This window comes from Leptosomus discolor, chromosome 7 (assembly GCF_034619465.1).
Source record: "Leptosomus discolor isolate bLepDis1 chromosome 7, bLepDis1.hap2, whole genome shotgun sequence".
NCBI lineage: Eukaryota > Metazoa > Chordata > Aves > Leptosomiformes > Leptosomidae > Leptosomus > Leptosomus discolor.
The window spans coordinates 25,129,795-25,273,973 of record NC_141397.1 but is presented as its reverse complement, the minus strand read 5'-3'; the positions used below and the strand labels follow the sequence as shown (position 1 = coordinate 25,273,973).

The 144,179-nt window shown below is 40.4% G+C and overlaps 1 protein-coding gene across 2 annotated transcripts; it reads right to left on the bottom strand.

Moving 5' to 3' along the window:
- Positions 1-28,363: 28,363 nt before the first annotated feature.
- Positions 28,364-135,010, bottom strand: ARPP21 (cAMP regulated phosphoprotein 21). Of its 2 annotated transcripts, XM_086468437.1 has the most exons (20): positions 134,843-135,010; positions 134,403-134,444; positions 133,963-134,004; positions 132,975-133,064; positions 128,750-128,900; positions 127,438-127,516; positions 126,060-126,119; positions 125,000-125,140; positions 108,617-108,725; positions 106,691-106,792; positions 100,293-100,330; positions 98,127-98,186; positions 95,300-95,532; positions 83,482-83,712; positions 78,859-79,028; positions 77,190-77,294; positions 74,511-74,768; positions 66,401-66,527; positions 29,788-29,939; positions 28,364-28,621 (listed from the first exon to the last, which is right to left on the bottom strand). In XM_086468437.1, exons 1-20 carry the CDS (start codon positions 135,008-135,010, stop codon positions 28,364-28,366), a joined length of 2,616 nt encoding a protein of 871 aa, XP_086324563.1. The 2 variants fall into 2 exon arrangements, with proteins under 2 accessions (XP_086324563.1, XP_086324564.1); XM_086468438.1 differs by lacking the exon at positions 134,403-134,444.
- Between the last annotated feature and the right edge of the window lie 9,169 nt (positions 135,011-144,179).

Here is a 144,179-nt window from a genome sequence, read left to right as displayed (position 1 = left end):
TTTGTTTTCTCTGGAGTGCAGTGGGAAATCCTAATGTTCGTAGTCAATGCAAGACAAAAAATGTAGATAAGACAAAGAGGAATTACCAATCAGATCTCTGATCTTGTGTCTTCCTAATGAGAAAAAGAAGGAAACAGGCATGAGTAATCTACCTTGTCCACATGCTTCTTTTACAAGCAGTAAATTTACAAATTGCAGTAATAATATTTCTTCAGATTTAACTTCTGTGCAGCAAGTTGTTCCCCTGATGGGGAGCTGGAATTGTCTTTACAGATATGTCTGCCACACGTCACAAAATCTCTCCAGGCTGGCTCCCACAAGCCCGACCACTGCTTTGCAGACAGTCATATGCATTTCAGAAGCACAGCAGACTATTTCTGTGCCCTACGCAATCGACTTCCTGTTAGGAGTTGTGCTTATGCTAGTTTTGGTTTCAGATCCATCCCTTCTGGTACAAAGGCAAGAATCTCTGAGCTGCTTTCCATTGCATAAGCAGGCCCCGAAGAGATTGGTCTTCAGGACTTTTTCCAGTTACAGACCGGATTTTAATTACAAAGCCTGAATAACTGGCAAGATGGGGGCCAGAAAAAACTATGCAGATAGGCCATCACTTTTTCTGAAGAAGTTTAACATGCAAGAGAAGATGGAGACTAATGAAGTGTCAGGTTGGTTATAACCAAGTGATAGAGTTTTCACACTCTCAGTCCAGTCACCTGCCCACATGACAAAAATGAGCTGGCAGCTCATAGGACTAGACTACAATAGCATGCTCATTGCTCTAGGTCTGACCCCCTTTCCCTCCAACACCCCATGACAGGGACAGCAGTGCATACAGAGCCTCATTTGACACAAAAATTACATGCAACAAAAGATTTGCCTGCCCAAAACTCTTCGTGAAGGAAGAGTCTAAGAGCATCTGTCAGACCTCGTAAGTCTGCTCTTTTGCCTCGGGAAGAGTTCGTATAATTATTTACCTACAACCCTAAGCATGACATCAATGAACCTGTAAAAGCACATCAGATAACAAGCTGCTCTAAGACCTGTGAGGAGGGCAGGAAAACCTCAACACATTTTCCATGTTTTGCATGAAAAAGGGCCTAGATAATTCTTAAGTGAAAAACCTGTTTCTTGCTAAGATCTGATGAGCTAACTTACTGCAATTAGCCCACAGAAGCAGCAAAGTAATACAGTTCAACTACATATTTTTCCTTTGCAAGTTAGGCAAAGTAAATTGCCTTATATTTCCTTGTGACCAGGAGGTACATGTACAGAAAGATGCAGCCCTGTTATAACTCATGCTGTACTCACTGAATGTTAAGTCAGAGCCCAGATATCATCTGGTATCTTGAGGTGTTAGTGGACAGTGTGAGGTGCTCATGAGCAGGGCCAGTCTGTGTCACACAGGGCAGTTCCTTACTCCATCTCCATGCCATTAAGTTAGGAAAATAGCTTTCTGCCTTCAGGAACAGATCTGGTGGCTTGCTAAGCAGTATAAGCCTTACCTAAATCCTTTGCAAGCAGAAAATAAAATTCTCAAGCCAGTTATGCTGATGCTACCAGTAATATTGGCCAGTAAGTACATCATCACAAGCTAGCTTAAACTATAGCTGTGACATTTGGAAACATAAACAGGTAGATGCACTACAAAGTACTTCTTACGTTTCGGTTTTGCATGGAAGCGAATGTTAGTGTATTTCTAAATCTGGGAGAAGAAAGAAAGAAACAGTCATTTTTTTCAGTGGTTTTAAGGAAAAAAATGTCTTTAACAGTTTTTCTTACTTTGAGTACCGTAATATTTTGTCTAGGAATTAGATTTGGTTGTAAACTACCTCTAATTTTCTTTATGCAAGTGTGGAATAAGTGAATATTTCTGTCTTAAACACTTGAGATAAACACATTATACCAATTCATCATGTTGTAGCATGTGTTCCAAAAACTCCAGGAAATACCATCGTCTTAAATGCGTATTTCATTCAGGATCCCAGCTCATTTCCAACATAGCAAAAAAAAAGATGAAATCATAAGAACTAATAATCAAAGACACTTTTATGAGTCTCAAAGCTCCTGACTCTCCAAGTTCTGTAACAACAACAGAAACTCACTTAGAGAATAATGATGTTCTCAATATTTTTTTCCTGGAGTGTGGATTTATACAGTCCTAAGGGTGCTGTCTGGGAGAATAACAAGAGCTACTATGGAACAGCTTGCTGTCAGCACTGAACACCAGCCTAAGTGAAAAAGAGATCAACATGGAGTGCACTTTACAAACCCTATCTTCAGTCCTCAGGTATATGTGTGATGGCAGGAATTCTTCAAACAGCTGGAGACATTGCATCCTTCCTGCTCCTGGCTGCTCCTCCCTGCTCCCACACCACCCCCTGCTCTATGCAAACTGAATTGAGGCAGCAACCTTTTAAACAGATGCTGTGTCTGAATAGTGCCTTAACACTTTCTCTACCTCTTCCTTTCTGCAATATGGAAGATCCAGAAGTATTTTTAGGGATACCAGTGCTAAACGAACAAGTGGGTAGTGCACCTCTCCTCTACCAACAGGCTTCCCAGGTGAATGGCAGATGGTCATTGTTATCTTATGTCAGATGATTCAGACAACAAGTTGAATGAACTATCTATTGCATAAAGTTATTTTGTTGAGCATGTCATGAAGTGTCCACCATGTGGCACAAGCCATTAGTGGCATTGGCTTGCTACTCCTCTTAATCAGATAAATCAGTTAAGTTTATGCAGACGGTAAAATTGCACTGCTGTAAAACTGATACAGCTGGGAGGAGAAAGACTCATTGTATGCTACCATTGGCCTTCTAACCACATGTATCTAACACCTATTATTTCACATGTGGTATGGTTTTTTCTTCCATGTTCACCAAATGAGGCATTTCCCTGTAACAAATATCACTTCTCTGGTTTCAGATCTACGGCTCTTTGGAGAATAGGTAAGAGAAACTGCTTACTACTGCCAGGGATATATTTTGGAGCACAAGCTATTCTGTTATTCAGGAAGTGCTGGAAAAACAAAGACGTTATTCCACTGAATCCCACCCCACAGCCCTCTCCGCACAGAGGCAATAAGTTGTTGCACATGCCATAGCCACTCTGATACTGCTCTCCCTCCTCCACTGCTCTGGCACTTTCAGAAACTCTACATTAACCTTCAGGGGTCAGTTCACTTAATGAGTTGGATAAACTGTTTCATCAATTTGCTTTCAATTGATGAAATTACAAAAAAAAAAAAATCTTTGTGAACTCATGAGTCCTTTTGTGCTCCTGCTTATAAGCTGTAAAATAGATAGTTTATGCTGCACTTACAAGTTACATAATTGTTCAGGTATTGGATTGCTAAAGCCCTAAGAAGAGGGGTGGATAAGAATGGGGGAGTAGCGGTGAGTTTATGGACATAAAAGATGCAACATTTTCCAGGTCACGTTTCACTACCTGTCAAAATACTGCAATAAGTCAGGTACTAGCATTTGTTTTTTTTTTTCATTTGCAGCTCCACATAGAAAAGCAATAAATCCATGCAAAGTTATGTTCACCAACAAATGGATACTGACTTCAGACCCCTTTAATTTGAAGACAAAATCATTTCTAGTCAGTGTGAACTTCCAGGTTTCACCAAAGAGCATACCCTTCATTGACACACCCCTCGCAACAGACTGGACTGCCCTAATTGCCTCTTTGCTCCATGAGATGGATTCCTTCACTACATGGCTGTGTACTAAACTCAGATGCAGCCGTCTTGTACCACAGGACATGTGCACAGTTAGAATATGAGCAGCATGAGACTTAAATGTTCCAGCCAGAGTTTAGACAGCACATAATTTCTGGCAAAATCTTGTTGAAAAGGTCACAGTTGGGCATGTGATTTTCAGATAGTGAATTTTCCTCATAAAGATCAAGAGACACTCAAAAGACATCATCTCTGAAGGGCAATACAATCCTACTGATTTGTCTCCAGGGGAGTCAACATCTCGATTGACTGCAATATTTCCTCCTAAAATTTGTGATTTCACTTTTCATCATCCAAGTGTTAGATGGTTCTTAGAGTTAGAAAGGATTTTGTTTGCATCTCATCTCTTAAATTCCATCTTAAACTGTTGTTCTTCCCAGTTGAATAGCACATCACTTCAAAGTGTTCTGCTCGTGTGCCAAATGTACCCACAGGCATCAGATCAACTAAAACCTTGAATAGAAATATATATATAAAAATATCAACTTCTCTGGCTTTTCCACTTGGCCAGAGCTAGTCCACACAGCCTTTCCTCCAGTACTCAATCATGATTAAATTAAGAAATGTTCAGACAATTCTCCTTCACCATTAGCAGTACAGTGTAAATTCAGATAAAACTATTTATCTTTCCTCCAAGTCTGCTGTGCTTAACTGCCTCAAGTAGACTGAATAAATTTCAGTTGAGTTCTTCCAGTGCATGCATCTCACGCTTTTCTCAAAAAATTGGAATGAAAAAAACGTGTATAAAAATGCAACTCTGGACTTCACGTGAAGTATATATGAATAGGATCTCAGGAAAAGAGTAGCATTTTTAAAATACACAATAAATTGGACAGAATATGATCTCAGTCAACATTGGTTTAAAACTATTTTTTCTAACAGACTTTCAAATATCCAAGACTCAAAATTTTTCACTAGTGCTGAGGTTTTTTTTGTGTGGCCTGGTTTGATATTCAGGCACATTTACCTCCAAAATGTCAGAATTGCTACATTTAAAAAAAAAAAAAAAAAAAAAAAAAAAAATCACTCCTAAAGGATTTTCCCATGCAGAACTCGTCACCTCAAAGCTGTTGCACCACCATCATATTTATTCTCTATTAAGATACGGGAACAGATCATGCACTGGTCTCATTTGTTTATCTGTATAAAATAGTGTTTACTGACAAGTTACTGCCCAGCCAGTCATAGTGCTGCATTAACACTCGGTAAAGTGTTTCATTTATTGGCTGACCAGAAGATGGCCCCATACAGTCATGTCTAGAGGACAACAGCATTTTTTTCTTCTTTCAAAATTAAACAGGGACAACAAGCACACCTGGGGACAAGAAGTGCAAGAAACAAGAAGTTCCCTTACTTACCTCCTCCTGATGCCTTAATTAAATATTGTCTTTATGAATTACAAACTCTGAAAGCTGAAGACCTCTCCAAGGAGAAAACAGCAGACTTCTCAAACCTGGTTGATGAAAACAATATGTAAAACAATATCTGAAGTTTTGCAAGAGACATGGATCCCAGCCACAGAGCTTTTTAGATGGGGGTAACTAAACTTGCAGAATATGCTGCTATAAGGCCTGCTTTTGCCTTGCTTGTTTCTGTCTGTAGACCTAAGTTTTGCCAATGTTGCCCTACAGTATTTAAATTTATTCTTCTCTAGAATCACAATGTTGATCTGTCAAAATGTTGTTTCAAATGGCCTGGTACCAACCACAGGACCTGGACGTCCCTATTCCCAGGAAGGGCATCCATACAGAGACTGAAACCACCATTCACAGATGTTTCAGAAGCATCAAGGGTACATCATGACTCACTCACTGATCACTTAGTACTAATTTGTGCACTGAGCTGTCTAGAAATTGATGTGGGAGGATGGTACTAGTCGGGCCATGATTGGTAGCAGAAGTTTTGACTAGAATCCTTCAAGCAACTCAACTGAATGCAGGACCCTTTGAAAATCCTGGCTTCACAAGTGAACTCTGCAAAGTCAGGAAGCTCTGAGAGAAGTGCATCTGCAATAAGATCTTGCTAGCAGATCTGACTAGTTTTTGTTGGTGGTTTGTTTGTTTGTTTGTTTTTCCTGAAAGCTTGTTGGTTACCACTACTTGGGTGGAGCAAAGCTCAAAGCTGGGGCACAGGTGCTAAACACCACCTAGATGGACTAATTCACTGATTCGGTACAACCTTGAAGCAGTTTCTTCCTTTTGATTGTCTTAGGCTAATATGTCCCAAACACAAGCTTTCTTCTCCCTGCTGCATTGCCATTTCAGGTTGGTGCATTGTGTGTATGGCCTCATTTCTGACATGCTGCCTAGGAAAAGTGAATGTTAAGAAGTATTGCACTCTCATGGATCTCAGACAGAAAGACAACCCATGTTCTGTACAGGATGAAATCAGTAATTTAATTACACTTTCACATTGTGGAAAAGCACATAAAACAGGTAGAGCATTGCCAGCAGCCTTTGAGCCAAGTGTCTTTAGCATCCCTGCCCAAATTCCTCTATGGACAGCAGTTTCTTTAGTTCTTCCCAACTGTAAAGGAAAGCTGGGAAATTAGATTGTGATTCAGTTTCCAATGCGTATACTTTAATTCATCTCCATTACGTAAGGCACACAAGACTAGATGAAGTAACATTGGTTTTCCAGGGTAAGCCTGAGTGCTTTCTTAAATCAGAACCTAAATACTGGTTACTGTGAAGAAAACTACTTCACATTGGGGAGGTTATGATCAGCACTATCTTTGTAAGCTTGGCTGCCAAGGACAGTCAGCATGTAACTGAGCAGAGATTGGCACACAGTTCTTGAAGCATGGGAGGAGCCTAGAAAGCACCAGAAGGCCCTCAAAGCACATTAGTACATCTGAATCTTTTCACCAATGCTCTAAAAGTCATAATTTAAAGTGAGCTTGACAGAAAATGTGGAGTATTTCGGGAAAGACTGGTTTAAACATGAGTCGATTGCAATGCCCAATTATGCTGTATTCACTTCTATCAGAGAGGCTTAACATTAGGCTAGTCACTAACAGTTTATGGGAAAAAAAGGGGCTTATACTGAGGAAATCATGCCTGTTTTTTTTATAAAATAAAATACTCATGAAACTACAGTCACCAACGGATACCTAAAATGGACATTTGCTTAAATCTGCATGAACACACAATGTCTAGAGGCATTCTATCTCCTATTTCCATCGTTTCCCTACGCTTTACAAGCTGCTAGAAACAGTACTTTTCAAACTTAAAGGCAACATTACTTGTAACAGCCAGAAAGAGATAGAAGGCATGAGAGCTCACATATATTTCTTAAAAGACTATAACAAGAAGGCATAAAAATATTCTTCAGCCTCAGTAAATACATAGCATACAAAAAATTAGCCAAGTTGGAAATGTCTGCCAATTACATGGCCAAATTAAATACACAGATAATTGGTACAAGATAATTTGCACTAAGTTAAATTCCCATCTAAAGGGTTGTGAAATAGCAGATGGGAGAAGTGAAATGAGGAGGAGGTGTAAAGTTAGCTCTGATTATGTCTTGTTTGACTTGACCATTTGAACAGCAAATCCTTTACTAACATACCTGTTTTCAGAGATATCTCATTTTTATAAGGCTGAATCAGTTTTTGCCTAGTGTTATATGCAGGATGATTTTGATGGGATCTCAGGTTTGGGGGGGTGGTGGCAGGTTGTTTTATTCTGCTTCAGATTAATGAATTTTTAATCACATTGATGGGGAAAGTTAATAGAAAAATTAATGAAAACACAACATCAGTGGCTGTGATGTGTAATGAATAATAATGAGAACAACAGATGCAGTCTGTTCGATGGCCCAATTTAAAATACTTCATGCCCAATTAAAGACACTCATTTTCTAGAAGGCAGACAGTTGGATAAGAAATAGATTATAATTTTCTGCTTTATGACTGCTATACAGAATACCTAAGGTTATAACATAGAAGATTTACAGAAAACAATAGTTCTCATAGGACAGATGTATGGCAAGGAACCCCAGTTCTCACCTGGCAAGCAAAGGTACAACCAGGAGGACCCCATATAGCCTTGTGAGGGAAAAAACACCAAAGGTGAGTCTTGCTTCACAAAAATCACAACCAGAAAAGTTTGTCCTTGAATTGTAAAATGAGGAATGACCCAAAAAACAACCACTCCCTCAGAAAAGGTCCAGACCAAACTATTCAGTTCAAAATAGCAAAGTTCAATATTGTGATTTCAATCTTCCTCTGTTATAACCCACAATTGGAAAATTCTAGGCCAAATGTATTTGAAAACAACATTCAAAGCATGTTCTTAGCTCCCCTGTTTTCATAGGGCTCTGTTCAGGTTTTAGGAGGGGGGTGTGTGTATGTGTTTGTTTTGGGGGTTTTAGTTCAAAGTAGAACTTAGTTCAACCTCTGATGAATTGGTACTTTTGAATGAGAGAACGGTCTGTTGGGAATTCTCCAACAGGATATACTTCAGGCCCTCACACAGCAGCAGTTCAATATTACTTTAGATAACCTGACATTATCCACTTTCTGAATGCTTTAAAATAAATCTCCAAAATGACAAAGTTCCTGTGTATTAGTTTCATCCACAAAGGTGACTCCCCAGATTGCTACTGGTATCTATGAGAAAAGTCTTCGAACCCAAGGCTAACTGCCTCTGCTTGTTGTCTCCACAGGGGCAAAACACCTCAGAGAAACAATTGTTTCACTTATTAAATCCACCTGAACAGCGCTGAAGTGTAAGGTCATTGTTTTAACAGGATCTTGTTTAGAGACTCTCCCTCTTATTGATTTGGGTAGAACATAGGGGCTAGGAGCGAAGTTGGAAAAAAGCAATATGATTTAAACTAAATTACTTTACTTGCTACCCAGGATGAAAATACAATGAGGTCTGAAATAGGTCAAGTCCTGTTTTATCAGCTGCCACCTTAATCAGTTTGGATGTGTGAAGCTATTAACCATCCATATGGCTATTTTATCTAAAGAATATATTCTGTATTATTAGGAAAATAATTTTCAGATTCATGAACTTGTAAATAATAATTTTTTAAAGGGCCAAGTCAGAGATGATGTTTCATATATTTTTCACTAGGTGCCCTACAGGCACAGAAGATGACATTAAAAGAAGTCTTGAAATTATGCATTAGCAAAAAGGGGTATGTATCAAGATTCATATCACATTATCTCACCTAGAACAAAGATCTTACTGCCAGTTAACCAATAACCTGGTACCTGCAGAGGCCGAAGGAGAAAACAGGCTGTATTGAATCAGAGCAAAGTCAATCCAGCACTTAGTTCTGTCTCTGTCTGAGCCCAACAGGAAACACTTCAGGAAGAGTATAAGACTGAGAAAACATATCCTGTTCTTTCCCCATGGTACTCTCCAGCCTCTCAGGATCTAACGCTCAGGGGACTTCTCAAACCAGAGACAATGCCGTTGTCCAAGAATTACCAATTTTCTTTCTTCCAGAAGTTTGCCTATAAATTGTGGCCAACAACAGCAGCATGGGACAAAGAATCTCATAGTTTTACTTCACAGTATTTAAAAATTTTAAAAAACCTTCTGGACTAAAACAGAAACAAACAAGGAAGGAGCCTCCAAAAATTATTCCTAGACAGGAAACTGCACACTCTCACCCTCCCACTGGAGCTACAGAATTTTCCACTGTGTAAAGAAATTAGTAGCTACAACATTAGAAAGAAAAGACAATCTTAACTGAAACATTGCCAGAATACCTCCTATTTATTGGTTCTTGATAGTTCAGGTTGCCTGTAAGACACCGTGAAACATGCAGGACTTGCATAATCCATAAATACAGAGCAGCAGAATGTACAAGCATGTGCCACAACAGTACATGTGCAAGAAATAAGTGAATATAGATTTGCAGTCTCAATTCTATAATTATTCATGCAATCTAATATACAAAGGAAGCAGCCAGTTTTCTCAAGCCACACTATTTCTGATGTTTCTGGGTGAATTGTCATCTTTGAAATTAGCTTTGCACTGCTTCATTACAGAAGTCTTTACCTATCAGAAAAAGCTGAGATTCTCCAACAGCAGAAGCACAGGAGCTAGCGGGTCACAGGTGACAGGATGGCATTTGGTATGCCAAAGAGCGTAATTACTACAAGACTGAAGATGGAGCTGATGAAGAAAGTCCTGCTTTCCAGCGGAAGCAAAGTGTTTGGTCACACACAATGCTGAAGCTAGAAAACAAACCCAACAAGGCTTATTTGACCCTGACAATCTTTCCAATGTTCTCCTATCAAACGGCCCTGTGCAGGTTGTACTACTTCCACACAGCCACTGTGGCACTGACAAACCATGGTAAGCACCAACATATCCTGTAGTTACCTCAGCACTCCTCAGGGTAATACATTCCCAGCCATCTCTAGCAACAGAGCAAAAGAACCACAGCAATACTTTCCTATACTTCAAGGAAAGTGTTGCTTCTTTCCCATGCTGCTCTTAAGGGAAGCAATGCAACTTCTCAGAAATCTCATGTCCAGTTTTTGTTTTCTAGAAAAAAAGCAATCTGTAACATTACCACCTTTCATCTTAGCCTCCAACACATGTCAGTTAGCTCTAGTCATTCTAAACTATGGGATTTACCGTTCTTCTTTGATGGGATATTTGGGCACCCAGTAGTGCCTGTATGATACGGAAACAGGATATTCCTCCTTACTAAATTGAAAAAAAGAAGCAAGTTTGGAAAATACTGCTAGAGTCTGATAACCTGGAGGATGGTTCTGCTACTAGGTGGTGGTGGTGGTTTTGAGCCCTTTTTGTTTCCGGTACAGTCTGACACATCCCAATAAAGAACAAAAATAATACAGCTTTGGCAGAGCATAGCCTTATCTACTGTTATAGGTTGGCTTTTATTTTTTAAAAAAGGCAGCTTTAAAGTTCTTTTTATATCCTTTGCTAATCTCCTCTGCTAGCAAGAAGTAAAAAAAATAAATAAATCACAGGACAAGTCAAAACTGTATGTGCTTAAAAGTGAATGCTTTGCTTCGACTTTGGCTATTCCCTATAGTGAAAAGCTTAGGATACCCAATATTGAGAAGGTTTTTGTTGTCGTTTTGGTTTTTGTCTGTTTGTTTTTTAAAAAAGGCAAAACAAACAAAAATCACATATAGCTCTGCAGGGAGCCAGCAAGCAGAAAGGAACTTCAGAGCACTGCTAGTAAACAGTAAATATTGCTCGGAAAAAAGATCATACCAAGTTTTTTGCTGGTCACTATTGTGAGAACACTTCCGGAAATAGCAGTATGTATGTTCACATTAAGCATATATGTTGGGGACTTAATCATGGATCCTATTTAGCACCCATCCTAATACCGGCACCAGCAATTCTGTGTGGCCAAGCCCACTAGTCCATCACAGCTGCAGCGTATTTACTATGCATGCAGACATCAGCAGCCCTTCTCAGCTGGTTGCTCTGCCCAGCAGCCAAACCGAGGCGAAATAAATGAGAGCAAGCAGGTAGGGTCTGTACAAGACAAGAACTTCAGTGTGTAATAGCTCAAGGATTAAGGACATGGGGTTGACCTGAGAGTTAGCCTACACAGTAGCAGGATTAGAGCAATGCTCTAATTAGAGCAATGAGGTCTCATAAGAGCTGCAATAGGAGGACTGGGGACTCAGAGAAAAAGGCAGGGACCCAGCTTTGGGGAGAGGCAGGGAAGAGCTTTGGAATGTGCAGGAACTTTGCACCACTGCTCAGTTTGATCTCCCCAGTATGCACATTATTCCTTTCAAAGTATTTCACAATATTAACCAATTGATTGATGCTGTACCCCTGTTCACTACAGCAGGAAAAGCTTATCTCTGTCATACCAACACAGAAACCAATCCAAAACAATCACAACTTCTCAGATATCAGAGCTGCAGGATACAGTAACAACTAGAATTAGTACTCACCAGGACTGATGCCCAGCACCCTGCTCAGCCTATGCTTTTTCTTCTTTGCAGAGGAAAGAAGACAGGCTATCAGGAAGATCAGTTATACACAGCTGCCCCATCACCACCAATGGCTGTAAGGAATCCACAGCTGCTGTGTAACAAAGCCAAGACTTAATCAGAGAGTATCAAGCCCAAGTCCCCTTGAAATAATAGCAAAACTCTTAAGGATGTTTGTGGAGTAGAGACTTGGTCTGTGCTTCTTAGAGCTCATCTGTGAGGTATATCTGACCAGAGTTTTATTTCATGAGTAAAGGCATGATAATCGAATAAGAGGTTTGTCCATCTCTTTCTTTTTTGGAGCATTCCTGTAAGAATGGAGTGGCAGTGCACAGGGACACTGACACATTTGCTGCCAGCTAAATCTTTGTTCCCATCTTCATCCCCTTGTAGAAATGCTTGTGAACCAGGAACTGCTCAGGAAACAACAGGGTGCTGCATACTGGTCAATCCTCAGCTTGGGAAAGTGGTTGTGGACAAACAGAAATGCGTGAAATGGGTACAGGTTCCTGACATATCTTTTCAAGTCTCAAACTTCCCAGCTCACCTACTTAAAATGTAGCTAAACACAGCCAGGAAAACAGATCTAGATCAACCCCTGTTGCTAACAGAGGCCCCGCCACCCGTGTTTAATACCAGCTCAAATATCTTTATGCTAGTCACCTCCGAAAATCTTGCAGGTGTTTGGAGATCAGGACTTCTCAAAGCACTGGATGGGCATGGCTCCAAACCATGCACACAGGGGCAGGGGAAAAAATGGCTGTATGGTTTTATAGTCATCCATGGATGAAAAAAAAAAAGGTAACACAGTGCTTTGGACAGGATTCCATGACACAGAAGGTCCCTTTCACGCTATTTCCTCTGTTTTCATGTTTAGGTTTGTATTTACACAAAAAATCCACTGACCTTCATGATGCTTTTATTTCTGCTTAGCTATTCCACGAGGACATTGATTTTGGTCACGGGCCCCACAAAGACCTCTGATGTATGTGCCCATGTGGGGGCACTATGGAATGGTGAGAAGAATGAGTTATCAAAGAGTGACAGTAGCATACAGGAAATCTGAATGAGCCCACTCTCACGCTGTTAAACTACAGCAAACTGAAGACACAATTTTCAAATACAGCCTCCCCAGGAGACTTCATGTGCTTTATGTTCTTCAAACCTTGCCTTGTTGGGGAAATTTAATTTCACAGTAGGACTGCTGAGACAGGGGTGGGGATGGAACCTGATGTTTTTCAGCCCTTCTCCAGGAGTATACATTCATGTCACATCTTTTTTGGTACTTCCTTTCCAGAAGACATAGGGGTGCAGTACATCTGGGCTCACAAGACACAGACTTATTTTGCTCTGTCTTGCATGAACCTGGCCAAAAATTTGCCCATTTTATGGTACACTTATTAAAATCTCAGCATATAGGATGGCATGGTAAAGCAGGAAGCCATGGTTCATTTTGCATCCTCTAAGTGACTGTCTGATTTTTCTACACCACAAGTGTAGGAAACCAGGCTGTTGCTGCTGAGGTGAATACTGGGGTATATGGAGAAAAAGTTCCTGAGTGATGGACTTGGCTCCACCCACCGTTCTCCTGCCATTCCCTGGCAGCCATACAAGGGGCAGCAAGCCCAGCTTTGCAAATCTATCTTACCGCTTTACCTTCTCTTGTCCACACTCAACCTTTTCCTTTAGCATGCAAACTCTGGATCTGACCTCACTTCTATCCGCAGCTTGACTTACTCTGAGAGGGAGTGCACAGCAGAGCCTGAGCAAAGTTTAGCGTCTAGGTCTGTAGGACTCTGCACTGGCTTTAAATGGAGATGCATGCCCGCCTAGGCCAGATTAGCTCCTCTGCCAGCATCAATACCTGTTGCCTCATTGCCCAGGATATCTCCTGTGCTCTAACCATACCTGTCCAAAATGCCCAGTCCTGCCGCTTGAAAAATTATCGCCAGCTGATGTGTATAGTTACATTTCCTTATAGGGACATAACTTTCTCTGGCTCTCTTCTGTTTTATGTGAAGGAAAAGGAGAGGAAAAGAGCCCACAACATGCATCATTCTGCATTTAAGCAGAAACATAAGCACAAACCCTCAGGACAGGAGTACCTTTCCACTTAAAGGCACTTCCATTCTGCTTCCTACATGCTGTGTCTCTATTCACCTGTAAAGCCATGTATACCTGTCGTGATTTGAGCCCACCCAGCAGGCAGCAATGCCCCCCCACAGCTGCTCACTCACCCCCACACTGTTGCCTGAGGGGTTGGGAGGAGAAAATACAACCAAAAGGCTCGAGGATCGAGACACAAGACAGGGAGGGCTCACTCACCAGTCATGGTCACAGGCAAAAGACACATTCAACTTGGGGATAACAACATCAATTTAATGAACAACCACCATCACCAAGGATAATGAGAAATACAGTGAGGTCTTAAGAACACCTTCTCCCCCAACCCCCTCCGGTCTTCCTGGGCTCAGCTCTACTGCCCCCTCCCCCCCAGCAGCGCAGGGGGCAGGGAATGGAGGTCACAGTCCGCCTGGCACAAGATGTCTCCGCTCTCCTTCCTCCTCAGGGAGAGGGGCCCTCGCAGCCCTCCCCTGCCCCACCGCCGGGCCCTCCCGGGGCTACCGCCCTCCCAGGCAAGGGCTGCTCCAGCGCGGGCTGCCTCAGAGCCTGCTCCGGGCCGGGTCCCTGCTCCGGCCCGGGGCCCTCCGCGGGCTGCAGGCCAACCTCCCGGCTGCCGCTGAGCTCCGCGGGTGGCGGAGGAGCCTTCACACAGCTCCCCCTCTGCTTCCTCACCGACCCGGGTGTCCGCAGGGCTGTTTCTCTCACATCCCCCTCCTCTCCTCCATTCATAAACACAGAAACATGAACAAAGAACTCCTCAACAGGTTCTTTCATTCAAACAGATTTATTTGCAGAGGTGTCATTGATCTGGCCTTGGCCAGAAATCGGAGCCGGGGGAGCTTCTAGAAGCCTCTTACAGGAGCCACCTCTGTAGCTCCCTCCCCTGCTATCAAAACCCTGCCAGACACAAATACACCACAGTACCTCAAATGTATTTCAAAATTGGGCACGACTTCATGGGAGTCAGGAGATCTGAAATCTCTTCCTATTACTGCCGCTGAACTGTGGCCTTAGTTGGGTCATTTCCATTCTCTTTCTTCTCCTTCCACTTTTTTGAGATTAAATTTCTTTCGGAGGATAATTGCACAAACTAGCTCTGCTGCTGAATGGAGCCATCATTCCCACTGCCTTACCCATAAAGGCTGCATAGCAAACCATAGCATTGACTCTGGTTAAAACAACATGGGTTTTCTTTCTGGTTTTGGGACTGCTGAGGGCTTGTGCTAAGGGAAGGACAAGGGCAGAGTGGCAAAGGCAGAAAGCTTGTCCTGCCCCCTGTCTGACAGGAGCTTGTGAAGAGACTGCTCACCCACACAGTCTGCAGCAAGAAGCAACCTCCTAACACACCTGCTCTGAGCTGCTCTCAAACTGGAGCTCATGGCCAACAGGCCTCTACCCTGCCTGGTTCCAAGTTTCCTGCTTTATTGTACTGCCATGATGCACTTTTGGAAAAAATAAAGAGTCACAGCTGTTTCAGATAACTATGTTCCTGCACCCTGAAAACATACCCAGACCCAACACTTTCTCTGGTGACTTATGAAGTACAGTCAGCACCTCAAAAGGCTCACAAGCTGTTGAGGTGCATAACCCCCTCCCCATCCTCACTGTTAATTGAAGCACTGTTGAAGAAGGAAGAAAAATAACAAGCACAGGGGAAAAATGCTTGAAATCGGACAAATCCAAGATGTACTTCAGAGGCTTCACAGTACCATATAGAAACAGTGCAGTTCAGATGTATTTAACATCATGTTAATACTCAGCCTCATACCCTAATGAGAAGCAGTGTGACATTATTTATTCATTCTAAAATAATTTACTTCTGTGATGGTGAGACTGAACTATGACTCCAGCAGAATCTTATTTTTCTTACCAGCTGTAATGAAGTTGGTTTCACAGGAGCACTCTCCCAGTTGTAATGAGCTGCCTGTCTCCTGACACTACAATCCAGTGAGAGAAATAAGACCAGCGGAGAAATTCTTTATACTTTGATCTGTCTCAACAAATCAGTTCAAGAGCTCTAAAACAGAAACCCCAGGGAGAGGGAAGGGGAAGAGGAGAAGTTCAAGCAGGGAAGTTTTAAAGCTGTATTTGATTTGTTTCACTAGAGCTGTGGTATTAAAAAAAAAAAAAAAAAAAAAAAATCACATCTGTCCATCTTTTTTGAGGTTTCTCAGCGCTCTCAGGCCCTACTACACTCCAAACTTTGGACAACTTTATTTCTGTGATAACCAAAAGAACAAGTATATATTTCTCTCTTGAAAAAAAAAAAAAAAGACATCTTGGAAAGTCATGTTCTACAAGCTGGCTGAGTTAGATTTTTCCTGTTACAAATATATCAATAACCCTCTTATCAATCTGAGTCAGATTTCTCCTGTTGCAAATATATCAATCTCACCTCTTAGGAGAAAAAACCGAATGGAGCAAGAAAGTAGAGTAAAAGAAGGCAGGAGTGGAACCACACAGGTTTTGCTGCTTGCCTTTGAAGTCAAGCTGCTCCGAACGAGCAAGGCATGAATCCTACCTCTGGGATTCATCCTGTACCCTCTTTTGCAACACTGGGGACAAGGAATTCATTAAAGCCTTGAGCATTATCATGCTGATGTCTCCTAGTTTTAACATCAGCTACATGGAGGAACTTTGTATTTCTCTTGCACTCTTGTGTTGTTTTCTGGGGTTTTGTTGCCAGCTTAGTTGCTGCATGATCTTGGTCAAAGTGGCTCCCAAGTGGCTCCATCTGCTAAGAAATTATGAGGCTAGCCTCCTTACACAGGGAGTATACAATGAAATACCTGGGGAAAACTATTATCAAGAGTCTGGTGCTATTGGAGATGGTTTCGTACAGGATCAGCAGTTCCCCTGAAAGAGGGCAGAAATGTTAAGAGTTCTAGTAAAAGAGAACAGGCATTAGCAGCAAGAAGCATGTTTCAGTCATGAAGCTCCACAGTATCAACACCCAAAACTATCCTTATTTTCCTGTATGTCAATGCCACTACTGCTATTTCTAGATGCCAGCACACACTGGAAGTTGAATCTGGGCATGAAGGTGGCCATAGATTTGCAAACCAGTCACGCCTTAATGCAAGTTCTTGGCTCTAGCTTTCACTAGTATTACATTGTGTAGAACAGGGAATTGTAAGGACTTTGTAAATCTAGTCCCTGGGACAGCAGTTTTCCTGCCCGTCTATGTTTTGCAATGGACAGTGCTACTGCACACATTCAATCAGAATGCTCTTTCAAAGAGACATGCCAATTAAACTCACATTTGGTATCTTGTGGAGTTTAGCCAAAAGCGTATTACCCAGCCAGAGTGCCAACAGCATGTAAGATAACTTATGTTAGGGGGAAAATATATTTTCCAGTGTATTGGCTGGTTTTATACTTTTAATACCGCATTCTGTTTCCAAGAGCATTTTGTAGCTATGAAGATTATTTAAAAAAAAAAACAAAAAAAACCCCAAAAAACCAAAACCTGCAACTTTCTAAGTTTAGGAAATTATGAATTTAAAATCTACAAAATTCAGGGACAGAAATCAGAGATAGTGATAGCGCTTGAAAAATAACTCTTCCCTTCTCTTCTAATTGATGTTCAATGGTCAATGGCATTTTAAGAAAAATACACAGTTGGGAAAGCACACAAGAAGGAGGAAATAAAAATGCGCTAATATATAAAAAGCATTCAAATACAACACTAAATTATCTAATTATTTACGCTTGACCATGTTGATTTGGTGTTTGCCACTATCTTATGTGCACCGATAGCAGAGACATAATGAAACTGGAACACAACACAATTTTGATTATCTAGGTTTTCAGAAGGACTTAATGCCGGTGTAAAACAACTTCCATATGTGTTGTACATCTTTCTGTAGAATCACAATGGAAATTACAAGCGTCAAAAAAATGCTGCTACCTTATATAGTAGCACCTAATGAGTTAAACACAAGTGTGTCCCAGTGCCACCCTCACCTCCCTAGCTTGCAATCTAACATTTCTGAGGGGAGGTAAAGTTAGTGCTGTCTAAACAGTGGAGTGAGCTTATGTTTAAAAGCAAAGAGAGGCATGGCTAGAGCCCAGCAGCTGCCTGCGCAGGAGCCTCCCAGGCCTGCCTTGCCACCAACCCCCAGCTGAGCTGGACCCATCAGGACACTGCTCTGGTTTGCAGAAGAGCACACACCTTTGGGGAGAACATGTCTACTCTGATGGAAATTGGAAAAATAACACTGGCAAGGTTGTTCTGTCCATTTCAGGGCTCTGCTTCTAAAAGCTGAGTATGTGCAACATTTATACTGGTCATATCAACTTATTTCAGTGCCGGACTTTGCCAAGGAGTTATCACTGCTGGCTGGGAGGAGGGAACGCCGCCCGCTGAAGCGCAGCTCCAGATTCCAGTGTCACAGGCATGGGGGGCTCTTAATGCCCAGTTCAGCTGCTGTCAGTAAGCAAGAAACAAATGCAGGATTAAGTGTTGCAGCAGATTACTGACTGGGACGCCTGCTTTATCGTGACTCTGAGCTTCACAGATGCCAGGATGGCTTGGTCCACACAAGTGACCAGAAGGTCACATAGCTGCATGTCTAGGGCCATCGGCATTAGGCACTATTTGCAAGCTAAGTGTGGATGTGAACCAGAGCTGACTGACAGGAATGTGCATCTGTTGAGGCAGTTGGGCCTGTAGATGACATTTGTTGCTATCTGAAAGCCAACAACAACGTGGGTCTCTGCTGTCATGGTCTTAACTGCTGTGTAGGCTGGCGTGGGACCCAGATTCTTTTACAAGCTGCCAGCCACCATTTCACTCTGAAATCAGACCAGCTGAGAAGCCTGACACAGATAAATGACTGTTGAGAAGAAATGTAGTGAGTAATAGACTCACAACAGAATGGTTGTGACTCTTCAGTTTCTGGGATTCACAGACATGGTGCACTGCATTGAAAGCCCTTGCTCTGTTATCTGTCAGCAGCAAAGATCACATCCCAGCACTTCCTCTTGCCCTTCCCACAGCTCAAGATTTTGCTAATTCTGAAGAAATAAGTCATTCTGTGAGAAAGCATCCCTGACCTTGAGGCCCTTTCTCCAACTACTACCCATGAGACACACAGCACTGATTCATGTTAAAAAGGCTGTGCTACACTTCGGTAAAATATTGGGGGGTAGGGGGTGTGTTTTAACAATAGTCAGCACAGGGTGTTGGCAATCCAGTAGTCGTCATTGTTTTACCTGGAATGATTTCTGTGCCCTGGGTATCATTTATCCCACTTCTCACTGTCTAGAAGTTAGATGTCAAGCTGCACTAATTATCTCAGCTCCCCTATTGTCAATAGAAAGAGGAATGGGGACTTGCACAGAGCGATTTGTTCCATCCCAGAACATTGCATCCTCGCAGATCTTGGTAAAGGATATGTCTTTATCATGAAAAACTGAGGATAATAGCTCTTCTCCTAATGAAAGCAGCAGCAGCAAAGGGAAATACTCTTTCTCGGTTGCACAGGTTGAGAATCTCTAAAGGTGCTTTTTCTGCCTGTGTTTCTTTGTGACCTCAAAAGCTCAGTCCTCTCCCACAGAACCAGCCCCATAGTGTGGTTATTAGCATCTGTTTCATTTCTCTTCTGGATCTCAAGGGCGCCAGAGCGTTAGGCATCCTTTTTCTACTGGTCTTATACATATTGGTGATATTAGAAATACCCTCCCTGGCACTTTGTGTACAGCTACAGCTGGCTTTTTCGTGCTGCTGCTGTATAAAGAGCACTATAACACTGTCCATAATAGGCACAGAGAACAGGCAGCCAGGGTATGACTTCATTTGCAAGCCACATTGGCATCAGGTCACACACGTCTCACGCTGGTGCTGGCATGCCTTCACAAACAAGCATGAGTGCTGGCTCCTCACTTTAGCCAGCAGCTTCAGAGACTTTGCCACGCTAATCTCCAGGGGCTCAGCACACATGCTTAAAGCATACAGCAGCATTTTATCTGCTCTGTACCTCCTCACGTGTTCCCAAAAACTAGCCGCCATCACACCTCTCTCAAGGAATCTGCAAGCCATTTGTTTTGTGTGTACGATGTTTCAGAGCCTCTTTAACCCCAGCTCTTAGCAGCACAGGCTTATTTACCTGGAACAAAACTGGGCAGCACAAAAAGGAAGGGAAAAGGGAAAAAAATGCATAAAATTTCTCTCTTAGTGACTTGTACCTGTCTTGCAGCGTCCACAGAGTTCATCAAAGCAGAGCTGAGTGGCCTTGCCACCACAGCTCGCTCTCAGATATTTCTGATGCTTTTGAATGCAGAATAATTTTTTAGTTCTCACAAAAAAAAAGATGTATTTCTTTGCACAAAAATGTTTTAAAAGAGCCACTGGTACCTTTGTAATTAAACCTCACTCCCTGTTTTTTTGAAAAACATGCTTTATTGATGACAAGAATGGTCATAAATTACAGTTATATCAGATGGATGCTGTGTTGAAAGAGTGGTTTGAAAATAATTGCTGCTTCCCTTTACACTCTTGTACTTGGACAAGGTTAGTTACACTCATTAACAGATATTTTTGCTAAACAGATACATTCACCTGTTCAGACAATTAGCCTTCCCACTCAAAAAAAGAACAAACAAAAAAATTTCATCCCAAACCCAATTATTTCTTAAGCAAAGGGGGGCATTGCTTCTAGTTCTGTACCACAGAACATTTGCTGTAGAGCAAGGCAGCTTTCTAAAAAATACAGCTCCAGTCCAGGGGAGCATAGAAGCACATGAATAAATAATAGAACAACTCTCAGATCAAATTTTTTCATACGCTGTATGAATGCTTCATGACCAGAGCTCATTTCACTGCTGCGTGACAGCTCTGATGTCTGCAACATCTTTATTCGCACATCAGCAGTAACTCCTTCCACCACATGCCAACTACATATAATCTTCAAGTCCCAATGGACTGGGAAGATAATATCTGTTCAAGAAATACTTAAAACAGACACGCCCACCCCCCCCACCCCCCCCCCACCCCCCCAGACAGCAGTAAGGATCCTGATTTATCCAAGCATCCAGATTTACTTGAATGTCTTCCATATAATTTAGATCCCTTTGTAGTTTCTGAAACACTCCCTGATAATTTCAGCCTAGTGGAAGATGGCAGTGAGCCCCATGGCATATGGTTTTCTGATATCCATGCCAATAAAAGAAGTACCAAGCTGTGCATAGCCTGTAGTCATGGGAATATGTTGCCCAACAGGCTTATGCACCCAGTAGGACACAGGTCTGTGGATGCCTAAAGCAGTTCTGAGTTACAGCATGCTGTACGTCTCAGTGTTTCATCTGTACAGATGAAACGAAATGAAAGAGCAGCCATTAATGCACACAGGAGCTTGGTTCAAGTACCACATGTGAGCTTCATGCAAATGTGTTCTTGCTTGCTCCGCATGAGAGAAACCTCACCTCAAGCTTAAGCATAGTCAAGACTTGAACCTCACTGAAAATTTGGATCAGGGGGACTCTGAAGACTGGTTGGCCCCCATTTTCCTTACTGTTAATGCGAATAACTGGAAGTATACATGTGAATTGCTCTAAACTGTTATTTACAGGTAGCTTACAAATATTCAGCACTTTGCTTTAAGGTCTGATCTCCTGGCCTTTACAGTAGGTGCCACAGTCTGAGGCATTGAAAGTAATTTCTTTCTTCTTTTCTGTGGAAATATTCTTTAACGTATTTGAGAACTTTTTATCTCAAAGGCAGAATTTGTCCAGATTTACCATTTAAGGTTTGATCTCAATGTCATTTTTTCCCCCCTCCTTGGTTCTTAGATAAAATCGTTTGTTGTTCAAATAACTGCATGAAAATTTGCACATCAAAGGATTGTATTGTGACCACCCACCATCTGACATCATATCCCATGACTACATCATGCCCTCAGTGAATCAGCAACACTTAGCTTGGAAAACAACAGCACTGTTCACGAGAAATTTTGTAAAACCTTTGTTTTTAATTGAAAGGCTTTAGAAAAAAACCCGAACAATTCTTTTTTCTCCATCATGAAAATTTTTACTCACATACATGCACAGAAGCCCTTTTTCCCAACAAGCTCCACTGGCATAAGATTTGGTCCTCGTGAGATCAAAGTTAATGGGTCCTAAGTAGAAAATTTCCAGATAGTAGACAAGCTATCAATTTACTTGGTTTTCCCATCACACTCAGTGGCCCTGTGGCCACTACCTACAAAACAAAAAAACCCAAACACCAAAGGATTTCATGTACATCTGTTTTTCATGCAGATAAAAGCAGTTTTTCTTGATGGTGGAGATGATTTAGTATAGATTTGCAAGCAAAACCTGGCTATGGCAAGTGCCTTGATTCACACCCATGTAATTCACCCTTAGGGTTAAAAGAACCCCATGTAGCCTTGGGAACTGTGGAGTCTGCTTTTTGTCTCAACATCTACAGCACTCTTTGAGGGGACCTTTTTAAAGCATTCCTCTAGGGATATATTTAGTAGCATTTGATGGAGAAAATATCTGCACTGGGGAGCATGTATCTTTGCTACAACATCTCCTACTTACATTTCCTTTTTACAACTGTCTTTCGTAAAACCACACCCACAACATAAAAGACAAAGGGTTTTTTTAACTTCTTTTCCTGAATCTGCAGCCTCCAAAATTATTCCTTAAAACCACAAGGATGAACTGAGATGTAGCACTTCATTAAGCACATGCAGATTTGCAGCTCATTTCTCCAAATGAAGACCAAGGAAGAATTCAATACGGCTTTTCAACAAGCCATCTGTAAGTTTACCCAGAACACCTATTACTTTTCAGCTTGAAAGCTAATCTCAGGTGCTCTCTTGCAGTTTATTCCTGTAATTCCTACACCAATTAACCTCTGTTAGGTCAATAACAAAACACTACAAAAGAACTCTTAGCAGCAACTACGCCTGATGCTCACAAAAGGCAGGACTTCTGACATGACATAACAGATTATATACAAAATGCCACCTGAAAAAAGAAATTTCAATTATTGTCAACTAAAGCAGACAACTTTTAGCACAAAAGCATTGCTTGTGCGTAATTAACCTCTACAGCAATAATGAAAAATTATATGCTACAAAGAAGAAATGAAAAATGATGCAAAGACCATGAGGCACTTCCCACTGGAAGGTATTTCATCCTCAACATGGTAGCAGAGCAAGCAGCTGTGTAAGGCCAGCTGTAGTTACTCATGTAGTCATGGGTACTTGACACTAAACAAACTGAAGAAAATTAACCCAAGGTTAGCCTCACTTCCTCCTTCTGATCCTTACAAGTTTTGTTACAGGGTGAACTTTGCCAAATGATACCAATCTTTTTATTATTATTATTTGCTCATTAAGTATTGGGTATCAAATACTGCTTTATGGAACTGCCATATTTGGTCAGGTCAGAGGTTCATCCACAGTCCAATACTCATCTCTTAATAATGTCTAGGGAAACGTTTAAGAATGGGGCAATGATATGGTGACATTTCTTTAGGCTGTTCTCTACCTCTGTGAACTAGACCTAGCTGGCTGTATTTAACAGCCTTCAGTACAACTTTCTTCTCTGACCTTGTCCACCCATTTCTGAAACCACACCTAACAGCCTGCGGCAAGGAATCTATATTCTTTATCTATATACTTTATGGGGAAAAAAAAGAGCTCTTCTGTTTTCTTTGTTAGGAGACTGCTGTTTTAAGAAGTAATTTTTTTTTTCTCTTATGTCCCCTTGTCCTTGTATCAAGAGAGGTAATAAGGAGTTATCCCCTTTCACAGTTGGTGGGATATTGTAAAAAGGTCCAGAAGACTGGGGTTTGATTTTCCCCTCTAACATGCAGCGGAAAGCAGTATTAGCAGTATTCAACCCAAAGCCAAACTCTGCAAAGCATACATCAGTATAGCAATAGTTCATGCCACTCAGTGAATGCCGGGCCAGTCATCCTCAGAAACACTGTGTGGAGTGAATTATTTAACCATCAGTCCACTGCCTCAAAAGCTCATTATATCCACTTCTCTGAAGAATGAAGGGAACCAGTGGGGAAGAGTCAATTCTTACAGCAAATGAGGGGTGAAATTCAATTAGAAATGGGGATCTTTTACCCTGTTTTGGGAGCAGGTACCCCAAAACTGCTGCATCACCCATATTATGGTAGGTGCAGGCAATGTGCACACAGCGAGGCTTCTTCCCCTTCAAAACCCTCAAGGCACTTCTGTTGCCTGCCATGCAGCTTTGAGTAGCACTTAAGGCTTGTAGGATTGCTGTCGAAGAACCAGTCAGAGCTTGGCTCAATGTTTGCCCTAAGCTGGCCTCTGCCCAAGACTAGATGTGATGTCCTACACCAGAAATGTGTTTTTAGACAATGTGAGCTAAGCAGGTGTTGAAGCTGTGAGCCTTTCTAAAGCACAGCTCATGCTCACTCATAGTGGCATTTCCTGAAGACTAAGGAAACAAGTGTCTCTTTTCCTTGCCAGTCAAGAGAGGAGCTCTGGGAGGCAGCAAGCCAAAGCTCCCAGCCCTGAGTGTGCATCAACCTCCACCAGAGCCTCTCCACTGAGTGTTAAGGGAGGAAACTGTTTTCTCCATGGTTAGCCCAAAGGGGCAACACATGCCACAGCTCAACAGCTTTGTAAACAGGAGGGCTGAAAGGACACTGACCAGGGCGCATTTTGCATCGCTTTTGGGAACATCAGTGAAACAATCACATTGAAGTACTTGGTGGATGCGCCAGGGCAGGTCGCCATGCTACAGAGCGGCTAACGGGGCAGAAAGCAAGGTGCTCTGGGCATGCTACAACCTCCCTATGCATTTCCATTCCTTGCTTCTGGGATAATATATGCAGTCTTCCTTCAGTACAGGAAGCTGTTCACACAGTTAAAAAGCAACATAAGGGAATACAGTTTTAGAAGGAAGTCATTGACTTCTTGGGCAGCACAAAAGGCAAAACAATAGCAAATGGCATCTGGCTTCCATTAGGATGTACAGCCTCTGCAAATTACAGCCCAAATTAATTAGACTCATCCAAAAGGCTGATTAGTGCCATCTAGCAATATACAACTACTAAAGCAAGTACACATCAGGTAAAGGGAGAATGCAATCAAGAGTCCCTAGCACCATAACAGGGCTGCCACAGAGTAGCTGCCTGAGCCTGCCCAATTCCAAGGGAAGACCAGAGAAAAACAGGCCCACTGTGACAGAGCAACCCCACAGGAGAGAAGCATGCCCTGTAAATCATTTCACTACTAAAGGCTGGACTCTGAATTCAAAGTGACCAATTGCTGAGTTGCTTGAACTAAGTTTGGCCAGGTCAGCCTAATAGCATTCCTCTTATGGAGAGTGCCTACAAAATATTTCAAAGGACTGAGCAAAAAGTGCTGAGATTCACCTCCCCGTTTTTATCATGTGTATTTGCAGGTCACTTCTTTTTTCCTCCTTCTTCTGACAATGCTGAAACATCTCTGGTTTAATAGCAGAAGGCTGCTAAGCGATCCAGCTCAGAATATTTATTAACTAACAAAATTATTGTATGATTAAAAAAAATAGAATTAGAGAATAATTTTTGTGCTTCACTTGACACAGAAATAGTATTACTTGTCTTTAAATATCAATTCTTCCAGCGTAAAGCAAATATGAGCACCACCACATGAGATGTCTCCCCCATGTATATATCTTAATAATTAGGGCATTCTCCATAGCTGAGGGAGATGAAATTCAGTTTCCTCATATGCCTAAGGAGATTCAAACTCTTTGGAGAATGAGACAATCAGAGGATGTAGGCCATTTTGGGGTGGTTGGCTGTGACCTCCTCCTGAAAAATGCTCAATTTTACATAAAAGTTGAAATCTCATTTCAGCAGGACGGTGCATTAATGCACAGGTAGGTGCTGCTGCCACAAGGGTGAGAGAAGTCAGTCAGTGGGATCCCTGCTTCCACAGCTACGTATGTGTTTTACACAAGCTGGTCACCGAACGGGCAGAGACAGGCAGATTATGGGAACTCATGGCCATGGTCAGTCATGGGATATGCTGTTTGCCATGGGGACATGACCAAGAGCAGCGTAAGGACATAAGGAGATTCTCTCTTTATAGAAGCAAGATTCCTAGGCTTTGCTTTTTGACTCCCTTCCCTATCGCAACCAAGAGCGTCTATAGCCCAGCTTGCCATCAATCTATGATGCTAAGAGCAGAATTTTTTTACCAGGCAATTCATTCACAGCTGAAAAGGAAAATCAATAAGGTAACAGTAGTGCTTCAGAGAAAAGAAACGGGACTCAAATATAGTGATTACCAAAGGGTCTCTTCACTCCAGACACTGCGTGCATAGAGATTCGCCCTTCCTCTCCTCCTGTTCAGCCTGGCTACACACCTGTCCTGTGCAAGGTCACCTGTGGGTCCTTCCTGCTAGACTTTGGAGCCATGACAGAGAAGGACAGCCATTCATTCAGCTGTCAGTCATTCAGCAGCAGCAAACCCAATTATGTGTAATTATAGTAAGGCTAGGAGAAAAACATCCATAGTATATAAAATATTAAAAGAAAATAAGCCATACAAGGCAGGGCATCTGAAATGAGAGCTCAGGGACACAGGCAAAATTCAAATGCAGTATCTTGATTTAAAAAAGAAAAAAAAAAAAAAAATCAATCAGTATGCTCTCCCAAGGCATTTCACCTCTAATTGAAGAGTGAATTGTGTTTACTTACCTGCTCATGTTCTCTACTGTCTCTCAGCAAAGGAATCGTGATTACACTACATAAAATTCAGTGTTTGGCTTTCTTATGATCCCATAGGACTGGATTCAGTAGAAATTCCACATTTTAAGACACACACATAAAAAAAAGGCTGAACCCTGAAAGAGATCTATTTATTGTATAGAAAAGAAAAATATTTGTTTTAAATATAGGTTGTAGCCCTTCCAGTTCCTGCTTCCACAGCTGAAGCGTGCAAAGGAAATGCTACTCCGTTTAAAGGGAAAATAAAAGCTGTTTCACATTCAGATTAACAACGGTCAAGGGCATTGTAGGCTACTGTCATCTTGAGCGTACTGAAACCATACCATGACACATGCAGATTTTATGCACAGAAGAATCTCAGGCTTCTTCATGATGCATATGGAAAATTCTGGGGGCCTCAACTCCTACCTATTTTAAAGGTGATCAAAAATGCAGCTTGAGGGAAAAACAACACAGGCTTTTGTCTGGTAAACACATTTGCTGCTTGAATGTTGACATCACTGAAGCAGAATGAGGAACTCCATGCAGCATTTATGAATGAAGAATAATTTATCAGAACAAGCTGGGAATTTGAGTGAACATGGACGTAATAATGAGAAACACCACAGGAATTCAAAAAAAGGTTCTAAAAATTTCTGGCAAACCACTGTGCTGCATGTTTTAAAAGCCAAAACCCCAAATATATTGTTCATCCCCACTACTTGAACATGATAGATGAGATTCTTGGGTTGTCACCTATTCGTTGCAAAATGGCTTCATAGCTGGAGTAGCAATAATTGGGTAGGGTATCTCTACAGAGCAGAATAATTGCTGGGTACTGTGGTTGCTACCTTAGTAGCAACTGATTTTCCAGCCAGTGGATCAGACATCACGGGACATCTACATCTTCTTATATTCAACTGTTGGTTGGCCTCTTGAACAGGTATAAGTTAGCAGATGTAGGCTTGTAGATGTAGCAAACTACGCTTGTGACATTACTGGTTCTAGGGATTGGAAAATCACAAACTTAGTTTAAGATGATCTGGTACATCATTCATTGAAGACTTTCTGGGTGTCTACGCTACTATTTCTAAGTGGTCTTAGCTGTTAAGGTACTACATGCTAAGTAGGTACTACATTCTACACAGGTAGTTTGCCTTTTCATCAAACTCCCATAAGCCCATTAAGCATCGTTCCCCCCCTTAGCTTCACCTGAAACAAGACAATGCAAAAACAAAGGGGAGTTCACTCACTCAGAAACAGAGAGGAGACCAAGCACATGGTAGAAACATGACCTTTCTCCATGAGGTCAAATAGCTTTATTGTGATTAAGCACTACAATACAGTATATATCCATAAAAAAACTCTATAGTGTATATAAATTATTCCTTCCATTCAGTAATTCTTTTTTGTTTTCGTTTTTTCATTTCCATTACAGCTTTGGTACAATGTGATTTTATTATATTTTTAAATACTTTTAGCTTCACAAAGTCAACACAAAGTACAAAACTAATCCGAATCGGGGATATTACAATCTACACAGTGGTGTTCAGTGGTAGGAAAAAATCTTACCTCAATGAATTCATGTCACTAGCTAAGCTATAAAGGCATACCTAGCAGACATGACAAAAATATGCACCATTAACCAGCAAACATTTTTTTTTTTCAAAATTTATTTTATTTTTATTTTTTTACAGATTTTTCCAGCAGCAAATCACTTGAGCATAATCAGTACTTAGGTCCTCAACTGATTATCCTGCGGTGTTCCTCTTCATTTGAAGGCCATGAGTTACTTGTCAAATAATGCACCGCTATCCTTGTATATCCACACTAAGCCACAGTGTCAGTACTTGACCTGCCACCCTGCATTGTTAATGCTCGCACAGTTTGTCCTGCAGCTGGCAGAAATAACTGGAACGTTATTGGAGGGGCAGTGTGGGGCAATCAACCGTAGGTTGTTCTGTGGGGCAGGAGGTATGACATTACAGTAGACAGGCATTCCAGTGGCTGTAAGTGTTCCTTGACCTGATTGATTAGGTAGCATGATCGGTTGTTGATATGATTGTTGCGGCAATCCTTGAGAACCCTGTGTCATTGGCACCTAGGTAAGAATACGGAAAGACGTAGGAAAAAAAATTGTAATTACCAAAATTAAAGTAGATCCTGAATATCCCTACCTTCCTTCTAGCTGATTTTGAGTATACAACACGTTCTGCCAAAATGTGTTGCTTTCTGCTGCTCAGAACTGTTCTCATCCCTGAGGATTCTCTTTGTCAGAGAAGGATTAAAGAGAAATCCCTCTGCTCCTGAGTCCTGTAAGTGGCTCTGTCATGACCTAGCTGAATACAAATTTCTGGGATGAGCACAAATGGAAGACTCAACCCTGGTATATCTAGGCCGTCTAAAAAGTCTAAACCTTTAACTTGACTGTTAACCTTTAGAACATGTTTTCAATGTAGTAATTCTGAAGGCGTAAGGGGAAAATTATACCCACAAGCAATTCCCCCATTTCCATCTGGGTTGCTGTAATGTTTCCAGAGAAGCCGAGGGGAAAGGTGAATGGCTGCTCAATCACTGCAGTCTATTAAAATGAATCAGATGTCATTTAGTTTCTTAACTTTCCAGAGGGACCAGCAGAAAACGTAAGCACAGGCCACCTCTCACAGGCTCTTGGCATATCTCACATAAACGAGGTATAAAGTTGGGGAAATAAGTCTGGGTAACTTCTGGACTTGGTAAAGACCAAGCCACTGCCTTCCCTCTCCCCAAAACCCAGCAAACAAAAATCTATCTGCCTACAGCGTTTTATAGAAGACATGACGAAATCCTTGGCAGAAGTCTCCACAGATGAGTAATTTTTAACTGAATCAGGCAAAGCCCTCAACTTCATTACAGGAAACAATACTGCATTGGCAAAAGAAACCCAAACCAAACAAAAAACCCAGCAATGTTCTGCCTTTTATTTTTGAAATGCATTTTCTTCACAGGAAGAAGTATAAATCCTTCACCCTTTAAGATATTTTACCTGCACTGCAGGCGCAATAAATAGTTCATTTGAAATATTCCCAATTCAGAATGAAAACTGGGAGTACTAAGAATATGTAAACAGGAAGCAAAGAAACCAATTTGACTTAGAAGCGTATTCATCAGGAGGCCTCCTGCCACACACTTTCCTAATGAAGTAATAGAGACCATTCTGCAATAAGAAAACTTAATTCAATTAAGCACACTCTAACAGAAGCAGTCTGTCTTTACGCTCCCAAGTACCTGATAAGACGACATGGCTGGATACTGCACCATCATGCCTTGCACCTGATTTCCCTGTTGATTATTCATCAGGTTCTGGCTTTGGGGCGGCTGCTGCATTCCCATGAGACCCTGGAACCCCTGCTGCTGGTTCGGCAGGACAGGCTGGTAACCTGGAAGAAGAAAGCCATCTTCAAATACCCTGTTGCTTGTAGGGACAAAATTAAAACTGTTCTAAGGAACAGCAAATGAGCCCATCATTTCTCCCTGCGTTTGTCAAAAAGTTGCTCTATCTCTACAGAAGCATTACTGGAAGTGAAAATTGAAGGGGAATAAATAAATGCTGTGAGTTGACAGCTCTGGCAGGCTAACATGAGAAGGCAACACACTTTCCTCATGCTCTTCAACCCTGCGGCAGAGACCACCTTGAGGGATGCCTGACACCAGTGCAGGGTTGTAAAGCCCTGAACAGTCATAGCATGCTACTGGCTTCTGGCTACCTCCTTGGAGGCAAAACTCCCACTGGCTTCAAGGAAACCAGTATTTGGCCTTCACAGTCTAATCTGGTAGTTTTCTTTCAGGTCACGTTTCTTATCTTACCCTCTTACCTTTCTTGTAATGCAGCTCCCTAGTATGATGTAAACAGAGAAGGCTTTATTTAATCAAGAAGAACATGCGTATACACACTGGCTCCTACTTGCAAGGCTTTTTATAGGATTAAAGCATACTAAGGATCATATTCCCTACTAGTTTTATGTTTGGTGAAAGAGGAAAATAATAAATTAGGGAGAGTCTGGTCCTCTCCAAAGCTTGGTGGGAACACTGCTGACACGCAAGTGACTGCACAGGGATGAGAAGCTAATGCTTCTGTTTCAACCTGTGATTGGCTCTGTGTTCAAAGTCACCATAACAGTGCAGGTTTTCTACTGGGACAGCTCCTCTAGGAAAAATTGAGAAATGGGCAAAGGCTTGATGATATGGAGAGCAAAGCTGCTAATGAGGCAGAAGAATGGATGGGGAGTGAAGTGTGAGTGGTGCGCTGCTCGGCAGCAACATGATCCAGCCTGAGAATGAGCCTTGCTGGGTGGAAGGTAGCTGGCTGGGTGATACTACTATGTAGAGACAAAGGATTTTGTAGAAAAAGTGGAAAAGGAAGATGCAGAAAGATCCTTTCCTTGAAAAATGCAGCCAGCCACAGTCATTATAAATCTATGAATAATTTCTGCATAAGACACTGTGTCCTTTAGCACTCGTATTTTTTAATACGCAGTTATGCAGTGCACTATTAACTCTGTAGTGATGTTCTCAGAATAAGCATATTTCAGGCAAAGAAGAATTATCAGAAAGAGCAACACTGTGTCATTTTTATATGAAAAATGTCTGTCACATCTGCTCAATTTATATTCATGAATATAGTACATGGTTCAATATATTTCACGAACTGGAAATCATCACCTGGGTATTTCTTCATTATGTAATAAAAATAAAGTAATGAATGTCTCTGTTTCTGCTATTCTATTGTCAACAGATAGCTTTCCTTCAAAATCTTTTCTGATATCAGAGAAATGTTGGGTATCTCTGATCAATTTTTTGGCATTAAAGATGCATTTCCACAGATACAAGATTAATGTCTCTAGTCAACTGGGAAAAAAAAAGTTCCATGAGTGATTAACTTGGCTGAGATATAGTAACAAACATCTCCCAAATGCACCAGATTATTATACATTCAAATTTGCTCTTTTCCTACACACAAACACAGTGTCAGCATATTTTTTAGTCACAAAAATTACCAACATCAGAAACGCTGTAACTGAGTTTACAGAAGGCTTATACAGCAATAATAAAATTGCAAGTCCTCTTCTGCTCCCCAGTGGGGGGGAGGTGGGGAAGGAGGAAGGACAGAAATAAAAAGTATAGTGCTACTATTCTGGTATTTGCAAGACTGGAAGTCTAAGCAGAGAGGAGTCAACCAACAGCAGATGCAGCAACAGATAATTCATCTTATGTCACTATGCAGTTGTCAAAGTAAGTTCCAGATGTTGTAATGAACAATAGAGTGATGCTGAACCAGGGATCAAGTGACGCTATGTTGGGGAATGCAATCAAATATTGGATCTGGGCTCACAGAGTTGGACTGTGACGCACTAGTACAGGGGGGTGGACTGGTGCTCCACATAGACAGACAGATAGACCGCAGGGGTCAAGTAGAGAAGCCCTTCTGTTATCTCTAGTAAATACAATTCCATTACCATTATTTTAGTCAGACTACTGGTGATACCCTGCTGTAAATTTGAACATACAGCGCTCTCTTCACTTCAGCTCTGCATTCTATATTCTCCAAATATGACTAAATACTGACATGGCCACCAAATTGAAACAAAAAATTATGGAAATGACTAAGTCTCTACTCTTATGCTGAACACGTAGGCATCATCTCATGGGGGTTATTACAATAGCATGTACTTCTGCCCAAAATCTCCTCTGTATTAGCAAACATTGCTTAGTATATGGCACAACCACTCCACGTTTCAGGTGCAGGAATACAAAAAGGGCACAGGCTAAGAGCTGAGGTCCACTAGGCAATGGATTATTATTTTAACAGTCTTATTACTCTTCAACGACTTCAGCAATTTCTCCTGCCCATAGGGCACATGCACTCCTCACTCCTGTCCCAACATGCAGAGTCCTGCTGACACCCCTGAGAGTCAGAAGACCTCTTTCCTACTCCCTCTGCAAGCCCTTTACAATGCTCTGACCACACACAGGGGCCTCAATAAAAGCAGAGAAATACTTCACATGCACTCTAACACACTTCCAATGTGACTAGATGGGAGCACAGGGCTATTAACATAAGAACCTGATCACATTGTCTCGTGAACCTTTTTTGCCGTTAAAGGAAATTAAGTCACTTTTTTGGCCCAGAAGGAGGTACTGTGGTCTCTTGACCATTTGCTCCCTTGACTTACAGATGGAAACAAGGATGTTTAAGAAGGTTACTGGTCCGCTTGTATCCTTGCAAAGATGCTGGCTGCCATCTCTTCCTCACTTAATATTCACAAACTTCTTTTTTATTGTCAGTACTCTTTGGAATAAAATGAAGTTATAGATGTTGGACGTTGCTGCAGAACCCCAGTACAGCATTTGGTCAAAATCCAACACCCTCTTCAAGGCTCTGCAACTCAAGTGAAGCCACTTCATTTTACCTGATAGCAAAGTCTGACTCTTTACTATGTTAAATATATGAAGAATGATGCAAGTTCATCCATTCCACTGAACATAAAAACCTGACAAGGTATAAAACAGCACAGAGGGATTACAGAGTATTAAAAGGTGAATTACTTACTTTATTTACAACAAGCTGTATAAGCAAGAAGAAAATGCTGTGGAAAAAAAACACAGAAGCCAAAGTCCATTCTGCTAGATGGCTTCTGGTTCGGCACAAATGCAAGGGGAATGAATTGGCACTCTTGGCAATCCATTTGAACAAGAAGCTGTTAATACCAGAAACCAGCTGCTCTGAATTTCCTACCTCCGCAGCCCAAATTCTGCAACTCTGACTCTGCGTGACATCTAGTGTTTGAAACATATCCTTCAGTGTTTACTGTGTGTTAATGTCTTCATATGTTTTTGTGCACTGGCCAGGAAAAGGTGGGAGTATTGAGACTGCATTAAGTGATAGTCTTAATATATCAACCTTTCAGCAGCATTCATGAAACTGTATCATTCTAGTAAATATTTCCTGGTGGTTTTTTGTTTGGGTTTTTTTTTGTTTGTTTGCTTGTTTTTTTTTTTTTTTGAGGGCACAGACTATCAGAGATTGCTATTCCCCCAAAACTATTTACTTCGTATGCACACGGCAGTTTCAATCCTCATCTCAGCTCTGCCATGCTTTTGACATGCTATATATTTTTCAATGAAATAAAAATAATAATACAGTGTTCTCAAAAGTCTCCGGAACTGACTGCAGTACATGAAAAGCCATGCATTGTTGGGCAGCGATGAATGTTTTGGAGCTACGCAGGTGTCAGGAAACAAGTGAGAACTGGAAGAGGCACCATGCTTTCTGCAGCAATACTAGTCTTCATACTTGCTCTTTTGCTCATTAGCTTTCATACTATATAAGTGTAATCCTTAAAAGCCTCTTTACTGTCCCCTGAGAACATACATACGTGGGTTATTTTCTGATGGTAGTACACATCAGATGAACCATCCCATTACTGCAAGCTCCAGGGCCCCTTTACTGCAATTATATCATCCTGCTCTACGCTACCTCCGCTACAAAGGAGGATTTTTTAAATCAGGGCAAACATGAGAGACACTGTTAAACAACCAGAGGAACAAATCGTGCACAGAATTTCAATGAATGCCTCAGAGGAAAAATGAACCTTGTATCACAGTTGAAATGGAAGAGGCCCTCATACCATCAAGGTGATTCTCTGAACCTTTACAGCCTGCATCACCATGCTGACTGTCAGCGAGCTTAAACATTCCAAGGGAAGAAAGACTGCATGCAAGACCCACAAATGTTTTAATTTCTTAATGAGGCTATGGAGCTCAAAAGACAAAATGCAGTGGTCTTACACCTCTGCCAGTGATGTCACCCAGAGCTGTAATTAAAGCATGTTCGGTGCTCTGCTGGCCTCAGCATACATCCTTCACGAACAGCACACCCGTGTTTAGAGGGACAGTTTCATTGCTCATTTTAGATTTGAAGCACATATTAGCAAGATAGCTTTGCAATAGATGTTATCAGTACTCCCAGTAAAGAGTAATCAGTACTTAATCTGATAAGTGCAGCAGTCTGGCACAAGTCCCTGAACTGCAAATCTTATTGTATTCTTACCACTTGAACAGAGTCCTTGCATCTAAGCCCATCTGATGGAAATGCATAAATTCACAGTGGTTTTGATGGGAAGTGATTTGAGAGCTCACCTGCTCCCTTCCCACTTCACTCAATGTAGTGCTGGGAGAAGCCGAGCCGTTGCCACCAGCAAACCCAAAATGCAGGTACCTTAGCAACACACAGCAGCAGCTTATGCAAGCAAAGCCCAAAAGAAATTCAAAAGGGAAACCTCAGCAAGGCTAACTGTGCTGGGTGCAATACTACACAGATCTGGTCATGCTCCTGCCCGCTCTGAAACTACTGCAGTGCCTTTCTGGTGTGCTACAATCCCCCAGCACAGACCAGCTCAGCCTCTACTGCAACTGCCACCAGGAGCACCAGGAAGAGATTGAATTTGGGCTCCCGTCAAAAAGCCAAGGGGAGCGAGCACCACCTCTGAGTGTGGACACAAGGGAATACCCTGCGATGTACTGAAAATAATGTAACAAGATTCTGTGCCCAGTCTCGAGTGCTGTGCTCATCCCAGGACCTTACGTTTGCAGAAAACTCCCCAAAACTGATGAGGACTCAGAAGAGATCTATGAAAGTGATCCAAAGTCAGAAAGTGCACCTCTTCTGCAGAGAAGTAATGAGCTCACTTTGCTCAACGTAGTTGAAATATGAAAAGGTATCAGCTGCTAGATAGTTCTTGAACAGAATAGAAAAAGGTATAATAAAATTACGTGGTTAGAAGATAAACCTAGAACTGTTTAGATTATAAATAAAATTCAAAGTTTCAACAGACTCTATAATTAACAAGGGGGCAATTTACCCAGAAAGGAAGCACATTTGCTATCACCCGAAACCTCCAAAATGAGGACAGACAGCCTGCTAGAAGATATTCATCACTTTAATAGGAAGCTCTGGGAATAAAGAGATGATTAGAGTGTGCTCTGTGTCCAGTATTATTCAGAACATTAAATTACATGTTCCAGACTTGAAATACTTACCAAAATGCTAGTAGCCAGTTAGCTCTTAACACTTCTCCTGTCTTCCAAGAGAAAGGATCAATCTTTAGCATGAGACAGCTTCCTCTTCCCAGTCTCTCCTCTCTATGATCACATACTGGCAATGCCACCAAATTCACTCTACAAGCAGAGAGTTCACCTATGTACGGTGGACATTCTAAGGGTTATTTCTGGCCTATTTTAGTTTACTTTGCCCCGGCACTCAGTAGGTTTTCTAGGCTGAAGAATACGACCAGTATCTATTCTCACAATTTTGCAAGGCTACAATTTCCTTTACTTTTTAAAACAAGGTATGGGTAAAAAATTAATGTGGCTGGATGTAGCTTTTACTCTATAATCATAGAAACTTGCAATGCCCATGATAATTTACTAATTAGAGGAGAAAGACTGTCATTGTAAAACTACAGTTCAGTCATGTACACATCAGTAGGTTTTGTAAAGTTTTTGGCAACTCACTTATTTGCCAAAAGCTCTGAGCTGGTCCATCCCAGAGTACTTCCAAAACTGGAAGGAAGAAAAAAAATGAAGCAAGCAGTTCGGCAAGATCAAACACTGCGCCTTAACATAAAGAATCTTTTGATTCTCAAACAGACTCTAAACGTTATCTGTAAAATACAAGGAACAGAAGCCAGGCTGGGGAACGTTGCATTTCGGACAGTTGGCCAAGCTGTGGGAAGTGCATATTTAAATTCCTTCCCAGCACAACTGAGAGCAGGAATTTGAGGCAAGGGGTTTTTAGCAGCCAGAAAAAAGCCCTCCCTGCTACAGGGGTCTATCAGTCCCTCCTGCTGATGCTCCTTCCCTCATGTGAGACACTCAAGTACTGGATTGCAACCCAATGTTTCACCTCCTACATGAACATCATAATTGCCAGCTACAAAATCTTCCCATATAACTACTTGTTCCAGAGGAGCACTGCTCCAATGTGTTGCACTCAGCCTAGCTTCTCATGTCTAGGTTTTATGCCTTAGATTTGGGTGGCTGCTGAGGAGGTTGGGGTGTTTTCTTAATTATGGAGTTGGCCATTACCCATCCAGTTTCTCCGCAAATCATGGACTAAAAGTCTCACTGAAAACATGAAATTAAGCTACAAATTTAAGCAGATTTTCATTTTAGCCTCACCCCAAAATGTCTGCAGTTTGGAAGACTCCCACAGAAGACACATTAATTAATATCTCCCTGCTGGTGTTTCATTTTCTGTGTGAGTCTGAAGATTTAAACTGTCTCTCATGCAGCTGGAATCCAAAACACTTTGTAAACAATTTTGTAGTTTAAGCTTGGATCTAAAATCCAAGGCAGCTGCAAACCAAATCTGCTGCAGTTGATCAATCCACTCCTACTGGGTCTGCTTTCTCTCCGTAACACACGAAAAAATACCTTGACCTAGTAAGATACTCAGGCTTTCTATTCCACTTGAAGATATCACAGATAATTTATGGGTGTGAACTGGATACCATGTGGGCTAGAAGGACAAATACGTAATAGCTTAATGCTAAAAAACCATCCCGTTCCCCTCAAAATGTAAGACCATGCAATTATTTTATTTAGTTTTCACACACACACACAAAGGAAAAAACAAGAATTCCTATGCCTGAAATAAAGGAGTCTTAAGAAGCAACAGTTAACTTGGGAGGTGGCCTATAACACATATAATGCACATAAACCAGCACGTGTGCCAAAACCCACAGCAGCGCACCGTGTGCAAAACCCACAGCAGCGCACAGACTCATTTCCCCACAGCACTCTGCAGGCTTAGACCCTAAAAACAAGAGAAGCCTTCTCACATGTGACTTAGTTTGACTTTTTTCCTTTCAGGTAAAAGCACATCCCACTCCAGCAGTACAGCTTGCAGGTGAAAGCATGGGGTATTATGCTAGTTTTGTTTTCAAAATTTAAAACTAATGACATTGATTCTTCCAAGTTGTATGAGATCAAAACAATTTTTAGCTAATGGCACTGCAGTTGCATTCACTGAAGACACATTACACAGTAAATATATTCCTAAACTGATTACAGTGACAGTGACTTGACTAATTCTCTGCAGAGTTGGGGTTATAAAACTGCAGGATTTTGAACTCAGAGTCTCAACACATAATTGCTGCCAGAATTGTAGCTCCCTGGTCCCTAAATTTGCCGTACCTTTGCTACGATCATATTCATGCTTCCCGAACCTGGTAACAGATCAACAGCCACATTTGTTGGCAGACCCCCAGAGAAAGAGCTGTAGTCAGCTGCATTAAGGAACTCAGCAAGATGTATGTGCATCAGAGACATGAACCAGTAAGATTTATTATCATGAGAGAAAGAAGAAAAATACTGGTTAGAATACAGCTTGTCTGCCTTCCCAACCCCTCTTTCTCTCTCTGGTTTACAAAGCTACAAATCCCACAAAATCAATAGTGAAAAATTATGTGCATCCAGCTTCAGAAGAAGAAGAAATAAAATTCGGTAATTTGCTGCAATTTTGCTTTATTTCAGAGCGACCTTTGTTGGACTTGGTAAAAACTGGTGATGAAAATACTCTGGTACACAAACAATTATTTTGTGGACAGCAGCTCTGAAATCCCCCATCTGGCTAGTTCTGTCCAACTGCTAGAGCAGGATCTGTCTTATCTAGCTGAACTGACCCTCCTTGTCCTCTTCATTTATTCTCCCTCAAAAAGCTATGTGAAATCCTGGTTTTATTTGTTTTGCAGCCTCAGGGGCTGGAAGAAACCCAAAGCACAGACAGAGTGTCTGAAGCATGGATGGTTTCATGTGCTACTCGAGACAACACAGTCAACTGGGGGCAATTCTCGGCTGCTAACAAAATGGGAAAAAAATCAGGGGAGTAACACAACAGCCCTAGCAATGCAAACCTTCCCAGTTCACAAGATGTGCAGGATCAGGGTCTCACAAATCTATTTTTTAATTCTGCTTACCCTATATAAACTGGAATAAGGTCCATCTTTACAAAAGAGTGCTTTGTGCACAGACTTTTCCTCAAGAATAGCCACTGCATAAAACAAATGGCCTCATCTGGGGGATAGAAAGCTTCGTGTTTTGGCGGTTTAGATTGTGCCAATGAGAAATGATGAACATAACACTGCATATCACATGTGAGATTTAGAGCTTCTTGCACATCAGGAAATATCTGTAACATTTTCTTTTACCACTTTTCTATGATGCCAAGTTTCAACTGCTGGAGACAAGGAATAGCATTACCTTCTAAAAAGCCTTTATATGCATGCTCACCTTCCTGTGGGGGAAAAATACTTTTGCAAAGAGCACTGAACTATTATTTAGAGCCTTCTACTTCATCATCCAAGCAGCTACCTTTAGGGCAAACATACAAAATCGTGGATACAGTGAATTTCTGAGTCACTTAAAGATGCACAACCACCCCTCAGTTACTTTTCCACACCTTAAAAGAGTTGTTTCAAAACTCAGTGACCTCACTACCAAGTAAAAAGGCCCAGACAAATAAGAGGTATTATTAAATACTTTCATTATATACTTAATGCAATCAAATACTGTAACATCTTCTGAGACTAAAATTTTAATTAAGGCAGGCTGGCATTTTGGCTTTCTTTCCCCCCGCTATGTTCCAGGGGAACAGCAGGTAAGGTCAAACAAAAAGCTTACGTGATAAAATTGCGTGAGAGCGCTCCTGGGAGACCTGGCATTATTAACAAGAACATGAAGGAGGACACAGTTGAACAGTTCAAAGACAAATGATTGCATTCAGTTTACTTTGTGCTATCAACTGGAGAACCTGAGTGTGTTATTTGACAAGAAATGTATATAAATAGGCATCAAAAAGAGCTTGAATGGATACAAATATAGGAGATTCAAGGTTGGAGAAATGTTTTTCTTCAGTTTAAAATCCAGATCTATTCTTTTACTAGTCTACACAAAGGATTTCCAAATTATAGAGACAGCTTTACTGTAAGTGGTAAGTGGCTTGATGCTGAAAATAAACCTGTTCTTGGTGAGAACCTAAAACTATGTTATTACATGACACTTTAATCACTTATTTTATTCCCTTTTCAATATACTTTTATTTTATGTTTTGAGACTGTTTAGCACTGCCCCTGTTCTTCTAAAACGGTTACAGAAATTATTTGCTCTTCTCCTTAAAGATAAAACTGAAGATAAATGGAGGGTCACCTCTTACAGATGCGGCAGTAACTCAAATCTTCTGTAAGATTCAGAAGAGAAAATTCTATTTTTAAGACAAAATCCTTTTATCTCACTTCAGTAAAAATATAGAGGGAACAGCCAGCTGCAAGCCAAAATAATTGCAACACAATAATGCAGGGCTCCATTACAGCAGCATAATTCCGGTAAAGCAGCTGATCCAGGATCTTGGCATTTACCCAGACCTTGCAGCCTGACTTAAATGCATTAACCCAGACAAAGCATGTGCAGCTGTTTTGGTAATCTGAAGCTTCTGCATTCTATTGGAGACCAAAAAAAAAGTCACTCAGCCAGCAAATGACACAGGTGATCTATAGAGGGAGGAGGAAAGTATTTTACCCTTTTGAACTAAGTTAATCCGTGGGGTCACATGAACAGGCTCGAGAGCTTTGGGGAGGCTTTGGAAAGCACTTCCCTTTGGCCAGCACGATAAGCAAGCATTTACATTGGAGCAGTGTAGATGCCCAAAGCCAGCTGAAGTGCCTGCAGGGAGGATACTACAGGACCTGGAAAACATTATCCTGAGAGGGGTGAAGCCTTCTCATCCCCACAGAGCTAAGTCACTGAAGAAGACACATATTGCAAGCTGGTGAGCAGTTCTCATGACATCATGGAGGTCCCGAATAGTGCTAGGGAAAAACCAAGTATAATCCTTCTGCTGCCAGCCCCTGCCTGCCAGTCCTGCTGATGTCAACGAGAGTTAATGCAGATGCATGGGCAGGCCAATAGATTGTTCTGGAGAATTTGTGGTTGCTCTTAAGAGAGCTTTACTGCGCAAAGACTAAAACAGATGTAAATCAAGTCATAGCCCTTGCTATGGCCATGGACTGTTACGCTGCTATAGTCTGCTGCAATTCCTCTTTATGAGATTTTTGAATAGCTAATATACAACTAAAACATCAATGTAAAAACCCATTAGTGTTGACACTAGGATTCCTTTGGCCTATGACGTGCTGTAGGTCTTGCCTTACGTTGAAAAGTGGCATCTAGAGAGATGCCCTTGCCAGCAAAATGTTATGGAGAGTTTTCATTTAGAATGACTATGTAACATTATGTTTAGGATTCTCCTGAATTCAGAGACAAAGTGTCCATACATTCTTGCGGAAAAATTGAATTTTCTTTAAAGCCAAGATTTACAGTAAGCTGTGAAGAAATTAAGCATATAATTAACTATTTTATTACTATTTTCAGAAAAAAACTCAAAACAACAGTGTTGGCTGAAGACTGCAAGAATAAAATGCTCTTCTCTCAGCTCTCTACCCAAAAAACTGTCCTTCACAGAATTGCAAATTGTAGCCTTTGTTACAAATGTATTCATTTTCTCATGTCAATACTTTTCATGCAAAATGGTAGCTTCCTGCAGTTCAGGGCAAGAATATCAACACTGTAGCTGGTACAAACTTGGTATAAATTCAAATCCTTATTAAAAAAAAAAAAAAAAATGGCACTAACTTAATTCTTGGTATGCATACATGTGTATCCGTATCAGTGGAAGCAAGCATCAGATAAAATGGAGAGCCAAAAAAGTTAAACAGAAGCCCATTTGTTGCAACCACTGAGCTCTAACCTAACCACCTGCTTTAAGGGAGGGATGCAGGGCACGTGCCAGCTCCAGAACATGCGATGCAGCAGTCCTGCACGGGGCCGCCCAGGAGAGTTGGTATAAATAAGCAAAACAGGCAAGTATCATCCACTCAAGACAGTCCACTAGAGAGACTTTTCTTTGTGACTGCCTCAGAATGATTTCTTCATCCGAGTCAGGTGCCAATATGATCATTTTCCCCACTGAGTATAATGAGCCTGGCCTTTCCAAGGACAGCAGACTTACAGCTGTTATTTCTAGTCAAAAGTACCTGCAGACATTACTGACAAGATACAGGAAGATAACAATAAACGTCCCAGTTACTGATCATTGGCTGGGCTACGTGAATTGACTGTGCACAACTGCTCTGTGTTGAAAGCAAAGCAAAGCAGGAGGTGGGTTAAGCCGTTGCGCATAGAGCAGGCTGGAAGCACGTATGGTCAAGTCAACGTAGCTCGTTAGCTGAACAGTACCCTGTGTAATACTCCTTAATGTACCCGTGTCTCTGCATTCTGTTACATAAAACAGTTCCTGGCCACAGTATAACAATTATTTGCAATATTCATTTTTTTTGTTAGCAAATCCATAAGAACTGTGTGCAATGGGACAGCTAGCCATACAAGGAAAATTAAGCATGATCCAAAAAGAGAACAAATACAAAACCAGCAGGAGCAGATTTTCCATGCAAGCTGTGAACCCACAGATTCACTGAATTTCAGCAGGTTCACCTCTACGTTATACTAGTTTGATTTCCCAGATTGCCCCCAAATAAGTAACAGCAGGTCTGAGCAAACAAACTGTTGATCCCCCATGTATTGATCTATAACTTAGCTCTTTGTATTGCTGAAATATCTACAAGCACAAGCCCAGGATGAACCTCCACCATGTCAGCTACTGTGCAAACTTCAAGCAACAGCTGCAGTCCCTGCACAGAAGATGGCACATTACTGAATAGACAGACAGCTGGAGACAGGAAAATAAGCACCCAGGACAAATAACTTACCCAGAGAAAAATCAACATAATTGCACAAAGCTTTTCGGGAAAATAAATCAAAAGCACTAGTGCTTAGAGCCCCATCCCAAGCAGCGAGTGCTCGGGCAGGCTGCTGCTCGCCAGCACAGTCACAGAGATGATGGTTCATGTGCTCTCACTGCTTCTGCCTCGCTGTTTGCTTCCATGCAGCTTCAGGTACAGGCTCCTACCAATATCCTATGTATTGGAGGAAGGTTGCAGTGTGCTGGTGATACAAGGCTCACCATCCTGTGTTGCTTTTTACTGAGAGCAGAATGGGCTAAATTACTGCTAGCAGCATAAATTCTTGCTAATGATCTATGCATTTAACCCTCATAAGATGGACGTTGTTTTGTGGCTCAGCCTCAAGGAGTTTTCATAAAGGTGACACCAACTGTAAATACCATCTGCAACACAGGCACGGCCACTGCCTGATGGCACTCTTCCTCCCCACTGCTTCTGCATACACCTATAGGTTGATGTATCAAATCGCTGAGCAAGAGGACTTGTGCTTGTTTATTTACCTATAACATAAGGGCACAGCAAGTTAAGGACTAATCCCCCTGCTAGAAGCAAACAGACATGAGGATGATACTGAAGCCAACAGGACTTTGATGGAGCATATGTCTGCCCATATGGGTCCAACTGCAAAAATCTCATCTTCTCCAAGTGTGCCCATGCAGAACGTAATCCAAAGACTATTGGGGTTAGCAATCAACTTTAACCAGCTTTACACCACATTAGAAGCACTCGCCTGCAACATAGTGATTGCTCCGGCCCTTATACAGCACAGCCCTTAAGCATTTGCTTAACTTTTAAGCATATGAGCCAATGTCTTCATTTCAGAGCAATGATTTATAGGCTTGAGTACAATTCTGGACTGAGGCCAGGGAACTCAGCCCCTTGAAGGAAGTGATCTCCAATGGGAGAGATACTGACACATTTATTCACATTTATTCTTACCATCCTTTAAAAGGCTTCCGAGAAACTTGACCAGACAGGCAGCAATCAACCTAAGGAAAGAGGCTCCATTCCAACAAATTCAGTTGTACAATATATTATATCAAATAATTTCTCAGCTCTCCTTTTGCACAGCCCCTGCTTAACCCACAAGCTGGAAAGTGGGGCAAGATGGGACTGAGCCTGCATTCACACATGGCCCAATGCACATAAGGTACATATAGGAAAGTGCCATTAGACTAAGCATTGGCTATGTCCCAAGAGATACTGTCAAAGAATAAACCAAATGGCAACCAGGGATGAGTCTAACCTCCTTCACTTCTGTAGCAGAGGCACAGAGCGCTCCCAATCATGTTTATCTTTCAATTAAACCCTTCTAGTTTACTAGTAGACCTTCTAGTTTACTTCTCTTGTCTTTCCTAATTAAAAAGAGCTGTTAAGGAAATTGGGTTAAGCCTTTTCTGCTACTAAAGCAACTGTTATCATTAAGACCCTCCATTCCCATTAGTCCTTGAAGTACAAGGCAAAAGACACATGAAGTACCCACGTGTACTTTGTATCAGTCTCTATTCTAAGCATCCATTCCATTCTCTATCACTGCAGAAATGCAAACTACAATCGCGCTTCTGCAATACATCAGATTACTGCACTAAAACTGGGCTGTATCTTCCAGCTAAATCTTTGTCTTGGAAAGAGGTGAACAGCAAAATCTACGGAGGTAGGCACTCCAGTGCATGGTTAGCTTCACCTGTAGCCAAATTATTCATCTTACAAAGGAGAGAATAAGTGGGTAAAAGCCAAAAATGTCTGAAAAAGTAAAAACATTATCTTTTGACATGAAGAACATTATCAACTTCTAAGACTTCAAAAATTCTGTTCAATTTACATTTAAAAAATACTTGAAGTGAAATGAAACAGTTTCATTGTCCAGAGGCAATTTAAAGCTTTTGTTTCATCTTTTGGGATGCCTTGGGCTGGGCGGGGGGGGGGGGGGGGGGGGGGGGGGGGATTGTTTCATTTCAAAGGATTTTAAGAATTTTTTTTTTGTTTTAATTGACCAAGGAATCTGCAAAATAACTCATTCATACAGTTTTATAAACTTTTTTGATAAATGAGGCAGCTAAATCTGCAAAGCATGCCTATCTCCATATCACAGGCAAACATATTTTTAACTCTTGCATTGGGTGGGCAGAATAATATGAATTACATTTTTTAAATAAAGTAAAAAAAGGGGAACGCATGGTGGATGTACACTTTCACCTTCGCTTTTTCTAAAAAGGGTTTAATTGCTCTTTTGAAAATGAGAGTACTAACACCTGGAGATACAAGTTCCTTGTGTAGTCACAAAAGAAATTAATAGATATGACACTGTCAGCAGCAAGCAGCAAGCTTTTCTGCACAGCTGCACCAAAAAGTCTTGGCCCAAAGAGAGCAGGAGAAAGAGAAAAGGGAGAGGGAGGATGGAGGTGGCTTCAGAAGAGACTGCTTCATTTCTATATTGATTCCCGGGTCTCTCTGCCAAGTTGACCAACAGGCTGACAGTGGTGCATGGGACACAGGCAGACATCACTCCACCAGTGCCTGCCTCGCTTGTGCTAGCAGCAGTTTCTCTGTGGGCTCAGCAAGCCTGGAATCAGGCCTGTGGTCAACAGATGTCAAAATGCTCAGCCAGAGCATGGTTTAATTCAGCTACATGGAAACAAACCTCTCTTTGCCCTTGCTCATCCCCAGCTTCCACTGCAGAACCCATTAGTCAGTTGGGAAACTGGACCAGCTGGTCCAGTGTTACCGCTGCACAAGGATATTTTAGTTAACCCAACTAGTGCAACAGCCCGAGAAGGCTGGTCTCAAGCAAAAGCATTGTATGCAGAGTTCCACTGCAAAACCCATAGGATCAATCCTGATCCGCTTATCTCCCCTCAAAGTATCTGCAGCTGTGCAACTGCACATGATGCAAAATTTACTTTCATTAGCAAAAAAGCGAGGCATAGCACAAATTTAAATGTAGGAAAGTCTCCTGAATATTGTGCCTTGCTGCTGTGGGTGTCTCCAGGGCGATGTCTGCTCTGAGAAATCACTGGCGCCGAACTGCCATGGAGCATTTGCTGCCATACAGCACACTTTTAATAGTTGCAACTCCAGCAAAGCTGTGTTTACAGTCTTCATGACCAAAGATGTTTGCAAAGTCTGAACCTACGAGCAATGCTAGCTAAGCATTCAGAGCTATGGAAAATGCACAATAAAGACCATAAACATATGGAGGCTTCAACTCAGCATAAATACTGAAGATCAGCCTGAGTATGTGGTCAAGGTATATTTGAGAGTCAGCAGCAGAACTTTTTCCTTGCATACATCATAAATACTGATAGCTTTTTGCTTGCCTGGGACATAGTACACCCTGAGTGCATTACTTCTCCTTTCTGTGTATTAGTTTCCTCATTTATAAAATAAGGTTTTGAGGGGCGACTTCTTCACGAGACATTTTGAAACCCATCAGTGCTGAGAAGTGCTATATACTCAATTGATAAAGTCAATGGGGAAAAAAAAAATATCTCCAGTATAATATATAATATGAAGAGACTTTTGACTGCTGAATTTGCTAGGAGTTACATACAAAGCTTTGCAAAATTTTCAGTTGTATGAAGAACCGTACTTTGATCCAAAAAAGATGTTTTTTTTTTTCTGTCAGCACCCACAAGGGCAGGGCCGAATTCCCAGAGTCTGAAGTCTGCCAATACTGGCAGCAAGAGGAGAAAGAGGGCATAGTAAGAATCATCTGCCAGAGCATGAGTGTTAACTACAGGTCTCTGCAAATCAGAGATTTGTCAGCAAATTAATACAAACAGGCATTTCGGAAATAACCTGGAAGTGTTTGCAAAGGCTTTGCCATGCTTGCTAAAAGGCAACTGCCCGCTCCCCAGGCTCAGCTGAGGTAGAAGAGATGTCTTCTGTGGGAAAAGCAGATTTCTTAGTGATTTCTCACAGAATTAAGAGTATCCTCCACCCTTAGCTCCTCTGATCCTATGAAATGATCTACGCAAATGGGCAGAAGTATATATGCATTTTTATACACGCAATCATTGAATTTAATTCTCACCATCACCCAAGTCAACCTTAAGCTAAAATATTTGTTTCTTGTTTACGTGGTCTGGATGGGGTAACTGATTTCATATACTTCTGGGGCTGCTCAAAGTCAAACCACAAAGCAACTGCCAGAGATGTCTCTCCATGTAAAATTCACAACATGCATTTCTGAAGTGGTAGCTGACGAGCCCAGCCAATCTGCCGAAAATGACTGTGTAGCTAAAATTTTTGAAAAGAGAAAATCACAGGATCTACAAACACATCTGCAGAACATTCTTCAGCAACTACCGCTCATTCCAAGAACAAACCTTGAGAATAAACACTAACTTCTGTAATTGAAAAAGGACAAATCTAAGTCATACCTTTAGACTACTCCTCATGACTCAAGGAACTCAATCTACACATATAAATTTTAGTTACAGTAGAGCTATTGTTCAATTCTAAACAATTATTATAACTTCTTCAAACAATAAACAGATTAATACAATTTTCAAATTTTAGCAAATGTATCTGCTGCAAATAAATAATTTTCTAATTATAAAACCTGACTACTTTATAGACCTCGTTCTCATATTCTGGAATGAGCTATTGCATCAATTAAAAGAAAAGCACTTTTTTCCCATCATAGGAGAAGCCATGGCAAATTGGTTCATAAATATTCACTGGTATTTTAGGCATGGCCATAAAAAGGAGATGTTTTACTGGCTGTCCTGGAAGCAGTGCATTTAATGTCAGAGCATCCCCAAGACAGGAGAGCTGAGGAGAGGCTCTGGTTGCAAGGAGTAATAGTGAGGTCCTGAAGCAGCCACAGGTCACGCTCATATATATATCTACCATTGTGGCAGAAGAAAAATATGATTGAAGAGCTTGTGCCTGTCCAGAGCTTACAGTGACATCACCAGGAGCCTGCCTGGTGGGGAGGTTGAGCTAGCGGTCACCCAGCAGTGAGTGCAGTCCCACCCAACACACCCGGGACAGGGACAGGGCAGGCAGACAGTGTGAGCACAGTTGGTCCTTGCCCAGAAGAGTGGGTCTGGCTGCTGAGACACAACCTTCCTTCCCCCCCGGCCCATGCCTGAACCAGGGCACCACAACGCAGCTCTGAGTCCTTGTGCCGCTCACACTCCCGGCTGTTTTCTATGATTCAGGGGAAGTACTCCCAGATGAAGGAATTAATTATGCCTTAGGCACAATTAATTGCTCATGACCCTGTTAGGCTATCCTGCAGGTCTTGGGTAGGAAGGTCTGTCTGCAATTGCTTTCTGGATTTGAGGAGGTATTTTATTTTAAATCTACACAATCGATTAGTTTGGTGGATATTCTCCACAGATGGCAAAGAAACTATGAGGAAGGGAAGCTCCTGCATCTCCACGCTGTCCTACTTGCTGCAGAGACTCCACTCCAAGCTGCTCTTCTTGCTACACAGCAGAGCAGGAGAGGAAATCGGCTACAAAACAAAGCTACCCCAGCTGCGTGAACTGCTTAAAAGAATGAAAATTAACAATTTGAAAACAAACTGCAAATGTTCTTAGAGCAAATTAATAATAAAAAATAAGAATTACAACTATAAAACACATCCCATAAAAATGCTGTTTTCTTTACAGAGCAAGGCAAAGTTTCCATTAAAAAAAAAAAAAAATCATTATAATTTACACAAATAAAAGTCCAGAATAGTATCAAGACTATAAAGCATGAAGATAACATATTGTTCTGGCAAGTGATAAAACTGCTCACAGTGACAGCTGTGATTTATTGAAGCAATTCAAATACACTTTGAAAGTATATTAGCTTCGCCTCTGCCCACAAAGGGTGCATTTTATCAGGGTAGGCCACGCTGGTGATAAATTACATACCAGCAAGAAGTGAAGGCAATTGGCAACATCAGATGCCCAAAGGCCCTGAATTACTGTGATAAGGTGGTTTTCATGATAATACCTCACATGCAACGGCATCTGAGCACCTAAAGAAACATATCAAAGATGTATTTTCGTTGGCTTTTTGGAAGATAACTTAATGGTGAGAGTGGCTGGGACTTCCCAGCTAAAGTTGACATACAAAGCATTTACAAATTGGCTCTGGAACAAAGTTTGGCACAGAAGGTCACAGCTTAGATGCTACCTTTTAGGCAGAAGCTGGAAAATAATTGCTTCTCTTGCTCCCATGTTGTAGGCACCGAAGCAAACCATGGGCTGCAGACCTAACAGGCTGTCAACCTACCATAGACCTTGCCTGTGCCTGCCTGCTGCATGGCTTCAACAGGACTCTAAGTGACCTACGTGCTGCTAATACCCAGAACAGGATGGGGACTTGGCCATATTGCAGTCACCACAGCCATGCTGGCACCTGCATCACCACTTCTGTGAAGGAAGCATACTACTGGGAACACTCGTTCACTGGTCACAACAGTTCAAACCTGCAGTAAAAGCCAGGCTCTTCCCATGGCTCAGAGCAGCACTGGAAAAGGAGCATAAGAAAAGCATGATGCCAAAGTCTCCTCCCACAGCAAGGTTTTACTACTGTAAAAATGTTGAAAAAGTATTTTATTTTAAGACACTTTGGGCTAAATTCTACCCTCTGATGTACTAGCATAGACCAAGATTGACTTCACAGTCAACCTAGACTTCAGAGGGTATCCTTTGAAGAGAACGTGTCCCTGGACACTGCCACAGAGAGCCATGCAGCAGCCTCTTCTCCTCATATTACCAGGGAAAGTGTCGCAAATTGTATCTGCCTCCAATTATTACAGTCCTCCCATTTTGACACACTGGGAAGTACATCCTTGTGTCTTTACAGCTCCTAAATTAAGAGCAACAAGAAAAACTAATGACTTGGCCAAAGCAGTTACGTCTTCCTGCTAAAACAAAAGAGGTTTATCAGCAATTATACTGTAATTGGCTCATCTACAAAAGATAAAGCACATTTAACAAAGAGTTTGTTTCTGGTGGGGGTTTTTAACTTCTATTTAATCCAAAACACTCCCTTGGGAAGTGATAATGAATATCTATCTATTTCTATGATACCCATCACTGTATAACCTGAGGACATCAAACATATTGCACACTTACAGAATGAGTTTGTGTAACTTTTTAGAGGAAGATGGCCATATCTTAAGTTTATGCCAGTTAATGCCCGAGAGAATCGTGTTTCTGTATTTACAGTCTCTGTATGAAAAATGCCCCACTGACACTAACTGAAATGGTATGAAACATATATACAGATTGATACTTTAGAAGTAAGCTAGCTAAACACATTTTCTACAGATGGAGTCTTGGGAGAAGATACAAAACTGGTAAAACTTAGTAGTTATTCTCCTAATTTCCCTAAAGCATATGGGAAAGAAGAGCTCAGCACCTTTTTGAACCTGCCCCTTTATCTCTTTTTGTAGCTCTACTCCAATGGTTAGAAGAACGAACTTTTTTTCCTTGAATTGAAATTCTGAGTAGTACAGATATTACAGCTCAATGCAGTGCATTTATTTACGGCTCTGCAGCACCATTCTTCTTTAGAAACATTTTCAGGAATCAAGCTGACTGTATGTTAAGTGTTATTCTTAATAGTTTTTTCATTGCTAGCTAATGGAAATACAGATTCAACATTATTTTAAGCTTAATGCAGTGTAAAAGAATTAGTTTAGTACACTGTAATTATGATTTTTTTTTTTTTACAGCACTTAATCGAAATACAAGGCAGAAATAATTTCTTCAAGCAAGGGAGAAGAATGGGAGCATTTTTGTTTCTTCAGTAACAACAACTTCAATATTAAAGCTGTAGCAAGGAAGTCACTCCTCCCTTTCTTTTTCTTGTCTATAACCTTCAGATTTACGTTTGCCACTTAAATAAAGGAATGTGTTTGCAGCATCCCTCAAATTAGACCTTACATTTCTGCTAAACTTTACCTCTGAGCAGGGGAGGGATGCTCCCCTCTCTACTCCAAATTGAATAGGAGGCAGTAGTAATTGCCACAGCCCCTAACTTGATTACAATGACAAAAGAAATAAGAATACCCTTCTCTGCCCCATCACTTGCCTGCACTTGTTGCCCTGAGGTGACAAAATATTCCAGTAATTGGGGCAGTAAAAGTGACCAGAAAATACTTATTTCTATTCCTCCCACACTCTCTAACACAGAAACATTCACTTTATCCCCTGTTCCCTGGATCAAACACCCATTTCTACATTGCAGTCTTTGAAATGTCTTTTGGGACATTTCCCCTGGAAGGCCAACGTCCCCGTGAGGGGCACAAATGTTACTTTGTCTGAAGGGCCCAGTTTACTGGCAAACTATTTCTCCACCTCCATCTCCTCCAACAGCTTCCCAGGTTCTCTGCACTGCACAGCCTCTCTGGCCACAGCAGCCAGCCTAGCTGCTGCAGCGGCAGTCCATTTTTCTTCCAGAGGGAAAACAAGGATGGTCTCCTGGGCCTCCGAGACCTCATTACAGAACAAAACCCAGCATCATGTAACACAATGAGTGTGGTGGACTTATGATTCCATTACTCTCTTTCCAAGAAAAAGACTAAACAGAGAGCACCATCAAAAGGAGAGAAGGTGGTCTTTGCTCTTGCCATCTGCTCCTTGCTGCCCCCCTTTCCCCATTTTCTCCATCCTGCTCAGAAAACTTGCTGAGGCACATCCCCCCCCTTCCTTTTTACTAGGTATTCAATAATACCTAGCCATGGGTCTGCTCGAGGGCTGTAGCAACTATGGCAACACAAACAACCAGTTAACGTGAAAACTGGAAATGCTTCATACATGTCAGGTTCCTCAGGTCTCCAAGGAAAAAAGCATTCCCAGGCCTAAGACAGTGCTTCTGGAAAGCTGCCATAAAAGGTAAGTACCACATGAAAGCTGAGAGTATTCTACCAACTGCTTTTACAGCCTAGTAACTGTAAAGCACCTTTTTGCAGCCTTGCCCTTCAAATGAAAGGAAAATCCCCCCCTATATTATGTTCAATTTTTCAGTTTCTGTTACGTCAATATAACAACCTTTTGTAACAAGAAGACAAAAGCTTCTGCATCTTCTTGGGATCAATATTATTGCTTAAGGAAGGGCAACTGTATCTCTTTGTTAAGGCTCTATTTTAACGTACTGCCAAAATACAATTCTAACTCAGTAGATAATAATCTGCTTTTCAGACCAAAGGCTGAAGTAGCCAGGATGGAAAACCTACATACACTTTAGTGCAGCACCATTCTCTCCCAAGCCCTGCAAACAACTAAGAACTCTAATGGTGCAGAATGGTCTCCGCAGGTGCACCTGTCTCAAACATCAGCTCACGCCAGCAGAAGGTTAATGTCTGAAGTAAAGAGAAGTCCTGTAATCCCCAAGGCCCCCTTCACACCAGCACTGCTCTTTCGTAATGTGATCACAGCAGCTTCACTACTGATGGACCATTCAGCAGGGAGCTGCAGTTATTCCTAAAGTTAGAGATGCATGAACTGTAAGAAAAAGCTTGGAAAATAAATCTGGAGCAAACCACACAGACATTTGTACAGAGACAAGCAGGTCCCTGAAATGAAAGTCAAGCACTGAAAACTGAGAAATTTGTCATTGCGCGGCTACAGCTGCATTGCCTTAAGGGGTCACACTTCTAGCTTTTTAAAAGGGGAACACAGGTCAACGCATTTGTGTCCGTATGGCCTCAGAGAGCAGAGGGTGGCATGGTTAAATATTCAGAAACCAGGAAAAGGCAATGCAAAGGTAGCCCCTACAACCTCAATTCCAGCCACTTAGGCATTTATGAACGAGATGCAGTATTTAATTACCCAATAACCATATATACTGCAAGAGATTTTGCCCTACAAATTGCTGAAGTGCCCCTCAGCAGAATTTCTAAGCTTTATATTTCCTATGTTGTGAACCACAGGAGGACTTCAAAATGGTTTTGAGTATGACAGCTTATAAAGACTTTATCTCAGCCCTTACACAGGTCTAGACATTCACAGATGAATTGGTATACATTGCTAGCAATTTTCTCCAGATGGATTCTTTGTGAGCTGTGGGAAAAATCCTGTGAGAAGTATGCTGAGTAGGCAAAGTGAATTTCAAAAGATCAGGCCTCAATGAAATCCACATCTGCTTTTGCTGGGACACCTCAAAAGGGCAGACGTCTTGTCAGATGTTAACCTCTTGCCCTGGGAAGAGCTGGCACTTGAAGCCACAAGTTTTCTTTACCTCCTTATTTAATTGCATGAGGAAGAACATACCTGCCTACACATGTTCTCCTCATACTCGGAACATGTGGGGCTTTTGTTAACTGTATAAAGGATGTTCATCTTTGGAAAGAAACACAAAGCATACTGAAAAATAAATGGGCAAAAAAGCTCCACACAAACTGATCTGGTCTTGGGGTCATCCCAAAGCATGGGGATTGGAGATGTTAAGAAATCAACTGCTGGCCAATTGGGATCAGAACAGAATCTGCTGTCCCTTAGGAAGCAGTATTGCTCAGTTCTGCTCATGTTCTTGTCTCAGATATGGGAAAAAAAATCCTTATACAGGAAAGCATTTTAAACATGTAAGCAAGTCTGACTGAGCAAGATGGTGCTCACATCCCTGCAATGATTACCTGAATGGAATGGATGAAAGTATGCACCTCAGTGGCCCACAGCTCCACTGCAGGGGGAAAAAACGACAAGTCAAAGGAGGAAGCTGGTTTTCACATGAAAGCAGCCACATTGGGGGAACTATTTCAAAAAGTCTTGCCTATTTCACCTTCCCTTCTATCATACAATGACTGCTCTTAGCCTCACAAAATTGTTTCCAAGAAAAAGCCATAAATCTTAAGTACTTTTTAAACAAGATTGAGGTGCTGGTACTGTTTCCAACACTGATGCAACAAAGGGCAGCTTTCGGGGCCAACAATTCTTCCCAATGTCACCAGTGGCCCAGACACTGTGTTTCTAGATACAGTGGTAGATACAGTAAGTTGTAGAAATTGCAGATGTTTAGAGAAAAAAGGTTTTTAAAAGGACAAAGTTCTGTCCTCCTTTAGACACTAGAAAGCAAGAGAAAATGTTTGGATAGTCAATTTTTGAGCAAAGGTAAAAATTCAGCTGATACACTGAATCCTGACAGTTTGCTTTTAGTACCTTCACCGTGCAGCAAGACTAAGGCAGTTTCTTAAGCAGCTCCTGGTCATTCTTGAAAAATGAATATAGAATTAACCCTAGTTTCAATACCACTGGAAAGACATGACACACGACCTTGACCTAAGGAACTGAACAACAGTTTGGAACATTACATCTTTTGCTCATTTACAGAACAACCCAACTATGAAATTATACACATGAGCCCATCTAACTATTGGACTTCTAGGTTTCACTTCAACAGTCTAGTTCGTAAGATTTTTGAAGACAAGTCAACGCTTGCACATTAAGCAGGTGGTTTTCTGAGGGCTGATTCCTGTAATGGACACCCAAACACTCCCTTCTTTTCCACATCTAGGAAGCCCTGCCTTCCCCACAAATATCTTTCTCTAACCAATAAGCTCTACAGACCTTGTACTAAACAATGGATAGCTGGGAGTCCTTTGACTTTCGGGTATTAAAAATAAATCTCATTCCCAAATTGCTGAACAAGAAGATAAACTAGATATTATTGAATTTAGTAAAGCAGAGTCTGAAATCAACCCCCTGCACAGCAGATCCACCAACAGCCACCCCTGTTCCATCACCAGCATAGCGTGCATGGTGAAGTCCTACCTCTCAGCATGACAGGTCTACCACCAATATCATACATACAAAAATCAAGCTAGATCACGTTTCTGATTATCAAAACTTACTGAAATTTTCAAATTACTACAATATATTGTAAAAACTGGGTTGTCACTTGTTTCATCTCCAGATTAAACATTTTCAGACCTAAAGATTTTGAAAACACTGTAACAATGCTGCTGTAAAATGGATATTCAACACAAGTTTTTGACATTCACGTTTGCGCCTAGTGAGCTCAGCACAATTTGAGTTATTACAGTAACTACTGATGTACTTGCACACCACAACATAATAAAAAGAAGATGACAGAAAATATGCGAGACCACTTAAGGGGGTATCAGAGAAAGCTTTTGGTTTACTAGCCCATTTTTTGTGCCATCGTTCTTCTTGACCCACCTCAGCTGCCTTGGCATGCAGTAGCCACAAGTGTATTAAAACTTTAACAAACCTATGAGAAATGAGAAATTCAGGATTTCTTTTCAAAGCCAATGTTGTGATCACTCAGCAAAGCGCCCTGCTGGGATTGCTTCACAGAAATACAGCCACTTTGCTCACTGGAGACTCAGGCTTTTTCCCCTTTCATTTTCTCAGTTTCTACTCCATGGATGTGCTGAGTCTGTTCATTTACAGGAGGAAACTCAGGAAAAGAGTTCTTGCTGATTAATTATGGCCTACATTTTAGCAGCATTTTACTAGCCAATTAGAAACAACTCTAAGGCAAATTGTATTTCCATGTGCCCACACCCATTTCTCCAATAAATCATATCATTCTATATTTACACAATGGGCCATATAAAAAGCTGCTTAATGCATTCAAACACCACGGTAAAGTCTTGTAACATATTAATTAGTACTGAGTAGAACGAGCAGACAGAAATTGAACTAACTGTGCCCTCCTCCAGGCTTCAAATTGGTCAGAAAATCGATTTGTTTGAGGACTAAAAAGACTGAGTCCTACCACACACTGCTTACCTGACTACAACTCTTAATAAAAATGGATAGCTCTGCACTTCCACTTTCTTCCTTCTAATGTAACAAGTAAATACATCAAAGGGGGGGGGGGGGGGGGGGGAATACAAGCTACAATTCCTTAACTTCTGTCAAATTGAAGCATACCATGTCCAACCCGAATGATTCTATGTCAGCCTCTGTAGTCATTTGGTTAGCCTCAGATTTGCACAAAAGAAACAAAGTTTGTGCACAATTACACATTACGTTTATGTTTTATAAAACTAAGAAATATCTTCAGTTTAGTTTGTAAACACTCCATAGCTCACTATCAACACACAGACAAAATGGATAAAAGCAGGTGAGTCTTTATCAATGAAGTTTCCACCACAGAAGTATAAATATGGTTCACTGCAGACGTATCCATGAAATTAGTGGGACCAGTGTGCAGACTCTACAATGCCCTACAAATCCACTGCTATTGCTATAGTTATGTTTCCTAGGAACAAGTTTCTAGCTCCCTATATTGCAAGGCCATATTTTTGGGAGACGGAGATGAGTGATCCAAAGAAAAGCAGAATAATATTTGGTTTATTTTACTTAGGGATGTTTACTTCCTTAACATGACCCTGCCATAAAAAAACTCATGGCTTCCCATTTTTGTGGAGCTAGCAAGGAGCTTGAACAGCTCCTACCTGATGCTCCAGTGGGTCAGTATGCTGAGGCATGGTTCTGGAGTAGAAAGATACAGATTTTTTCGCTCCTGCATTTATTTTTTTTTTTCTCACATCCTTTGCCTCTCCTTATCAGAGCATCCTGTACAGTGCTCCATGATACAAGCTGATGATATATGTCACATATACGTTTCCATTGAGTCTTTCACTGACCAGCTTCCACTGGTCTTGAAAAGCCCCAAGGTGAAGCGAGGTTAGCAGTGCTGCTTTGGGATCTGCAAGGCATGCACGGGAGCTGTAAGGAACAGCAGTGTGGCACTGAGGGGAAAGGCACCCCCTGAAGCTGCACAGGCAGGAGAGAGAGGCTCAGGGTGAGGCAGCTCTGACTTGTATCTTTCTACTCCATTGTTGTGAGCTTCTGAGGAGATGAAACTTTACATGATGTGGTACCACTGAAAATTTTGTGAAAAGCAGAACTGATGATAGGGTGCACTAAATGAAGAGCAGGAAATTATTCAAAAGATGTTAATACACCCATGCACCTTGGACATCACCTTCTCCCTCCACAAAACAAGTCCTACCATCAAGAGGATAGGAAGGGAGCTGTAGCTGAGAGAGCGCAAGAGCATTTGCCTATGCCAGCACTGCAATACAAATCATTTGGTGATAGCTTGGTATATATAAAAGGTGCTTTGTAAAACCCGGCTCCACTCTTTTACACACAAATCACAGGCAAATTCGTACTTTTCTGGAACAAAGAACATCAGGAAACCTAATTCAGATTTCTAATTCCTGCATTAGATGATAATTCTATTTCACCAAATTACTTTTGCCTTGCAATGTAGCTGCATTTATAATTATTTATTGCCCAGCTCAAGGTTAAGTGAAAGAACAGCCTCACTGAGATCCTGTTTAAGCCCTTACTTTTCACAATGCGCTACAAAAGATTAATTACTTTCTATTTCTCCAATACAGACAGAATTAAAATTGCCATTTGATACAAACTATTAAAGCAGCAATCATTTTGAAGCATCACATTGATTCTTACAATTTATTTCCCCTCTTTTCCTTATTCTAGAAAGCGGTACTTGGCAACCTTAAACATTTAATTTGTGGAGGTTCCTTTGTAGGACCAGTCTTTTGCTCTCCCACAGACTCGGTACCTGATGAAACGTAGCTCCCAACAAAGAGGAAACTAGAAGTGCAACATTGTTGAGCAGATGCTATTGAAGATGTTCTGTTTTACCAGCATGCTACTTGGAAGCCCTGAGGACAGTGCTAAAGCATATAGTAAATTGTTTTGATAACACAGGCTGACAAAAAGAGCAAGGATACATATCTATCTACCTATCTCCTAAATAATTGCTTCCTCAGAAATGGCTGTTTGTTTTTTGGGGGTTTTTTTGTTTGTTTGTTTGGGGTTTTTTTGCTTAAGTAATGCCTCAGGGCTAAGATCTTTCAGAAAGAAATTATTCACAACATGCAAAAGACTGGTGTTATTTACAAATAATAAGCAAAGTCTACTAGTCACTTCTCATGATGGTTGTGACTTTTTGTTGCATAAGCAAACATAAGGAACACCAAGACTAAAGATGATGAGAAATTCAAACAGTTGCAAAACCATGAACTACTCCAAACAGTAATATTTAGGAAAGCACACTTAGGGATCCTACACACATGATCCCAAATGCTACTTACTGGTTTTAGCACTCAATGGCAACTATGAGTTAAAAAGAGCATTTTGTAAAAATTAATTTCAGTTCAACATATTGAGTAGTGTGCTTATTTGTCTCTTCATCCTGAAAATAACACTCCTGACGAGGATATAGTAATGTCTTGCCACCAGCACATAAACAGAAGCAGAAACAGAAGCTCTGAAGAGCATTGAGAAACAACTATTTGTCAGTTCTGGAGTGAATTAATGTAAAATTACTTGCATTTACATTTAGGTCTTTAGATTGGCAGCAAAGGCTGAGTAAGGAATCACCTCTTTCCCTTCTCAATCTACATCCTATCAGCCACGAGGGAACCCTCATCAGAGACTGCAGGAAGAAAACCTGTGTTTATCCTTATCGTTCATAAATGCCAGCAATACCCACTGGAAGTGAAATGTCAGTAGGGACTACGTATCACTAGTAATAACAGAAATAATCAAGCTGTTGATAGAACCAGACACTCAGACAACAAATTCAATTTTTTTAAATTTTCTGTCCAATATCAGTGACAGCCACTAGCCATCACGCATTACAATTAGCTCATGCTGCAGGAATGCTATCTGCTCTGCTGCATAACGAGCAGAGAGCAGGACCTGGGGAAGAGGTGAGGAACTATTTGGAGAGGTATTGCGCATCCTTGCCTGTTGCTAAGGAAACCAGCTCATTTCTTTGGGAAGACTCAAGGGCGGCCTCCTTCACACATCTACACTATCAGTCTTATTTCACTTGCAAACAAACAAAAGAGAAATTAAGACAATTGCTCACTTGCTATATAAATGCATACATTCTACACATCTAACGCTGATGAGTCAAAACGAAAATGTCCTTGCAACTGCAGAGGGATGCTATTCTTGTGGATGGTTTGGGCAAACGAAAACTGACTGACAAAGTTTGAACAAAATTCAGGTAAATGCACCGGGACCTTTTTATATATCAGGGCTGGTTAGCAAAACATGGCTTCAATCACTGGGACACCATTCTTGAGTTTCTCTGCCCTAACACCGAACACACACTGTGGCCCTTCTTCCAGACAGCTCACACCCACACGCATTTCTTCTGCCACGTCCCAATCCAAATAAGTATCCCATTCTATTAAGTTTTACAACCGCAAAGTGTGCTTCAATTCTTAAATCCTCAATCAATAGCAACTGTAAGGCAAAAGCCCCCACCAATTCGGAGTGCTTCTTCAATTATTAGCTTAGACCCAAAAGCCCTCCTGCACTTCTCCATCCTGTTGCATGCTTTCAGCTGCAGGAAAGTTACAGAAAACTGAGCCCCGAAGTCTATAGATCTACTGCGAGCAGCATATGTGAAGCAGAGCTGGAGATGGCCTCTGCCCCTCCAGAGAGGTCTTCTAGCATTTCTGTCAATGGTGAGCTCCATTAGTTCTAGCAATGGCAGGATGGTATCAGAAAAGAAAGAAGAAAAAAAAAAAAAAACAACCAAAAACACAACCACAAAGAAAAGATGAAAACTGTCTTTGCTTTCAAGGACTACAGTATAAACCTCCCAATTATTCAGTGCTGGAAAATTCCATCACAAAAAGTGGGAGCACTGTGCATTGATCCAACACAGAATTAGCAATAGAGATGTTGTATGACTCTTTTTGGCAAAGAAAAGACAGAAATACAAAGATTCTTTGTAGACATTGTTGAATACCTTAGAGCGCTCCCTACATCTTAATGTGGCCTCTGCAATTCCTACAGAGGCTATTTTGAAGTCCTATCCACTGCACAATGCTGTTAGAAATCTTTTCTCTCTCTGCTTGCTCCTGCATATTAACTGACATGAGATTAACACATACTAATTCTCCAAAAAAAAAAAAAAAAAAAAAGTTTTTTAAAAATCTGTATTTTAGTGTGAAACCCCAGGAATACTGTCAGTAATGGCTTAGATTTTAATTAGTGCTAGAGAAGTTGAACAAAACTTGAGAAGCCTTGAAAGAAAACCACAAATAAATGCCTGTCTTAACACTCTTCTGGCTGTCAAGCCTACCGGTGTTCTCTTCCCTCAGTATTTGCTCTCTCTTGGTGTGAATGCTGAATATTTAAACAAACAAAGTGAGAAAGAATAAAGCTTTTTGACAAATGTGATTTTGCCTTTTAATTTTCAGAATCAAGTATGCTGCAGGGAGTGTGAGAGTATTAATTCTGCTATTAATTTAAATTACAGATATTCTGTAAAGCTGAATGCTGGTTCAGTACTGGTGCAGCACTATGGCTTAATGTCAGAAGGACAAGAGGATTTAGTGTTTCTAAGACTAGAAATATAAAAAACCGTTAAGCCCCAGTCCTGGCTCTCCCAGCAAGCTTCTGAAAAGTCTTGAATACAGTATTCGGTCACAGAACCCTCCTCCAGCAGTAGGGGAATGAAATCCATGGTAAAAAACGCTAGGTAGGAAACTCCCTATGGGTAGCTAATAGGAAACACTGAGGAGGTGGATGGGTCTTGGACCTAATCTTAATCACATACCATATACAATAACAGAATACTATAAAAGCAAGACCTTAAACTTAAAAAAAGAGAAAAAATATCATCAGAACTGAGCAAGTTTCTTGCTTTATGACCTTCTTTTTCATATGCTTCTCTGTGCCATCACGCCTTTAAAGAAAGCACTGTGAGAAAGATGGAGAACCTCCCTGAACAGCAGAGATCTCAGTGAGCATTTTGCCTGCAGTGCACAACATGGGTTAAAAATCTTGCAGGCCAAGGCATCCACATTTCTCATACCATGGGAATGCCTAAAAGTTGTAACCAGATCATAAAATTAAATGAAAAAATCTGAGGGCTCCTTCTTCACCAGACATGCTTTAGGGGGAGGAAAAAAACCCAACAAAAAACCCCAAAAAAGAACAAATCTGAAGAGCAGTCCCCTAGGTTTGCTACAGCCACTTCCATGGCACAGCCATCAGAATTCTGTAAGACAGCTGGCAGGAGGAGTGCTGAGCTCTGCTTTGCAGGTGCTCTTGGTCCAAGACACTCAGTACCGTCCGAACAGAAGCGCTTGTAGGTAAAGCTTTAAGTTTCTGGGCAACTTAAACATAAAATCCTTGGACAAAACCTAATAATATTAGTGTGGATCACTTCAAGATTTTGAGCTTAGTCCTCCTACTGCAATCGCTGCAAACTGCTTCTTGCTCTGGCCCTATTATTTCATAAAATGCTTTCAAATTTCAAAGGCTTACATCAACATTAATAAAAGTAGCACTACACTTAAGTATTTAAACTAGTAGGGCTCTGTTCCTCCCAGTCCTGTCAAGCCCCTGTAAAAATGAGACACACATCCCTTGTAATGCTTTTCAGGAGCAGCAGAATCTGCTGAAAAAAATATAGCATTAAACACAGATGGACACCTTCAGTACCAATCTGTTTCAATAGTGCAGTAAGCAATTACTGTTGGAGAAATAGTTTCTTCAGATAATTAGATACTTAAAAATTGAAGTTGTTTATGTTTATATAAGCACAGAAATTATAGATGGAATTATGCAAACAAATCTATCATGGACCATGTGCTCCTGTCAGGTTGCTAATGAAGGCAGAAAGCTGCAATCTTTCTTTATAAGGTTCTCTAATGATCATGGTAACAAACCCTCTTTTTTTTTTAGTGCTGCACATTTCCCTTCCCCCATTTTTTTTTCCTCTTAGTATCAGTTTATAGTGACAAATGCTTTCAGAAGACAAAGACGATGAAAGAGACTTGAAGATAACACTCTTCAATTATGCTGACACCTAAATGATTAAATTAAGCAAAAATTCAGCATTTCATTTGTCAATTTGATTCTGATTTCTACCTAAATAAATTTGTGGACTGTTACGGTACATTTTGTCTTTGCTTCAAATTTGTTTCAGAAATGCATTAAAGAGACAATTACCTCTTTTTTTCTTACTAGAAGCTGTAAAGGCTAATAATACAATACTCCATCAGAAATATTACATTTCCTTCAAGACAAACATTTGCTGTTTACAGCAGATCCATGTACACTTATTAAGAAAGGATTCTACACCCAGGCAGTGTTCAGATACATACTTTCCTCATATAACAACTTCCTTTGCTGACTGTACACAACCAAATATACTGCTTTTAGGATAAAAAGCAGAGATTTCCTACGCAATCTGAGCCTTCTCATGCTATCTGGGCATTGAAACAGGTTATAATGGCAACATTTGTTGATTCTCAAATGTATGAGAAATCCTAAAATCATTACATTAATTGCAGGAATTAGAAACCACTCAATTATACCAAATATCATCTTATTTTCCCTGGGAATATTATAGTGTAAACTTTTGGCTGGAATAATTTTTAACCAAATATGATAGGTCTTAGCTTTAATCTCGTCAAAAGACAATTGTCATTACTAACGCAAAACACACACCACAGATTTTTACCTTACAACTGTGAGACAGACCAAGCTAACTGCCTTTTAGAACTAGGCCCAAACAAGAATCTAAATATTATTTTATCCATAAAATTTCTGTTGCACTCTGAAATTATCTGTAACGCAAGGCAGACATACAACAATGAACCAAAGTAAGAAAAAAATAATGTAATTTGTTGCAGCTTGTTCATTTGTGAATGGCAATAAGAACAGTTGCGTATCCCGAAGTAATACGCATGTACTTATCCAGCTCAAGTTTATGAAGCACTTTAAAGATGATAAATCCTTGAAATGTGCAGCACTTGCTATAATGAAAGAAAACAGACACACATATAAAATAACACATTGCTGATTTCTTCTCTCACGATAAAATACAAATCATTACTGATTTATCATCAATATATCTCTATTTTTCTATTCAAACACAGTAACTAGGATCAAAGGCTTTTGAAACTATCAATATAGAGATAATTACTGAAGAATGAAATACTGATGATGTGAGATGTGCAATTTATAGAGTACTGCTAGATGAGAATACAGAAATAATATTTTCTTCTGTGTGGTTACAGAACTGGGTATTTCACAGTATTTTGAGTGTCATCTGTTCTGGAGTGCAGAAATGAGTAATAGCAACATCCTCAAACAGTCTGAAAAATGAGCATACTGTTTTTGAGAACAGCTGCCTGAACACACCTTAAGAACCCACCTACCATGTCCTATGCTTATCACAGTGTGACAGACACCAGGTTGACCCTAGCCCCACTCAATGACAACACTTGGAAAAACTTTGCACTGTTACGGACTGGACACAAGAATGGTGCAGAAGCAGCACGATGAACAAGAGCTGTGATGGCATATGTCTGAGTGAAATACAAGTATTTCTGTTTACAGACCATGCTACCTTGCCATCAGATATCACATTTTGGCTTGAACAGAAACAAACGTAATTTAAATGTCAGAGGTTTTATAAAATCATCATGCACAACTCTCTTTGTACCAGGCTTCTGTGAGAAATGGGTCACTTATGTTCTCATACAAACCAGCACTTAAGGAAAAAAAAAAAAAAAACAAAAAAAAGAAAAATGTAAATACACACACAGAAAAGTTCTCATCCTTCTCTCCAAATGATTTATTGCTACCAGAGCTCTAATCTAATTTTAGGTGAGCTCATCTTTTTTTCTGCCCTGGAGCCATTTTAACTTAATATTGCTCTCCTTCCAGAGCCACGAGAGAGTACTGGCTCCCTTAGCCACCACAGATGCTATGCTGACATTTTACTTTAGCTGTTTACTGTAAAAGTCATCAATATCGCTCTGCTCCTGAAGAGACCTTTTCTAAGAAAAATGAAATTAAATTGCTGGCATTAGATCAAACTTTGACCTCTACAGCCCAAAGTGGGGAAAGCGAGGAAACTCCTTGCTGCTGCTCTGAAAGCTTCCAAAAGCTCCTCCAAGGAGGCAAACTTTTTTATTTTAATAAAACATTTTCTGAGCTGCCAGGCTCACATATATGCTTTCCTCCCTGTTCACACTGCCGTATGATCCAGCCGGCAGGTACAGGCAGACAGCCTGGGTGCCCATGGGCCTGCCTGCACTGCTGCTGTCCTCTCTCCAAAGCAGCAAGCGTTGCAAGGTCTTTGGGGAAACCATTTCAGAAATCATCTTTTCATCTGCCTCCTTCCCATCTGTTCCCCCTTCCCATCCTCAATATTCCTGACCCGCACTCTGTTTTGCCAGTGCCATACTCCTTCACATCTTCATTCTCCTGCCCCTAGTTATCTCCAGCTCCTGCAAAACCTCCTCACATGATGATTTGAAGCTCAGTCTGCCTGGGAAGGGAAACTGCACTCTGACACACTTGCTTGCTGATTGCTATTTTCCAGTCATGCACAAGTTTCAAAGTTTTTTTGGTGGTTTTGTTTTGTTTCGTTTTTTAAAAACCTGGTTTCTGAAGGAAAAACGAGTTTGATTACTCTGCCAGTTTTCCTCAAACAACCCTCTGAGTAATGTTTTGAGTTCATCATCTAATTTCTATCATGTTTGACAAAGAAATGAAATCTGCTAAGATATGACATTTCTAAAGTTTCATAAAAATCAGTGGCATGAAATGGAAGAGGCATGCCCCAGCTCACTTCCCCTACAGCCGAAAGGCTGCAGTACAAGCTAGCAGTTATTTGCTCTGTTTAAGTGCCACCAGACAATCTGCTGTGGTGATGCAACACCATCGCCTGCCCAGCAAGCAGCTACCGGGCATCGAAGAGGAGCCAAAAGCGATAAGGATTTTGCAGGTGGGCTGAGGCCACAGGGCACACAAGTAGCAAAATGTATGTGTGTATGGAGGCTGATGGTAAGAAAAGCAGATGCAGTGACACTGGGTGCGAAACCATCATTGCATTAGTTTGGTTTTTGGTGTCTCAGCACTTACAGTGAACCTCCCGCAACAAATCTGTAGCATAAATAATATGCTTTCCTACACTTCAATTTCTCTTTGATTTTAGTATAAATTATGTGATATTTTGGAAAGCTAGTTATTTTCCAAATACCAAGGGATGCAGTGAAACACAAATTCAAATGATCTTTATGCCATCTCCAAGAAAAGACCTGCAGGAAACAGTAAGCTGCTTCCTGGCACGCCTATCACACACTCGGACAACGACTATGGGAAAGGATGTATCGGAGCCCAAAGGGATGAACCAGCTTGAGGAATCTGTTCTCAGCCAAGTCTCAAGATCTGAGAACAGCTAAATGCTTAAAATCACCGCCACAGCAGGGAGTCTAAACTGTAGTCACAATGTTTTCATTTTTAAACAAGAGATAAGAATAATGTTTCCAACTGAGTAGGCAGCTGAAAGAGCGAATTGCAGGAAAAGACTGACGCACTAGAGATTTTACACAAACTCCTTGACTCATGTTTTCCAAACATGTAAGGAAAACGATGCAGTAAATACAGAGACAAAATTAGCATTTGGATCTCTGTATTATCTGTACTCAAACATAACAGCTCCTGTGCTAAAATATGTCTTTAAAACTCAGATTTCCTCAAGATCAAATAACTGGATCTTCTCCATAACATCACTCAAGTGCTTCAGACCATCTCTTGTGCATTTCATTTACCACAATTTCCACTATGCCAAGTATATAGCATTAAACTGACAAATACGGTTTTGTAACAACACAGTAAACCCTGATAATGTCATCTAAGATGATTTGCACTTAGGTTCAAAGACCCACTATATAGAGATAATAAATATGGTACCAGACTGTCAGGCAGCAGAAGCTAGAAGAGACAGGTGACCTTTGTGCAATATTTCACCCTCTTCTCTCTTAGGAATGTATAAACGTGAAGGTATGAAAGCAGACACAGTCAGCCGCTGCCAACACTGGCCAAAACACCACCAATTTTATTAGAACACAGAACAGCTTAAAAAAAAAAAAGTAATCAATTGCTTCATTATAACTGTGTTTCCTGTGTCTTTGTTTCCCAGACCGCCTGAGAGAGTGTGATCAAAATTGCTAGCAGTCACATTACAGGGACAGGTTGACAGGCTGGATGATCCCATAAGTCTTGTTTGCATTTCATGTCTGGGCTCTTGACTTGCATCTTAAAACATTTTCATATTAATATGTTTGCAGGGAGCCTGTTTTGCAATTCAGAAAGTTTTCTGCTGAACCCAGACAGAACGATAAATGCTTTGTTCTACCTGGCATGTCTGTAATTGCAAGCCCTACCGGGAAACAACCTCCCTACGTACACCCTGCAGTTGCCGTTTGAGACACCCTTAAGGGGAGGTGTGCACTAAAGAAACAAACAATCAACAACTTTAAAAAAAATATCTCCAAAAGCAGAAGAACTGTTTATTCCCTTGAAATGCGAGGACCCCTTCACAAGCACAACCCCTGCACTCCCCCAACACACACCAGCGCAACTCTGCCTACGTCTCTCACTCTGGTGTCATCAGGAGTGGCATGACACAGCAGGAAAAGAGACCGGTTCACTGTGAGACCTGCTACTCACTCTCTTACAGTGTAACGGCCCCCCTTCCAGCTGCATATCGCTGCAGGGAGCTCGTCCCGACTGGCACCAACCATGCAGACCACCTCACTGCTCCTCTGGCTCAGGAAGAGCAGAAGGTGGTGGAGCATGACTGGCCCCTTCTACATCACTGCAAACCTGTCCACCCTCTAGTCTTACAAATGTTTGCATAATGAAGGACAAATGGCAATGGTTGGCTTGAACATGCAACGTGACTGCTCATACCAGTTCCCTCCCAGATTTCTCTGTGTCCTGTCATGTGGAACACGGACACCGAGGACACATCACTGCATGCAGGACAGCAGTGGAGAGCACAACCTCCGCTCTGCCACTGCTCGGTATCTCCAAGCAAAGGGTTTCTTAATTTGTAATTTTCACCGTATTTTCAAACAGAACAGTGACCAGCTTTCTCCTCTGCTGTTCAAATTCAAAGTTAAAACAGAAGCAATGGTTTCATGAGCAAAGGCACTGTGAGCAGCTGAAGAAATGAGTAACGGATGTCAATACCTGCTTGCTGTGCAGTCTGTGGGATCTGTTGACTCCGCTGTGCATTGTACTGAACTGAGGCAATGGGTCTGTACTGCTGAGTTGTTGAGGTAGGGTACTGACCAGATGGGTAATAATACACTGGCATCTGCAAAGAAAGAGAACAGTAGCTAACTACAGACTCTAAAGCTCAAAGATTCACAAAATAAAACAAAACTGGAAGGGGAGCAAGAGTTCAAGTCAAGCATATCAGTGGTAACTGTAATCAAGAGGAGAGGTTTGCATTCTGGCTCTTCAAGAACAGATGCTTGCTTTCAGCTTTGCTAGGAAAAGGACTATCAGTGCCCAAATTTCTTCTCAGTTACTTTAAGAAATAGAAGAAAAAAAATTTTTAATTGAAAGAGACAAAAATGTACAGGATGCATAAAAAGCTCCAAGCATATACCAAAGAAATTACAGTAAAGTATCAAGTGCTGCAGAAAAATGGACACAAACAACATCTTCCATAATACATATAGACAGTATGTTGAACCATTAAGTGAACTCTGGAGAACATGGTCAATTCAAAGAAAAGAATGGTTTGGAGTAAAAATATACAGAAGCAAGACAGAGGGAAAGATGGAATGTGTGTGCCCTTAACACTTACAAGAAACAATCATTAAATTCACACTTTTGTTTAACAGCTACATCCTTCCTTACATAAATGTTTTTCTGTAAAGCCTCTCTTGCACTTCATGTGAATACAATTACAGTTCAAAAAGCAATCAATCGTAGCTGTTTTCTTGCATGAGCTGAGGGCAGGCATTGAGTCAGCAAGTTCTGCTAGGTGGGCTTCTTTTTTCTGTCATTATTGTCATTATAGAGCAATGTGTACTACATCACCTTATCATGTAGGTGAACATGGAAGTTTGAGGGTGACTGAAGCTAAAGACTTTTCCTAGGCATGCTATACCACCGTTACTGAGACATTTGAGCTAAACAGTTTTCAACAAGTTCAAAGCACTCAAAGTTTTTCATTTTCAGCTGCAGTGGATGCTGTAGTTACCTGACAGAGTATGGCATCGTATAGTGTCAAAAAACTGCATAGGGACACAGGCTTGAGAGAACATTGCTTCTCTCGTGACTTCTGTCACATCGATCCAGCATTTCTTTATAAATCGTACAATTATTTTTTCTCCCTCTGTTTGTAGCATTTATCCTACTCAGACATATGCTTTTGAGCTTTTTCATACAAAACAAGAACTATTTTTGCCACTTTTATTTGCATGGAGGAAATCTTCCTGGAACAGCTCATTCAACTTGATCACCAGTAAAGTATTAGCAAAGTAAAGGTAACCGCATCCTTTTGTATACTATCAGGACATCATAAGAGAGATCAGAAATGTTCCTAGAGACTATGTCAGATGAGAAAGAACAAGGACAGATATAAAAGACTAGGCAAGAAGAGGGTATGGATAGCTAATTGGGCAAGCAGAAGACTACTGAATGTATACCTGTGATGGGAGAAGTATCAGGATCAAGAAAGCTGGACTTGGTGGCGTTAGTGAAGTGAAACCTCCAGACCAACTGACAGTCAACATCACCTGTCAGTCAAGAGGCTGAATACTCTGTCATTCTTCAAGGTCTGTTAATTTTCTCTTCAAACAATAGAAACCCTTCTTTTCCTCCCCGCCCCCCTGATAATATCAGCCAGATTCAAACAAATACCAGAAAAACAAGAACGTTTTGACTGGAAAATGTTGTAAGCTATTCTCCCTCCAGACAATACCAAGTGACACCTAATGGCTACAGTCTCGAGTTATTTGTTTTGTTAGAGACCAAAGCAACCAAAGTAAAATGCCTTTGTAAAATGGACAAAACTAATGACAGGACAAGATGAAATGGCCTCAAGTTGCCCCAGGGGAGATTTAGATTGGGTATTAGGAAAAACTTCTTTACTGAAAGAGTGGTTAGACATTGGAACAGGCCGCCCAGGGAGGTGGTGGAGCCACCAGCCCATGTAGATGTGGTGCTTAGGGACATGGTTTAGTGGTGAGCTTGGCAGTGTTAGGTTAACGGTTGGACTTGATCTTAAAGGTCTTTTCCAACCAAAATGATTCTATGATTCTATGATGAATTTGTTTCTCCACAAAGAAAAGTCACAAGGTATAGGGAAGTTGACCCAGACATTTAAGGTGCAAAATCATTCTTTAAGCATCATAGCAGTGTGAATCGTGTGTCAGGCAAGTTTAGTATGATAAACTCATCTTGTGGAAACCTGATTACTCTCAGCGAGACTCTACAATAAGAGACTTGAAAGAAGCAAGAAGATTCAGTCTAAATAAAGTCAATGCAAATAGTTGATCCTGCCTTGGAGCAGAGGAACAGAGCAGACATCCTCTCAAATATTCTTTATTTTCTATTACCGTATTCTACAAATTAAAGAATATTAATCCTCTGTGGAAATACTCTCAATCCTCCTGGCAGCAGCTTAATCTCACTTAAAGGATTTAAATTTATTTGATTTACCCTCAACTTCCTCATTTCCTCATTCATTCTTTGCGCAGACAAGCCCCTAGACATTTCAAAATACACAAGCATAGGAGAACAATGTGAATTATCTCTTGTGGAAAGATTCTGTAAGTACTAACTTTAAAACATAGCCTGAAGAATATAGGTTTTGAAGTGAGGTTTATAGTTGAACAAGCTTAGCACACAAACATATACATACATAGAAACATTCAGTCATTTGGAAACATCTATTTTTATCACACAGATAACACCTCAGAGTTAGTCAAAGGGTTTTCTCCCTTACTTTCATTTTCTCCGTTCATTGGAATACATTTGTTATATACCCCATTTCAAAGCTTATCAGGGTGTAATCTATCAGGCTAAAAAATGTTAGGAGTATTGGTTAAAAAAAGTAATTTAATTCAGAAAGATTAATGGATGAATTTGTCAGTAACCAAGCACATATGACTTGCAAAGAAGAAATTTGAGGTTTGGTGGGGTTTTTTTGTTGGTTGTTTTGGGTTTGGGTTTTTTGTTGATTTTTTTTTTTGAATTTTATTTTAAGAGATCAGCCATTAAAAGAAGGGCTTAGTGTAAAATACAGACATGGATAAAATAGGTCTTTCATGGCTGAGGGGTTTGGAAGGATCCATTTTCATTTCTCTTGAGCACATCTCTGCATCAGTAGTTGGAACATGTTATTTGTCCTTTCTGATATTAGTGAACAGTGAATTTAGAGGGATCTGAGATAATAAGTATCACTTACTTCATCTATTCTGACCCGCTTGAATTTTCTAGTTTCTCATGACATCATGTTACCACATCTTTGCTTATGTGCTTTTCAACAAAAAAACTTACATTTCTGTAGCAGCCTACTGACATGCCAAATTATACTTGAACTGCTTTCCCACGTGAATGCACAATCTAACCTTGGACCTTTTGCTTGTATTTCATTTACAGAACCAGGAAGTTTCCATTGCACTAACAAGCATGCCAACACAGTTATATGGTTATCCTAAAAAAAAAAAAATTAAAAAAAAAATTTAAAAATGCCCTTCTAAGACCATAACCTAAATAAATGCTGCCTTCTGCAGTCTAAAAGCATAGTTTCTTGATCTTAATCCTTAACACTGTGAAACCGCTCCGCCCCGTAGTAATTACCATGGAACATGACAGATGATACTTACCCCCTCGGATACTCTTCCTTGTTTGTAGGCTGACCATTCCAATGCATTTTATTTTTTCTCTCATATACAGCATTTTCTTTATTTAACTCAAACTGTAACATGACTGGGTATGTTACTTCAGAGACACTCATAAAATGTCACAAACAGGCATTACTTTTTCCTCCTTCTAATGTGCATTGTCTCTAGATGATGGGCCGCGACTCAATACAGTATTGGTTTTCTGCTTTGTTCTGTCCACAAACAGCTTAAAACCCACTACCAGGCTAGGTGGCCCTTGGACTGCTCTCTACCAGCATCCCTTAAATTCATAGGTATGTTGTTTCTTTCCTCATGGTAGGAATAGGATTCCACACATACTTCAGGCTGATTTTACTTTCCTAAACTATCTCCCTAACTACTTACAGCTCAATTCTGCCATCGGACTGGTATTCTGCCCTTTCTTAACATTGCTGATATGCAGTTAGGTTTGGATTAGCACATTTATCCAGATGATTAGCGAGTTGACACTATTGCTAACGACACCTACAGTTGCATAAATGGGTATGAAGACATCAGAAACCACAGTGATGTATGGACACATGGAGGTACCATTTCTTCCCAGTATCTGAATGACTGGGATCAGTCGTTCTTCAAGGATTTTTTTTCTCCCCCCACCCCCCTTCCATAATAATCATAGTAACAGTAACAGAAAATAATGTCTTGTGTAAAAAACAACTGTAGGATGTCCTCCAATATAATTTTCCGAGATCATCAACAAACAACCCACTCACTTGCAGTGACTCCCCAGCCTTCTTCATAACAAGTTTCCTAGAGGAGACATGCTATGAATAAAGATTTGTCTTAAGGCAGCTATGGACTCTCTAGGAGGGGGCTTCTGCAAAGAGACAGCTAAAATTAATGATGACACAAAATTAATTCAGGTGAAAAATCCCTCAACATGTGTACTACTTCTCCAAGCCTCTCCAAGAACTCATGTCATCTCATTTTTGGACATGATTTTGCCAGTACACCTTCCAGAAAGAACGAGTCAGAGGTGAAAATAACTTTTAAGGGAGCATATCCTTTCCTATTGTCACAGTACTTGCAGTTTTCCCACTTCTTCATTTGCAGAATCAGAGCAATGACAAGCACCATTGAGAGAGTGCTGCAAGAACCAAATGTGGATCCTTGTTAAGTGCCCAGGCCCATAAGTGCTATAGAAGAACCATCAGAAAGAGAAGAAAAATGAAAATAGAAGAAAATAGAGAAAGTAAAGGTATATGTTTGCTATTTGTGATACAGAAAGCAAACAGGCATTTGCTGCTGAAAGTCCCTTTCAGCAAACCCAGACTAATGGTTGGGGGTTTTTTTGTGGTGGGCTTTTTTTTTTTTTTCTTTTCCAATTGGCTGAACAAATGCAGATTGTTATTTTCAGGTTATTAAATGACTCTGTTGTCAAGCTGAGGAATAGCTGCAATGAAAGAAGCAGCAAAAGAAATGTAAGGGGTCCTCTCACCACTTCTTAGGCACATCATTTCTAACTCAGTCTGCTTCTGCTTTGATACAGACTGGGAGAGAGAATCTTGGCAAGCAGCTGTAGAGACATGTTTAATTGAACTTTAATACAAAAGCTAATACTTTAAATGCAGTACTGTTTGGTTTGTAGGCTTGGAGAGCATTTCATTCTCCTCCTTTCAGCTCCCAAGGAAATGATCATACTCACAGGACCTCCACCCAAGTTTTCACTGCTATTTTCCAACAGCGTACAGGGCACTACAGCCAACCTACTAGCACCTTATCAGCAATGCATTTATAGGAACTAATTAGCCATTAGAGTCAAACCTCTTCTACTGGTATAAATTCAATAGCAACCTGTAAGATATTAAAGTGCTTTTACATTGATTGCATTGCATTGATTAATGCATCATGTAAAGTTTTGCACGCACTACCATCTTTTTTTTTTAAGCCTGTCTCAGACCACCTGCTTTGGCATCTGAGAGCACCTCTCTGTTTCATCTAAGCCCAAAAGAATAACAGGTGATTCAGATCACCAATAGCCACTGCCACAGTGAAGTCTTCACAAAGGCAGGACAGGGAGTTGGGCTCTAGCTGTCCTGCACAGAAAGCTGAGCTGTTAGGGCAGAGGAACTACTATTTCCCAAGCTTTCGCTCATCTTTTTAGAAGAGGGATCCCCTATTTGTCATACACGTGCTACAAGTATATTCAAACCACTATGACACATTCTAGGGCTGAAGAGAATAAATTAAAAGTTGAAACATCGATCAGAAGTTCACATCTGTGCATGCAGATGCAGAGGGCTGCTGCCCCTTCTCCCTCCCTGCAGATCAAGGCCACTGTGCTTTCACGGTACAGAGACACAGGCAGCAGCCCCTGACTCCCTCCGCGCCCTTTTCCACATAGGTATCTGACAAGGATTTTTTGGAATAGTGACAAGCTGGAGATGAATGATGTGCACAGTGCAGCAGACGCAGAGGAAGCTGACAGTGCTGAATTTCTCACCTTTCTACACCCTCCAAGGACAAACCATTCCCCAGGGAAGTAACTGAAGTTACTGCAAACCCAAAAGATATTTTTCTGCCCTCAGTGACTTTCCACTTTGTTACAACATAGGAGGAAAGGACCTATACATACCATATTTGGTGTATGGACAGAGACACGGTGACAATTAGATGCACCAGTACGGTACTGGCCCTAACCAGTATGGTACTGGTTCTACAGTAGCCTATAGGCGAAAAGGTACCTCCTCATCACTTGTCCTCTGAGAAGTATCTGCCTTTCCAGTAGCATCAGAGCAAGTATTAATGAGGAAGAACAGGTTCACAAAGTAACACTACACCAGAATGAGTGAAAACCCTGCACCCTGCTGCACAGGCAAGGGTGAAATCCAGTGCTCCCACCCCAGGTGATGAAGGCCCAGCCACACGTGGGCAGAAGCTGCAGGCAAACCTGTAGAAGCAGCGTCCACAAAGTCAACTGAGGGGGTCCTAGCAGAAACCCCAGGGCAGACTGCAAATCTGGTCTCACTCGAGGGGAGAGGAGGCGGCACGGGGTCCCCTGCCACAGCAGGGACACGATGCTGCAGCCCCCTTAGCTCACGCAGCAAACCCCGGCCAGGAGGGCTGGGAAACACATCGCTTCGCCTGCTGCAGTGACAGCTTGTAAAATGGAGGTGCTTGCATTTATCTGGTTCACCAGAAGTGTCATGAGGTTTGGTTAAATGATGCTTGAAAACACCAAGGGCACCGGGGGGTTGTACACCAGGAGGGAAGCCTGGACAGCCTCTACATATTCACTCAGGGGACACAGTCTAGATGGGGAGACTGATTCTTCAGGGGATTCTGCTCTTCAGGTTGTTTTTTCCTCCCCAAATTTTTTTTAAAAATGCTACATTTGGCAAACAGTAAAATATTTTTCTAGCAGTACTTTCAATTAAAAAAAAAAAAAAATCACATTATATTCAACTTTAGCTCCTTAAAAATTACTTTTTGCAAGCCTTCTCTCAGAAAAAAGGGCTGCATAGTTTCTGACTACATAAACCATGAATGTCACAGTCCTCTATGGCATGTAAGCATGCAATAGTCTTCAGATTTCTTTTGTTGTTAATTAGTGGTCTAATTAACTAGATCTCTAGCCCACTTAAAACATTGTAACAGTATAAATTCTTCACCTCTGTGGCAATACAGAATCCCATTTACAAACACAATTAGAGAATTTCAGTTAAGAAGTGGCAAACAAAAAACCTAGTGGGGTTTACACTTCTTTTACATTAAAAGAAATGGTAAAGGTTTTTTTATTTTATTTTTTATGTATTTTCTTCCAAAGGATAAAATGAAAACAGAAGAAATACTATTAATACCATTTTAAAGCAGAGTTTAAATGAACTTATCTATAATGGGATAAAGAAATTTTGCTTTTTAAAGTGTATGCCTTGAAAATGGGCCAGAAAGTCATCTGTGCATTTTACTTCTTGACAGTAATCACTTTCAATATTCTGTAAAGGTACCCAAGAGACAAGCAGAGATGTTTGGTAGTGAACAGTAAAACATAACCAGTCTTCAGGAAGACAGTTAAAATTACTGATCTGTGACATCTCACATGTTCAAGTCAATTAAATAAGATTAACGACTACCTGGGCTGATGTGCATGTTGCTCTTCTGGTATATATACAGGCAAAAAAGGACTACGGATATTTACTCACCCTCCTCCTTCATTTTCACATGCAGATGTGTCCTGAAGTATGAACATATGTTCAGAAAATGGTTTGAGGATAAGGAAGGAATTGCTGAAAATCAGGAAACAATAGAGGCTTTGCAAGTTTCCTGCTGCCTAAAAATGTGCTAAGCTTTTACCAGGGGTGGAAAAAAAGAATCTAAAATCTGGATAATGTTTTTATATTCTTTTTCTGACGTTATAATAAGCACCATGTCAAACTGACAGCGAAAGTTTTGCCTACCTGAGCAGGTGGTGGTGGTTGTTGCACAAAGCCCTGGGGTGGTGGCTGCAGCACTTGCTGGGATACTGGTGGACCTGAACCTGTAAAGCCCCCTGGAGGAAGCTGCTGACTTGGTGAAGCCATAATGTAACCCGTCTGCTGGGCAGGCTGCTGCAAGATAGGTGATGCGTAGACAGGACCAGAAGGTGATTCTGGGTTGTCTCCTGATGATTGACGACTTAAGCTCATCTGGTTAAACTGTGTTGTCATGTCATCTCGCTGCAGGGCAAAAGGCAGTAGAAAATGATGTAGACATGATGTCAGCAGTAGACATGCAAATTAGCAAAACAAAATAGGTTCAAACAGAGCATGGGGGAGAAAGGAATCACTGAGCTCAAATACAAGCCAAACTTTGCATGGATATCTACAAAAATGGAGGCAGTTAAAATGAAAATCATTATAAATGCTTTGACAAAGACTTCCAGACTGAAAGGTGAATGGCATCGCTTGGCACAAAAGCCAATTTTGGCTTTCACCCTGTCCCGCCCCGCCCCACGTTTATCCCAAAATGACAAGTGAACATTACAGTGTTCAAATGAAGACACTTTAAATATAAAGGGTATGAAAATAACGTTATGAATACCTCTTCCCCCAAACACAGAATTCCTCAGCCAAACACATGCTGGTAATTTCACCTGTGTTTCAAAATGATCCCAAGAGGAATTCAGTAGGATTCAGATGCAGACCTTTTCCTTTTTGGACTGTTTTGAAAATCCAAGGTTGTAAACATAGAGAAAGTAAAAAAAGCTAAGGCTTCAGTTGCTATTTCAAGGCTTTTTATTCATTGTGGAAAGAAACAAGTACTTTTGACTGGAAGGGGGGGGGGGGTGTGTGGAATCTATGGTAGGATAAATGTACAAAATAAAGTCAATGGACCTAAGTCTCATTACATGCTGGTAATGACACAAGGATTCTAGACAGTACCTGTTCAGTCTCACAAAGAGAGCCATACTTATCAATGCTCTCAAGTTTATTCTGTGAAGGTTGAAGATTTACAAATGTGGTTGGCTCTATGCATCTTTATTTGTGCCCATATCATAAGACTTTTAAATACTCAACATTAAAAAATACTCTATATGGCAACAAATCCAGCATAAAACTCCACTGTCTGCTAATATGCAGATTATGGTCCCTTATACTCCCTGACGGATAGGGAATACACATTATAAAAAATGCTTTTCACTTGGAGCATCCATGCTATTTTTTAAAAAGAGCCTCTTAGCCTCTTCAATTTTGTTCACATCTCTGTGGTGTTCATTCTTCGAAACCATCCTGCACAATGTATTCATTGGCAGGAAACTTCAAAACAGAAAAAAAAAAGAAAAAGGTTGTTTGTGGAAAGCACTGCCAGAGACTCACCCTCCCACTCTGAGAGCAGACACCATGGGCCAACATTTTAAACACCCCAGGCAGACCTTCAGGTGTTCTAAGAAAGTAATGCTACTAACTTTCCCATCATCCTACCATATTCAGCCACATAAGTTGTCTGTCTGAAGTTGTTTCTTTAAAAGGCTAGGATATTTGTTACCTGGATGGTGAATGACTGCAGATGCTACAAGAAACTTCGTTGAGCCTGGATTGTCTCTGGATTTGCACAATAGAGACCAAAAGCTTCAAAACCCTAGAATTTATACATTGTGTGTAATGTATAATTGAAGACATTAATTCAGGTGAAGTTTCACTATTAAATTAGCTACTAAAAATACCAGCCTTCCTATGACTATCACGAGAACAACCTGAGATGCTTGCAAGACACTTCAAGAGAATTAGTACTGAGATATGCAACTGCTCTTCAGCACGGAACATTTTTTATTGTCCTTTAAATGGTACCGCTCACCTACCAGGCATTAATAACATTATTTTAACTGCAAGGATCCATTCAGCTTTGTTTCCATTTCTTACTATAACTACATGACCTCTCTACCTTGGTAAAAAAAATCAGTCATAAACGAGATTATCAGAGCAAGAGAGAAAAGTCACAGAAGAAAAATCTTGCAGTGTCTCTTAAAATGTCAGCTTCATTTTACAACAGTATAATCTTAGCTCTGCAAGCACCAAGGCAGATTCAGACTTCAGAAGAGCACTCTGTTTATTTTGATTATACATGTCCTTTGGTGCTTTGTCATGATGCCTAGTGTACCACACCTTCTGCAGCTGGTTCGCCACCACTCTGTTTTCCAAGCGCTCTAGTATCATCAGGGAATTATTCCAGGCAGTGGATTTAGTATACTGATAAAATAATAGAAAATAAAACATAACAATTTCTAGAAGTCTCTTCTCCAGTCTCTGTGGACATAAAAGGGGGATAACCCAAATCTCAAATGTTCAAGTTAGCAATTTAAGCTCCCTTCAACATAAAGTGGGGAGACACAGGCACAACAAAAACATTTTTCTGGAGGCTCTGCTAACAGGGTAGAGCGCCCTGCTCCTAACATCATCCTCCAGGTTAGATAACCAGAATCAGCAGGAACGCTCTTACAGAATGTTTGTCAGTACCTAAAGCGTTAAGGCAAACAGGGATTTAGATGGAGCTTTCAGTGGGACATGCCTTGAAGTGCTCCCCAGAGGCTCTCAGACATACTCATGCTCACACACCCAACTTCAACTTCAAAGAAAGAAAGAAAAACAAATCTTTAGTACCACAGAAAACTGCTGCGTTGGAGAGACTGGCAGGAGATGCTGGGGAGGATAAGAAACTGCTGGATACTGGACTGACTGAGAAGATGGCTGCATTGCCTGAACAGGCTGCAAAGTAAACACAGAGAAAGACAATAAATACAACCTACTTAGAGATAACAACAACCATCACCACCTCCTGTACTAAGAACAAAGGTCTCAAATACAGGTCTGAAAGGTGACTCATTGCCAGCCCAAGTACAAGAGGTCAGGTACTGCAATTTTAGTCTTCATTTTAGCCTTATACCAAACAATTCTTTATTACAGATTTTTCTGCCTATTTTCATATATTTGATGGCTGTTAGATTACATAAAGCCACAGCTACACATTCTTATTATTGATGGGAGGCAAAGTCAAATTATGATTCTACATTTAGTTTGTGGAGATAAAATGGAAGAGAAGAACAGTAAGTCTATATTTGAATTTTGCTGATAATGACTGATTTAACTCCCACTGTGTCACAGGCAAAGGGCTAATGATTGTAAAGCTGCTCTGGCAGATCACAATAGCTAAAAAAATAAATTGACAAAGAACAGGCAGTGAATTATCAACAGACAGGCCTGTCAGCTTGGGGCAGATGTTCATATAAGTGAAAGAACAATTTTCTACAGCACTATTACCTTGGAATAGCTTTACTATTCCATTCGTTTTAATCTCTCATTTAACTTGAGTCTTACACTGGTTTGGTACTACCTCTGTCTCCTAAAACTGCTAAGAACAAATCAAGAAATAAGAGCTGCAAACACATAAGTCCAAACCCAATAAAATCAAAGCAACTTCACTGAATTTGTATTTCTGGGTAACCTAAACTGCGCCGAATTATAAAGCCACACAAGAACCACAGTAGATCTTGGCTGCTCTGCAAGTAAGCACGATGTAGGATTCTTGCTTGAGTAGTTCCCTCTGCCTGCTCTGCTCTGGGAGAGCAGGCACGCAATCCACAAAATTAAGTTTGAACCAGACCCAAATCCTGCTGCCCATGCTCGGCCATGGCTGGCCATGCGCCACAGCTGGCCCAGGGGCCAGAGAGCTGACATACCATGGCACTGTGCCCAAACTACGCTGCTCTTCCCCTCTCCTGCTGTAGCTCCAGAGCTTCTAGTTCAGAGCGTGGTCATGGCCAGAACATGGGGTGCAGGCAGAAGACCCACAATCTGGGGCAGGGGTGCTCAGAGAGCCAGTTACCCATAGATCAGGCTTGATATAACCAGTCATTGAAGAGTTTGTAGAGCCGTGTATTGTACTTGATTCTTTGGCTCAACACCACTGTGTCAAAAGGGACAGGGAAAGGTCCCTGGCTCTTTGAAGAGAATTACAGACTGCACTAGTTTGAGAATTAATGCTTCAGCTTTCACTTATGTGCGCTTTTGCAAAATAAATTTATGTAGACATACACCAACTTGCTTGACAGTCCTTTTCAAAATGAAACCATCCTTTGGATGGAACTGAAAAAGGAAATCTTCCCTCTCCATCTGTTGTTTCATCCACATTGAAAACACAGCTCATTGGCCCCATTCATTTCAAAAGAAAAGAACATCCTGATATTTTGTCTAGCTGTACCCTTCCCTCCTACCCATAAAGTCATCCTTCCTATCCCTTAGAGATTCATTTTCCAGTGGCCATCACACCTACCTGTGTGACAAGGTGACTTGTCATTTGCTGCTGTGGCTGTTGAACCTGCTGAGTCTGTTGGGATGAAGGTTGCTGCTGAGACTGTCCCACCATCTGGCTCCTCATCGTCTGCTGGCCACTGGGAGGATTGTATATTGCCGGTGTCCCATCAGGATTTACAAACGGTTGACCTGAAATGAAACACCCTGCATTTGCTGAACATTTTTAAGAACGTACTGTTTTCTGTATGAAATCATATAACCTTGCTTTAACTGATTGCTCTTTAGCTGGTCTGCTACAACAGTAAAGTACTCCTGACTCTCAATGTCTCATCACAGTATCAGTCTTTTTTTTTTTTTTTTTTTTTCCCCCCCCTCTTTCCAGGCAAGGCAGACAGTAGATAATTGTTTTGGCAGTATGACTTTCTAAGGAATGGGTGTAAGGTTACCATGGCTATAAGATGATTCAGATCTTACAGTTACTTGAAGTCATCCAATGATGAATCAATTAATACTAAAATTGAACTAAAGAGCAAACACTGGAGGTAGAGAATATTCACATACATTTTATTGCCACACAACAGCAGTCAAAAGTACAAAACTACTCCTAATACACTGTAGTTTGTGTGGAAAGGAAAAAAACAAACCCATCCTTGTTACTAATTTATTTACGCGTTCTAATAACATACTGCTGTACTTCGGAGAGCTGTGCTCTATGTAATTAGAGGAGGCAGCACTGGAGGTTATCAAGGAAGAAATACTTCAAGTGTTTAAAAATCTCTTATATACAGCACAAAATCCTGTCCAAAGTTCTACTAGGTTGCTGAAATCTTTGCTTCAGATATTCTAGCTGGGGAAGTAACCTTCAAAAGCAATGTTTGTTTAAGAAAAAGAGTTTATCCATGTCAATGTCTTACAAGCAAAAAACAAATGGTATTTCTCTGTGGGGAAAATGTTTTCCTTTACCTCAGTTCTCTTTTCACTTCCATCTTAAATTCATAAATCAAAGGAATTACAGATGTTTCCTTGAGGAAATAAAAGGAATTTTAGCCTGAAATTATAGCATTTAAAGTAGGTAACTAAAGTATGAATATCTGAGATAAAAAGGGAGATCTGGAGGAATCCAGTGGCTGAGAGCAACAGTGAAATAACGAACCTCTGATTTGTATACCACAAGCATCACTACAGTTCTATCTACCCCTCAGCCTTTCAGTTCCTCCCTCTTATTAATCACAGTCAGAAAAGTATGAGGAGCACTGGCTAAAGAAACCTTGACTTCTCTCTCTAAAGCATTAAGACTTCCTGGATAAAATTGCCATATTATACTGGGCATGTCTCTCACTCACAGTGAGAAAGGTCATGATTAAAGTGTGTGGAAAAGCAGCATGGGGCAGTTCGGTCCATTAGCTGATTTCTTGCTTCTTGCTGTGAACACACTGGGTGACAATGGCATGGACTCCTTAGATTTGGGAATCTCAGGCTCCAGAAGTACTTTAGGAGACTGGGGAAGTCAGACTGGGTAAGCAGGATAACAGTCTCCCAAAGCCTGTGCCAGACACTCAAGGGAAGAGCATTTCCTGTGCCTCAGCAAAGTATGACAGAACTGGAAGAGAAAAGGCCCAGCAATACTTTTAAAGACAAAGGAAAAAAAAAAAACGCAACTTTCATGAAGAAATCTTGAAATAAGAAATGAAAAGGAGAGATCAGATGGCAACAGAGAAGACATTTGTAAGTTATGAACTGTTGCCCTGATAGAAGGAAAAAGATTGCGATGTCATTTAAAGGAGTACAAATGAAACGTAAATGCTCTTAAATTGTCAAAGGGGTTAAGTCAGAGAACGTGTCAAGAGGAATCCTTTAAAGGGTAAAACAGACTTGTGAAGCTGGTGAAATGGAGAGTAGAAGAGCATAGCCACATGAATGGTCCTTTCCCAAAGCAAGCAAGAAGCTTCTCTAACTGGGGAAGGAGAGGAAACAAAGGAAACTGCAGATATGGAAAAGAAAGTGTGGCTTGCCTACACCTGAGAAGGAGCTGAGAGGTATAATCAGAGCAGGAAGATACTGACAGCATCTGTGGCTGCCATTAGAGGCTTGCACAGTCAGTGACTAGTGTGAAAGGAAGCAAAGATCTTTAAAGGATATGGTGTTATGATCAAAAAGAGAGAAAAAAATTTGAAGTAGCCACTCTGCAAGAGGAGAAGAAAGACCTAAAGAATGGTGTTACATAGGGAAAGAAAAAATCTATTCACTACAGGAAACAAAGCTCCTTTTTTTCCTTTTCTTTAAACTGTCTTCTCTTCATCTATGTTTCTGACAGCATCCATCACTTTGATAGTCGATCACAGCATCCAGCAATCTAAGTCTCCTCCCTATGGAGCTTCTTTTGTAATGTTACCCTAATAAGATGCAAAGATTCTGAGCCCAAAGAGTGGCAAATTTGCAGCATGTACTTTGCTGCATGTTAAAAACACAAGAGACACTGCAGTACAGCCTGACTTCCAGCACAGGTAGCAGCGTGAAGCTATACGGCTGAGACAAGAATTTCAGTCATTAAAAGAATCGGCTCCCTTTGTTTTCTTTATTATGTATGCATTTACAAGGGAGCTACTGAAACAAAACACAGCGTTTGAAGGAAACACAAAATTATATACACACAAAAGCATTTGCTCCCTGAATGTTAAACAGACTAACACACATGGAGCTCTCAATGATGCCTCTACAGACAATGAGGCACACTAGGAGGGAAAATGAGGTGCTCCGGTCTAGCGACAGGATTGAAAGGCATTATACCTATAGCAGAAGAAGACTCCCTAGGTACCAGGGAAAAATATAAGCTAGCTGCTGCAAATTGCTAAGCTGACAAAACATGTAGAAGATGTTCCTCTTAAACAGCTCTTCTGGTTTGCAACTCCGGTGAGCTCCAGATTCCACCTTTGTGATGGCCAGGAACAGCACCCGCTCTCAGCTGTTGGTGAGCTCAAAGCAGCAGTGATTCTTTTGTTACTCTCAATCCTGTCACCTGAATTATGGATGACTTCTGCCTAGGCCTGCTGAGTTTTGTGTGAAAGTGGACCACATAGCACACAAAATGCTTTCTTCTATATTGATCAAGAAATTCCAGTGTTACAGACAGAACTGTCTACTACCAGAAAACCAGAAATGAGTAAATTAATAATTACAGGTTTTGTCTTATATCCACCTCCCATTCTGTCCTCTCCCCTGAGTTTTTAAGAAATATCCAAAGTACCCATTTAGCTGACAGTATTAGTCTCTCATGTTAATAATGTAATATCTTGAAAAAAGTACAAATAATAAAGGCTTGAGAAAAGTACACGTTTGTGCAAGTTACTAAGTCACCTCTCTGGAAAGAACTGACCACATCTGAATCTAAACCAATGAGGAGAACTCCTCCCTGATTTTATATATACTGATCTATATTGATCAGTCCCAGACATGACTATCTCTAAATATCTGGAAATAATATGTAGAAAGCTTGGTTTAAGAGTGTGTCAAGGTTGTTTTCTTCTTAAATGCTGCAACTTTCAGTTTTTTGTGACTGAATTCTGACCAAAAAAAAAAAAAAGTATTATACCAGTGGACTCCCAAACAAGCTTTACGCATTTGCACCAAAATATTGGAACACGGGGATGTAATACACATAAAATACTGGTTATAAACAGAAATCCATAAATAAAAAGCTTCTGAATGCTCTATCAAGGACTTTGAAAAAAAGATTTTTGAGTTCAACCGTTAGCCCCCAGTATAACGGAAAATACATTTCACTGTAGGCTTCGTTATTTTAAACACCACATAACTCAGCTAAGGTTGACAGCACAGCTAGTCATGGTCACCAAAATAGTCCAAATCACTGAGGAAGCATCACAGTTTCAACCTCCCTGAACTTTTTTAATGCTGTCAGCACAATACTGTGGGGAGTAATAGCGTAACATGATCTGGACTTCATCTGGACCAAGAAGGTAACAAATTGCCTTAAACTTTCAGCAAGCACTCAAGTTCAAGTTGACTAGTTTCTGAAGCATCCATAGTGCTTGGGTAACTGTGTGCACTTCATCTGTGTGCTGCAGTGCTGCTAACTACCAGGAATCGAAGAGATTACAACTTTCTCTTATCACAAAACTTCTGATTTAAATACAATCACTATTCACACAGCTCACGTAACAAAACTAACTCTGAAGCGCTAATTCAAATGCAGCCTTTAAGTCTTTTGAAATTCTGCTGTTAAGCACAGTCTTTAAGACTTTGACATCATATTTTGGTTGCACTATATCTCAGGATGTTCGATATGGAAGGGTATCTGTCCTTACTGAAGCTAATGGGATTTCTGAGGAATCACAGCCAAGGAGTGTCAGGACTTTAGAAGATTAATATCCTGTCTGGGACTGCACAAGTGTGTTTTGTACCACTTCGCACTGACTATGCCACAACAGCCTCAGAAAGCCAATCCAGCTTGGCCTACAGATTTGAAGAAGCAACCTGCCAAATGTCATTTCTATCTATATTTGCTACTCGATTCCTCGTAAAGTGCCTCAAGCTAAATATCCCCAGAAACAAGAAAATTGCCAGCTCCCCAGATGACATCGGAAACACTGAAGGGCAGTACCAGGCAGGAGAGCATTGTACTGACCTGTGTGCGGGTTGAGAAGGATACTGCCAGGCGGTATCCCTGCAGCTTCAAGTGGAAGAATGATATAGCTGGTGTTGCTGGGGGCCACCTGGGCACTCATCCCATTCTCAGGGTAGGACATGCTGCCTGAAGAGCTGGCCGTCACCCCAGGGACAAGAGATGCACTTTGGAGAGGCTGATGTATTCGTGACAGTGATCCTGAGGAGCCAGCGCTGCTGGAAGACTCTGAGCCTAACAGAGAGATACAACCGCAGCAGGGGGGGTTACAAGGGACCCCAGTCCCCATCAGACACAGCGCATACACAAGGACTGCCTTCACAGACTGCAAAGCAAGCACTAGTCCATGCCCAGCTGGTAGGAGTGGGGTTTTCACTCCCTACCGAGCTCAGTATCCAGTAGTATTTCTACAATTCAAAAGACCCCTTTCCTCCCGCAACAGCTGCTCCCCCTCAGCCAGTAAATAGTTTTATCAAACAGAACACAAAATGCTCAGCATGTGTTTGTAATGCCAAAGTATTGGTTCATAAGGTATAAAAACTACACGCGGGGTTCATAAATGAAAAAGAAAAAAAGCCCACCAAACACAACACAAAACTCCACCAAACATTTTCTGTAAGAAAAATTAAAAAAAAAAAAGCATCAACAACTGAGTTGTCAGTCAAGTAACAAGGTAGCTGTGCCATATGTGCATGAACTTAAAGCTACCCAAGACTTTTGCCACTTTGGTTTTTCAGCACATAGCCTATCACAATCAATCAATCAAGATAAATCAAATGTCCTAAAACACATTTGTGCCTGGAAGGATGTGCAGATGTGTTATATTTAAAAAAAAAAAATAATATAGATATATAATTTCCAAACCTCAGAGATTTTACTTGATTAGATTTCAATTTGCTTCACATAAAAATGACAAGAATCTCTGAGAGTGTAAGGCTCAGATGAATTTGGCTTTCTTGAAGTAGGACGTTAAGGCAAATACAAGGGAGGTGTGAACACAAATGTCTGCATGGATGCTTCCTCCCAAAAGTTAGGCATATTTTAATTGCAACGTCTTTTATTTTACCTCTGTGCACTGTCTATGCATCTTACCTTAATTACTAACCTCCTTAGTGCCCTTCTGCAGGTATAGACTAAAAGAAAAGACAGAACTCAGACAGGTTTTAGCAAACATCTTAAGAGGGCAAATTACATCCCTTCATATTTGGAATACTACAGGAAGATCCTGCAGTAGACCTGCTTCAACCCTCAGATTCTTTTTCAGTCAAATCCATAATGGAATTAATTTACTTCCTCACAATTAGAGCAAAATACGTTTCCTCTGAAGAAATCACACCAGCATCCTGTTACTTAACAGAGGGTCTTTCCACAGATTACTGCAGATTGTTGTGTAAAACACATTTTTATCCATCTTCTTCCAACTTCATATTCGTACGGCAGCCACTACAGACAGTCCTCTATGAGCTGTGCATTATTTGCCATCAGTAGGACTCTAAATCTGCTTCTCCAGTATCTAATCAAGAAAGTAATAAAGATTGCAGAAGAAATTTTTTATTTCTACAAATACACTACAAGTTGTATTAGTAGCTACGTTTTTTCCCCTCCTTGTAGACCGAGGCTGGAAATTTAAAAGATTATTCCTGCAGGGATAGTTTTATTTATAGGATCATTTCAGATTTCAGTGGTTCTACAAATTGCAGAGATATTCCTGGAGGTCACCCTCATCAAGTTGTAAGCAGTATTTGGCATCTTCTTCACAAATGTAAATGAAACCACTGATGTTTAATTTTCATTCTACAGCAGTTACCAGGTCCTTTTCTGCATTTCCCTGGCCCTTCCACATGCCCTTCATGTTGCTTCTTTGAGTTCTTGCTTTATTTTTTCCTCTTTTCCATCACCTATAGAATTCAATGAGTTAGAAAGCTACCTGGAGATGCAGGAGTGGTGATGAGATTTCATAATCCTCCCATTATTGCTAAGCATATAAGTAGTATCAAGTCTGAGTTCAGATGTCGCTATCCCCGTTTTGTCCTATTCTGAAGAAACACTGTTGGCGTAAAGAACATTGCAGCTCTGACATTCAACTGTTTTTTTTCTTTACCCCTTTCAGCTGTTTTCATGGCAGAATCACGAATTGATCTTTACCATCTTCTGAATGTTACAAGCCAAAGGACTGCAATGAATTCAGATGTGCTCATCAAATGGCAGGCAGAAGTAGTGGAAAAACCTCTGGAGCTATCACCCCACATTGGCTGAGATGATCCCAGATCTGCTCTCCTATGCCAGTAGATCAAGTTGGTGATTTTGGAAGAACACGAATAAGACACAAAAGACTCCAGCAATTTTCTGAATATTTAAAAAAAAACCCCAGAAATTACTACTTAACCAATTTTGCCCCCATTTATCCTGTATAAGAATGATCTCTATTTTTTTTTCCCATCACTACAACTTATTTCCTATAATTTTAAGGTCTAGACATATTAAGTTAAGTAAATTACAACACTAATGTTTGGAAATTAACATCAATTAATCTTGTCTTTGTAGCTCTGACTAGCTGTTTTCATGGTGTCTAAAGTTGGAATAAGAAATCACCACATAATGAATTCAGTACTGTAGCAAATGAAAAAAAAAAAGCCATCTGACTTTATTCAGATTCACTTTAAAAGACGTCTTGTTAAGGACTTCTGAAACGAATTTTGACTAAATGAGATTTTTGCCCCCATTACACAAACCAACCTCTTTTTTTCAGTATGCAACGATAGCTACTTCTTCTGGATTCTTCTATAATTTTCTTGCTGTTTCACAGTTGACATAATAATAACCTTCACATTCTCATCACTTTCTATTAATACATTTTTAAAGTATTCTGAGAGATACAACAGTTCAAAGAGTGGTAAAAGAAAGCGAGACAGAAAAATCACCACAAACTCTTAATAGCTTAGCGGGAGGGAGAGCGTGGAGGTACCATTAATTTTCCAATATTCTGAGTGCTAGTGAGCATTGCGGCATGTCTTGCTCTATTTTCTTTGGGTCAGCATTCAGCATCTGATGACTTTGAACATCTCTGCTCACCCCACCTTCCAAGCCCGAGGTAAATTTTTCCTTTCTATGTACTGGACTCCCAAGATCTACCCACTACTTGCTCCAGATGGTCAATTTTTCAGTAACAGTAGAGCACTGATCACTTCTGGAAGTATTTTGTCTTGGGTATAATTTCTTGATTAGGACTATTTATTTGTACTTCTGTAAGCCACTTGCATTTCTCTATATTACAATGTATTCAGGTTTTTTATGATAATGGTACGTGCTGATGTGAACACAATTATTTCTCTGCAAGCTGCACTTCTAAAAATCAGATTGATGTTTCAGAACAGTTAGTTGGTGGAAAGAGTATACCTGGAAGCAGTTGGCTCATGATTTATTTCCCTTACATCAACATTCTTGCAGTTTCTCTTGGACTGACAAGATCCATGAGGCTGATGCCCGATTAAAGAAAATCATAAAGAAGCAGAAATTCAGTTCCAAAACTCTTTACAAAATTATAATTTACAGGACACTTTATATAGAAGAAAAAAAAAAGGTTAATGTATTCAAATGCCTGCAGTATAACCATCTTTCCCCAACAGGAGCAGCAATGAACACCTCACAGCAGAGATTAGACTGTGGCTTCGATTACTTGGAGCCCTGCCAAGGAAGTTAATGATCCCTGAAGATCTGTATCAACACAGCCAATACCCCAATGCAGCCAGCTTTTTGTAAATGGCGGGGGAAGAAACACTCCAACAGATGTGCATTCCACTGAATGGAAAACGCATTAAGAGAAGCTAAAGATGCAACAGTTACATCTTTTAAGTCCTTCAGCAATTATTTAAATAGATATATAGATACATAGCGGACATTTCTTTGAAACACATCTTGTCTTCCCTTCTAATAATGTATATTAAAACCTGTTGTAATGTGTCAGTGAAAATAACATGGTAGTTGATGAGCTTGATTTTCTCTTTATAGGTGTGTTAGAGACTGAACAGGTACATCTTTGATGCCTACAGGGACATCTATTTCACTTACCACTCTACACGCTTAGTCAACCCTGCAAAGTCCTCTATATTACTGTAAATCTAAACTAACTAACATTTTGCATGATGTCCTAAGTTGTAGGAATGCAATCTGATGGCAATTTGTTAAATTATTAACTCCCCACTCCATACTGAATTATAGCTTAATACATCTCTATATAGCTACCAAGCTTCAGAGTAATAGAGAAGAAAATTTTATTTGCAATATACAATCTGTGCTTTTCAGTGGAACAGGGCTTTCTAAACAATCAACAGGCACACGAAAATAACCATCAAAACCAGTAAGATAACCATGTAATTGGTTTCAAACAGCGCCTTTTGCGAAGTTCGAAGAATGAAGTAACATAATTCCTCTGCTAAGCCCTCATTCCCATGCAGCTGAATGCAATTAAAGTCTAAGACACTTACTGGACTCTACCGCAGATAACAGCACGTTCTATTATACAATCTGTCTTTGCCTAAGGGGAGGTTAACATCTTTCTGTGCTTCAGTTTCTGCATGTCTGCTATGTACCATTAATTACTGATTTATCAGAGGTTAAGCTTAAGAGCAGAACTTCTAATTTTGATGACAATATTAAAAATTGTCCAGAAAGGCTACAATGCTAATATCACACCACTGTATACACTTCCAAAGGCAGCTGTGAGCCATCTGTGAAAACCCTGAAAGTTTTAATATTCCCATACTCAATGTTTGACAATGCTTCTAGATGAGTGTCATATATCACAGAATCATAGAATGGTTTGGTTTGGAAGCGACTTCCAAGATCACCTAGTTCCAACCCCCCTGCCATGGCAGGGACACCTCCCACTAGACCAGGTTGCTCAAGGCTCCATCCAACCTGGTCTTGAACACTGCCAGGGATGGAGCATCCACAACTTCCTTAGGCAACCTGTTCCAGTGTCTCACCACTCTCAGGGTGAAGAACTACTTCCTTGCATCTAGTCTAAACCTGCCCTCTCCCAGCTTCCAACCATTACTCCTCATCCTACCATTGCAGGCCCTTGTAAAAAGTCCCTCCCCAGCCTTCTTGTAGGCCCCCTTCAGGTACTTGAAGGCTGCTGTAAGATTTCCCCAGAGCCTTCTCCTTTCCAGGCTGAACAAGCCCAACCCTCTCAGCCTGTCCTTTTAGAAAAGGTGTTCCAACCCTCTGACCATCTTGGTAGCCCTCCTCTGGACTCACTCCAACAGCTCCATGGCTTTCTTGTGTTGGGGGCTCCAGAGCTGCATGTAGTATTCCAGGTAGGGTCTCATGAGGGCAGAGTAGAGGGGCAGAATCACCTCCCTCAACCTGCTGGCCACACTTCTTTTGATACAGCCCAGGATATGGTTGGCTTTCTGGGCTACAAGCGCACACTGTTGGCTCATGTATATTTTATCATCCACCGGCACACCCAAGTCCTCCTCCCCAGGACTGTTCTCAATCCCCTCATTGCCCAGTCTGTATCGGTGCTTGGGATTGCCTCAACCCAGGGGCAGGACCTCACACTTGGCCTTGTTGAACTTCATGAGGTTGGCCTGGGCCCACCTCTCAAGCCTGTCAAGGTCCCTCTGGATGGCATCCCTTCCCTCCAGTGTGTCGACCTCACCAGACAACTTGGTGTCATCGGCAAACTTGCTGAGAGTTCACTCAATGCCACTGTCCATGTCGCCAACAAAGATGTTAAATAGCACTGGTCCCAGTACCGATCCCTGAGGAATATTGCCTGTCACTGGTCTCCACTCAAGACATCGAGCCATTGATCACAACTCTTTGAGTGCGACCTTCTAGCCAATTTCTTATCCACCGAGTGGTGCATTCGCCAAATCCACGTCTTTCCAATTTGGAGATCAGGATGTCGTGCAGTACAGCATTGAAGGCTTTGCACAAGTCCAGATAGACGACACCAGCTGCTCTTCCCTTGTCAATTGATGCTGTTACTCCATCATAAAAGGCCACCAGATTCTTCAGGCAGGATTTTCCCTTCAATGAATCACAGAATATTAAGGGTTGGAAGGGACTTCGAAGGATTAGTTGCCACTAATCACCTCCACGTTTTTCATGTGCCATAGCAGAGCTTTCAGGAGGATCTGCTCCATGATCTTGCCAGGCATAGAGGTGAGACTGACTGGCCTGTAGTTGCCTGGGTCTTCCTTTTTTTCACTTTTTGAAAATGTAGGTGATGTTTCCCCTTTTCCAGTCAGTGGGCACTTCACCAACTGCCATGACTTCTCAAATATGATAGAAAGTGGCCTAGCAACTTGGTCTGCTAGTTCTCTCAGAACGCGTGGATGGATCTCATCATGTCCCATGGACTTGTACACCTTCTTTAGACAGTCATGACCCTACTCTTCGCTTACAGTGGGAGGATTTTCCTTCTCCCAGTCCCCACCTTTGGCTTCTGCAACTTGGACAGTGCAGCTAGAGCCCTTGTCAGTGAAGACTGAGGCAAAGAAGTCATTGAGAACCTGTCTTCTCCATATCCCTCATGACCAGTTCTCCTGTTTCCTTCCGGAGAGGGCCCACAGCTTCCCTAGTCTTCCTTTTATCACTGACATATCTATAAAAGTTTTTCTTGTTACCCTTGATGTCCCTAGTCATATTTAATTATTTTCACATTTAAAATGGTCACAAACATTTCCCATCATTTAGTCAATTAAGAACATTTTGACCAACTAACAACTTCAGACTGATTTCATGCATACTATATGCAAGACAAAAATGTTTTAAATTTATTACTGAATCATAAAGTGCTTCAGAAAACAGATTAGTACTTTTCTGCAGAGAAAAATGGGGACAAAATTGGGGTCTGCCAGGCTCTACCACACTACCGGGGCAGTGTGCCTAACATTTGTAGCTACACTTCTGCAATCCCATTTCAATCACTGCAGTAAAGACAAGCAAAAACAAACAAAATCCCCTAAAATAAAAACATCATCAAGCTTTAAACGTGTACTGAGCTACACCCAGCACTGCCTATGACTGAGTACCAAGTCATGAAGATCTAATGCAAAACCTGCGCAACAAAGTGTCCCTTGGAACCTAATGCACCTTAGAGAACATACACAAACAGCACGTGGGGGCTCTGACAGCTGTATGAATGCACTCAGCATTTTTTGGTGAAGGAAGAACACTTTATCAAGACATATTTCCTCATTATTTTTTGAACAGTCATTATTCTTTGCTTTAAAGCCGTTCAATAACGTTTTAGAGAGGATAGAAACAGCGATTCAGATATTGTTTCCTATGACTTTCCTTAGGCTGACTGACAGATTGACTTTGTGTCCTGGCTTTGAAGGTGTGCGTCTGTTTTGACATCCACCCTTGCTCTTTTTCCCCACCTCTTCCTTTTATTTTCTTTCTTTTTTACTCTTTTTGAGCCTCAACTAGCTTTCAGATTTAAACACTTTGCTTAAAAAAAGTCAAACCATTTACAATATATAATTGCTTGGCAAAGAATATGGAATTTTAATATCACCAATGTTTAAAAAATGTATTATAAGAGCTTTCATTTGAAAACAATTTCTGGTTTGGTTCATACGGAGTGCAGATGCATTTACAAGTATTGGCATACTTCAGAGATCTCTCCTTTAATATGTTGTCTAAGTACACATTTAATATGCTTGATTTTAACACTAAAAAGGCTACTTAAAAATATTACCCATTTGCAATTAGATGTCTCAATCCTCCAAACCAGATCTCCCCAACACCATTTTAAGTGCTTTGCACCTCTGCAATACAGCACTGCAGAGAAATACATTTACCTGCATTCTACTGAAGGTGAATGATTTGAAAAAAGTACACCAGGAACCTGTGCCTCCTCCCTAATTCATGCATATCAAATCGAATTCTGATGCAACAGAAAGATGTGTGGGAGGCAAAGAAATCTGGAGGTAAAAACATGGTCTACTGCATACCTCAGGCTGCACTGTATAGCCTACTCAGCCTTCATACAAATAAAAAATATAGTTTCAAAACTACATACACACTGGTTTTGCTATGTTGCATATGCACATGCTCGGGAACAAGCCAGAGGTAAACTACTATACTGCAATGATTTTCAAAGTCAAATTCATGTCTTAATTCCATAGGATTTCATACACATAAGGATAGAGCAAACCTGAAGGAGAATCTTATCTTAGGAAGGGATTCTTATGTGTCCCTTCCAATTTGAGATATTCTACGATTCTATGAATCTTAAGATAATAAACCAGATATTTGCCTAGGATATCAAAAGAAAACATAAAATAGAAGCATTAAGAAGAGAGGAGGCAGGATATTCCAAAAGTTCCCAGCAGCTTTATGACCAGCAAGTTTTGAAAGAGAGGCTTTCCAACTATCTGGGTTCCTTTATAGCTGGCATGGCAGCAAGGGCATGGCGCAGCAGTTGATGCCCCAGCTGGCATGCAGGGAGGGCAGTGGAGCCCTGCCAGCTCGACCCTCAGGCCTGGGTTAAAGATGTGACAAGAAAACTTTCCACTACCCTCGTACAGCCCTCAGATGATTATCCATTATGGATTTTTCCGGTAGGCAGCATTGCAACAAGAAGTCCGAGGGCTAACAAGAGAGACTTCAGGTCCTTGGGACGACTGGTGGAGGGATCAGGAGCACAAGTAGTGTGCTCCTCTATCCTTCCCGTTGCAGGGAACAATGAGGAAAGAAACAGGAGGACCCACCAGATCAATACCTGGCTCCGAGCCTGGTGCCACCGGCAGAATTTTGGGTTTTTTCATCATGGGTCAGTTTACATGACACTAGGCCTGCTGGCAACAGATGGGGTACGCCTGTCTCAAACAGGGAAAAGTATCTTTGCCCAGGAGTTTGTGGGGCTCATTGAAAGAGCTTTAAACTAGATTTGAAGGGGGAAAGGGAGAAAACCAGACTCGCTATAGATAATCCTGGGGGTAGCACACCAATGTTTGAGTAATGGTGAGACAGTGAGGTCCTTCAGACTACTGTCTCAGTGGAGATAGGGTATGGAGATTCACGTGGCTGCAAAGACGCAGGGCTTATTGATGTGTTAGAAACCACAGAAGCACCTGAGAATGATCATATAGGAATTAGGACCTTCTTTGCCTCAGTCTTTGATGGTAAGACCAGTTGTTCTCTGGGTATCCAGATGCCTGAGCTGGAAGACAGGGATGGGGAGCAGAATGAAGCACCCACAATCCAAGAGGAAGTGGTTAGTGACATGCTACACCACTTAGGCACACACAGGCCTATGGGGCCTGATGGGAGCTACCCCAGCATACTAAGGAAGCTGCTGGAAGTGCTCACCAAGCCACTTTCAATCATTTACTAGCAGTCCTGCCTAACTGGGGAGGTCTCGATTGATTGGAGATTAGAAAATGTGACGCCCATCTATAAGAGGGGCCAGAAGGAGCGTCTGGGGAACTACAGGCCTGTCAGCCTGACCTCGGTGCTGGGAAAGGTTATGAAGCAGATCATCTTGAGCATCATCACGCAGCACATACAGGACAACCAGGTGATCAGGTCCAGTCAGCATGGGTTTATGAAAGGCAAGTCCTGCTTGACTAACCTGATCTATGACGAAGTGACCCACTTAATGGATGAGGGCAAGGCTGTGGATGCTGTCTACCTAGGCTTTAGTAAAGCCTTTGACACCGTTTCCCATAGCATTCTCCTGGAGAAACTGGATGCTCATGGATTGGACAAGTGTACTCTTTGCGGGGTAAAAAACTGGCTGGCTGGCCAGGCCCAAAGAGTGGTGGTGAATAAATCCAGCTGCCGGCTGGTCACAAGTGGTGTTCCCCAGGGCTCAGTATTTGGGCCAGTTCTATTTAACAGGGGATCAAGTGCATCCTCAGTAAATTTGCAGATGACACCAAGTTGGGTGGGAGCATTGATCTGCTCGAGGTTAGGAAGGTTCCACACAGGGAGCTGGACAGGCTGGGTCGATGGGCTGATGCCAACTGTGTGAGGCTTAACAAGGCCAAGCGCTGGGTCTTGGGGATGAGCGACTGGAAGCCACTCGGCAGAAAACAACCTGGGGGTGTTGTTCAGCTGGCTGTCGACCATGAGCCAGTCAGTGTACCCAGGTGGCCAAGGTGGCCAACAGCATCCTGGCCTGTATTAGAAATAGTTTGGCCAGCAGGACCAGGGAGGTGATCATGTCCCTGTACTCAGCACTGATGAGGCCACACCTTGAATCCTGTGCCCAGTTTTGGGCCCCTCACTACAAGACAGACATTGAGGTGTTGGAGCATATCCAAAGAAGGGCAGCAAAGCTGGTCAAGTGTCTAGAGCACAAGTCTTATGAGGAGCGGCTGAGGGAACTGGGTTTATTTAGCCTGGAGAAAAGGTGGCTGAGGAAAGATCTTGTCTCTCTCTACAACCACCTGAAAGGAGGCTGTAGCGAGGTGGGGGTCAGTCTCTTCTCCCAAGTAAGAAGTGATTGGATAAGAGGAAATGGCCTCAAGTTGTGCCAGGGGAGGTTTAGATTGGATATTAGTAAGAATTTAATTACTGAAATGGCTGTCAAGCATTGGAACAGGCTGCCCAAGGAAGTGGTGGAGTCACTATCCCTAGAGGTATTTAAGACAAATAGATGTGGTGCTTAGGGACGTAGTTTAGTGGTGGGCTTGGCAGTGCCAGGTTAACGGTTGGACTTGATGATCTTAAAGGTCTTTTCCAACCTAAATGGTTCTATGATTCTACAATTCTATAAAATTTTAAACTACGTTCAAGATGCAGAGGTCAAGAATGTAGTTACCAAGCCAAGGTTTTTCTTGATTTATTCTGAAAACTCCATTCCTCAGCATCCTGAATCATGGCAAAAGCTTCCGTACAATTTTAGGAATAGGAGTGAAATTTGACCAACCCAGGTTTGATAAACTGGGTTTAATTTAAGTACTGTCCATAAAACACTCTCAAGCTGAAAGAGCACTAAGTGCTAAGTATTGATTACCACTTGTCCTGTGCTATAGAACCAAACTGATGGAATCATCTGATGGGATCATTATTTATTATGCAGTTTTACACAAAAACATAATAGAGTAGCTTAATGGCATGGCTTGAAATGACTTAGATCCAGACCCTGTGACTCACTCACATGTTAATGCAAATAAATGCAGAATTCCCAACAGGTTCAGAGTCTCCTTAAATGGTGCTTTCATTTAATGGGAACTAAACAAGAAAATGGAGAGATTCTGGGACCTCTGCAAATCCAGCGCTTCTGCCTGCTTCCACCACAGTACACTGCCCCATCTGCCAGCAGCAAGGGAAGCTGTGCTCCAAGATACGGATGGTCTGTATTTTAGCAACAACAACAAAATGTTCTTGGATTTCTCATCAGACATATGACATTTAACTCGTCACGATTCAAAAAGATTAAGATTAATAAAAAGGTAACATGAATGTTACCTTTTATGAAATGAGTACCACCTTTTCAGGCTACAACAAGTGCAGTGTTCAAACAGGATGTGCACATACTCTACTCCAGGAAAAGCCCACCTCACCGATGATTTGCAAGCCTCAGGCACGAGGTTTTCTTCTTGATTCCTAAAAACTCAATACCAGGTACCCAGATATTAGCATACATAGATGGACATACACATCTGCTATGCACAGGAAATACAACTGTTTATGTAATTCACCATCTAGTCCAACGATGGGGGTTGGACTAGATGATCCCTGAAGGTCCCTTCCAACCCAAACCATTCTGTGATATACCATACCCAGGCAAGTACCAGTACAGCCATTTATCACGACACAACAAGTACTATGAACCCAATACAGTACTAGCTACCTGTTTTAGACAGTTTGCCGGTACTTCTGTTACTTGATGAGCTATCTCCTCTTGTCAGGACGGTTATCCCACCAAAACTGGCTGTCTTTGTTATGGCTGGCTTCAAATTTCGATTTGAGCTGTCTGAGTCTGTGCTGCTCCATGGCCTCTGGTGGTCTGTCCACTTCAATTCGTTCTCCGTACTGCTCTGTCGACTGCCAGATGCCTTCCCCATGCTGTCTCTGTTACCCCTACGGACATCAGGGAACAAAGATTTATACACAAACAAACCCATGTCAGGGCAGAGTCTATCTTTGGGTAACCTTCAGCGAGCCTAATAAAGAAAAAAGGAAATACTCTGCATTTACAAAAGCATGCCTGAAACAGGGCATTTGACTCCCGTCCTCATACGCCTTCAGCATATAAACACTGCTACATCCTTTTACATGCGTAGCACTTACCACTGCTTCCCTTTTGTATATATCTTAAGACCACTTCACCAGAGGGGGCTAATGTAGCAATATTACGCAGTACTGATGTAGCAGTTCTGTTGCCTGTTGACCGGCAAACCCTTCACTACTTCTCCCTTTACTGTCCACCAACTGTAATGTTTTTCTCAGTAACTTCACCTGCCCTCTGCCTTTATCTTCATATCCATCCTCCTTATTTTTATTGCACCTTGTCCCCACTCATCATCTGCTCTAAAGTCATCCAAAGCCTTCCCCTAAAGATGGGTCCACCCAGCATGACCCCAAAACCTCTTCAGTGCTAATGATCCACTTAGAGACCCACTAGTTGGGGTTTTTTTGGTTTTCCCTGCCTCCCCTCTGCATACAATAATTGCAAAAATCTCTGGGTAGAGACTGCCTGTCCTTGAACAGCTGCGGAGCACCCAGTACACTGTGAGTAACACCACAGTAAACTGTGAGTAGAATTTGGATGAGAATTTGGCTTATTTATGGTGAACCGCTTACAACGTGCTGCTAAAATGACAAAAACAGCATGCCTACCACAGCTTAGTGCACCACAATTGTTATCCCAAGTGATGCTAGTAACACTGGCTTTTGTAAGGCTTTTAGAAGACATTTTCCACTCCTCTGTCTTATTTTACAGTATAATACCTTTCAGGCTCAAAGCTCTTTCTACAAATCAAAAGGATGTGACCTGTATCTTTTTTTTTTTTTTTTTGGCCCCCTTTCTCCTTGTGAACATGGCTCCTGCTTTTTATTTGGAGAACCTGCCAAGCTGTGTCACTTGTGACATGAAGGAGCAGCGTGTCAAAAATGGGATCAGGATGGTATGTTCCTTGCCTGTGATCAGAGCCTCTCAGAGATGGGATCAGCAGTATTAACCTGTTGACCTTTGCTAGACCCAGACAGTGGGAAAGCATGAAGAGCAATAGCACAGAACCAACAACATAAAAAAAAAAGGAAAAAGATTTTTAAAAACCCCTGTCCTTAAGATTTAATTGGAAAGAAAAAAACCCCAAAGTATATTATTTACAGACACTTTTGCATGCTTGCGCTGAGAAAGTAACGGTTCTCTTATACTCTAGCGGAAAAGACAGAGAGAAACAGAATGCTTTTGTACCCCGGTTACTGTGTAACCCAGTATTTAGGTTACACAAAATTCCTTTTTGTTCCCCAAATCCAAACAGATATTAGTTATTAAGAGTGTCTGTGTGTAAGTTGCCTCCTTACTCCTGCATGCCCAATCCAAGACTCTCAAACCATCAAGGCGAGCCTGTAGCATGGAGAAAAGTTTTTCTGCCTGCATCCCTGGGAGCAGCTCCAGATGCACCAGCACTGTTCCTCATCTGGTGCAGTCTCACCATCTCCTCCATGTCTGCTGTGATGACATGCACAGCCAACAATCACGTGTCAAATAATCCCACATCCTTTTCTCATAATGAAATATTATGTAATATAGCTGATATAGGTTTGAAGTGACACAAAATATCACTGTTACATATGCAAACCCCAAAGCATACAGACATCTAGAGATCAACCTACGTCTACCTAGCTATTCACGTGCCTTACTGAATTAAGGACATGCTTCTGAATGCATCCATTACTTCTGCCTGCTCTGCTTAAGACTTGTGGCAGCTGGCAGACTTTGAAAGCAGCTTGGCGTGCTCAACTCTGGTTGATTTGAACTGATCCTGTGGGAGCTCATGGTGTGGGAAGAGGGCCTGTCTAAGCCTCTCAGAGGAACACTGTCACCACCAGGTTAGGTATTCCACTGATCCAGTTCGTCAACTGATAAAAAAGCCCTCCATGAAAATAGAGACTGACTCCTACTGATTTCCTGTGGCTTAGGACGCAATTTGGGATACATCTTAGTATTCCCTCTACAGAAGAAACTGGAGTTTAGGAGACAAAGTTCACAGAGAAAAGGTTTCAAAATACTGCTGCTTGAGATAAGGGAACTTCAATCAGCTTCACCGCATCCTACTTTTACTCCACCTTTTAATAAACCAATGAAAGGAAAAGAGGTCAGTCTGGGCACTAGTCTATGAAACACGTCTGTGGTATATACTAGAGCAAAACGAACTTCCACCAGTCACAATCACCCCCAAGCTGTGGCAGTCCAAGTAGCTAGGCAGCTGAAAAATCTCAGATGGTTCCTGAGTCAATGATCCATAAAACCAAAAGGAAGGCGTGCTGTTGTGACCTCCCCATTCAGAAGGCATGGGATGAGTGGGGTAAGAACTCTGTTCTCCATGCTTCTTTCCAACCAGAAAAAAGACATACCCACACCCTTCAAGGTCTCCCTTGGCGAGGACACTGATAGAATCATGAGTGAGTGTTACTGGAAGATGAATATTAAATAAAGTCATACAAACCTAAACAGCTGTCTTTTCTTATGGGTGTCATTGCATATACTATTGTCTTCCAACAGCCTACTGAAAAACGAAAAGAAAGATTATGGTAACAGACATAATTCAAATTTATCTCATCTGTAAAGCTATATTTAATTTCTAGCAACATCTTCCAATGTCCTCTAGATTCATAGTTTAAAAAAAACAAGGCTAAAATTGCCCCCCCTCTCTCCCCCATAACTGTACACAGTCAACCGAACATAAGAGATGTCAGCCAGGGAGGCTGAAGGCCATTTAACATTTCCTGTTACTGAGCAAGGTAATTCTTGGAAGCCGAGAAACCATACATCTACCTCCAAAAGAAAATTCATAAAAATATCACCTAATAAGAACACAAAAAATGCAAGCCAGCAAAATACTGTATATATAATTTTAAGCGCTTGCTAAGTCGCTTGGAAATCTCTGCAGCTCAGAGGAATGCTCAGGTTCTCTGATAAAAAAGGAAGGCAAAGCATCTAAATACCTAACTTTCCACAGCAAATCAACAAATTGCTCATGTGCACAGACCTAAGCACAAGTTTAAGTGCTTCACCTGTAAGGCATGTTAGGCACGCAGCAAGAAAAATCAGTGTTCTGAGGAATGCAGCTGAAGTCTCCCTCCTGACAACACCACTTGGGTATGCATCCTCACACCAGGAAAGCTGGTCAGCCAGCTCACAGGTTCGAGCAAGGCATTGCAAACATCAGAACTGGCCACATTCTCCTGCATGCCACTGTGGGATTGAATGCATAAGCCACTGGAGGTCTGGCTGTGAAGTTCATGGTTTATCCCATACAGATCCCCACCCTACCCCTAGCAGCGCAGTGTCTGAGCGCTTTCCATGCTGACGGGAACGTGAACAACTACATCATGTTTATTGACCCAACCTCTCCAGAGAGATAAAAGTAAGTTTATGGGAGCATCTGCTTTTTGCTTTTTGGATTCCTCTGTTGCATTTTTTAAATTTATCTTGATAAAACATATTTCCATAGTCGCGATACAGAAGAAGCAGCTCAGCAAATACCCTTGGCTCTCCTGAATACAAAGTTGTTAGATGACAGTGGCCATTACAGTATCAACTACCTCCTGAGATATTTCCCTCATTCCACTTCCATCAGAAAAGCTGGTTTGTACCATTACTGTGGAGTCATTTTCTGTGGGAATAGCCTTACCCATAAATGCAGCTGACAGATGCAAGGACGGACAGATAGAAATAGTGAGAAAGACAACTTCTCTTTCTTTAAGGGGTGATAAACATTTTTAAAACTTGCACAAGACAGACTTGGGGTAGCGCTGCTCAAACACTCATCAGTGAAATTCCCAGCATTTTCTTTAAAATCCTCACCTGCCATGAAGGTGCACAATTTCTAACATTTTCAACACAAACACTCACCAGTGAAATTCCCAGCATTTTCTTTAAAATCCTCACCTGCCATAAAGGTGCACAATTTCTAACATTTTCAACACAGATAAGCTAATTTATGGCTGTTATGGAGCTAACACTTTATATTTTGTAGATTTTAAACACAGTTTCTTCTTCCCTTTACTTTAAGGGGTTTATAATAAAAAGAACATCCATAAGAACTATCACACAGTGATGCAAAGTAACGGTTGGCTCAGATATCACCATTTCATTACTACAAGGCAGCAGTAAAGCAAGTCTGGTCTGGAGGACTTGTGAGCTTTCACAAGCAACAAGTGAAGTTAGTGCTGCTGCTCAGACCCACAGAAGGGCAGATTAAACAACAGAGTCACAATGTGGTGTTTCATAAATACTATCATCCAGCCACTGCTAGAGTGCTTTTTAAAGATCAGTAGGTTAAATTCTAAAGGCACTCCAGAGACAAATTGGTCATTTGAAACAAAACCTTAGGTGGGCTCCCCCTCTCTCCCACAACCTGCTTTTTAAAATGAAATGCAAACTCTTGGGAAAGCAGCAGTAATACATTATCTGCTCAGATAAAATACTGCAAGGCAATCTCTTCACATCCCCCCCGCCCCCCCCTTAAAGCACAAAACCTCTGCAGATAATATCACAAATTTGTTTGACAGTCTTCGCATTAGGATAAAAAAAACTATAGAACTACAGATACACAAAATAATATAAGAAACAGCTAAGTTTAACACAAACAAAATAAGCTATTTTTTACCTGTTTTCCACAAAAAGGTTTTCCTGGGAGCAAACTGACTGAAAAATAAAAAAGGCATTGTATCAGACGTTCTAGATATGCTCTGCTGTTCCAATTCCTTCCTTGATTTTAGAATTACCTCCCCTGTTCAGGCTGAAGGGGATTTCAATTCATGCACCATTTGCATTTGCAGAAGACAAGAGGGGAAAAAAGGTCAAGAATAAGGTCAGGCCAGTAAAATAAATTCCATGCATTACAACACATTGCCAACAAGGGGTCTCAGTTTGGAAACAAACTGAAACTTCTTAGTCCTGAGATCAGAAGAAGGCAGTATGTGCAAAATACTGGCAATTTAAAGGGGAAAAATATTTTTCCTACATAATATAAGGTTCCACTGGTCTGCCCTACCACCTCAAAATAAGATTGCAGAATGGCAAAGAGCTGCAGGTAGGAAGAACAAACAGGAGGAAAGCATGCAGAATTGACAAAGTTCTTCAAAGGGAGAGAAGTTACTGCAGTTCTTAGAAATACTGTGTGATTTCACATTTTACAGTGGGAGGGGAAACAGTCATACCCACATTGAGATATAAAATGATGATAATCATCTTAATAATAATATTAATAACAATAATAGTCTATTGCAAAATGGTTCTCCGCTGGAGGACTCAGATCCCTAGAAAGGTGAAGGGCTCAGAAGAAATAAATCCTATAGGCAAGTGCATAATTCTTTTAGCATTACTTAATTTTTTATGCAGAGAAATGAAGCTGTGCTCAATTTTCCATGAATAATTCTCCCTCTTTGATTTTTTCATTTCCCTCCTGTTTCATGTTCACTACACAAAGTGCCTTGTAGCTGTCACTGGATTATATCTCTATGAGGTACAGAAGAAAGGATAGGCAGTACTTGCACTGAATTTAAACAAAAGGCAGGCAAAGGGAGAAGGGCACCAAAGATCATGCCCATTACTTCTGTAACAACGTGACTCAGCTCAAAGAATAACACAACGCCATCGTTAGCTGTGTCAAATTTTAATGCTATGGGATACGCACAGATCTGGGATGCTTATGTTTTGAAAAGGGTGAGCTAATGGCCTACTCAAAAAGTGCTGGCCAACAACAGGAGTAACACCCTGTTCATTCCCAGTGCTCCAGCAGACGCATAGGCAAAGTTTTCCCTTGGCACCAGAGCCAGTGCCATCCCATCAATTTATACAAGGAAGGAATTTAGCCCTGAGAAGGCAATGGGGTTTCTCGTTAAAGCTGTAATCCACTCACCCAGCACCCACATCAGGGAACATCTGACAGCTCCGTGGGACTCCCAGGCAAGCTCCCACCCTGCACTAATACCGAACATGCAAGGCTCTGAGCTGCATCAGTGGCAAGCATGTCTCTCCTTAGCACAAAGCCTCAGGATATCAGGAGCAAGCTCTCCATTGCCAGGGACCAAATTCCCACTAGCTACAACACACCTAGGGTTTCACCCCAGGCCAAGAGGAGACACAAACTGTTCCACCTAAAACCACCAGGACCCTTTGTACAACTAAAACACTACTTCTTCTCTCATTTTACGTACCTCACTCACAAGGTCTCATTAACAAATGTGACCGTGAAGACTTCAGCATAGTTTAACTACTTAGGAGCATAGTGAAATCACCCCATGGGCTTCTACAACCTCAACTGTGGGGTTGTGTCTTCACTTTGAGGTTCCTGATAGGCATTTGTGCATTGACTCCACTGCAGTCACATCTCCAAAGCAGCGTTATAGCTACTCTTCCAGAATAAGTGAGTAAAAACCTTTGCTTAGACCAAAGTACTGGTCTGTGTCCCCATACAGTTACAAAAGCAAAGGGGCATGTGCCTGTCTGGATTTTTTTTTTAAAAAAAATATTTTATTTTTTCAATTTTTTAAAGAGACTGGGGCATAAAGCAGAACAATATCTGGGATTTATATTTTATCAAGCAAGTGGAGAGATCTGCTCCCTTTTCAATGTCTTGATGGGAACCACTATTGACTACATGACAGACTTAAAGACAGAGTCCATAATAACTCCATTTGTCCTCCTGGCTGATGGTGCTGGCACAGGGCCACAATCCCTGGAAACTTTTTCAGTACAGGTGTGAGGCTGAAAGGCAGAGAAGACAGGCTCTTTTTTATTAAGTTATTCTTACTGTTAAAAAATCAGATGGCTAAGCAGCTCTGGACAGCAATTTAGCTACTACAAGGTCAAGATCCACTTTCCTGATCTATAGCATCAATAATGCTCAATTTAAAGCACCAGGAAAGCTTAAGTACACAGCACAGCTTTAAAGCACCAGGAAAGCTTAAGTACACAGCACAGCTGTTGTCAAAAACATTCTCAAAACACTTGGCTCTTGTACACTCAAAGACACAGACAAAAAAACCTACAAAAGCAAAAAAGTTATGTAAGATTACCTACAAATTTGCCTCCTCAGAGACCTCTGCATGCAACATTTCCATTAGGGTGCTCTGTATCACTAATTGTCATCTTTGAAACGAATATTTCACTCTTCCAATTCCCCAGAACTTTTTTAACTTGTCAACTGGAAAACCTGCATCAGTTCTGCCAGTGCACTAGGTATACTGGTGGTTGCTGCTCTTGTTCTTAATTACATTAGCCAACATAGATATCTATTAACATGCACCAATATCCCGCAGTGGATACCATCAGGTAATCATTTTCACATCAGTTAACAAGACATGATAGATTTCAGGCTTCCAACTAATGCTTATTGCTTGATCTGCAGCCAGAAACAAAGGTTCTGTATAGCAGCATAGGAGTTTTAGTATCTGCGGGTTTATGGTAGCCAACAAGGCACACCTTTGTTTTGTTTTTATTAATTTTAAACCCTCTTCCTAATATTTTCTGACTAGAAGGACAGGACAGGTTGAAGCCATCTTTCAAATATTTCCTCCATGACCCTCTTGAATCACAGAGTGATAAAGATCCTCAGCATTTTCTTAAGTAGAGCAATCATTACTCATTTTATCGAAAGGATCTGGCTCTTCAGAATACACTCCTTAGTCAAAAATAGCCATTACAATTAACAACAGAAAATAAAAAGTATGATGTATTTCCTTTAATAAGCTCTATGTGTACCATGGGCAAATCTAGCATTTGTGCAAGTGATAAAAAGCATCTACATTTTCCATTAAATACATAATGATTACTAGAGAATACATTTATGAACAATGGATGGTCCTTACATGATTCTGGCTCATGAGGTCATACGTTGCGTTAACCTTGAAGAATGAAATTTCCCCCACATAATTTGATTGCTAGTCTTTAGAATCAATTTTCTGCATGCTTAAAAGCCAAATGTAGTGTACCATTTACACATGCATTTGGGTGTCTCAGTTAAACCTACAATTTGAATTAATGCACAGTGAAAGAACATACACTTCTTTTAATTCTTTTAGATTGTCTTTCTTGGAGAATTACTTTTTAATCTGCTAAAAGCAACTAAAGCAGTTGAGACAAGAAACAACTTCTTTGCAAGACCCAGATACTCCAGGTCCTTTGCTTCAGTGCACTTGGTTGTAAAATTCACAAATTGTTCTAAAACTAAGTTTCCAATAAAAACAGGTTTTAAAATGGAATGTTGTAGGCTTTGCAATTAAAAAATGAACTGGAAAATAGCTTTGAGCATAACAGAACTCATTCAGTGTTGTTTTACTGTCAGTAGCCTGAAAAGTTGCAGGTGCACTTTGTAGTTCCTACTTCAGTGAGCTGGAACAATCATGTTTATTAACTATTTATTTCTTCATCAATCCTTTTATTAATACATGACATTAACATGCCTCTTAATCCCTGCCACTCTTGCTAATGACAGAAGTCATTAAAAACTCCAGCTCCCCTTGTCAAAATTTATGATAGTCAACACAGCAGATAGAAAACTTGCCAGAAAGTATAAATTATACTGACCAATATCAGTCTATTCATCATAAGGACTATCATAACGATGGCATTATTCATGAACATATTTATTTTTTTTAAACCTTCCCATCTGGAAGTGAAGATATCTGGCACACTAGAGCGCTGCAAAATCAAAGTAAGGACAAGCAAGTTTTCTGTTGGCTGGTATGTTGGGTCCAGGTTAAGACGTTTTTCACAGCACTTGAAACATGCACAGAATTTTTTGCCCCTGTAACCAGACTGCCTTTTCCTCCTAAATTTTGTTCAAAGTTCTGACTCTTGGGCTGATATGTTACCCAAAAGGTTTTGGGTACCTTAAACATGTTTAGAGTGGGGGTACAATGTGCAACAAGTTACAGCAGTACACTTGACCTTCAAGGCTGCCCTTTGGAGGCCTCTTGTGCAAGCTCTCTTCATGCATACTCTAATTAGAAGTGAAGTATCTATAATCCATTTGCTAAAGCTCATAAGCAAGGCACTGATAAAGGCTTGACTACAGTAATGTAAACAGTAGAGATAATAAAAATTATTATTGATTATACCTCCCTGTCTCTCTTTTTACACCTGTAATTTACACGATGACAAGGCATAAGTACCTACCTCAGAGAAACCTGGGGAGGATTGCAGAGAGCTTCAAAACTATTAAATCTTACACAAAGTAAGTGGCTACCTATAAGAAGCCATTACTCTCTTTCCTAAAATTGAAAAAAATTACATTGTCCACAACCACTGACATCATCCAACACCTCAATACCTGTGAGGAGTGCTCCACTCAAAAAAGCTCAGCTAAGACATATATTCCTGTTAATAATATTAGTACAGCTCACTGAAATTCACTGCACTACGATGCTCACTAACACATGCAATAGCAGAGAGAGAGAGCAAATGAGTGGATATGAGAGAGAGAGGGAGAGATATCTAACGTTGCTGACCTTTAGAAATGCTCACTCCCAATCCATTTAAAGTGCCTGCCACAAACCACACTGTTACTTAGGTCTCGCCACTCGGGAGATGCTAACTCAATGGTCCACAACAACCTCCTGCTCTGGGCAATTAAAGTTCTCACTGCTTGCCTGTCTTTAAAACTCATCTATCTAAAGACAAAACCAGCAGTACATTGTGGAGCGAGTTTCAGCACACTTTTCCAGCCACCTCCGTTTCCCTGGCCTCTCTAGCTGCTGCTTGTGATAAAAACTGCATCATTTTAGCAACAACTTTCCAGGCGGTATTTTTAAACAACATTTTGCCTCATCTGAAGTCTACTTCAAAACTCAAATATTTTTTTATTTTGCTCAAGCTCCTTTGTAATAAGCCAGCAACAGCAACTTTCATAACTCTATGTATATGGTAACTCTACCATATATACTGTGACAGCGCTTACATCAGACCCATAGGCTGAAAGTAAAACGTAAACCAAATTACTTATCACAAGCTAGACAGCTTACACCTTAAAACTATACAATCTATTCTGCTAAAGAATAATAACTTGGATGTGTGTAACTCCAAAACCAGAGCAAAATAAAATGGTATCTAAAATAATACTACTAGCCCTGCAACATATGAAGTTTTAATTTAAAAGGACACTGCCAAATACGATTTTCAGTAATAGTTTTAAATTGGGTTTATTCCCATATTCCTCTAAGTGGCAGAGCTCCCACTGAGATGCAAGATAAAACAAAAAAAAGGGTTGACTTTCTTCTTTTTTTCCTTTTAGGATCTCATCATTACAGTATTATAGCAAATGATTTTATTCTTTTTTCAGGAACATGAGGTATTGCTCACAGATGTTTTCTATTTAAATGTTTTCCTCTGGCAACGCAGCCTATTGTGCAAGTTCTGATGTTTTGGTAAAGGCACAAATTATAATGCCTATTTCATTTTATTCCTTTCAGAATAAAATCATCAACAATGTGCCGACTGATGGCAGAAATACAGTCTCTTAATCAGTCATTTCAAAAAACCCACACAACTCCATGTTTTATCTCTGCCTTTTCTTTGTTCTTAGTGTTTTACTGCTGCACCACTGGTCCAAAGAAACAAAACCATGAGGAGTCTCTGCAGAACACTTAGAAAATTTCATCCAGCTCAAAACAAATACGAAATAACACAGCTATTTGAAATTATTGAGAGTGTCCATTTAAATCACTGTCCTTTGGTTGGCAAAAGAGAAGGAAAAACAGAAGAAAGCTAGATCACACAAACATGAACATTCAAAGAAACAGGATAAGCACTCCCCAGACAACATGCTGGGCCTGATCTCTCCCCTAACCCTTCTCCCTTCTCTGCAACTCTCATCACCTCCTCCAGAAGTTAACCTCCACAGCTCTCAAGCTCCTCTCAGACCCTCTGCATCAATTGCCCTTCCCTGTTGCCTCCAGCTCCACAAGGCAAGTCCAGCTGCGGTATTCATGTTGGAGGGGGGCAAGACTGTCTGACTACCGGCAAAGGTATGGCACTAAAGAGGCAATTAAAACAACTACTCACATCTTGTGCAAATATTCTCTCCCTCACTCTCTGATACTCCTCTTCTCTCTCTTCAATTGATTTACTTCGTCTGTCATCTCTAAATGGAAGAACTCTGTTTTGCTGAGCAGAAAGAAAACCAGGAGGGTTATATAAGTTGAGCTGTTAAAAACTGACATTAAGTAACTGTCAGCTGAGAATAATAAATGTTCACTTAAACAAATGAAGCATGAAAACGATAGCTGTCGTTCCTGCACGATACGCCCTGCGAGGCTGGCCACCTGAAGCTTTCCAGTTAAGATATTGCACATGGGTTCGTAGAGCAGGTGGCTGAAATGAGGCTTTCTGCACGGCTTTTGTGGACCCATCATCCTAAAATTGGGTGTTCTCACCCCAAGCCTAAGTGCCATTGCTCTCAACTGCTAAGATTTCTTGACTCTCCTACCAACTGCGAGGAGGAGGGGGGCAGGTAATGCTGCACTACCTATGAAATCAAGGAAGAAGAGGGAAACTAGACTGAAAGAGCTTAACAACAAACCCTAGAAGAAACCCACCAAAGTCTATGTGTACAAGGAGGAGAAGTCACAAATATTTGGCACGACAGTTTTAACTGTTTCCACAACATAAGAAACCCTCGAGTTCAGTTTCACTGGGAAAAGAAGGGCCATTTGTGCCTCACGGTATACTGCAGTGCAGGAAATGGTTGTGCCATGACAGGAAGGAGAGAGAAGAGGACTCCCAGCAAGAAATGCTTCATTGGCAATTGGGTTTCAAGTACTGCTCCTTCTCCCCCTGCAACCCAGCACCTGGTGAGGTAAGTCATGCTGCTTTCCTCTGGCTGATCCCTGTGTTCACCACACCCTGAAAATGCTTGGGGCTTGTTTTCCAAGCCAACTCAGATGCAGCATAGTTGGCCAGGCTGCTATGTGCAACTGAAAGTCAAGGGAAAAAAAGGGGGAAAAAAAAGAAAAAAGAAAGGGAAACAATTAGTCCTCTACTGAAAACATGAACGAGAGTGGCAATGAGAGACTCACTAGCAGGTCTTTCCGCAAATATAACCTAAGCAAAGAAAGCATATGCTGTCTTCTTACCTGTGAGAATTTTCTCATAAAAGCAATTCATGTCAGAACCCTTTTTGATTTTTTCTTTTTTGTTAATATATTCCACATACACAGCTTGCACGGGATTGAAACAGCACAACACCCGCTTTTAAAGGCAGCACAAAACACACACATTTCCCTGGCGCTCCCCTACTCATTGGGCTCACCTAAGGTAAGGTAGTGTTATGGCACAGGCAACATAGAGGGGGAACGTCTGCCACAGCACATGCAAAACAAGCAAGTTACACAGACAGTAAAAGTCGGTGAAGGCACAGGAAGAGGGAGGGAACTAAAAGATGAAACTGATTCATTTCTGGTCAAAACTCAATTTAGGATGGTTTTAAAAAAAAAAAAAAAAATCAACCCAGCCTCACCATCACATGTTTGTTTGGGGCTTTTTTTTTTTTTTTTTTTTTTTTTTTTTCTGTGTCCTTTTTGGGCTACGTCAGTTTATCATTGGTCCATACTGAAATCCAGCTCTGAAAGGCTACAACGGAAGGAGGAAGCTGTAGGGAGCAGAACAACTGCCATAGTTAGGTGAGACACTGAGAAATGCGACTGACACAGCCTTCCACGCAGCCTGGAGCCACCGGCATTCCCCCTCCCGTGGGCATGCAGCAAGTCCTGCGCCAAGCAAACCACCCATGCAAACCCACACACTGCCACGGCTGAAGCGGCCACGCCGGGGCTCGATGCTACCCACAGTGGTACGTACGCCAAGGGAGGCGGGGAGTGGGGCAGCAGGGCAGGGGAGGATGAGAGCAACAACAAAAGAACAACAATAACATCAGTCAGCCCACCTTCAAAAACAGAACAAACTTCAGCAACTCTCGAACCGAGAACCAACCTGATTGTCTTCTTTATCAATACTAGAGTTATCTCGCTTCAAGATAAATCGCTTCTGGGATTCTTCACCTTTTTCATCTTTTAAATGTTCAGAAAACCTTTGCTCTGGTCTGCCAGCAAAGTAAAACATAGCAATAAAAAAATCTTTCTTTTGGTTTTGCTTTGAACTTTATTTCTCAGTGCTCTTTGTTTTCACAGAGGCATTTAGTGCAAAAGCAGTTAACATTTGTGGTCATGGTGAGATGCTGCCTATAGCTCTCTGAGGCTGCTGCATCGCTGCGAACTGTTATTGCTATAAATAGCTTTTGTTGTTGTGTAGCAAGGAGCGAGAATCCAAAGTCTCAGTCACTGAAATATTTAGACTCTCCTCACTGTGACTGAAGGACAGGGAAAACAAATTAACATACTATATGTTAATTTGCTTCCTTCAGTAGCTGTGACCTCCAGCAACACCGCTGCTTAGTGAAGCCTATCCACCTTTAAAAGGAAGGAAAAACTGACAGAAATCTTTAAAACAAAACCAAGAGTTCCCCTCTCCTATTAAACAAAGCCAGTAAGGGGAGGGACTGATGTTTTTTTGCCTAAATAAAATATTATCTCACCACCATTAAGTGGGGAAAATACTCCAGAACGATCACAAAGTATTGATTAGTTCACCAATTTAAACCCATCCAGACATTTATTTATTTTTAAAAGCCAGACCCCACCGTTCAAGAGCTCAACATTTTCAGGTTCGTAAACTGGTAGGATGATGTTCCACATTCTCACCTTGCATAAAAAGCAAATTTTAAGAAGCATCTCATGTCACTGAGCTGGTCACTGCCAATGCCTCGTAGCTGTGAACAAATAACACTCCAGCCCACACCACTCCCAGACCCAAACCCATACTGATTCAAGCCCCACCGATGTCAACAGGGTGACCAACGTCCTTGAGAACTGAGCTGGGATTCATACGCTGCTATCACCCAACTGAGGAGCTGCCAACGCACAAGCTGTTTTTTAAAAGCAGTAACACACTGTGTCACACCGCGAGGTTTCTATCAGGGAACGCAAACCTTATACTCTGTGCTGAAGGAGCTGCTAACAGCAGTACTGGCAGCAGATGCTCGTGTTTAGAGACCTACATAAACAAGACCTGAAGCTTCCACTGACATTCATGGGCCAATTGTGAAGAAATCAAAAGGTAGAACGCACAGAAGTCAATGACTTTGTGAATTCAAGTCCTCTTCCAACTTTAAAATACTCAGCTTCACCTGATTTCAGAACGGAAAATTAAACTAGATGCATAAATCAGCCACCATATTGTTGTTATAGCATTCAGATTTGCACTTAACTAATTAGCAATGGTTTTCAAATCAAAATACAACACAGTCATGCCATAATCACACGCCATTACATTCATTGTCAGACGTGCAGAAAACATTTGTAATGAACTATTAGAAATACAATATTAAGAGGGAGCAGCTCTCCTGCCTCTCTTTCTGTATGAAGTCAAAGGAGTGCCACTTCTGCTTTTGAGAATTCAAGAAACCTTTGTCCATCACCTACAGATGCTAGTGCTAACAGATATAGGGTCCCAACACAGGAAAGTCAGCAGACTTTCCGGATGCCCTACTAGCCTTCTTTTGGGAAAGCCCAGAGGACCACGGGTCTCTGCATAGTTTTTTAACCTAATGGGTCATTAGTGATGTTTCCTCATAAAGAGAAAGGCTACAAAGTGCCATTTAATGGATTGCTAGGTGGGTTGTTCTACCTTTGCTCCCATCAATGAGTACTGAGCCTGCACAGCCAGAAATGAAGATTCATTCCCTCAAATATTCTGCTTTGACAGGACCAGCTGAGGAATGTTATTCTTCCGGTTTTACATCCTAAAGCAGAAACAAAACTTCTACAATTGTACTCTGTGTAAAAGTTATAGTTGTAAACTATCTGCTGAGCATCTAATAAACTATATACCAAGCATAATAAACAACCAGGATTTTAAAATTCAGAGGGGAAAAAAAGTAATCAAAAATTAGAGAAAAATGTAATTTGGGAAAATGTCTCCTCCAACTACTAACTTATTTAAATGACATGTTTTTCATATTTCATAGCATTATTTTCAATTTTTTAAATCCCATTTTCACTTCATTTTCTGTTAATTAAATATTTCCACTTGTCAGAAGAGAATAAGAGAAGCGTGAGATCAAGCCATGAACCTAAACTAATGATCCGGTATGTGCCCATTAATAAAATTAATCTACAAGCTCAGCAGGTGATCAGTCTCCAGTTGCAAAAAGTAGTTTGCTTGGACAGAGGGACTCTGCAAACGTGCAGAGCATTATGGTGCACCACAGTACTACCAGCACCACAAGGAGGTCCTTCCCTCCCAGTTGTCACTGCAACTCTGGATGACCATTACCAGTGAGGATGTAAATGGCGTGACCAGTTAATAAGGATGCAAGGCCTGAGGAAAGACTGTCAAATGAGAAACAGGATACCACAGCAACAGATATCTTCAGGCACACTGACCTGCAGGCCTTCCTCAAACATAAAAATCAGAAAAGGACATTTAGTTGAAAGAAATGTAAAGTAATTATTTTGAAGACGATATTAGAGTCCAGTGATATTTACACGTTTGTGATTTTTTCTTCAACGCTGTTTACTGCATTTTCTTTTTTAACATATATTGCAAAAATATATTATTAGTAGGATACAGATAGCAAAAAAATGTTTAAAACAAATAAGTGGAACCAAATGCTTTAATCATTTAGGCAGATAAGAGGTTGACTCTGCAAAGATTTGGGTCTGGTCCTCTGATGGAAGTCAGTGCAAGTTCCACATTCACAGCTTTAAAGTTCCCTGTAACCATATCATGCATTTGCTAAAAGGAAGCAGAGACATTGAGGTAACTCTGGGGAAATCTGTTGCATAGTTTATAAATTTGCAGGTAAATGAACTGCGTGAAAATGGAAGAAAATCATATGTAATTCTGTGTAAGATGCAGTATACTGTCAATATCCTAATACAGTACGTAATTACGGTAATACAGCAGATACAGTGAATTCTCTCATGTGAGTCCTGAATTAATAATAATCACATTTACTTCTCTTCTGAGACTTTTTAGCCCTGATACTGTCAGTAGTGGAGGCTGTACAATATACCAAATCGTGTTCATGCATGAGAGTGAGTGAATTTATCAAGCTTATTTTCAGTACTGGCATAAATTAAGATCTTACTTAAGTCAAAGCATGGTTTTACAACTATTATTACAAACCCATGTAAAATCAGGAACTTATTCACTATTACCACACTGGTTACCCAATTTACACCTTCAAATCCTAATGACACCTCAGTTTAAGTGGTAAAAATGGCCTTTGCATAGCCTTTTTGAAGAGACACTGCGTACTTCTGAAGATCTTGTCACTAACTAGAGTACTCCAGCTATTTAGGAATCTTCTTCAAAAAAAACCCGAACAAGACAACCTACAATACCTATCCTATATTGGTGGGTTGACCCTGGCCACTCAGTACACCCATCTACATGCTAACAACCGTGTGCAAGAAAACAGATGTGCAAACGTACGCTTACAAAGAGTACTGCCCCCCTGTTTGACATTCACTATTTCATTTAGCCTCCATGTCTGGAATCAGTGGATCGCTTGAAAACCTCAAAACACCACTACTCCAAAAAAAGCTTACAGAAGAAATACCAATCCCCTTTTAAGTGAACAGGATTTTTTGCAATTTGTGGACTGTACTGAGAAAACTGGGACGTATGACCCAATTACACCTTAAAGGTTCAGAAACCAATACACGGGGAAGGGGAAATCACACAGGCTAAAAAGATGTAAAGTTTGGGGTGTTTTTTTGTTTGTTTTGTTTTTATTTAATATAAGCTTTTGATCATCTGAATTTTTATTGCTTGACAGTATGGGTGGAATCAAAACATCTCTGCCCTAAAAATGCAACTTCACAAAAACATAATCGCATATGAACTCATTTAATAATTCCTAAGAGTTGCCAGGTAGCTCAGTCATTATTCTGGCAACATCTTTCAGAACAAAACACACAGCACGCTTCCTCCTTCCCTGTAAAGCTTCTGATCAGGTGCTGCAAATGCTTAAAAGAAACTGGATCTCAGAGTAAGTTAGTGCTCTTTGCCACCCATCCTCAGGCAGCTGTGCAGCCCCTGCTCACCCCCAGATGTGTTAGAAAGCATAGGCCCTTTCAGCAGCCAAGACAGCCTATCTTCTCCATCCTGCACAGTGAAGTAGCACCATATTATTCAGATAGGTGCCAGCAGGCCACCTTCAGGGAAATCAACTTCAGTAGGGGCCCTGCAGCACCCAAACCTTTCACCATGAAAAGCTTCCTGAATCTCCCTGAGCATTCTGCAAAGTCTGCTCCCATCACTCAAAATCTTTGGAAACCTTTTCCTAATCAATTTTCTTTCACAGTGAAAAGAGGGAGAGGATGAATTATGAAATAACTTTTTGGTGAGAAATCAGTTTACCAAATTGCCAGACACAGTATGCAACTGAGGCATCACTAAGCCTCCTATCCAGTGTTCTTCCCTGGTTCAGGAGCACTTCTGCATGTTTCACTGCAATATCAGGTCCAGACAGCTTTCCCATTTCTAGTGGCTGTGCTCCTTCACACACAGCCAATAATAATTTCAATTCTTTCAGCCTCATTTTTGTGTTGGGAGATCATTATAACAGTCACTTCAAGATATGGGTCAAGTTTCTTATTGCTGTACTTGGAATACTTTCCCTGTGAGGGTGATCAAGAACTGGCACAGGTTGCCCAGAGAGATGGTGGAGTCTCGATCCTTGGGATGGTCCTGGGCAAGTGGCTCTAGGTAGCCCTGCTTGAGCAGGGAGGGGTTGGACAAGTTGACCTCCAGAGGTCCCTTCCAACCTCAACCATACTGTCATTTTGTGAAATGCTGAGTCAGATATTTAGTAACCAATCTATAACAGAACAAAGCTCCATTGCTACCCCTTTTAGATACTTTTTTTGTGTCTGCTTTTTCTTTCGCTAGCTGGCCATTAGCATTTACCTTTCTCATTTTATAGTTACTTAAAAGCAATTTGCACTCTACATATGCAAGGCCTCAACAAAACTTGTCTGGACTCATTCCTTACAATGAAGCCTATACTTTGGAAATGCTAAAGCTGGAATAAGTAGCAAAACATTTCTGTTTGTCAGAAAGGAAGAAAAAAAAAAATAAGATTTTGAAAGCAATAGACACTATAAGAATTTTTTCTAGTATCATTATGGTGATTTTAATGTGAGCTACTTCCATTCGCTTCAGTAGAGTTCCTCTCAATTTCTCTCTGTATGACAGAAAACAGAGTTTGCCCCTTAGGCGTACTTTTTACATGGACTCTTTAAGGAGAATTCCCCATTATGTGCTCATTTAATGCTTTTGATTCCAAGTCAACCATTGTAAGTAGTAATGAAAAAACCCCAAAACCTTAAGTACCTTAACCAGGTATTCACTATTTAATCAAATTACAGATTTTAAAAACACATTGCAGAGTGGTAATAGCTATCAGGACATGTGGACTAAGGAAGTCACAGGGCATTTCCTTATGTCTGCCATGTTTAGAAGTAAACTAATGCCATTTCATAAACTTCTATTTGCATGGGAGATAAGAAATGAAATACTGGGGGGAAAAAAATCTGCACTCATTTAAAGTTAATTAGCTCTGAAATAACTGGCTAAGAAACGGATACCACACCAAAAAGACAAATGGAAAGAGACAAGCACGCACTTTGAATGTTATGGTTCTGAAGACTTAGTCACTGTATTAGCAGAGCACACAAACAGTCTGGTATTGTCAGGGCTGACTTATATACAGCACATAAATCTTTATTATGAGGCATATGTTCCTGACAACACCACAGCACAGAGGCTGTTGCAAGATGCCTTTCAAAAGAAGCAACAACCTCACCATGTGTGGAAAAGATGGGATTGCCAGCGCAGCGCCTGATGTAGTTAAAAAATTCTAGCAAGTGCTGTAGCACATGTTCTCTGCAAAAGCCTCACGGGTAATAGCAAAGATGCTGTCTGAAGGAATGCAATACAGTAAAGTAAGTTCAAAAGTGGAGATCGCTGCTGTGTGCAAGAGTCAAAAAAAAAAAAAAAACAACTTTGCATTTGCAATGCAATGTTCATTTAATGCACATAATGGGGGACAGCACGTTAATATTCCTCTTGTGAATGAATGGTAACACAAAATGAAACATAGGTAGGGTAATGGGGCTAGTAACAGGCAAAACACCACCCCTGGGTACCCACAGGATCATCATCTGGCAAATAAAATGAATAACCAACAAAATGTTCTTACATGAGGATGCCATGTGGAGAGCAATGGGATGGTGAGAATAAGGGAGAAGTGCTGCTGCTGACAGGATTCAGAGATGTTGTGAAGATTTAGGGCACTCTTATGCAGGTGTTCTGATGGTTTAACAGTGTTTTCTTGTTATTTGCTCTTGTCTTTAATTAAACCAACTGCTCGGTCCAACATCACGTTGGCCTCTATTTTGAAGGCATGCTGTGACACAGTATCGTGGCCTTTCTTGCTTTGCTAGTTTGTGAGTATCTACTACATCAGCCCCTTGTGCATTTTTTGGTTTTATGCTGGAGGCTCTCCTAGGGTTCTGCATTACTGCCACAGTAAAATTATGTAAGCATTACTGTTTCTTTGCTGTACCTTGGGGGCCTAAACTCTATTATCTGCAGTACAAACGACTGTTTTGATCATGGAAGCATGGGAACATTTTCCCAGTGTTTGAGAATTTACAGAACTTGGAAGCAAGTACCATCATTGTCAAAAGGCCCCACCTTCACAATAAAAGGCAGAATTCCAGCCCTGCAGGTTAAATTATTTGATTAAAATCTCTCAAAATAATGTTTTTCAAGAATAAGCATCTGGAATTACAGCCTTCAAATAGGTTGTGTGTATTTGGGGGCTGATGAGCATTAAAACAGTTTCAAAAAGTCAAAATGGGAATTTAAATACAGACAATTGTTAAAGTACAGTGCAGTTATATTATCACAGCTTAATACTTGAAACCACTCACGATGGCATTTCAGGCATTTGAAGGTAAATGTCTCATTAACAGATTGCTGCTTTTATAGTATGAGTCACTAGGAACTTCTGTTATGATGATAAAAGCACATTAAAAGCCATCCAAAAACGAAAAAGTGAACCCTGTACAAGAAAGTTCTTTCAAGGTGCTGCCTTCTCTGTAGCATGGGGTGGAGGTGGAACATTTTTCCTGATTAAAGATTACATACTCTTTAACATTTTTTTCAGAACAGTATCTGGACTCTAAAGATGTTCTGTATTTATTACTAAACAAGGACAGGAAAAGTCACAAGTTATTTTGACAGGCATTATCCCCCTTTAATTTGGGTTCCAGATAAGTCCAGCAGGACTAAAAGGAAGAGCCAGTAATGCTACATGGAAGTGACATCTCCCTGCATTTTTTGTTCAGCGACTGTGAGGTTTATCCTGTCACTCTTGCCCATCCTTTAAGATGCTCAGTCCTAGTACCCCAGCAGCACAATTTCAGTGGAGCTGGCACCAGTAGTGTTTCTCATTACGAAAACCATTGTGAAGTTAAAGGGTGCAGGATGGATAAGAGTCGATGTACGTACACTAAACCTCTTCTGCGCCAAGTTGTTCTGTGTGTGGACCAAGCAGAGGGCCAGATTCTGAATGCTTTCAAAGTATACAGTATTTAAAGAACCTGATCTAATGTTGAGGTATCAACACACAACTCATGACACTCACAAGCTTTCTTAAAGCTTAATTCCATAGTGTCATCCTGTTTTAATCTATGAATGCAAAAACACAGTACATCTTGACTCCCTGAGAGTCTGCATGAGTATAGGCTCCAATATTTGACCCAGTATTTTGGGGTCAGAAGAGGGGAATCTAGCTCTGGACTCAGAGGAGAAGTTGGCAGGCCAAGGCCGCACTGAAATACCAGCTCTTCTGCTAGACGGGGCTGAAGTGCAACACCATCTCTCAGACAAGGACCATTTCAGGAGCTTCAAAATGCTCTGCTGTCCTCCTGTGATCAAACAAAGATTATTTCTGTACCTGAGAGACCTGCTTCTCCTGCTCCCACTCTCCTGGACTGGATTTAGTTCTTGATATTCAGGATGTCTATTGAGACTGAACAACTTGCACAGCATCAATTTATTTCCAGCTAGTAGAGGCTCATAAATGGTAGCACAGTTTATTACAGAATTCATTAATATTTGATTTTAAGGATGTGGCATACTCTGTAAGTGGCTGAAAATTACAGTGTTGCATAACTGCTGTGATCTATTTAAAATTACATTTTTCTATCTTAGTAGTTCAAAAATTAACAAGGAAGAGAGAGAGAAAAAGGAAGCAAATTCAAGACTTGAAGACTACCAATGAAGGCAAGTTGGTTCCCCAAAAGCAAACAGGCTAATGAAGAAACTATTAGCCCTCTTGAAATGCCCCGCGCGTACAAATTAATACCATAACAAATTCTTGTGCTTACTTCTACTTCAGGCCATGAACATTTTCTGCATCTCCAGTGGGAAGACTTGTGGATCAGAAGTCATTCCCTGAACAATCACTGGCCTGCAGAAGAGTCCTCTTTTTAATAAACTGTCAGAGACAGCTTCACAAGGCTACCTTGGAAACAGTGAGCAGAAACAACTGACTTTGCTTATAAAGACAAAGGTTTCTCAAAACTCATTAATCTTTTTTAATTTCCAGTGATCATGTCATGTTTCCTACATCAAACACGAGGCAGGCAACAGAAGCGTAGAAGGCAATTACTAAAAACAATTGGACCACTTCAAAAATTCACTTGCTCGTATAATCAGCACCTCCTTTCTGAAATGCTCAGATTTAAAACATTATTTCACTTACTACTGACATACAGCTAGCTCTGAGGAAAGCACAGGGGCCATTTCAGATTTCCAGATCTCCCTGCAATGATTTGAAAGTATAAATAAACAGCATTTTGATTAACGGGTACTTTCCTGCTACAGCTTGGATGAGCACATAAAGACATGGGTTAATTACTCATGCAAGGAAGAGCTTCCCTCAACCAAATTACCTACTTGCTATTCCATAGCACACACTTCCTGGGTAACCTCCCATCTCCCGACACAAAGCAGGTGACAATAACCTCTTAGGTTTATCAAAACATATGCTGTTAAGTGGTGTAACTGTAAGGATTCAATTAAAAAAAAAAAAAAAAAAGAGAAAAAGAAATACTGAAGATGTCTTCTGATTAATGCTTAACTACATTACAGTATAGAACAGCTGTAAGGTACATGTCCACCTTAATTATAAACAATTTAGTTTTCATAAATTACATTAGATGAAAATTTAATATTGGAGCTATTCGAGCTGGTTCATTAAACCTAACATCTCATTTACAGAGCAAGTCATTTCCATGGGTCCAGTATATGGCTTACGCTGATTGAAGTAAGAATGAAGGCAGTACTTAAGGGTGAAATTCATCTCAACTTCAAGTGTACCAAGTATTTTATTTTCTTTTGCATTTTTCATGTAAAACAGGCATGTGACTAAAATAAGAGAATGCTTGCTCAGAAAAAAGGCTGTCCTAATTCAAGTACCATTAAAATAAAGAAAATAAACATTTTCAAAAAAAAAAAAAAAAAGACAACTGGAGAGAAAAAAAAAAGCTCAGTCTTTTCTGGATGAGAATCAGGCAGTGAAATGATGAACATGCACAACCTCAAATAACGCACTTCATGGAACAGTGGCAACTTTACGTCCGAAACAAATGCCTATAGCACAACAGTAAGATACTGCTAAAAATCACTACAAGTTATTATCATATGTACACCCTGAATTACTTCTCCAGTCACCATGTGATTGGATAAAAGAAAGGCAATCCTCAACGTCAGGTGGCTCCCTCCTGTGATAAAAAGCGGAGGCATTGCAGTGCACGAGGAGGCTCAGGCCACTGCTGGAGGCAGATGTTTCCTGAACCTCAATGCAAAACATTCAATTCCCTTTAATGCTTTTCAGAAGTGTTTCTCAGGACATTCCCCACTCTTCCTTAGATGTGAAAGCCTTCCCCTGCTCAGCATGCAGGCATGTGCTGCCCAGCTCTGGGCTGCAGCTCCAGCCACAGCAGGAAAGGCCAAAAAGGAGCTGAAGACTAAAACCTAACAATCACATTGTGACTACAGGGACACTGGGCTCTCACACCTTAAACACAATTACTATTGCACTGAAAACACGTTTTCGCTTTTGTTTTTTTAAAATCATGTTTTTAATTTAATCCCAGACTGAAATAAACAGATTATTTTTGTATGAAAAAGAAACAAAATCCATGGAAAACAAACATAATTTGTTACTTAAATGCTACATATGTTACTATGTAGCTACATAAGCTCATAGTTATTACTATATGTTATTGTTTTATTGATGTTCTCGCTAATTTCTTAGTTGCATAACATATTAGTTCATCTTAAACTTGAACAAAATGTCTCAGCCAATTACAGTGTTATTTCCAAGTTATGCAGTTTTTCCATTTTAGTTTCATACATCTCATATACACCGTTATATTCCTCTACACATTTGTTACATATGACGCCGGTATATTGATTGGGCAACAGCAATTATAAACCAGAGGAAAAGTATAGTTAGCCCCAGGTTCTGTTTATTTCTTAGTAGTCAAGAAGCAACTATTCTGCAGTGAAGACGGGAAAGAGGTAACTACAATAGGAAATAGAGGAATGGAGCTGACGCCGTAATCCCCTGAAGAAAAGTAATGCAAGACTCCAATGAAAAAAATAAAACCAGAAATAATGGCATTCACATATGTTTTCATGCATCCTGTGGCTCACAAAAGCAATTCTGCTCTCATGATATCATTACTCTGTGTACATATATGATAATCAAGGACAGCATAAGGTGCTTAAATGCAGATGCAATACCATACAGGAAACCATTTGCCAGATGATTATTCTGTATTACAACGGGGCAGCAGAGGGGCAAGTGAAGCAAAACTGTGCTTCAAACACTCTGGCAAACATTGAATTGTTTTGACCAAGATTTTACAAAAAAAAAGCATACATGTTCAGGTACACAGTTGCAACTGCCACCATATACCTAACTGAAAAAGAGCCATGACATCTTGTATGTGGAAAATGTCCCATCTTTCCCATCAGCAAACAGCTGCTAAAAGAAATTAAAGTAATTTACACTGAATACCTTATTCAGTCGAGGGGAAAGGCATACTTTTCTGCATGCTCCAAAGGCTGTAGCATTTGGCATCTCAAGGAAGTCTTCTTGGCACTTCGGCCTAGAAAAAATTCCTAGAAACTATTCCTTACTGAAATTGCCAATGTTCAGTAATGCCATTTTACTGACATGTATGTAGGATCCTGTATCAAAGTCCAGATTCTTATCTTAAGATGGTGAAACTGGCACAGCACATCTCTACTAGCGTAGATGTTATCTACAGCAAGATCACCCAGTGTACACACACTAAAAATCTAAAGAGAACTTTTCTTCTTTGCTTGTGATTCAAACCACCCTTACACAGAGAAGATAGAATAACACAGATTGTATGTCATAACTATGAAGGTCACGTAGGTTATTCGAAGCACACACTGTACATTATGACTCATTCTCCTGATAGTTCATTACTGAGTTCAACTCTAGCTTGTCAGGAACCCCTGTAATACACGTAACATCTTAGTATTGCCCAAAGTTTTTGATGCATCTCAAAGGCATCAAAAAACCTTCCAACTGGGCCAATATTATATTAACATTTACAGATTAACAGAGTAGGAAGAAAACCAAATATTACAAGGATCATAACTCATGATGCTCTCGAAAAAAAAAAAAAAATTAGTCATAACTGAAGATGTGAGTATTGGTATAAAGTTCGTAATAGGTATGTTACACCCTCAGAAAGTATGAAAGTGTCTAAATACAACCATTATATGTCATAAGCACTCCACCTTCTCAATTCTGATAAGCCCTGCCACTCACGCTTATATAAAAATGGACATGAATGCATGTGTGGGCTGTGGTACAGACATACTTGTCACATGAGTGATGATCTCAACCAAATGAAAACCTTTTTCATTTACCAAGCACATCGAACACAGTTCCCCTACATTTTTCTACCTATCTACAGATAGTCAAATGAATGAATTCAATTGAACTGACATGTATAATAATGTGAATAGTTCTGCAAAAAGCTCTGAAGTACTTCCAGTTGTTTGACAAGAGTTATGAGGAATATACAGAATAGAAGCTGGCACATACACACTTTTTTTTGCTTCAATTTGGGATGCCTTGTCTAACATAATGCCTCAATTCCAAACTTCTGTTTATATTGTATTTCACTGTGTTAAGTTCCCGGTACATTTCTGTGTATCATTAAATAGATTACAGGCAGACACACATGACAGACAAATATACATTACAATGGTGACACAAGAGCAGTTTCATACTGAATAAAGCAGACTTCCCATTTTAAGTAGTATTTGAGCTCTTTGACTAAAGACAAAAATCAAAAGACAGCAACAAAAATGCCTCCCTTTTTTTCTGATCAACTTTTCTCATGTATACTTCTGAGAATAAGAGTCCAAAAGTGGGACAATTTAGTTAGGCAGGACTTTGTAAGATATGAGACCATGAACAATGATATTTATTTTCTGAAGTTTTTCTCCTATTTTAACCTAATCTCAACTTCAAAAATCATATGGAAAGATAGTCTGGTTTTAAAATCCACCATTCTGTAAGGAGAGCTAGGTTATGAAGATTATGTTTATGGAGATTAACGAACATTTAGGTAGTTGAGGTCATCTCTGTGTTTTAAAATTTCATTTCATAGGAGAGCTTCAAAAACAGTATGACTTGTTCACATTCCAAAAAAATTTTAAAAAGACACCTTAGATTAAGCTCCTTATGATAAATACTCTCCAGACTGCAAAATTGCCATTATGGTCTGACTACGTTTTTAAGAGAGATTTCACTGAGAGTTCACAAAAGCTGCAGGATCACAATACCACAGAGTTTCAAGTCCTTATGTATTTTTACCATTGTTTTCCCCTCTCTATAGAGCAGCATGAATGACCAGAAAAGCAACAGCCCTCCTTCCAGCTGCAACCTCTTCAACAAGCACCATCTTAAATTCCAAACCCCTGAAAAGGAGGTACTTTATAGGCACAGGTACACAGAAGCGGATATAGGTTGCCTTAAGATGGTCAATCGATGAAAGAAATGAAATGCCCCCATGTACTCCATTCATATCCTAGTCTCCCGTTTGACAGACCCTACTCTATACTGTGACACCTCTAAGGTAATGCTGTCCCCAGACTTTCCCAGTCAGCCCATTCATTTCAAATCCACTAACTCTTCTGACACTTGTGCCTCCAAGCACCTGCGGGCAGCAAGCACGGGAGGTCTCTGCTGAACAGAATAAATGCACCTCACTGCCTGGAGCCAAGGAACAACTCATCGCCTACAAGCTTGAGCAGAGATGTGACATGAACCTTCACTCGGCCAGAGAAATAAGCTGCAACATGCTTATTCAAGCCCACATGGCAACTCCGCCAAGTCATATGCTCTTCCCAAACAGGCACACATAAAGACAAGTCACAGCCAGTGCAGAACTTATGAATTCTTGAGTATGCAAGAATATTCTTCCTTCTCCACAGTATGCAGCTAAACTACTTTGGAAACCATATGGCATAAAGAGATAATTTATTGTCAAAATGCAAATCTTCAAAATATCTATCTATGGGGCCTCTGTAAATTTGCTTAGAACTACTGAGACTCAGGCTTACAGAACAGCATAACCACATTGAACAGCATTTCAGCTGCTCTCCAGATTCTCCATTATTCTGGATACTGTTCAAGTAGTAATTTATAGAGTCAACACATTCCCAGTATTTGGTGTTGATTCTGAACCACACAAAGTTGTTTCCTCTGAGAGTACTGAAATGCAGAACACATGAAATCGCATCAGACACTTTCAGATGTGGAACTTACACAATAGTTGCTGCAGATAATAAAATCTCATCAGCCCTTATTCAAGCTGGATAATACCAATCTATTTTCTGTCAGAGCTGAGACATTTTAAAAAAAAAAAAAAAAAAAGAAAACAAACATGCCATCTCCTCCAGTTATGAAAAGAAAAAAGCCACTTCTACAAAGGTTTATTTTACAGCAGTATATAAATAATGTAAATAACACACTGGAAGCACCATGATGCAAGACAAGCTTCATATAATCCAGTTACCTACCACCAAATCACTGCAGAAGGGAAAAAATCTGCAGTTTGTGTAGTGCTTACAAAACAGCTGTACTCACAGTCAACTGAGGGGCAAAGCCCTGTGTTTATTTCTGTAAGATCTACAGAGGAATGGTGTCAGAACCAATTTGTCTGGCTCTGTGCCTCATCTCCAACTTCCAAGACCACAGCTGCAATGTCCTGTCCACCAAGCTTACCAGGCTTGAACTGGCATCCTTGCAGGCAAACACCTTGCTTGCTGTTTCTCACCACACAAGAAGCTACAGCTTCACCAGAGCACTTGGATAAGGTTTTGACTGTTGAAGACTACTTCAGTGTCCTCTCCAGAAGCACCGTGCAAGCATTTCCAACAGTGCTTCCAGTGCTACCCATCTCTGTGATGCACAGCCACACAAAGAGCAAGACATTACCAGACATTAATGTCATATTATCACATTATCAAGTCAACCAGGAAAAGGCAATGCTGTGAGGAAAGGTCTGTAGCAGTTGCTGCACTACCATGGTGACACAGACATGAAGGGAAAAGAGAGATCTGTAAAGAGAGAGGAATGCCTAAAAAGCATTCAAGTATGATTGATTGTGTTTTGTTTAAGAGGAGACTCGGATTTTTTTCTCATTTACAGCTCAAAAATGAACACTGGTTTGCTGCATACCCAGCTTTTTCTTATTCATACCCAAACACAGCCCTTGCAGAGGGGCAGGTATTACCAGACCCTGAGGCTAAGCAGCCTTAGCAGCCCAAGAGTTTTATCGAGCTACTGTAATTCTCTTGACTTCTGAAAATCAGACTGTTAGCACATGCTTTATTCAAACTTTCAAAAACATTGATGTCTAAGTTTTGTTTTACAGATGTCTAAGTTACCTCAGGGACAGCCTGTGAAAAGAATCCAAAATAAATTGTCCATGATCTCAAACTTACTTCACACACATGGAAGATTTTTAGGGCTCAGTGAAATAACACATACCAATGTGTTTGGCTCAGGTTTCGATCTTACAAAATTAGGTAGTCCCTCTAGCCTTCTACAGGAGAGGCTAATAACATAAGGGAACAAACAAAACAAAACCAAAAAACCACCAAAACCTCTCTGCAACTGCATCTAAGTAAATCACCTAACTACTGGCTATGTAAATGAAATAAATGTTTTTATTTCTCCTATTAATTGAATTCAGGAAGCACACAATTTTCAAATGGGGCTTTCCTGTTGCAATACCAGATACCAAAATTTCATTATCCAATTGTAATTACTTCCTCTTCATTATGTAGTTTATAGGTAAAGAGGGAGAGGAAGGCTATGGTTGTATGACGGTTAATACACACATGGCATTAGCAGAACAAGTGATGCTGATTAGGCAAGGACACGTGACTGCATCTTTGCTGAATTAGCCAGGGAACTTTGTATTGAGCTTTTGCTGGCTTTATACAGGTTCATGGAGGAGAGCATAAAGCAGGCCAGCACAAGTTTAACCTGCCAGGAATTTTGCAATGCATTTGAACCGTGAGAAGGAATTTATATCACACAAAAACTCTGTGGTCAAATGATGAGATCTGAAGAAAAAATAAAGTGGAACCAGGAGGGGAGAAGAGGAGGAAAAGGGAATGAACAGTGGCAGGTGGTGGAGAGGAACCAACTCCTAAATAATCAGGTTGGGCAGAAAATGACTCTTGAAGTAGGGATAGCCAGAACAAGGGAAGAAGAAATCTTCCAAATATGTTTGGGTCATTTAGGAATATAGCTGTATGGTATCAGGTGACATGTAAAGCAACAAGCTCATTTCTGTAGCAAAGTGGTGGCACTAAGGAGTCGGGGGAAGTAACATTTCAAGATACTGTGTTAAGTTTCTTGCAAGAGACAAACTGGGTTGATTTCTCCTTATGCATCTTTATAGCCTTAAATAACCTCACAATGCAAGCCCTGTCCTCCCCACCCCACCCCCACCCCCCACCCCAGAAAGCAATAAACAGCACTCACTCTTGCTACAAAACAAACCCAAACAAACCACCAACCAAAAAACCAACACGCCACGCAGTCATGGCACAAACCAGCTCTCCTGAAAGGAGCAAGATAGAAACACAAGTGTTGCTACTTACATTCTTGTATTGCTGGTCTTGTTGATAATTACAGATTTTCCAGTCTGATCCACATTGTGATCCATGCCAAAGTAAGCTGCCACTCTGTGCACTAACATCCTCTGATACGATGACATCTGAGGGAACTTTTTATAGTGATTACTGAAAAAAAAAAAAACCAAACACACCACAAAACAAGTCGCATTGATAATTACATTTCCCTCTGAGCTATAATTAAACGAAAATAGCGATACATTCGATAATTCAGTGGACAGAACAGAAATCTAATTGAAAACATCTCCTTTGTGCATTTACATATAAACGTTTGCTACAAGAAGGCAGAAAAGAGAAAGGAATTCATTTTAGAACTTCTAATAAGCACATTTCCATGCACTACACTGGAACAAACAAAGCTCATGCTTCATGGTGTCTATTGACTATTCTGTACATTAGGAAGATCTCATCCCCTGACCCTGCACGCACACTCACACTCCCTGCACAAACAACCCTGCAGATTTGCTGAGACACTGGCAACACCTTTCTGCCTTTCTCCCAAAGGCAGGGTGATACTGGAAAGATCTAGTTTGGCAAATACTCCTTTCTTCTCTCTTACTCACAAAATGCTTATTTCCCATCAGCATAATTTCTTCCTCCGCTGCTGTTCTGACTCTCTAATATTTTAAAGCTGCAGAAATATTTTATTATAAAGAGCACATGGTAGCAAGAATCCCTCCACCCAAGTCCAGTTTTATTTTCCAACAAATTAGAATAACATAGCACACAGGGAAATCCATGGGGTAGCATACTTGATCATCCTCTGCACTGAAAGCTTTAATTATATTTCTGGACCTAAAATGAGCGGATCCAGTGCAATTATGACACAACAAAAAGTAGAAGGTTTTCATTCATATCTACTGTATTTTAAGCATTACCACCACGTGTCAGGAAATAAAAGTCTGATCTTGCAGCACACCAGTAACAGCGTTCAGGAGCACTATGGTCCGTATGAGCATATCCCTTGCATAGCTCGCGTTGCTACATGCACACGTGACTTAATAACCAAGCGTGGAACTTGACTTACTTGTTGTCACTAATAAAATCAATAATTTCCTGTTCCATTTTCAAGAGTATCATTCTGTCCCTGTCAAAAAGAAATGCAAGGATTTGTAGCATCTACTACTAAAAGATATTTGAGATGACAAAAAATTAATATATCAATTTTTGGAAGGCAATTTTGCAAGTGTTATCATCCATCTTGATTAAAAATGAAGCATGCTTTGCCCTGAGACATCTGGAGGAGATTGCAGCCTGCTTTGGTGCACCTTCGCTGACATATATGTTGGTTTAGCTCTTCCTCAAGCTCAACTACGGTCTGAGAGTGCTTCCAGCCACACTGGGCTGTGATCAATGCGTTGTATAGAAAGACTCTTACTGCTATGGACAGCTTTGGTCCTTTTTCACTCTTTTTTTTGATGGAAAAATGAGATTTCCAGTTAACCTAGCTCTTTCATGAGAAGAACCAATATCCACAGAAATTTTCAACATTTTGTTTGAGACGTATCTTTCACGAGGCATTGATCTGCAGGTGAGAAGACTGGGCACATCTAATTAGTTAGAGAGCACAATGGAGAACAATGTCTTTGAACAATGGCTCCCAGGAGGCAATGCCACAGCACTTCTCATTTAAAATGCTCTGTTTTCAACTGGAAGGTCTCAGATGTTCCTTTCCACACCCCACCCCCACCAAAAAAAACACATTCAAATATTTCCCCAGCATATTTCTGCACATACATTTTTTTCTAAGCTTGACAGAGTCCATCACTCCTCAGTTCTTTTGAACTTTCTCATTTTGTGCAGATAAAACAACTCGAGGACCTCCCGTCACAAGAGGTTATGCAAGCTGTTAGGTACCAACTATTCCTAGTTCTCTTATAACCGCAGAATTACATTGTACCTATTTAACAGATTCAATTGAAACAAATGTTGAAAGTCACTACACATAAAAATGTTACAGATCCTTAGACATTTAGAGGCAGATCTAATGATGCTTGTTGCTCCAAATGAAAACTATGGGAATACCGAGAGCAGAATTTGGCACTGTGCACAGGATTTTAATTGTGTACAACATTGCCAAATGAAAGCTACTTTATATTCATATATGAATCTCCAACTGCACTGGTTATGACATATTATTCTTAACATCATGTAGAGCTGTATGCACGAAGGTAAGGACAAAGACCAGATGTCGCTGAAAGTGAAATTAAGCAATGGGCAACTGGACAGGGGAGTAGAAGCTGATGATTTTTTATAGCTTTTCGCTCAGTTAACAGCCTACCTCCTTTACATTTTCCCCTCAGAACCATCTCAAGAATTACTAAAACAGAGTGTGCAGTTACAGGAACTTGAAGACCTCCAGCTATAATTTCAGGAGTGTCAGCTCTAATGCTGAAAATACCTACCTGGGGTTATTCTTTAATGTGTTAATGAGAAACTCATGCAAATCTATGCCTGTTGAGTCTGTATACTCTTGACTGCAATCTGAAAAATAAAAACAAACACACGCACACCCCCCATTTATTTCATTTCAACAGTTACAATTAAGCTATGCTATAAATCAAAATCCATTTTCCAGCAACAATCTGAAAGCATATACTCGGAAAGAAAATGTTCATTTGGAGTAAAGCCAAGAAAGATCTATGCTTGGAAGCATCGGCTGCATGTTCTCTGTTCCTCAGTACCATTCTACTGAGAATGCAGCACCAAAACTAGACACCACCAGAAACTGCTGGTTTATTGAAAAACCTTCCATGCCACTCACACCCTGTCAGGTTCTTCCTTTAAACTACTAAATGAAATTGAAAAAGAAAAAAAATAAAAAAGTTTTATTCATCAATGTCTCTTCGCATCACTTAATAAATGCTGTAAACTTGGCAAATGAGGCATCATGCCAGTGGGAATTCTATTTGCATTAACAGACTGAAAACCAGTGACACCGAGAGTGGGTGGGTAATAGGGACGCGTGACAGTAGTCAGAATTAATTTTTCAGCATTGCTACATCGCCTGACTCAAAAGTACACTCAGATCCTCAAGCTGGCGTGAACTGTGAGAGCTTCATTGAAGCCAACTGACAATTCACACCAGCTGCAGATCCACATCCAGGTAGGAAATGATTATTTTTGAGAGATTACTCTGCAACTTTATACCATGGATTAATAAAAAGATTTTTTTTAAAAATACCAGATTTAGATACAAGATCTTTTCTGAAGAAGTCTTAGTGGGTGATAATAGTAGACTGCAAGGCAGCTTAAAGCTCACGGATGACTTCCCTTACTGCATTTAAGATAAATTCTCCATGAAGAGGATTACTCTCTACTGCCTACATTGCACAAGTGACATGCCAATATGTTGTCATTAATGGGGAAAAAAGTGTATTAGAGTCTTACACTTATCTTTGATTTTTAATCACACATATATATACCTATATATGTGTTTATACCAACACAGTTAAGTATTCAGAAGAACGACTTCATGTTAAAGAAAATTACTAACCTCTAATACCAAACCTCAGTTTGAAAGGTTTCTTCACTTTCAAAGACTGATGTTTGTACGCAAAAACACTCTCATGCATACACAGTTTCAGGTTCTGAATTTTATCAATGTATGAAAACACTTCTGCTGTGTTTTTATACACAAATAAGCACATGCTTATAAAAAACACACAATCCTTTTTATAACAGTAACTGCAGCAGTTTAAATATTTTTAAGTTCACCTTTTGATAACATTCTGATCTTGACTTTTTCACTATTTTTATCTTTTTCTTTATTTTTATCCTTCTCTTTTTCTTTCTCGGAGTCATCTTTACTAGATTTATCTTCTTCTTGCAAGCTAGGAAAACTTGAAAGCTGTAGTTGGATTGATTCCTGTTGGGGAAAAAGAGATAGATAAATTTAGGGTGAGATTCAGTAAACTTCCCATGGCTTCCAACCTGCAGAGATTTGCATTAAACTACGTGTCGCTAGAAAAACTGAAGCCAGATACATTTCTTTCCTTTTTGAAAAATGATTTTTTTTTCCCCCAGGAGAAAACTGACATTTTAGAGGCCAAATTCTAGTGGTAAGTGTATTTCTTCCCTAATATTTGAATGCTATAAAGTTTTAGTCTATCTATATTAAAGGCACTATATTATTCTACACTTTAGTAATTCTCACTTGAGACTTATTAGAACAGTGAAATACATCTTATATGGGCTTTCTTAAGTAATTATACAATTTAATTAATACTACACATGTTAAATGATGATCAATGGACAGATGTCTGAAAGATACAACTTTTTTCCCCCCCTCACTAAAAAACCTGCAGGTTCATACGAACTGTTTCGCACATGTAAGCGCAGTATCAGCTAGACTGAGCTTTCAGGCTCTGACAGTAGAAGAGTGACAGCAAATTATAAACACATTCATATATAAGAGGGCTTACTAACTTATCAGACACTTTATATTCAAAGGCAAACATGCCTTTAGCAAAAGGGGTGAAACATGCACTGCGATTTTCAAGCAAGCTAAGGTAAGTAAACTTCTCCTAGGCACCACAAGTCTTATCCTCAAAAATTATTAAACTCAAAAAGAGCAAGCTTCAGATTTAAGAAGTTAATTAAAACTGAGAATTCAAGCTGGTCTTCATTTTCTGGTTTGCTTTAAAGAACTTGTTATTCTTCTCTTACATTACTTTATATTTGCTTTGTTTTAACAGAGCACAAATTGTTTTCTTTTGAAGTCCCCATGGCATAATTTATATGTTTCAAGAAACAGCAATTTGGTTGGACAAAACTGAAGAAAGAATACTTTTGTGTTCATATTCTTTTGAAGAAAAAATGGCCAAAATGATACTATATGCTGAAGTAGTGTGAAAATGCACCCTTTTTTCTTTAATAGAAGAGAGTCCTGCATGCCTGATAATTTTCTGGCATCATGTTAATGAAAGCCAAATTCACCAATACTGGAGAAAATCAGAATTTCCTGAATCCTAGTAAATTCCATTTCTTCACAATTTTTCAAAGAATACTAGCATACCAAAAGATCAATACAAAATTTTAAAATAAGGGGTGTTTTTTTTTTTAAGCAACCAGACCATTATGAATTCAAAAGATGCTTTCAATAGTCATTACAAATTTTAGGATTTTGAATATTTTAAAGAACTACAAATCAGCCAGCACAACACATGTAAGACAAGATCCTAACAGAACAAGGTATCAGCATAAACATGCCACAGTAAGACAGAAATTGGTAATTTCTCAGCTTGATCGTTATTGACTTTTTGTGAAGTTCGAATATGGCACAAAAGACTTGAGATGAAAAGCACTGTAAAAGAGAAACAAAGCCCTAGAGCCAAAATTTAACCTGACCTACTGTCCTTAATTGCTGGTTCTGTTAGTTTTGGCTGACAGTATCAGCCAAAAACTGAGTGTACAGAGGGAAAGAGTGGGAACTCCTGGTCATTTGAGGTAAGGATGCATAGAAAAATGTTTGCTAACCTGCTCAGTTGCACTCACTCAGAGGACTAAGGTTATGCCTGCTTTCTTTCACTTCAAATCGCAGTTCAATTTCTCATTCAAACAACAAACTTTGGATCAACCACTGCCAAAAGACCTCAAAGGATAACAGACTCCCTGCACTGCCCAGAGCAGAGTGACTGTGCCACTAGCTTTTCAAAACAGGAGAAAAAATGTAACTGGCCATGCTGTTCACAGAATATTATTCTTAACTTTCACAGTGGTTGTTAAAATGCACTTATGAAAAGAAAAACGACAGACTTCACACATATGCACACATATGAACATACAGTAGATACTGTCTTAACACATAACATAATACCTATATATTTGCACCAGAAGAAACACACAAAAGGGTTGTAGAGTCGTGAAAGCAAGCTACTGTATATTTTCTTAGATTTTTATTGATTTTTCTTCATAATAAAATACAATATTAATAAATACATTGATACAAGGTAAGTATAGTGAACAACAAAATAGATGTTCAAATTGCAATAATACACTTCTTGGTCAACTGTATAACATTGAAGGCAACATTCCTTTTAAGTAAGGACATAATGAACCATCAGGTAAGCGTTTAAGATCAAGTAATACAGGTAAACAAGTTTTTTCCCTATACAGGAAAATGAAGGCAAGTATTCAAATATAAATACAAACATCAAGTCTGCAGTACAATCCATACTCAGTAGTTCTGGCAATGTACCGTACATTCTCTGGTAATTAATTCCCTGTGCTTTGTAAACCATTAAGATAAATTAATAATTATTAAAAAAAAAAATCCAAACCAAAAAATAAGCTTTTTCTCCTCTAAAGTGAAAGCAAAGCAATTCGGTTGGCACAAAACCTCCTGCATCCTTCAGCCAGTCCAAGGAGGAACCCGCAGGTTCATTCATTAGTAAAAGGTCAGGTAGAGCGAACGTGCGACTCAGCTCTCATTAGTTACACCCAGACAATCATGTCTTTAAGAAATGGATGCTGGGGTTCAGGGAGGCATTTTATCTCCCATAAAGGTTTTGATATGGTCAAAGAAATCTTTGCTGCAGCTGGTCAGATTCGGTTAAGACCCGAGGCTGTGTGTCACAGGAACCCCTCCTCTGCCTGGTGTCAGGGCGCAATCCAGACAGGGATTTTACCTCACAACCTGCCAGACTCTGACGTTTAATACAGGTCCTCTGCAGTACATTATAAACTACCACACGATGCTTAATACAATCTCTTTATATTATTCTCCTTTTCATTCTCTATTAAGCAACAGAAAATACAAATGAAATCAGAACAAAAGCCACGCATCTCAAGTAACGCAAGTTAAGCAGAAAGCATATACCTACAACAGAACAACTGATAAAATAACGTGCTCATCTACTGCATAAGCATCATTGTAGAGCAGTAGAACATGTAGATGTCCCCCTGCTAAACAACCTGGGTTTTGGTGTTTCAAAAAAAATTTTATAAAAATAGAAAAACCTCTCCATATTTATGAACTAAGAGGAGAGTTGGATTTCTTTCGTTTCAAGTCAATAGAGGAAAAGGGGAAAAGGTGAGAAAGTACACTTAAATGTGATTTTTTTTTTTTTTTTTTTTTGCTAAGCTCACAAGAAGTCCCTTGCTCATCCTCTTCTGATGGCTGATCCCATTTGCACATAAACATCTCAAAATATAGGCAATGCTTATGATATTTTGATGGTGGTTTGGGGTTGGTTTTTTTTTTTTTTCCTTAACCCTTGCTCTTACCAGGCAAGCAAAGAAGAGTATTTGAGGTTTTTACTTTTGCTTTTTGGGTTATTTTTTGAAGTTAGTCTAAAAAGACTACCACCAGTGTTATAGTTCAAGTAAGGGGTGCAGGGGACAGAACTCTACCAGCTGCTGGCAATACAACACTACCAGTACAGATAAACTCAAACACATGCTTTTCGATACCAGAAAATCTACACCAAGAGTTTTGGAAACGAATGCCATTCAGTAGGAGGCAGCCTTGGCTCTACCATGATATTTTAGGAGAGTGAAGGACTTGTGAATTTTATGTGAAGGGGGACACTGATATGAACTGGAGTCTCAGAGGAGCCAGAAACCAGAGCATATTCATAACTGTATCTGGTGCAGCCTCGAAAGAGATAGCCTTAGAGAAAAGTACATATTAATATTCTTTTTGATTGTTACTATTTTTATTTTAGTTTTAAAATCTGAATTCTTTTGAATTCTTTTCCATTTGCTGAAATTTTCAGGGGGTCTGGAAAAAAAAGCAAACAATACCCTGTGATATAGTATAAAACTAATATTTCAAAATAAAGTTCAAGCTAAATCAGATAACTTCATAAAAATGTGTTCACTGTCAGATGCAATTTTTTCCCCCAAGAAAGACATTGTTAAATGACCAATTAAGTAACATAATCATGCAACTGAACATGGAGGTCAACCATGCAGCTAACAGCAATGATTGTAAGTGTACCTGATTATCATGAAGATTTTCTGCTCCCGGGCGAGGGGATGACTCTTCACATACAGCAAGACTCCGAACAAGTTTTCCTTTAGCTCCTGACTGAATAAGGGAGAGAGAGAGAGAGAAAAAAAAAAACAACAAACAAAACAAAACAAAACAGAGAAGACTACTACTGACCCCCAGTCACATAAGCTGCACACATCAGCTGTCCCTAACTATCCCAAATGACTATTACCCACCCAGCCAGCAAAATTGTATCTGACTTTGATAAGGACAGAAAAAGATTCTAAGCAATGAGCCATTTGCCAGACAGGGAAGGTGGTAGGTTTCTTTTTGCTTTTAATCATTTCTGCTACAGTTCACTCACTTCCACCAAAAGTTGTAAAAGCAAAGAATAGATAACTCAATACTGAAGGTAATTTAACATAAAATTAAATTCAAATGTTCCTTCTGTCATTTGACGTTGGGTTGGTTTGTTAATTTGTTTTGGGTTCCCCCTCCTCCCCGTCTTCTTCTAGTAGTATTATATCCAACGAACACTGCACTTGGAAAATTAAAATAAGGGCTTGGGGTTTTTTTTGGTTCCTAGAAGCTCCTTTCCGACCCCCATTAGGGAGCTAGTCAGTCTCTGCTTCTTTATGTCAAGATTAGTCCATTATAATAAAATTCAAACAAAAACGTTAATTATTAAAGGAACAAGCTTTTTCCTTCCCCAGCGGCACGCAGAAGCACACATGCCGTCTAACACAAGCCCACACCGAGCCTAGCAGCATAAAAGTATGATGGATAAATAAAGGGGAGCCTGATACATTTTATCTAGAGAGAGTCCTCTGCACAACAAGATTATGGGGTAAGGGAGAAGAAAAAACACACAAACAAAAAAAAAACCAACCAAACCACCATGTAAGTGATGAAAGGCCATCACTGCAGACAGATATTTGATTGAAATTCTCTATCCTACCATGGCATGCAATTCCAAACAATGATGGATCCTTACCTTGGATCTCTTTTTCTGCTGGTTCTGATTTGCACTTCGTTTCTGGGGACAGCAAAAAAAAGAAGCAGTTATCACTTCAGTGGAAAATGCGCATGACAAGAGCATTACCAGTAAAGAGACTAAATCACTCCTAAATGATATTTTAATCAGTTGCTGACTTCAAAAACAACTTCCCCAAACCCAGTCTGGAAAGCAGGGAAAAATCAAGAATCATATCTGCTCACTTTATTAATTTTAAGAGCAGGTATAAACAACAAAACCACACTGTAGTGTTCTGTAATTTTGCATATAATAAAAAATGTAAGAAAAGGCATACTTAAGTAAATGCTCTCCCTCTCCAAATTCCTTTAATTTGTGGTCTCCCCCTTTATTTTTTTTTTATTATATTTGAGTAAAAAAAGATTAAAAACACCTCATCCGATAAAGTCCTATCAAATGACCTTCTTAGGCTTTGCATGACAACTTTTTGTTGGCAGTAACACCTACAAACCAAACCACATAGTAAGTAATTATTCATTAGTATTACCTGTAAATTCATGAGATCAAGGTAGTTTTCTAAACCCCCAAAGAGGGAAAAAAGTAAAATATTTCACCAAGCATTAACACAAACATCTAGAAATTAACTTTTCAGAAAAATCAGAAACATGGACAGCAGCCTAAAGAGCTTGAAATGTATAACAAATAACAGCATTTATTTCATGAGCAGATAAAAGGACACAAAATTAAAAAAAAAAAAAAAAAAAGAGAGAGAAACAAAAAGAGAGAGAAGTTATGAGAGGAAAAAATAGGGTGAGCGTAGGCAAGGAAACAGATCATAGAAATGGAAAGGCAATGGTAACACGCTGATATTTAATGCACCCATTCACTCTTCCTGTCTTACCTGCAGCTCTGTCTTGGCATCGCTCAGCTTCTCCTCCTTCTCCTCTACTTCTGAGCTTTCAGATTTATTAAGCATACAGTTGTCCGGGTTCGCTTCTGAGATGGCAGTCTCCTGCTCTTTCACAGCTTCCTCCGCTGTCTCCTGGTTCAATTTACCTTGCTCGGACATTCTTCCAGATAGAAATTAAAATAACAAGATTTGGTGACCTGAAAGGTCAAGATACCACGACACAAACACACACATAAAAAAAAAAAAACAACACACAACACTGGGGGTGAATTTTTAATTTTTTTTTTTTTCCCCCAAGTAAGCACTTTAGTTTCCTATGATAAACAAATCAAAACATGCAGCTCATGAGTGGAAAGCTATATATGACCCAGCTGAAGAGATGTACTGAATCAACAATATTGGATAGCAGCAGAATTGTGTCAGGTTAAACAAGCGGATCTCTGATCTAAGCAGTCTTGGTGGGGAGAAGATTGAAGGTAAGGTGCTGTGGCTCCCCAGCCCTGCCTCTCCCAGCCCAGCTCCAGGACTGCCAAGGTGCAAGCAGGGACAGTGAACACCTCTCTGCTACAGAGCTCAGCAGCACCAGGCAGGAAGGACCTGTTTGGACTTCCAGGTCTCTGGCATCTCAGTGCTCCCCCCCCCTAGATTTTTTCCTCTTTTTATTTATTTTTTTTTTTTTTAAATAAAAAAATAGCCAAAGAAACAAAAGAAACAGAAACAAAAACCAAGCGTGAGCAACAATACTTGTTTTAGCACTCAGTCATGGTGCCTGTACATAGCAGAAGCCCATGGTACTCACTACCGGTTTTGTTTATTTTTTTTTAAAATCTATATTAATATATATTTATATACATATATATTTGAAGAGGTAATAATTCAATACAAATATGAAATCTAAATTTGGCAATAAAGTTTTCAGGGTCAATGTTTTCCAAGCATCAAACTGACAGCTCCATTATTAAAATCCTAAGCCTCTTCCCAAACCCCATGTCACTCTCCAGCACTATGAAAATCCTACAGGAAGCCCTTGGCAGGTATTTCTAATGAAAACATCTTAACTGAGCTGCATTTACTCTCAGCTCACAATGGGTTGTTGTACAGAAGCTTTAAAGGCTTTTCAAAGTTAAAACCTATTATTATTTTCTCTCTCATTCTCTCTCTCCCCCCAGCTCCCTCTTGAAGCCTCCCCCACTGATCAATTGTCAAATGAGACTCATGAATAATTTAAATTTTCTTTCCCCATCCATTTGGCTTAAGAAGTATCTTCGGGAAAAACAACTACAGTTGAGAAAGGGAGTTATTTCAGAAAGGGTCTTTTGCAATACCTTGCCACTTCTCAACAACGAAACAGTGACTATTAAGCAAAACCACACTTTGCCATGTTCCTCCTTACAGCTTGTAATTAGCATTCAACAGATCTGGTATCACCTTCAATTTTTTAAAGCTATGTTTTAAGTGAATACATAAGACATACTGAATTTTAAAAACTTACTACTTCCAATTTACTACTTTCCAAGTTTTGACACTGTAAGCAAATAAAATAATAAAAACTTTCCAACATAATCTTCCCGTTTGAGAAGGATTGTGGATTTCACAAGAAATGAAGCCACACAGTTCATAAATAAATCAACTGGAATATGAAGTTCACAAGTTAGCTCACAGTAAGCCAAGTCAAGCTTTGAGTTGTTCTCCTTCCTCCCACCGTCCTTCCCCAGGAGTCCCATGATATTGGCCATTCTGCGGTTACAACTGAAACTTGAACCGCTTTGACAAAAATTCAAAACACGATGAATGACAAGACCTGAAACTGATCTGTTAAACAATCCTTAATCTGTTTGGGATTTTCATCCAGAAATGCACACGCATGCACAAATTCTTCATGGGCATATTACCCCACAGCTCATCTACATGCTTACATAGCGTTCACAAAAACAATTACACCCACAGTTTATCAGTTGCACCGAAGAAGCCATTTACCTGAAAAACTGCTATAATTCCCCCTGTCTTTCTAGTGTCTTCTGTTGCTCTTCGCTAGTTAAGTCCACACAAATGATCAATGACAATGTGAGTCCCATGTCCCCATTAACAGTTCAGCGTGCCAATCTCCATGCTGATCCTTCAGAGAGTTTGACAGATCATAGTCAACCTGGAAAAAGACAAAAAGTAAATAAAAACAACAGTAATGATCATGGTACAAGGAAAGGATGCAACGGACAGGATTAGATTTCTAACACTAATGACCAGCTTCAAGCAAATCACTTTCACAGCTTGATCCAGCTCCACCTGTCTCAAAACTGCCTGCTTCTTCTCTAATGAAGGCTAGAGCCGGCTGTTCAAGTCATAACAGCTCCTACGCAAGAAGCTAAAATTAACAATTGCATTATGCACTGAAGATTACTCACTTCAATTTTAACCTTTTTTAGTGAATTCCAGCACTTTTCATTAAAAAAAGCATATATACATATTTATATATAAGCTCATCTGTTTGCTTCAACAGAAATCAATGAGGGTATGAGGAAAAAGGACTCGCCTGCTTTTTAACTACAGCTTCTGCTCCAATTAAAATTTCAATAGTCAAACGCTATTGAAAATGAAGCTAGGTGCATGCTTTTAGAAAGCGACCTCCTTTGCCATGCTAGTGAATCGAATATTCATTTAATAAGTCAAATAAAAGTTGAAAAGATCAAGAATGGGAGAAGGCAAAGGAAGAAATCCTATTCCCCCAACAACAGCCACCAGAGAAACTTTCTTTTGAGGCACTGTGTGAGGAGGAAAAAGGAGATCTCCAGGTTATGGTTTGGAAAAGAAACCTGAAGAAAGAGTTGCCTCGGCAATGCAATTTATGCTGTTAATCAGGATTGTGTTTGCCAGCTGAAGAGCTGACCTGACAGAAAAGGAGCATTTTGGGGTGAGTCCAGCTGATTTACAAGCCATGGCCATGTGCCGAACTGTCTTGATACCACAAGCATCTCAAGGCTTGCGTGTGAATCATGGTTGAAGCAATTAGTGTAAATACACAAAAACAGCAAATAGGAGGAAACATGTATCATTCTGCTAGGGTGAAGAGGCATCGGTGGAACAAAACTGGAAATCAACTCACTCATATAAGACTCCTTGTTTCTGAGGCACATTTTAAATTGTGCATGGTTGCAATTGCTCTACAGTATGTGGCAGTGCACTGGAACTCACCATGTTAAGAGCTGAATTTCATGCACCAGAAATGGAATTTAGCCTTTCACAAAAATCAAGTCCTGCTTTCTCCAGGCGCTGAGAGGAAGCCAGCAGGCAGTTCTGTAAACTACTGCTGTCACTCTGCAAGTTTATATACATAAAATATTTCTTTTCCTCAAACCACTTAATTTGTACAGAGTAATACAACGTACATCTATACAGAGTAACACAAAGTTCGTCTTCCCATTCACTTTTTGGTATTTCTCACAGGACATTTTCCAAACTTTTATCTCATTGACAAACATACTTACAGGACCACAATAGGAGTGGAGGAACAATATGGAAAATTATGCCTAAGCACTCAAGCACAGGCAAATGTATTTTACGGAGCCAACAGAGAGAAAAGAGTAAATATACCACTGTTTCCTCATAACCATATTCCATTAACCCTTTCCCTCACAGTTCTGAAAGGAGGTTGGGGGGTGAAATCAACCAAAACCAACCACAAACCAAAAAAAAAAAATCCAAGGAAACACAGTGCATTACAGTTTCACTTGGAAAACAGCCACCCAGGGGATGGACCATTGTAATCAAAACCCTCCAAAACTAACTGAGAAATAGAGATCTGCACCAAAAGCAGGACACACAAAAATATTTTCAGATTCTTCAGCTGTTACCATGTGTTGTGAATTAACTATTCATAAAGACAAACAGAGCAAAACAAAAAACAGACAACAAACCAACCAACAAAAGGGTATCATAATCAGCAAGTGAAGAGATCCGCCAAGACTCAAATAAACAGCATTTCTGGTCTTGTGCCACAGATGCTCAACATAATGTTATCATGCTTTACCAAAGACATATTTCTTCATAAACTGAGTTTCCCATATTGTTACACTTAAGATCTCTGATAGCAATGTAATTTTTCATTGGCAATGTAACAGAAGACCATAGAATCTTAAATTAAAACAACAAAAAACCCACATAAATTTCCCCAAGAAAATATAAGCAAGCAGAAAACAAGCTTACAGTGAGCAGCTACCATTTTTCAAACCCGCAATGATAATTTTTCTTAGGATGATTATTTTTAAAAGTTCTTCATAATTATCTTCGGGGGGGGGGGGGGGGGGGGGGGGGGGAAGGCAGGAAGAACCGAGACATAGCAGCCACAATCAAGCTCTTCACCTTCCCTCAATATAAATTTCCTCCTCCTCCATTAGGCAACTTAAAAGTGATGACTAATCATTTACACACTACGATACGTAAAATACACTTTTGGTTGTTTGGGTGGGTTTTCGAAGGGACTCAGGTTTTTATAAAATACTTCAGGAAGAGTATAAATAGCAAAAATGAATCAGTCAGAAAATAGCCATTAGGAGTGAGACATTTTGATTGAAAAATACATCTCTGTTTCTTGTGTGTCTCCAGGATATCTGGTTATTCAGCGATGAATGCATTTTTTACTATTGTCAGTCCTGCAGTGACAGCACTGCTGAGGAAAGACATACTAGATCATTCTTTCTTGCACATCAACAGAAATGTCAGCGATGATTTGACTGTCAAAGCCTTCAGTACCAAAGTGACGCAAAAGGCTGAATAAATGCACTTGTGTTTTCGATCCTCAGGTAGAATCCACAAAACTTGTTGCTAGGCAAAACCCACCTTTATTTACAAGCAAGCAAAATTTCATAGGCTTGTTGGGATTTTAGAAGTCTACAGAAGCTTGCGGCAAAATTTCAGCCTCTAATTCCTTAAAGCAACTTGAGTATCACATGCTGCAATGCCACAGAAAACACAGGTGCCCACCAAGCCATTTATAGAACCACTTTAATGGAAATATTATCTGTTTGTACAGAATTTATAAGCACCAGCTGATCAGCATACACTGTGGGATGGAAATGCTGGTTTTGTCTTAAATTGCTTGCTTTATTAACAGGATTTTCACTGTAGAAGCTGAGGGTACTATCGAACTTGAACAGCCACTGCCAGAGCTCAAAGGGAAAGGGATAGGGATGGAAGAATGCACGCATGGTCACTTCTGTTTGCAACACACACCATGCAGATTCCAAGAAAAGTTTGTGGGAAGGATTACACTTAATTTAATGCAAAAGTTTAAAAATCATACCCAGAAAAAAGAGCTGTCAAAAATGCACAGAACAGAAAAACGAGCAAAAACATTAGAAAGCCCATCCTCAGTGAACACCTGGTAGCTAACCATCAATTGAAACTAAACAGAGGCACATCTGACAAAACCCTACAAGCCCACCCCAGGGGAGTAAGCCCTTTTTGTATTATGGATCAGGAAATGTTTTGGTGGTCTCAAAGGTAACACATGCTGCAGCAAGAATTTTGAGACACTTATGCTCCCAGTAAGCATCACCATGTCCGCTCTCAGAAGAGATGAGCAGGCTTTAAGACCAAACAGCGTACTCTTAACTAAGAGATGGCAACAGCAGGCAGGATGGAACCCTGACAGAGTGAAACCAAAGGGTTTTTTTTTTTTCTCCAGATAAAGCTGCTAAGCATAGAGGTAAAAATCATTTGAGCCTGAACGGCTCCTGTGACTGAAAGTTGGCTGATGTTGGCAGTACCTATACATCAGGATCCTTCTCATCCCATAGTGATTCTCCACTTGCATGAATGGCTCACAGGTATGAGCCCACTTGCTGGAAGCAGAGATGTCAGTTGTGACTTCCACTATGTGACATATACCTCATCCATACACATAAACATAGCTTTGACTCATTATTGCTAACCAACTCCAGATTCCTGGAAACCACTGGAAACAGACTATGGCGTTATCTTAAGATTATCAGTAGACACAGCCCTCAATGTTGCCAAATTCTCATGGCTTAAAGCATGTATTTCCTGTTAATTGATGTTTAGTTAAGTATTCCAGTTCCCACTATCAGGCAAATTATGAGGAATCTCAGGTTTCTCACTGAAAACAAAAGCTTCAACTCTCTGTGATGGCTTCAAAGAAAATCTTCAGGATATAAAACCTATTGTTCAAAAAAACCCCACAGCACCACAAAACACAAAAAAGGCAAGTATAATAAATCCTAGAGTTTTGGTTTGAACACATTACTGTTCAGTTGTCCATCCTAGTTTTCAGGACCTACATCATAGACAAGCAGTAATGTGTGCTCTTTCTCACTGTTTCCCCACAGAAACACACAAATGCACTTGGAAGCCAAGTTTGCTGCTGCATATTAGCATAGCAGGATAATAAACCATGCCAGCTCTCATACCAAAATGCTTCAGTAGGAAAAAAAAAATTAAATAAAAATTAAGGCTGTGAAATACATGGAATCCTACAGTTCACTGGTTGTCAAGAGACTGAAGACTAAATCTTAAAAAACAAGGGTAAAAAATATTTTTAAAGGAAATGTTTGAAGCCTTATTTCCCACCTCCTCTTGTCTTCACTTTGTCCCTGCTCCACCATCGCTACAAAAACAGATATAGCGATTGCCTACATTTTTTGCTCCTATGCACCACAGACCTTTGCAGGTAAAAGCTTAGTTAGACTCAGTTACTGTCAGCACTTTAACACAGACCATCAGCAGACGCAAATTTTTTTCCAGGGATTACAGAAACACGAGCATTTGCGTACAAGCAACAGTCCAGAGGCCACTGACCCACCTTAAGCAGGCCAGCAAACAACCACCAGTGGCAACCATGGTCAAATTTGATGAAAACAGTGTGCACTGAAATCTATTGGATCAGATTTCAGATCCTACACAACAACCAGTTGTCTATTTTAAAAGAGGTGAGTAGATGACATGAGCAGCAGCATCCCAGCTGAAGCCTCGAAGCCTCTATCCTGGAATAGTACTGGCTTTCCTGCCAACCTGCACATGAAATCCAGTGTTTAGAAATTACAGCAGGGATGAGAACAGTCTAACAACCAGGAAAAAACAAAACAAAAAACCCAACCCAGAAACAAAGCACTTTTTTTGTGGTTTACACTGAATTCCTTTTTTTCAAATGGATTCTCTTGTTCCTAATGGATTGACACCAATATTTTCCACTTTAATCCCCCAACAGAAAACCTCATGTCAATGTCATTATCTTCAGCAAAGCAATAATGATGATGTTCCCTCTAGCTTGTTATATTTCTGCAATGCTAGAAGCTGTACACAGGAAAATAAATACAGATGGCCTATAGGGAGAGCCTGTTTTGTTTTAATACTTAAGGAAAGGCTCAAAAAAAATGCTCTTTTATCTGTCATGATGACCATTTGAAGTCTTCCAGAATCAGCATGAAAAGAAATGAGGCTTTGAGTCATCTGGCCAATGAACGTCAATCACACGAGTTTACTAGGAACAGAGTAAGACCCAAACTTTTGAGAAGCTAATCAGATGTACAAATCAGCACCCTTGGAATGAGTTTTTTGCTTTAGCCCAGCCTTCAACACCACCTTGTGCATTTCAAACACATACACCAAATTGCATCTCATTCTCAGACACAAAGCTGACAAATTTCCCAAAATCAAAGTCATTAAACTAACTGGTCTCACTGTTAGGGGGTGGAAAACAGCACAGCTCCTGTGACTCCAAACAGACACCCAGCAGTTCCCAGCCACCCTTTCAATGCACACAAGGAGGATGCTTTAGTAACCTTCCTGTAAGGATGTTCAAGAACCTCACTGCCTTGCCAGGACACCTTCTCCACTACCCCATTTTATACATCAAATACTTCGTACAGTTTTTTTCTTGTGTCAATAGTTTGTTCTTTATTTTAAATAGCTTTCCCGATTCCTCAATAGTCTTCTATTCCTATGGAAAATAAGCGTGCGTCACCTCACTACTTGCTGTTAGGTCTAAAGAAGCCAATTCCTTTTAATCGACAGTTAAACAGGTATACACTATTTCCATTACTATCTACATCTAGTCTAATTTTTATCAGTTGACAGTCTGCTGCAACATTTCCTTACATCTCTCTCATGCTCTTCCTCCACCAGGACGGCACTCTGAAGACAGACACTCCTCCATCCATTGATGCACAGTGCTGAATGCCCTAGAAGAGCTCTGTTTTCACAAACACTACAACCAGTTTAAAGACAGTGAATATCATAAGAATATCCCAGAAGAAATACTATCATTCCAGTATGAAACACTGATCAACAACACAACATAAATGAGCCCAGGTTCCCACAGAGGCATCTCAGCAGTGCTGAGGGCAATCAGAGCTACTGCAGAGTCTGGAAGCGGTCACAGATTGAAGTGGTGGGACTACAGATATCCAGCACAGTCTAGGTAAGACAATTAAAGCCATTTGTGGTGTACCATGATATGCTGTTATACATAATTAAATCTTTAAGGATATGTAACCTACATTAATTTTAATTTGTACAAAATATATGTATATATTTTAGTTTAATGCAGAAGTTCTGGAAACATTTTTGATTTCCCTAAGTCAAGCCATCCCTATGCTTTCATCCTTTGATGCCTTCTCTTTGACATTTCTATTCTCTCAGGTAACCATGGATTAAGTCCATTTTGCTTTACACACAGGAACTATAAGATCACTTTAACCTATTTCTTTACTCAGCTCCTCCTAAAGCTTAAACACTTTACTAGAAAACCACACATCTGCATTCTGAGCATACGTGCCTTTGAAGAATTCCGTCTAAGCAGACTGCAGGTAACAAACAAGCAGCCAGCTAAGCATCATGCCTCATTCAGTGATAACCAAGTGTGCCAAACACAATCCAGTTGAGTCCAAGCAGGAAAAAAATGCAACACACACACACAAACCCACCAACCACAAAACTCTAAACAAAAACTAATTTGTACACTACTAACATAGCCTTTGCACAAAATTTTCTGGACAGCTTCTCCCAAAGCAAAATTTTAAAACACCTAATACTCAGGACATGCATGGCCCATAACTTAAGATCACTTACTTTACACTTTTCCAACACCACTGGTGGATGGAGGCATAACAAGAACAGAAATGCCACAGGAACGGATCAAGTACCACTAAGTCTCACTTACGCTTTTCCTGATTTATTTCCTTCCCAATTTATGTAATGGCTCCTATATTTCATCCTGCCATTTCTTGACAAATTAGGTGCATTTTCACTAGCGCTAGCTCAATTGGCAAACCCTGAAAGAAAATAATTGCTAACAGCAAAGCAGCATTATGCTGAT

Excerpts from the sequence above, each read along its gene's own strand:
- ARPP21 (XM_086468437.1), bottom strand. The coding sequence starts at position 135,010 with ATGTCCGAGCAAGGTAAATTGAACCAGGAGACAGCGGAGGAAGCTGTG. Across the intron at positions 127,517-128,749 it reads GATCAGAATGTTATCAAAAG|ATTGCAGTCAAGAGTATACA; the intron begins GTGAACTTAAAA and ends TTTATTTTTCAG. Across the intron at positions 74,769-77,189 it reads CAACGCAGCAGTTTTCTGTG|CGAGATGACATGACAACACA; the intron begins GTACTAAAGATT and ends TTTGCCCTGCAG.